This window comes from Pongo abelii, chromosome 11 (genome assembly GCF_028885655.2).
Source record: "Pongo abelii isolate AG06213 chromosome 11, NHGRI_mPonAbe1-v2.0_pri, whole genome shotgun sequence".
In the NCBI taxonomy this organism is placed as follows: Eukaryota; Metazoa; Chordata; class Mammalia; order Primates; family Hominidae; genus Pongo; species Pongo abelii.
In genome coordinates, this window is record NC_071996.2 from 94551927 (window position 1) to 94696105 (window position 144179).

General features: G+C 38.6%; 1 protein-coding gene and 2 long non-coding RNA genes across 10 annotated transcripts; 2 read left to right on the forward strand and 1 right to left on the reverse strand.

Annotated features, from left to right (window-relative positions):
- Window positions 1-21312: 21312 nt before the first annotated feature.
- On the reverse strand, window positions 21313-101510 carry LOC129058071 (uncharacterized). Of its 6 annotated transcripts, none has more exons than XR_008522905.1 (7): window positions 101134-101510; window positions 100329-100422; window positions 88460-88535; window positions 66306-66394; window positions 60422-60595; window positions 37270-37403; window positions 21313-21750 (listed from the first exon to the last, which is right to left on the reverse strand). It is a non-coding gene; the product is annotated as an uncharacterized LOC129058071 (long non-coding RNA). The 6 variants fall into 6 exon arrangements; XR_008522904.1 differs by lacking the exon at window positions 66306-66394 and adding an exon at window positions 85276-85478 and having other exon boundaries at window positions 21458-21750; XR_008522903.1 differs by lacking the exon at window positions 66306-66394.
- On the forward strand, window positions 39481-99154 carry LOC129058072 (uncharacterized). Its single transcript, XR_008522908.1, has 3 exons — window positions 39481-39651; window positions 70828-70883; window positions 98955-99154. It is a non-coding gene; the product is annotated as an uncharacterized LOC129058072 (long non-coding RNA).
- Window positions 101507-113318, forward strand: NABP1 (nucleic acid binding protein 1). Of its 3 annotated transcripts, XR_008522901.1 has the most exons (7): window positions 101558-102121; window positions 102405-102543; window positions 105348-105419; window positions 107132-107207; window positions 107630-107696; window positions 108986-109431; window positions 111706-113318. XR_008522901.1 is itself a non-coding variant. In XM_002812681.6 (6 exons), the coding sequence occupies exons 1-6, from the start codon at window positions 102031-102033 to the stop codon at window positions 109153-109155; spliced, it is 615 nt and encodes a 204-aa protein (XP_002812727.3). In that variant the 5' UTR covers window positions 101507-102030; the 3' UTR covers window positions 109156-110329. The 3 variants fall into 3 exon arrangements, 2 of the variants coding, with proteins under 2 accessions (XP_002812727.3, XP_009236198.3); XM_002812681.6 differs by lacking the exon at window positions 111706-113318 and having other exon boundaries at window positions 101507-102121; window positions 108986-110329; XM_009237923.4 differs by lacking the exon at window positions 111706-113318 and having other exon boundaries at window positions 101512-101658; window positions 108986-110329.
- Window positions 113319-144179: the final 30861 nt, after the last annotated feature.

Here is a 144179-nt window from a genome sequence, read left to right on the forward strand (position 1 = left end):
TAAAACATTTTATGTTTCCACGATTACAATTCGCATGTGGAAGAGAAAGTAGCTTTCATAAAGGAGGGAAATGTGTTGGTTTTAGGGAAGAATACAAGCAAAAATTGTGAAACATTAGCAACCTGTTTATAACTTTTAACTAAATCTGATTTTCTCCCTATTTTTGGTAAAGGAATTAAAGACTAACCAGAAATAGAAAACATGTCAAAACTTTTTATTGGAGTTATCCTTCTAAATAAACATGTAGCCATGTGTGGTGCCATGCACCTGTGTCCTAGCTAATCAGGAGGCTGAGGCCAGAGGATTACTTGAACCCAGAAGTTTGAGGCTACGGTTGCTAGGATCACACCACTGCACTGAATGACAGAGCAAGATCTTGTCTCAAATATGTATATTGAGACACATACACACACACACACACACGTAATAACTAAAAGGTAACCATTTGGGATTGAGATTTCTCTTCAAATAGAGTCAGTAAATGTCACATAGTTGCCTAAATCTGAGTTAGGTCTGACACTGAACAATGGAAGAGGCTCTTGGCCAGAAAATTTTACTCAAATGGGAAGAAGAAAGGAGGGAAGATGAGGAAACAGGGCAAAGGAAAGATAACAAAGCCGGTGAGAATACTCGATTCTTTTCTTGTAATCATGAACTCATAGAATCGTAGCAGCAGAGGTTCCATAGAGGTCACCTAATTCCTGTTCCTCAACTGTATTGTAGATAGCAGTCACCTGGTTTACCTCTACTTAAGGCAGTATTTACAATTCACACTGCTCTAATTGTTAGAATGCTTTACCTCACACTGAGCAGAACTACCTTTCTTAGATTTGATGGGTTCTGGTTCTGTCCTCTGGAAAACATGGAATAATTCTTCTCCCTCTTTGGCCTGACAACGTTTCAAATGTTTAAAGACAGCTGCCATCTGCCTTCTGTATTTTAAAATAAATGGATAATCAGGGACAGTTATAATCACCTGAGATTTGTATGACAGGGACATTCTGGGGAGTTTCACACCAGCTCTATCCAGACAATCTAAGCAGAACAACCTGACAGCTACAGAAGAGGCCCCAATATAGATTTACTGTCCTGATCTCAGTTTCCTGGCCAAAAGTCTTAAGAATATGAAATGCTAATGCTATTTTGAGTACTTTGTTCTCAAGTGAAAGCTAAATTAAATCTCATGGTCATGAATTGTGATACGATTTTAAAATGGCTGTTTTCATTCATTATTAGCCCAATTTTACATCCTTGGTTTTGTGATGTAAAAAGAATGAATTCAGTTCAACTAAAAGATCAGCCTGATGTTTTGTCAAATACTTAGATCAACAACAAGTGATTATTGCATATTTAATTTTCTTTTCTAGAATCACAGAGACACAGCTTAACAGTAATTTGCAGTTTTGAATGTAAGATGGCAGGTATGAAAATCACGCAACAAACATTGTTTTTTGGATATCTAATTGTGTTGTCTGTAATTTACTTTTAAAATACTTTAACGTAGTGATTTAGTTTTAGTGTACAGTGTTAGCGTACGATTCTGTTCAGGTGAAGGTTGGTTACCATTTGGAGTACCTGACTGGGAATATACCCTAATTGGGAATACTGGGAATGGTTATGCAACACTGGAGAGACATGAGTCAGAGACACTTCAGCAAGTTTTCTTCTTAAGTTTTGATCAACACCAGAGATTTTGTTAATGGCTAAATTACTAGAAATATGTTTATGTTTGTTAGAAATTATTTCTGTAATGATAAAATTAGTAATGATAAAGAAATATGGATTTTCTGAACATATTACACAGAAATTCCTGTCTTTGCATGCACAGGACATAATATTTTTAAAGTCCCAATACTTAACAGCTTTCAGAATGGCACTGCTGACTTCTGACTGAACCAGTAGATAATTTCTATTTGATTTGAAAAATCTGACCATTTCTATTAAAAAATGAGGTAAATCCTGCCACTATAATAAACCTTTTCATTCAAGAAGCCATCAGAGCACATAAAAAGGTAGAGATGTGGGACTTCCTCAAGCTTACAGGACAGATTCTATGACTGCTTTTGTGCCTACTGGTCTGTGGCAGAATGCCATTTGAGACTTCTTTCCATTGTATCATTCCGCCTGGTAGCCAGGATTTAGAAGAAAAGACCTATGGCTCTCATCTACCTATAGTTATGAAAGGTGTGTTAAATTGGATTATTGTTTAAAAATACTGTGTAAAAAGAACACTTCCTCATCCTTTGACTTTAGGATGAACACAGAGCATGCTTTGCCCAATGTGATGTTATGACAAAGGCAGGGATTAAAAATGGGCTTGTTCAGTAGGCTTGCCCTCTTGCATCTCTGCTAAGACCATGATAGAAACATGTTCTAGGTGCCCTTCTGGTCCAAGAAAGATGAAAAACACATGGAGCAGACTTGGATCTCAACTGCAGCTCAGAATCACTCAGCTGAAATCAGCTGGGTGGTTGTTTGATATGCAGCAATCACTGACTGGTATTCAAGGCTGCCAATATTTATCCCCCAAACCTAATGATCACGAATACTCAAATTAGACTAAGTAGTAGACAATTTTCAAATAATGCTTCATTTAATTCTCACAACAAATCTGGGAGGTAGACATTATTTTTTCTATTGTATAGATAAAGCAATCAAGGCTAAGAGAGATAAAAACAATTTGGACCAAATCACACCACTAGGAGAAATAGAAGGAGAATTAGCTCTAATCAGATTGTAGAGTACATCCTCTTCCATTACACTGCATTGCTCACTCATACTGATTTGCTTAGATTAAATTGAACTTTTTAGATAAAGATGTATCCATACATGCAGCAAGAGAGATAACAACTGAACACATAATCCAATGAGGGTCATTCATGTGCACGCTTACTCAGCCAACTCACCTTTAATGGGCACCTACTATGTGCCAGTGCATTGTAGTATGTCCTAGGGATTTAATGATTAAGTATGATAGACATTGTCCCTGTCCTCACAGGGCATCTAATCTTATTATGGATGTGTTTAATATATACATGCTTAAAATTTTGTTTGTGATGTCAGAATTTGGCCTAATTTTACACTGTGTATATAAACAACAGCCCCAGACAAAGGAAACTCTGTTCCTGATGGAGTGACTTTTCAGGTGGTAACTACTATTTGGAATGCAATAACAACTATGCTCAGAAATGCATTCAACTACTAAATGCATCTGAGGGTTGTTCTTCCACACAATGTTCTGGTATACTACAGGTCAGAGAGTTGGAGAATAACAAAATTACTCCTACTGTTCTATGGGGGGGGGGGGGAATAAAAGCAATAGGATATTATAATTCTTATTAATAAACATTATTAAACTCAGACAATTTCTGAAGTTTAGAATAAAAATAATTAATCTACTGAAAGAATGGTAAACCAGAAAAGATTAAAAATTATAATTAAAGAATGAAAATGACATTTGGTATCAGAGTCATCTCAGCAGACTATCGGAACAGTGCACTAAACAAAGTGAATTATTTCTACCATAATAATGGTATTTACTGTAATACAATGGCATACTAGAAATCTAATTGCAACCTGTCAAGGATTAAAAAAACCACAGTTATAATTTGAAAATACAGGAAGAATAGATATGATCTGTATTTTTAAAGGAATGTGGCAATGCTACTATATGGTTCAATTTTCAGATATCAGGATTTAATATAATAAGAAAAGACAGAGAAAATGAAAATTAGGGAAACTTTTGAATAGGTGCTTTAAGAAGGGGATTTGCAACCGATTGGAAACAGGCTGATTTTGATTACATTTTAATGTGAGATAAAGTAAAGATGGGGTAAATCCAAAGTAAAACATAATTATAAGTTTCTACATAATCCCTGGCAAAATATTAAAGATTAGATTTCAGAATTGTGTTAGTAGTTCCATACAACTTTTACTATTCATAGTTACTCATTGTACATTAAGCATTGTCAGAAACAAAAAATATATTCATAAATGGAAATAATAAAAAAGATATTTAATAAGACATCTGGATTTTACAGTTTTGCCTTTTCTGAAATAAAAGAAAAAATAAATAAACACAATAGAAAGCAATCTAAATACTAGAGTATAAGTGAGGCAACAGAATGATATGAATTCATTTTTAAATAGAAAAAAATTAAGTGCAAAGTACTTTATTAAAAAAGCATGAACACATCATTTTATATACTATCCCCTGATTTATTTTCACAATGTCTTATGTGTGTATATGTATATTACACACACACACACTCACACACACACAAGTCCCATGGGAGCACATCTGAATTGGTATGCATAATGAGTCATGGAGGTTAATTGGCCAAAAACTTGGGTAAGTAGTCCTATTTCCACAATGGCCGAAAAAGATGAGCATCATTCATTCTAACATACACATAACCCTCAAACGTGATCAGAAAAATCAACAGCTCTTAACTTAAATACTGATAATCGATAGATTCACAGTACTGATACATAGGTGAGAATAATAGCTTCATTTCAGGTAAGTATAAGGGACTTGGGAATATCTGGTTATGAAGAGTCTAAGATTGAAAATAAGTGTTGATAGAAACTGTTCATGGAATGTGGCCACCATCCATTCTATATTCTGAGAAACAATGTGGTAATAATCTGGTGATTTTGGTCTTTTTTGTCTGTTTGTCCCAAGTACAGAAGTTGATGGACATACACAAAATAAACTTCTGCTAAAAACCTTGATGAGTGATAAAGGCCATCTGCCAGCAGCTGGTGAAGTGTACTTTGACAGGCTGTATATTGCAGAGAGAGAGGGAGAGAGAGAGAGAGACTATTAGAAGATATTTTCAGAAATAGTTGTGGATTTTTTGTAAATGAAATTAAAACATAAAACACAGAAGGCATATAGTAGGGAAATAAAAGTCAAAATTGCATTCCTAAAGTACTGTCATCTCTGAGGAAATTGTATTAGCTTTATCCATCTCAAAGTATTTTTCTGAAGTATGTAATTATATAACAATAATATTGACTTCTATTTAAGGATATGTTACTGTATTATTATGTTACTTTGCTGAATTCGTTATTAAAGATATTGACATTTGAGACGGTTAGAGTATTAGAAGGCATAGATCTGGCTATAAATTTATTATGTTTTAGAATAATATTTATTTTCTCTCTGATTATAATGGCACTACATTGTAAGGAATTTGGATCATAAGAATCACACACAAAAAACAGACAAATCTGTGCTCCTACCATACATTATAGGTGAGATTATAGGTGATTATAGGTGAGATTATAGGTGTCATAATTCTGGCATATTTCCTTCCGATAATTTTACTGCTGTATTTAAAAAATATATACATATTATATGTATAAATTTGTTTCCGGGGTTTTTCTTAATGTTACATTAGCAACATTTTCCTATGTGATTAAAATTTTTAATAAACATAATTTTTTTTTGAGTAGAGTCTTGCTCTGTCACCCAGGCTGGAGTGAAGAGTGCAGTGGCATGATCTTGGCTCACTGCAACCTCTGCCTCCCGGGTTCAAGCGATTCTCATGCCTCAGCTTCCCAAGTAGCTGGGACTATAGGCACACACCACCACGCCCCTCTAATTTTTGTATTTGTTTAGTAGAGATGGGGTTTCACCATGTTGGCCAGGCTGGTCTCGAACTCCTGACCTCAAGTGATCTGTCTGCCTTGGCCTCCCAAAGTGCTGGGATTACAGGTGTGAGCCACCATACCTGGTGAGAAACATAAGTTTTAATTGCTATGTAATATTCCATTACATAAATGAACTCTATATTTAGTGTTCTATTTATTTATATATTTAATTTTGTGACTTTAAATGACCTAAGAATTAACATGTTTGTATTTCAGAATATTTTTTAGCAAAGATCTTCACAATTGGAATTATTGAGTCAAAGGCTAAATGTTTAACATGAAGCTGTGGTAAATACTGGCTAGCTGTTTGCCAAACTTGCTTGATTTTCCTTCTGAGTACAGAGATAGGCTACATTTCTCAGCCTCCCTGGCAGTGAGGTGAGGACATGAGAATGAATTCTTCCTAAAGGAATGTGGCAGAAGTGATACAATCATGCACAATGCTTCCAGGTCTGGCCTAAAATTACCTCTTACACAATTCTCAAGGCTCTCTCTTTCCTTATTTACTGATGGTGTGTCAGTGCAGGGTGAGCTTGGAAGGCATTTGTGAAAGACGGCAGAGCATTTGTCAGGTTGTTTCTGAAGAACTGTGGGGCAGAATACCCTTCATTCCCACTGGCTTGAATTGATATCAGATTGAGAAATAAAATTCTATTATGTTAAGATACTGAGATTTGGGGGTTTATTCATTTTAGTGCTAGCATAATCTTAACTAATAGAGATATTAGCATTGAAACTGGGGTACTACTCTGTAATAAAAACCTAAAATATGTGGAATCAGCATTGGGTAGTGAGGACATTAATATCAGAGGATAAGAAGATGGAGACTCATGTAATACAGTGGTAAAATATGTGTTAACTAGTCACAATAGGAAAGACATGGAGTCAACCTAAATGCCCATCAATGACAGATTGGTTAAAGAAAATGTGGTACATACACACCATGGAATACCATGCAGCCATAGAAAAGTACGAACTCATAGTCTTTTGTGGGAACATGAATGGAGCTAAACAGAAAACCAAATACCACATGTTCTCATTTACAAGTGGGAGCTAAATGATAAGAACTCATGGACACAAAGAAGGAAGCAACAGACACCAGGGTCTACTTGAGGGTGGAGAATGGGAGGAGGGAGAGGAGCAGAAAAGATAACTATTGGGTACTGGGCTTAATACCTGGGTGATGAATTAATCTGTACAACAAATCCCGTGACATGAGTTTGCCTATATAACAAACTTGCACATGTACCCCCAAACCTAAAATAAAAGTTAAAAAAGAAGTACGTAAAATAAAATACGTGTTAAAACTGTCACCAGAAATAGCATAAATGCAGCCAGGTACTCATTGAGCCTGTAGCTCTAGGGAAAGAGACTGGAAAACAGAATTTTGTGATATGTGTTGGTGGTTACTGGCTTCCATTAGGAAGGTATTAGAAGAAAAAAAAATGAATCAGTAAATAGCTTGACAGGTTCCAAGCAGAAATAAAAATAAATACAGAGAGAGAAGAAATTTGGGGCATCAAAGAGATTGAAACACCAACTGTTTCTAGATTCCAAACAATAGGAAATACAATTAAAGGTGTAGTTTTTTCTCCCAAACCGTATGACTTCAGGGATGCTGGCATCAAATTGGGTACATGTGAGAGAGGCATGAAGCTGAGGAAGCAAGGAAAGAAATAACGGATAATAGTTATGTTTGTGAAAGAACTTTGGGTAGGGTTCCACATAAGCCTGGACTTAAAAAGCCACTGACTGCCTGAGCCATAAAATCATCCTTGAGCCCCCAAAGAGACAGAGAAGTTTCTTATCAAAAGCAGAATCAGAGTCAAGGAAAAGCACTCATTCACTCTCAAGTAGGGCCTTCGGGATTCACGCATGATTCCATTTACATGAGATATTCAAAAAAGGTACATCTATGGAAGCAGGAAGTAGATTAGTAGTTCCTCGGCATTAGGGTGAGAGTTACAAATAGGCGTGGGGGGCCTTTGCAGGGTGCTGGAAATATGCTAAAGCTGGATGGTGGTGAGAGTTGCACAACTGTGTGAATTTACTAAAAATCATTGAATTGTATAGTTCAAATAAGTACATTTTATGATATGTTAATTACATCTCAAAACAACCTTTTAAGATAAAAACCTGTGCTTGGATGGATCCAGAAGCCAGCCCAAGCGGCCGCCTACTTCTCTTGGACTGGGAGCTGACTCTGGTACTCTCTCTACTGGCAGGGTGCTGCCGACCCGATGTGCATGGATTTAATTGCAATGGAGAAATAGTCATGGGGAGATGTCCATTAACTGTAGCCCTATCACAGGGTGTCTGTAGCCCCACAGTGAGGTGTCTGTCTGTAGCCCTGCTGCAGGGTGTCTGGATTGGTGAGTATCCTAGGTGCTGCCAATGCCTCTTTCCTTCTCCCGACTGGTTCTGTAGCCCTCTGGTGGGGTGTCTGTAGCCCCATTGCGTGATGTCTGTTTGTAGCTTCACCATGGGGTGTCAGTGTCTATAGCCTCATTGCTGGGTGTCTGTTCAGCTCCTGGGGGTCTTGGCTCTTGCTAACTAGTAGGAAGATTCCTGATTTGGGAGATTTCTCCTCAATCAGGACGATTTTGAGGAGGTTTCTCAGACGGAGTAAAGGAGGATAGTTTGGAAGGGATACTCTTGGAGTTCTTGGTTGGGAATCTGATTTGGAAGGCCTTCTGTCTGCCTCATCTTTGTGTGTGTTTGCATATGTGGAAGGGATCTCAGAAGGGGTTGCTGATGGAAGTCCAGTAGGCCTAACTCAGAGAACCCTCCTTATTTGTCTGGTCACATGCAGTGATCCCTAAAGAAAGCTCAACAGGCCTGTCTCTTGGGGCCTGTGTCTGCTCTTCACCTTACCCAGAAACCCCACGTGAATTACCATTCGGAGGTCGTCCATCCCCACCTGCAATGGATCAAAGGCAACAGGGATCAACGGGAAAAAGTTTGAGCTTCGCCAGGTTGATACTGGGTGCTGAGAAAGGTGACTATGTTTGTTTTGATATATGTGTTTTGTTGGGATGGAAAATGTTAATTCGGTTCCCCATGCAGCCTGTTGGGCAGCATCTGGCAAAGTAAGAATATTTCTTATGGTTCCATAAAACAGGAAAGGGTGATTTTCTCTTGAAAAGTGACTTGAACCCTACAGCTATGGTGCAGTGAGCATGGTCATCAGAAGCCACTCCGTTCTGGAAGCTGTAGAGAAAGGGAGCCCGGAAACCTGGTATTCCGGCAAAAAGGATAAGAAATTCTTACCAGCCAAGTTTCTGGTCTCTCTCTCTCTCTCTCTGTCTGGGTAAACGGTAAATGTCACTATTTGTCTCTCTGCAAAGGTTTGATTAAGAAAAAGGATTTGTGAGACCCTAGTCTTAGGCGGTAGCAAATCTGGTGTACTTTGTGCTAAGAATTTGTCTTTTTGTATTCTGTAATGGAGAAAGGAGTATCACAAGATAGAATGTGGGTTTAGGACCCTTATAAGCCTGCTTTTCAAGCCAGCCTGTCAGGCTTATGAGTTACAAATTTTGCTACGGGTCTTTGAAACCAACACTGTATGAAATTTCTGTCTTGTTTTGTTTCCTTAAGAGCTTAACCTTTTGATTATGTGGGAATACTTTCTCTTGGTTTCCACCATCCAGAGGACAGGAATTTTGAGGTTCATGTCATAGTTAACCCTAAAAATTTTCTTGGGCAGTTAAAAGCCTTTGCAAGCTTCAAATTGGCTTCTCTAGGCTCCTTCTGGGAAGAGCAATAGAAAATGCTCATTGCTATAACTCAGTAGCTAAGGCTTTGCTTTTTGACAATGATGGCCTGGCTTCTATTCTTGGCTTCTGAAATGATTCCTTTCTGTGTTTTTTATTTATGTAACTTTGCCATTTATTGAGGATCCTCCCACTCATGGATAGCTTCTGATTTCCTGTCTTGAATTTTCCTTTCTCTAAACTACCCTGGGGGAGATTCTAAATCTTGCAAAAAAACTGCTTACCATGTCTTTGAGACACCTGTGTCCCTGGTTAAGCTATAACCTTAGTTAGAACTGATTAATTTCATGTAGGAAGTTACCTGTGGTAGAATTCAAAAGCCAAAAATATTGGCCACTTGGCATGGCTAGAGTTGGGTAATAAAAAAATTTTAAAGGATTTTTTTTAAGAGTGCTATGGTTAAAAGTCAGCTTAATTAAAAGTGGATAAACAAGCTATAGGCATATTTAAAAGGCCTCTATGTTTTTCTCTTCTTGGAACTTGTTTTTCTGGAAAAAGGTTTTTTCTTCTCAGTTGACTGAATTATTTTTCTCCATTTTCTTTCTTTGTCCATTCTTAGTGCACACACAACAGGCTCTTCTGGTAGCCTGGGACTCACTGGGAAAAAGGAGAAGGCACCACAGACCCCGTTTGGGGAAAAACCTCCATTTTCCTCATGAAACCCCAGGAATTAAAATCGGATAGATCCCCCTCAAAATCAAAGGCTCTGTTCTGTTTTGCATTGTGTTATCTGACGGTTTGAGTTTTACGGGTATCAGAAATTACTTTGCACTATGACAGAGCTTTGGTGTGTAATAACTAGGTAGGAAATATGCTTTAAGGGATGGCTAATAGTAGTTATGGAGGGATACCTGACCCTTTGCACACTTGGATCAGAGAAGCATGCTATTGTCCACCTGGAAGATAAGGAAACATCTCCACCCCACACTGGAAGATAAGATCCCCATGGGGGATGGGCTGATGACAAAACGGTTGATTGGCTTTGGGTTGCCTTGCAATAAAATGTATGGTAAAAGCACTGCACTGTCTTCTCCAGTAGTATTTCCTTCCTTTTGGGGATCCAGAATCCAGTATAAAATGGCAAGCTCAATTTTGGGGATTTGTCTTTGCTTTCAGCTGCTTATTTGCTGCTTATTTGGCCCTAGAAATGTGTGCTTTCCTGGCCCTCTTCCTCCAAGGGCTCCACTCTGAAGCCAGTAATCCAATTAAGAAACTGGCAAATGAAAAATCTTACAAGTGCCGAATCTTCTGTCTGTCTGTATTTATATGTGTTGGGTGTCTGTGTTATGTTTATATATAAAAGAGCTCTGATTAATTGGCTTTGAAAAATAAGCGCTTAAATCAAATATTTTTTCAGAAAAATAGAAAATTTAATGCCTTTTGTTCATGTGACTTTAGTAATCTTTTGGAAATAATGACAGTTTTAAAGATTATTGGTAATGGCTGGGCGCAGTGGCTCACACCTGTAATCCCAGCACTTTGGGAGGCCGAGGCAGGCGGATCACCTGAGGTCAAGTGTTTGAGACAAGCCTAGCCAACATGGCGAAACCCTGTCTCTGCTAAAAATACAAAAATTAGCTGGGCGTGGTGGTGGGTGTCTGTAACCCCAGCTATTCAGGAAGCCGAGGCAGGGGAATCACTTGAACCCCGGAGGCAGAGGTTGCAGTGAGCCGAGATTCCATCGTGGGACTTGGTCTCAAAAAAAAAAAAAAAAAAAAAGGCTTGAAAATGTAGACATTTCGTCTAAATTAAGGTCAGATATCAGATTTGCTATATGCTTTAAGGTCAAACTGACTAGATTGACTTTGTAGGACTAACATTAGCCACATGATTAGAAATTATGGCTTAGGAGTCATGCAGGTAGAGGCAACAAGATTCTGACCACCCCTAAACTGCTCCTAAGATCAGTGCTTGAGATATTTTGCAGACCCTGCACTTGATGGATCAGCTGGCACCACCCAGATGGATAAACTAGCTCATCTGATCTTATGGCCCCCACCCAGGAACTGACTCACCACAAGAAGACAGCTTTGACTCCCTGTGATTTTATCCCTGACCAATCAGCACTCCTGGCTCACTGGCTTCCCGCCACCCACCAAGTTATCCTTAAAAACTCTGCTCCCAGGCCAGGCGTGGTGGCCCACACCTGTAATCCCAGCACTTTGGGAGGCTGAGGCGGGTGGATCACAAGGGCAAGAGATCAAGACCATCTTGGCCAACATGGTGAAACCCCGTCTCTACTAAAAAAACAAAACTTAGCCGGGTGTGGTGGTGCATGCCTGTAGTCCTAGCTACTCGGGAGGCTGAGGCAAGAGAATTGCTTGAACCCGGGAGGCGGAGGTTCCAGTGAGCTGAGATCACACCACTGCACTCTAGCCTGGTGAGAGAGCAAGACTCTGTCTCAAAACAAAACAAAACTGCTCCCCGAATGTTTGGGGAGACTGATTTGAGTAATATTAAAACTCTGGTCTCCCTCGAAAAAAAAATTAAAAAAAAAAACAAAAAAAACCCGTGCTGGTGATCACAGAGGAAAATAAGCACTTGGTAAGCATGAAATTTGATGTAGCATCTTTGGGGACATCTAGTAAAACCTATTCATATTTCAAATATTTATGTTCTCTTACCTAGCAATTCCACTTCTAGGAATTTATTGTAAGGAAATGGATATGTGCTACAAGGTTGTTTCTTGTAAAGTTGTTTACAATATTGAATAACGGAAATAAATGTCAATCAGTAAGGGATTAGTTAAATCACAGTAGGATCTATCCAAACATAGAAATAGTCTACAAGTCTTTCCATGGAAATCTTACTGTATTTACATGGAGAACTATCTAACAACAACAACAACAACAGTGCAGTTCAAGTATGGTGTTTATGGTATGGATCTACATATGTTTACAAAAACATAGGGGGTATGCTATGATATGAATGTTTGCATCCCCCTAAAATTCATATGTTGAAACCTAATCACCAATGTTACGATATTAGGAGGTAGGGCCTTTGGGAGGTTGGGGCGGGGTGGTCAAGAGGGAGAGTGGAGCCCTCATCAGTAGGATTAGTGGCCTTATAAATCAGGCTCCAGAGAGCTGCCTTGACCTTTCTCTGTGTGAGGACATATGGAAAAGCTGCCCTTTCTATGAACCAGGAGGCAGACCCTTACCAAACACTGAATCTGCCAGCACCTTGATCTCGAACTTCCCAGCCTTCAGAACTGTGAGAAATAAATGTTTGTTGTTTATAAGACACCCATTTATAGTATTTTGTTATAGCGGCCCAAATTTACTAAGACGGTATAAGAGTAGAGGTACCAACTTTTACTTTTCCTGAAATAAGTGAATTCTTTTTGGCCATTACATATTATCAGGCAAATAGCAACAAAGACATATATACTTTGGAAATAAGTGTGGAAATAGTTAAATTTGTGTGCATGTGTGTAATACATTTGATATTAAATAACCCATTTGACATACATTTTCACATTTTAATTTGGCATTGATGAATTAAATCTTATAATTCACCTTTGTTTAATTTGTCCTGTGGGCTGATTTATATTAATACGTTAGTACCATAAATAAAATCTGGTCTGTGTTCTGGAGAAGATTCAACTCTGTGATACAAGACATAGGATCATAGTATCTTTTAACAAAACAGGCTAAAATAGGTGTGGTTTGAAGTAAAGGTCAGTCCTTCAAGCTTATCCTTCGCAATCACCTAAAGAAAACTGAAAAGAGGGCATTTAGAACTTGATTCCTACCATGAAGGAAAGGCAGAAAGAATTTGTAAATTTATATCATATGACTAAATATTTAAAAAATTTACACATCAAATACCCTGGGAGAAATAAATGTGACTCTAAACACCTATTTCTCACAGTATGTTACAAACACATTTGCTTGAGGGATTTATGACATTTGTTGATAGATGCTAAAATCCAAAGTACATTTCTGTACATAGATCAATCAAATTTAGGATGAAAATGAGTAAATATATCAGCTCATGTATCAAACTTTTATGAATAAATTGGAGCCACTCTTGGGGGGGCAGACAAGAAAAAGTCAGCCCCTCAAAAGGCAATTATTTTTCGAGCTTCTTCAGCATTGGCAGCAGGAGAAAAGCTGTGCTAGAAAGTAGTACCACCTTGCAGTTATTTCAAAAAGGAGCAAAAGTAGCATATTCTACTTGCAGCATGACCTAAATTCTAGGTCATGTAGATATCCACAAAAAACGATGAATTTAAATGAACAAAACCTGAATTGAGAGCTCACTGACAAATTGGTAATTAGACATTGTTTGGAACCAATGACTTCATGACAATAAAAATAGGGTGTGTATTTGCAAGAAGGAGAGAAACACTTGGATATGAAGCACAGGACATTAACTGCCTGAAAAATAGAAAATAAGGAGGCTATTTGGGAGTTAAGCACTGAACTTTTACTTACTATAAGAAACTCTGGTTCCTTTGAGTCTTTCTGTAAAGATTAAAGGCTTTTCTTAAAATTTAAAACAATTCTAAATTTTTATATAGACAGTGTTTAGAATTGTATTATTTGTTTCAACAGGTTACCATCTTCCCCTATCATATCCTTTGACTGGGCAGTATGTTGTAGCATCATATTCTTATTCCTTGAGATCAGATGTTTTTAAACTTAAACTGTGAGGCAGGAGAAGCATTTGCATGGCAGGGGATCCTAGGCTCAAGGGGCGGCCGAGGGGTTGGGCATCTCACTGGCAGTGTTGCTGCTTCTTCTCCCTAACATTTACCTGCTCCCTTTCTTCACTGTTTTATTTATTTATTTATTCATTTATTTAGAGATGGAGTCTTGCTCTGCTGCCCAGGCTGGAGTGCAGTGGTGCGATCTTGGCTCAGTGCAACCTCTGTCTCCTGGGTTCTAGTGATTCTCCTGCCTCAGCCTCCCAAGTAGCTGGAATTATACAGGCATGCACCACCATGCCCAGCTAATTTTTGTATTTTTAGTTTTGCCATGTTGGTCAGGCTGGTCTTGAACTCCTGACCTCAGGTGATCCACCCACCTTGGCCTCCCAAAGTGCTGGGATTACAGACGTGAGCCACTGTGCCGGGCATTCACTGTTATTTTGACCTTGAGAACAGTGGTTAGCAACTTTGGCCACACATTGGCATCACCTGGGGAGTTTAAAATAGTGATGTCTGAATCTCTGTGCCAGGAAGTCTGACTTAATTGGCCTCAGTGTGGCTTGGACATCAAGGCTCCTACACGTGCTCAGGTGATGCTTGCCTACAGCTAATGTTGAGAGCCACTACTCTGGTCTGCAATTTTCAGAGCATGATCCCCAGACAGGCAGCAGGGTAGCACCATGGAACATGTTAGAAATGCACCTTCTTAGGCTCTGCCCCTAGACCTACTGTGTCAGAAACCCTGGGGTGGGGCCCAGCCATCTGTGTGTTAACAAACCCTCCAGGTGATTCTGATGCACACTCGGAATGAGAACCACAGCTTAGAGGAATGAGCCTTTTACTGGTAAGAGTGAAGCAAGGGTGAGTGGAAGAAGGTGGTAATTGTTCACCTATTTTTAAATCTTCCAAACAAGGGGATTTGAAGGCTTTTTCCCTGTGTTATGTTCCTTCACAGGTTTTACTGTATAACTGATGACATCACGTCAAATATGTCCATTATGAATGAGTTTCCTGATTCTTCCTCCAAATTAATATTTTTAGGCTTGTCAGCTATTGGGGAGTAGACACTAGTGAAAATGGTGTCATTAGCTACACACAGTAGATGGCATTCTGTATCATCTGACAGTGTTGTGAAGGTGAAATGAATCGGGAAGGAACTGTTGTCAAGCAACTTAGGTTCTTTTTTTTAAGGTTCTGTAATTTTTTATGATTACTGTAACTGCAGATCTAGTTAAGACTTCTAGTCAAAGACATTGTTTAATAAATATAAATCCCAAGGGAACACTAAAGATGCCATCTCTTATGTGTTAGAATCTCCAAATGAGGTAAGTTTCTTCAGTTAATAGCACTGTTTGTTTCTAAATTATCTTCCTTTCTATATCTTCTACGTATTGTATTATTTCCCTATTGCTGGTGTATGGTAAATGCACTTGATAGCAATAGCTTAAGCATTTCCTGAGAATGACCCTGTATGGCAATGCACCTGAATGTGTGTTTGGAGTTCCAAGCTAAGGGATCAGGGATTGGCCTACTGGGAGATTCACTCCTTCTCAATAAGAAATATCTGAGCACCCCACTCTCTGCTCTGCACCCACCCCAGGCCATGGAATGCAAGCCATACAGGGGATTGTTTTGTGTTAAGTGAAGGTTGCCAGGTGGAGAAAAATGCTATATAAACTGCATTCCTTTTGCAAGCAGTTGCGGGTCTGTTCAGCCCACTGTCACTGGACTCTTTACTCTGTATGCAAGGCCCCAGTAAGACCCCATGTCTCCTTTGCTGGCTCTGGGTCTCTTCTTGGGCCTCTTGAACCTGGTACCTTCCCCACTGGAGCCAATGGGGTTTGGAACAACAGCTGGTATGTTACCACAAATCTGGGTCAGAAACCCAAAAAGGGTTTAACACCAAAGGTGTTAGCAAGGCTACATTCCTTCAGGAGGCTCTAGGGGAGACCGTTTTCTTGCCTTTCTAAGCTTCTTGCAGGCTGTCTGCATTCTTTGGCTTGTGGCCCCTTGCTCCATCTTTAAAGCCAGCACTGGAACATCTTCAAAGTGCTGACTCTGACCTGTGAGCCACCTATTATATGGATCTTTCTCACTACATCTGGCACACCCAGATGATCCAGAAGAATCAACCATGCACCACAATTTTTTTTTTTTTTTTTGAGGTGGAGTCTCACTTTGTTGCCCAGGCTGGAGTGCAATAGTGCAATCTCGGCTCACTGCAACCTCTGCCTGCCAGGTTCAAGTGATTCTCCTGCCTCAGCCTCCCGAGTAGCTGGAATTACAGGCGTGTGGCACCATGCCCTGCTAATTTTTGTATTTTTAGTAAAGATGGGGTTTCACCATGCTGGCCATGCTGGTGTCGAACTCCTGACCTCAGGTGATCCACCTGCCTCGGCCTCCCAAAGTGCTGGGATTACAGGCATGAGCCACCATGCTCAGGCCCACCACAAATTCTTAATCTTGTCTGTCAAGTTCTTTTTGCCATGTAAGATAACATTTACAGATTCAGGGAATTAGGATGTGGACATCTTTGTGGAGGGCTATTACTTCCTACCACATGTATAAAGAGACAAAGGGAATGTTCTCTGAGAGACTCTTGGGCACTAGACTGTAATGGACAGTTAAAGTAGCTACTTAGAGGGCTTGGCAAAGCAGTACACTTCAAATTGTTGTGTGCTTAAAATTCTCCAGGGGGTGGCCAGGCGCGGTGGCTCACGCCTGTAATCCCAGCACTTTGGGAGGCCAAGGCGGGCGGATCATGAGGTAAGGAGTTCGAGACCAGCCTGACCAATATGGTGAAACCCCGTCTCTACTAGAAATACAAAAATTAGCCGGGCATGGTGGCACGCATCTGTAATCCCAGCTACTCGGGAGGCTGAGGCAAGAGAATTGCTTGAACCCGGGAGACGGATGTTGTAGTGAGCCAAGATAGCGCCCCTGCACTCCAGCCTGGGTGACAGAGCGAGACTCCGTCTTGAAAAAAAAAACAAAAAACAAACCTCCAGGAGGTTTGTTTAAAAAATACATGCTCTGGAGGCCTGCCTTCAAAGATTCTGATTCAGATTCAGTAGATCCGTGGTTCAAATGGGCGGATGTTCCCTTATGTGTGTGCAAACTCCCATTCCCCTGTCCCTAGCAGTGCTGCCATAGGTGACTCAGTTCAGGTGGGCCCTGGAGCATACCTACAGAAGCTGATGGGAGGGCAGTGATGAAAAAAACCACAGAACCCACACAACTGTACAGCAGCAGCATGATTAAATCAGGGTGGACTCAGGGTGGACATCAGAGTTACTGGGGGGAATTAACAAAATACTGCTTTCCCGAGCCCTACTCCCAGAGACTGTGATTCCAGAGGCCTGGGGAGGGACAAGCCCTGTGTTGGTGAAAAAAAATCCTCCCAGGGGATTCTGACTAAGCACCACTGCCCCAACCTCCATAGCAGCCTCAGGATCCTTGGTGGTCCTACCTGATCCAGCTGTGCCCAGTCAACTCTCTTGTATTCAAAAAACTATGAGCAAATATTCCATTTTTGGTGACCGATTAAACTATAGATCATAATAAATCTTTATTTTTGTATCTCTAATTCTTTTTTCAGAGGCTGGCACACAGTGGGCACCCAGCAAATGTTTTTGGAATGAGTCAGTGGTTCTCGGACTTTACTCTGCATCAGAATCACCTGGAGGGCTTGTTTCAACACAGATGCTGGGTCCCACCCCTAGAATTTCTGACTCATTCGGACTGAGTGAGGCCTGGGATGTGCAATTCTTACAAGTCTCTGGGTGCTGCTAATCAGGAGATCCCATTTTGAGATTCCTGGAATAAATAAAGTTTGAATTGTGAAAGTTCTAATTCTTTTATTACAAAATGGAAATGTTTCTTTTTTCTTTCTTTTTTTTTTTTTTTGAGATGGAGTCTCACTCTGTTGCCCAGGCTGGAGTGCAGTGGCACGATCTTGGCTCATTGCAATCTCTGCCTCCCTGGTTCAAGCGATCCTCCTGCCTCAGACTCCCAAGTAGTTGGGATTATAGGCTTGCACCACCTTGCCTGGTTAATTTTTGTATCTTTAGTAAAGATGGAGTTTCACCATGTTGGTCAGGCTGGTCTTGAACTCCTGACCTCTGATGATCCGCCTGCCTCAGTCTCCCAAAGTGTTGGGATCACAGGTGGTGAGCCACCACAGCCGGCCAAAAAATGGAAATGTTTCTATGTGGTCACGGGATTTAAAACTTTCCCTCAGTTTTTGAGTTGCCCTTACTTTTCATCATTTCTATTTTTTTCCTTTAAAAATTTTATCTTCGTGCAGTAAACCACCATGGCACATGTATACCTGTGTAACAAATCTGCACATTCTGCACATGTACCCCAGAACTTAAAGTATAATAACAAAAAGAAATTTATCTTCTAGAAATTGAAACAGAAAATCATGTTTTTCCTGTAATAGCTGTCCTATAATTCTTTATTGCTTATTTCTTCTCTATATGTGAATTCTCTAGAGACAAAACAACTGAAAATATTGGGGGCAGTTCTTGTTGATAAAGAATGTTTTCACACTCATACTTAGCATTGTGGAGATATAATCTAACAGTAAATTATTTTCTCTTAACCTGAAGCTTATAATTTGATTTGCATTTTTGATTTTTTGGTCAGTTAATTTTCTTTGTTATACTCTTTAAAGTGAGTAAAAATATTAAAAATAAAGGAAGATAGTCATAGTTACATTATGACCTCAGCACAATTAAGAAAAGTAAGTACTGCTAAGTAATTTGTCCAATATGCCTGAGACTTGGTAGTGGACACTTTTTTATTATAGAAATATAAAATTCATCCACCATATATTTTCAGAAAATGTATTTCTTTGGAAGACTAGCTGGTGCCCCCTCTCCCCACTATATTGATCCAGTAGAGATCATACATAGAGATTTATAGCCCTTATATGTATTTTTTTCAACCTAAGAAATTCTTAAGATTTAAGGATAGCTTTTCTTATTCACACAAAATTATAGCAGTGCACTTTCCTCAGAAAGAACTCCCTAAAGTTTGGATCAACATTGCAGACAGCCTTATGCCTTTGAATCGAAGTAATAAAATGTATTGATTTTATTTATTGTACTCCCATGAAAAGGCTGTATAACTGGATAGATGGAATAGAAGATTACTGGAAATATTTATATAGGGCTGGGAAACTTTAATCTTGTACACAGTGCCGAATTGGACTATATTGCTGGGCTGAAAGGAGTCATCTTGTAAGAAAGAACTCTTCGTAATGAGCTACTCTTGCATAGCTATTCATCATAAATAACATTTTTATTGAGTGCTTACCATGTGTGCAGCACTGTATTAGATCTTTTTCTAACGTGTAAGTTTTCTTTTTTGGCCTGTTATGTACTTTTAAAAGATATAAATTGGTAAAAAAATTATCACTACCCCATATAATTCAAGATAAAACACTTATTAAGGTATAATTTGCTTACAATGATGTACATAGATCATAAATGTGCGATTAGATCTACTTTTGACAAAGACATGCACTCCTGTAATATACACCATTGTCAATCAAGACAGATATTTTCATTTCCCAGAAAGTTCCCCCAAACTCCTTTCTCATCAGACACTCTCCCTTCCTCAAATAACCACTGATCTGTTTTCTCTCTGTATGCACTCCTTTGTGTCCGGCTTCTTCGACTCAGCGTAATTCTTTTGAAATTCAACCCTCTTGTGTGTATCAGTGGTTCATTCCTTTTTACTGCTGAGTAGTATTCCAGTGTACAAGGTACATACAAATTTGCTGTGTACCACTGAGGTTTCCCCAGTTGAGTGAGAGCGTAGACAGGATCTAAGAGTTACCATTTAGCTATTTTCTCCACTCGTCATACTTTAAGACTTAATGTTCAAGCCATTGTTCCTTAAGGGGCAGACCTTGGACTTCCTTCATTAGTACCACTAGAGCCCCACTACTAGATCTGATCTTATTAGATCAGAATTTAAATACAAGAGAGAGGACCTGCTATTTCTAGCAACCTCCCTCTTTAGGATGCTTCTGAACATTATTAATTGACACTATTTCTCTAAGCAAATTTTTATGAATATAGACGGTTAAGGAAAGGGCTAGAAAAATGGGAAACAAAATGTCCAAATTGCTCCCAGTAATTAATGTTTATGCATTACAACAGGGGGCAGACTGTGTGAAGTGAAGCAGCAGGCTCCTAGGGGCCAGGCTTAATTAATTAGAGATAGAGAATCAGACTTGAGCAAGTTACTTCACCTCTCTGAGCCTGAAAAGAAGGGTGTGGGCAAAACAGAAGAGGAGAAGGTGAGAAGAGAAGAAAACAAGCCTCTGTCAGCTCATGTTGTCTCAAAGAGGCAGAAACATTTCAGTTTACCTAAAGAAAACCAAAGCCTTCCTTGCTTTTCCTGATCACTCTTCCCACTTGCTATTTCCCTGAGGGCTGCAAGCCTCACCTGTTATTTTCTGCGTGGCTGCCTCCCAGCAGAAATGGGAGTACGGTTCAAAATTAAAAGAGCAGCATATCAGTGCTTCTGAATCACAGGCTGAAAAAACACAGTCCAAAGAAACGGGATCTTTTCTCTCATGTGTGGCGATAAGGTGCTTAAATGTCAACTTGAGAAGAACACGATAGATAATAGCAATAAGCCCTGTGATGCACCCCAAAATGTCAGGCTGGTGCCACATGCTGTCCAGAAAAATATTTTGGATGATCTAGGGGTGGGGATGGGAGTATATGCTTTTTATTTATGCAGTTTATTCTATCTTTAAGTGTCAAACTGCAACGAAACATTTTCATCACTGTGGTGAAATGTCTGGCTATCTCATGGTTGCAGTCGCTGCACAGACACTGTGCACAGATAAACACACATCTCGTATTTCATCTGTCTTTGTTCAACATGTCTTCAGGCATATCTCCTGGGCTGCCACCATCACCCGACCATCCCGGAGGGTGGGACTCAGAGTTTCTCGGGCTACCTGTCAACAGGCTAAAATATCCCCACACACTGCTCACCTTAGCCCTTCCTCTCTTCTCAGGGTTTTTGCGGAGAGGGGAGATGAGGTAACTGAAGCCATCTTGACCATTGTCCTAGCCAGACCTTTTCTCTTCCTCAAAGGAAAGGCTTCTACCTGCAGTTAGTCAGGTCCATTGGGTATTTTAGAATATAGGTTATATTACATATCATTAATGGCATCTGACAAAAACACAAATTTTTGTTAGTAGTAATATTAATATCTATATATTTAATAGACCATATTATATTTATATTTTGAGACTTATGTATACCACACTTATAAATAAAAAATTCGTGTTGATATTTTTAGAAATCGTAATTTTCACTGTAAGAGAAAGGAGATAACAAGTATAAATTTCTTTTTTTTTTGAGATGGAGTCTCATTCTGTCTCCAGGCTGGAGTGCAGTGGTGCGATCTCAGCTCACTACAACCTCCGCCTCCCGGGTTCAAGCGATTCTTCTGCCTCAGCCTCCCAAGTAGCTGGGACTACAGGTGCACGCCGCCACGCCCAGCTAATTTTTGTATTTTCAGTAAAGATGGGGTTTCACCATGTTGGCCAGGATGGTCCCGATCTCTTGACCTGGTGATCCACCCGCCCCAGCCTCCCAAAGTGCTGGGATTACAGGCGTGAGCCACTGCACCTGGCCATGAATATAAAATTTAAAAGAAAAACTTGGGTTATTTTTTATTAAATTTGAAAGTGAACTATTTGAATATTTGAAATTGAAACTTGAATTTGATATATAAAATATTCAAACATATTTGAATATTTGAATTTGGGATATAAATATAAGTTCATAATGGCTTTAAAATGTTTTTTAAAAAAGCCGGAAGCAATGAGAACCCAGTAACATGAGAGTGTTAACACCTACATGATAGGCTCTGAATACTATTCTCTACTAAGCACAAGTAGTTCTTGAAGGAATAACTGGTTCCAGGGGTGGGGTGGGAAATGACAAACCGAGAATGAATCACCTTATTATGCTGGAAAGTAAGGAAGCTGACCACTGGCCAATGGTGGACAATTTCACCATCAAAAAGAATAATGACGGCAATTTATTGAAACTCACTAATTAAATAAAAATTCATGAATTTATAATACCCCAAAGAGAAAGCCAAAGTAACAAACACAACTCATTTGTCACAGCTGGAGGTAGTCCATCAACTTCGTACTCTAAAAATTAATAATTAAGAGGAAAGAATTAGGTCTTGATCTGCATTTTCTGTGAAAATTCTATTTGTAAGTCACAAAGTAGTTGATGAGAGAGAGCTGTTCTGACAGAAGTATTCTAATAAAAGTAGAAAGAATGATAGAAAAATCAACATTTTACAACATGTAGTGAAATCACTGTTTTAGGAAATGAATATCAATGGATGCTAAGACTAAAAATTAAAATATTAATGAGGAGCTGGACATTCCGAGGGTGCCAAAGGGTCACACAACAACTTTACAACCAGGGATCAGGCAGTCACCACCTGAATCTATTGATGAGTCTTAGCACCACTGAAAGCAGGGCAAATGGGTATTATTTACTTTCTGATGGGATGTAATATGAAGCACACAGTACCACCTGTGAAGCATCCATGCCACAAATTTTAGCCCTGAATCTAACCAAGCCTTCATATGTAACTTATAGGTTACAGGGCATGGAAACAGATTGAAAAAAATCTGCAGAATCCAGAATTTTCTGGGACAACTACCCAGTCTGTTTAAAAAAGCCACTGCTTGAATAAACGGCAGTTGGGAACATGACCATGCCTCGTGGTTATCATGAGGCATGATGACCTCTTTTGTCTCATGACAGAAAACACTTAAGAGCAACCTCAACTACAGCAAAAGAAACCCTCCACTTTCCTAGTTATTTCTGTATCTTGAATGTGCACATGTGCATATGTATTCTAGCAAAAGAGTGTGGTTAGTATGTTGAGTGCTTAGTGTTTCTACTGACCTCTTGTGAAGAATGCAGCTGGCTTCTGATTCCTGCACTCCTTCCCAAACTCTCTGCCCTCTCCTTCTCACCTTCATTGAAGTTCATGAAACTAGTAGCAAGTATAGGGGTATAAACAGAAATTGTCCTGCCAGAGGTGTTTGAACCAGAGCAACTCCATCTTGAATAGGGGCTGGGTAAAATACGGCTGAGACCTACTGGGCTGGATTCCCAGACATTGAAGGCATTCTAAGTCACAGGATGAGATAGGAGGTCGGCACAAGATACAGGTCATAAAGACCTTGCTGATAAAACTGTTTACAATAAAGAATCTGGTCAAAACCCACCAAAACCAAGATGGCCACGAGACTGACGTCTGTTCGTCCTCAGTGCTACACTCCCACCAGTGCCATGGCAGTTTACAAATGCCATGGCAACATCAGGAAGTCACCCTATATGGTCTAAAAAGGGGAGACATGAATAATCCACCCCTTGTTTAGCATATCATCAAGAAATAACCATAAAAATGGGCCACCAGCAGCCCTCAGGGCTACTCTATGGAGTAGTCTTTCTTTTATTCCTTTACTTTTTTAACAAACTTGCTTTCACCTTATGGACTCACCCTGAATTCTTTCTTGCACAAGATTCAAGAACCTTTTGTTGGGTTCTGGATCAGGACCCCTTTCTGGTAACAATTCTTACTCAGAATAGAGCTTGTCTGAGGGAGTCACATATTCTGGGCATCACAGAGTCCAATAATGTTTGTGAGTAATAACAATAGTTATAGTTGCATATGCTGAGATAAAAATAATCAAATCTCATCCTCTGTGATGGAAATCCGTTGCTGCACTGTGCAGGATTGTGCTTCAGGGGTCTAAAAATTTCACCCTAACTGTGTGCAGAATACTAATACTTGATTAGAGCTCTCTTTCTATCAAATGTAGGTAGTTCTAATGGGAATAGTCCTCCAACATATAATACAATCCCACTTAATCAGCACCCCCGGCCCCCGTTTAAAACCTGGAACATTTATATATGTGTGTGTGTGTGTATCCATCAAGGTTCATTTAACTATTATAGTCACACTGTCAGAATTATTCTGATTTCTTTAAAATTTTAATTGGCTGAGTTTCTTAGTGAATCATAGCTAGATGTGGAGCAATTCCAAGTAAGTGGCAGAGATTAAATATCCTGAAACCTTAGGAGGAATATTAGTGTATAAAATAAATTTAATTATGTAACAGCTTATAATCTACCTAGATCAGTGATTGTTTCTTCTCCTTCTCTCATTCCCTCTTCCTCCCTCTCCTCTTCCCCAGATCCCTTTGAGAATCTTATTAATGTCAGGGTTCCCTTCTGAAAAAGATGTAAACATCTTTTTCCATAATTTCAGAGGGTTCCTGTCAACTCTCCCACTGTGGCAGATTGGATTGTATCTTCTGAAGACGGCCACAATAACAGCTCCCATCCCGCATGCTCTTCTGCCATGGGACTTGTTGCTCTCCCATCGAGAGGTAGAGTCTAATTTTTTTCCTCTTGCTTCTGGGCGTTCCTGAGTGATTTGCTGAATTGAAAGAATGCAGTAGAAGCAATTTTCTAGGACCTTCAAGGTTAGATCATAAGAAGCCTTGTGGCTTCTACCTGGGAGTTTTGGAGTGCTTGCTCTTGGGACATACCCTCTTACAACACAGCTGCCATCCTGTTAGGGTCACAAGCTGCAAAGAGAGATCACATGTGGCCCCTCTGGTTGGCACACTCAGAGCTCATAGCCAACAACTAACAACCATTGCCAGCTGTGGGAGGGAGCCATCCTGGTCATTCATTCCAGTGAGGTCATCGCTTTGACCTCAGACAACACCTGACTGCAGCTTCATAGAAGAGCCCATTCTACCCCAGCTGACCCACCCAAGGAAGAGCAGTAATAATAAATGGTTGTTTTCAGCCACCGAGTTTTGGGGTGATTTGTTACATGGCAAATACAACAAACTGTAACAGCCACTCACCCCTGTTGAGAACCACTTCTCTTAATGATTTATTGAGAAAAGGAAAGAAGTAACATTCATAAAGTTCTGCTAAAAATTATAAAGCCCTACAACACTAGCTGTATATTTGTGCATCTTATAGAAATCACTAGCTAAGTTTGTACAACACTGAGAGAGCTTCTGATTTGAGGGGGTTTGCCTTTTTATTTCATTTACAAATCAATAAGAGTAAAACTTGCTGTTTAGAAACTGTTCTACTACTTCCACAAGTAAGTCTTTATAACATCTGAGTAGTGTTCTACATTGGATTTGGATGATTCTCACATTAAATATTGCAGAATGCAGCAATATATCTCTTTTCCCCTCTTTTTTCCTCCCTTCTCTTTTTCCCTCTCTTCTCTCTGTTCCCCTCTTGTCCCCTCCTCTCCCTGTTTATATACACATATAAACCACATACATTACTATATTACTTTTGCTCTATGTGGTCAATATTGCAAATCCCCTTATCCCCAACTGACTGCCTAACATTGACTACCTTGATTTTATTTATTTATTTATTTATTTATTTATTTATTGAGACAGAGTCACGCTGTGTCACCCAGGCTGGAGTGCAGTGGCACTATCTCGGCTCATTGCAACCTCTGCCTCCCAGGTTCAAGCTATTCTCCCACCACCACGCCTGGCTAATTTTTTGTATTTTTAGTAGAGACGGGGTTTCACCATATTGGCCAGGCTGCTCTTGAACTCCTGACCTTGTGATCCACCCGCCTTGGCCTCCCAAAGTGCTGGGATTACAGGCATGAGCCACTGTGCCCAGCCAACTATTTTGATTTTAATACCAGATAACATTAAGAAAAATCTTTTGAAAACAATGTGTCATATGCTTTGACCCAGAAATTCCACCTTTAGATATTTTTCCTTAGAAATTAATGGTTAATTTGAAGATTTATTCACAAGGATGTTTATCACAACTTTATATTTTATAGGAGAAAATTAGAAATAACCTAGATATACTTCAACAAGGGACTTAATAAATGATGGTATTCATGTGCTACAAAATAATATACAACAATTAAAATTAGATAAATCTATTCATACTGACATGGCAAGATGTTCAGGATGTATTGCTAAATGAAAAAAAAGCAGGCCGGGCGCGGTGGCTTACACCTATAATCCTAACAGTTTAGGGGGCTGAGGTGGGCAAATTGCTGGGCTCAGGTGTTTGAGACCAGCCTGAGAAACATGGTGAAACCCCATCTCTACAAAAAATATAAAAATTAGCCAGGTTTGGTGGTGCGTGCCTGTAGTCCCAGCTACTTGGGAGGCTGAGGTTGGAAGATTGCTTGAGCCTGGGAGGTTGAGGCTGCACTGAACTGTGTTTGTGGTCAGTGCGCTCCAGCCTTTGTGACAGAGCAAGATCCCATTTTTAGGGGGGGAAAAAAAAAGCAAATTGTGAAACACTAGGTATAATGAAATATTTTAATAAGCAACAATCAAATATGTATGTGTATGTACAGAGAAAACTAAAATTATATATACTGCTGTTAGCAGAGGATATGTTTGGGTGGTGGGAAGATAGAGTGACTTTCTATTTTCAACATTTTGATATTATACTGATTACTTTGCAATATTAACAATTTTAACAACGTTTTATTTAGGTTGAAATTTGCTAAGAGAGTAGAAAACAACTGCCCCTCCTCACACGTAATTATATGTGGTGATGGATGTGTTAATTAATTTGATTGTTGTAATCATTTTACAATGTATTCACATATTGAATCACATTGTACATTTAAAATATATACAGTTTTTGTCAAATAATTTATATTTAAGAAAAATTCATAAAATAAGATAGACTATACTATAGGAACTTATTATTTCTAAAAGTATTTTTCTCTGTATATGAAGAAATAATTGAATAAACTTTCAATGAATCTATGTCCTTATCTACAAAACTTAGTTTTGCAAGGAATTCTGTCTTATTTACTACATGTGAATAACTTCTTGGCACCATGCCTCCTATGATTTGTGGCTTAGGACTTGTGTTACCACATATATTATTTTTCAAAGATTTCAAAATAGTTTTTACATGTGTGTATTCTATATCCTCAATGATATTGTAAATTCCTTGGTTATTGCATTTTCTTTCTATTGTACTATCTTCTATGATGAATAAACATCAAGTGCTTTGCTGGTTGATGGTATAATTCAGGGCTGCCAAACTACAGCTCATGGATCAAATCTGGTGAACCATTTGTTTTTGTATAGCCCTCCAGCTAAGAATGGTTTTTACATTTTTAGATGACTGAAAAAAATAACATCTTGTAACACATAAAAATTATATGAAATTCAAGTTTCATTGCCCATATACAAAGTCTTATTGGAGTGCAGGTACATTTGTTTACATATTGTCTATGGCTGCTTTCATGCTCCAACATCAGAGTTTTAACAAAGACTGTATGTCCCGCAAAGCCGAAAATAATTACTAGTCAGTTTCTTACTAAAAAAGTTTGCCAGCCCGTCTTAACGTAATAAGCGTAAGTAGCATCAGAAAGGTCCCATTAAAAGTGTCCGCTATTGTAAACTGCCTTTAGTAGTATATGATAGATCATGTTATCATTCTCAAGTCCTCTCTGCTTCTGTGTAACTGGATTATACATCTATAGCCATGTGGATATGACATTGCAGTGTCATCCAGTAGCATTCTACAAAGTATGCATCCCTGCTCCGATGTCTTCAGGCTGGGTCATGATATGCTTTGGCCAGTGGAACATTAACAGATGTGATGTGAGTGAGGCTTTAAATGTGCTTGCAGAGTTTGGCCTAGGTTCCTGAGCTTCTGTTAGCTGCCATGAGGTAGCAGCCATCTGTTGTGGTAACCATTGGTCCTAGAGTGAGAGACATGCAGAGCAGACCTGAACTTGAAGCCGAGTCAACCCAGCAGGTGCGCAGACCCATGAGTGAGAAATGAATGTCTGCTGCTGAGAGTCACTAAGATTTGGGGGTTATCTGTTATGCAAAAGCTTGACTAATATTGTCGAATTCATCCCTTATTAGTTATGGTGAGATTTGTGTAGCCCTCCTATGCTAATAATATAAAAACCGGAAATCTCATTTGGTTTTGAAAGAAGTGATATGGATTACCACAGGTAACCTGTAAATGTAACATATTTATACTGCTTTATGAGTACAGTCATAAGTTTGAGAAAAGTCTATTTATCTTTTTCACAGAGCTGTTCTAAAGCCTTGAAATCACATTTTCTGTGGATGTATTGTCCAGTTGTATAAAAGACACTTGGTTGCTGTTAAAATGGATGAGCTGAACTTCTATGCTTCTCCAATCCTCTACCACTCTTGTCTGATGCATGGGGCGACATGATTTTCTGTATGCATTCTGTTTGTGATTGCTAAGTCTTGAAATGCAAATGTATTCTTACCTACAAAGTGGGAATTTTTTGTTGATATAAAATTTTGCTGTAGTAACTAATCTAAATCTATACAAGTTTGGTGTTATTTCCCATGGGTATTTAGAATCTGATTATATTAGCGAAGGTGTATAATTTCCTTAAAGCAAGGTTTCTTAACAGTGGCACTATTGACATTTCAGGCTAATTACTTGCTGTGGGGAGCTGTGTGTGCATTTTGCAATGTTTAGCATCCCTGGCCCCTGCAAGTTAGATGCCAGTAGCACATCCCCAGACCCTACTCTCCTTACCCTGTGCAGTCAGGACAATCAAAAATGTCTTCAGCCATTGCCAAATGTCTTCTGGGAGGCAAAAGTCATCCCATTTGAGAATGACTGCTTTATGAGGGGAGTTCTAATGCAGTGGTTTTCATAACTAGTTACACATTATAATAATGTAGTAAGCCTTTTTTTTTTAAAAAAAGTCTTATTTTGAGATAATTTCAAAATTACTGAAAAATTGCAATAACAATACACAGAACTCTCATGTACCAATTGTTAGTATTTGCCAGATGTGCTTTTCATTCTTTCTCTACATATATGCATAAATATTTTACTTTGACTCATTTGGGAATAAGTTGGATACAGGATGCTCCCTTGCCCCTTAATATTCGGTGTTTATTTCCTAAGAACAAGGACATTCTCATACATAATCCCAGTAGGATTAGCAAAAACAGGAAATTTAAGATTACTACAATATTATCTAATCCACAGTTCATATTCAAGCTTTGCCAATTATCCCAAAATGTCCCTTGTGACTACTTCGTCACTCTCCACAGTTCAATAAAGGATACACATGGTATTTTATTGTTGTATCTCTTTAGTCTAATTTATAACAGTTTCTTAGCCTTTCATCATTTTTTATAACCTCAGTATTTTTCAAGTGTACAGGCTAATTATTTTATAGAATGGTTCTTGATTTGAGTTTGTCTGATATTTCCTCATGATTAGATTCACGTTATGCAATTTTCATACAAACATTAGTGAGTAATGCTGTAAACTTCTCAGTGCGTCTCCTCAGGAGCCACTTGATGAAGGTAAATCCCTTTATCGGTGAGGTTAACGCTGATCATTTGATTAGGATGTATATTAGTTTCCTAGGGCTGCCATAACAAATCATCACAAACTGGATCACTTAAAAAAGGTATAAAGTTCTTCTCTCACTGTCTGGAGGGCAGAAGTCCAAAAATCAACGTGTCGTTAGACCCTACACCCTCTGGAGGGTCTAGGGGAGAATCCTTTTTGCGCCTCACAGCTTCTGTGACTGCCAGGATTCCTGTGGCTGCATCACTTCATCACTGCCTCCATCTCTACATGGTTGTCCCCTCCTTCTCTTTGTCCATGTCTTCTCTTCTGTCTCTTATCAGGACATTTGTCATTGATTTAGGGTCCATCCAAGTAATCCCAACTGATCTGATCTCAAGATCCTCCAAGTAATCCCAACTGATCTGATCTCAAGATCCTTAGTTTAATTACATCTGCAAAGATCCCCTGCCCCCACCCACCATTTTTTTTTTTTTTTTCAAATAAGGTCACATCCTAGGTCCTGGCGATTAATATGTGGACATATCTTTTGGGGATCACCATTCAAGCTAGTACATTCGGTGGCTGCCAGCTTGTTTCACTGTGAAGTTATTATTTTCTCTTTGGCATTAAAAAGTTTGTGGGAAGACTATGTAAATATTTTATTCCTCATCACAATTCTCACCCATTAGTTTTAGTATTTGTTGATAATTCTAACTCAACTGGTGATTTTCTAATTTCATCATTCCTTCTAAATTTTTTAGTTAGCATTCTGTTTTAAGAGCTTCTCTCTCTCCCTTCTTTCCTTCTTCATCCTTTTGTCTTAACAATATAGACGTATTGATTCTCATTTTATTTGCTGAGTTATAACCTATTATTAGTTTTATTTTCATGATCAAATTTTGCTACACCTGGCCTGCAAGAGTCTGCTTGCTTCTGTTTCCTTTGACATGATATCCACGTTTTTGAGGAATTTTTTACTTTCCGGCACAAAAAAATGTTCTAAGCTTAGGTTTTTCCCACCTCAGCCCTATTTCACTAAGGAGTCACTGTATTCTTTTTGTGGGCAATAGTGGTTTTTTTCTTGTTGTTTGTTTTTTTGTAGACACTGGGTCTCCCTATGTTGCTGAGGCTGGTCTCGAACTCCTAGGCTTAAATAGTCCTCCTGCATCAGCCTCCCAAAGTGCTGGGATTACAGGTGTGAGCCACTGTACCCATCTTGGCAATGGTATTTAGAAACCAAAATCTTGGTGTCTCAGGAGCTTTTTAGGAAAAAAGAAGTTTGAGTTCTGCTTTGGGAGATTGCAATACATATATCCTGGGGCAGGGCCCAGGAGAGAGAGAGAGAATGTGTGTGGGTGTATGTGTAAAGTTCCAGGTTGTTCTGTTGCATAACATTGTGTGGGAACTACTGCTGTAATGCATTTAAACCATGATTTAGCTTGTGCTAATTTTTTCAGGCACACATTTTTCATCTAAAGGGACAAACAACTGTCTCATATCTTAATTACTGGATACCAGAAAACTAAGCAAGATAAAACCTACAATATCTGAAAGAATTTACTAGGTATCAGATGTCAATGATGGATGTTTAAGATAGAAAATGTGTTGCATAATGTAAAATAATTATTGATTATGAAATCAAGCCAAGCTAGATTCAAGTCTAAATGTAATTACAACTTCAATTAAAAGAGAAAGTGGAATTTTTACTTTTAAATTGCATTTCTCTGACTATAATCCCTTTCTCTGTCACTCTCTATCTAACATTATAGAATTCATCACTTTATGGGAAGGGGTGCAGGGAACACAAAGGTTTTCACAATGGAATAGAAAAATAATCTATTTCAATATCTGTGCTTGACTATCTTCAATAATAGATAACTCAGAGAAGGAAAAAAATTACTTCAGTGAAGTCAACTGCAATGTTGAATAGCTGTATCACATTTTGGTATTGAGCGTGAAAAAGCATTTTTCCCTTATGAAATTTTGGGTTAATCTTTTTTATTTCTTTAAAAAAAGAGCATTCCAAGGTACTAAGATTCATATCTTGGGGAAGAATTTTTTCTATCTACAGATGATCAGTGAATATACTGAGACTTTGAGTCTGTAACTTTGCCTTAGTAAAAAGGAATATAATATACCTCCTCTTTCAGAAGATAAATTAGAAGAAAATTCCACCATTGCAGTGAGAATTATAATTCTTAGCATTAATAAATAGTAATTGTCATTTTTGAGTATATACCAGGAATTTTAAACATTAACTTTATCTTACCAATAAAGAAACTAAAGTTCAGAGAAATGAAGTAAATTTTCCAAGGTCACAAAGTTAGGAAATGGTTAAGCAGGGACTTTAGCCCAGTAAGGATAGGCTAAGTTATGGTACAGTAACAAACAACTCTCAAATCTCAGCAGCTTATAATAATGGACGTGTAGCTCACACTGTATGTACATTGTTGGTGGGCTTTGGCTCCACTCAATTACAGATTCATTTTAGAACTCAGGCTGACAGTGAAGCCTCTGTCTGTCTGGAGTTGTAGCAGAGGGGAAGGGGAGCACAGAAAACCACACACTGGCTCTGAACGCTTGTATAATACCTGAGAGAGGGAACAAAACCACTTTAGTGAAGCCAATAGTGCTGCTGAACAACTATGTCATATTTCATTGTTGAACAGTGGTATTTTGCATTTCAATAGCCAGAGAAAGTTATAGCCAAACCTGATGTCAGTGAGGTAGGGAAGTAGTGTCCTCTGATAGGGAGGGCCAGCCAAATATTTGTCGACAGTAACATTGATGTGTGGATGGCATCATTTAACCTGGAGCCCATGTAATAGTTCCTTGGCCTTGGCAATTGATCTACATTGGTCCAAACAGAGGGAAGCAAAGACTGTTGTCTGATGTTGGTGGAAGACTTGATCTTGTTCTTTCTGTAACCAATATGGAGCTGCTGCAGTGATTTTTCTACCACAAGGAAAGAAGTGTGACAAACGCAGGAAGGCAGTGTCAAGAGCAAGGGAGCCACAGCACTGAGGACCCCATGAATCTCTGGAACAGTTCACCCTGAGAATGGTCCACACTCTGAACTTTCCAGTGATACAGTTTCATAAATTCTCTTAGGTTTAATCCAGTTTGCATAAAATCTTTTATTACTTGTATTTCTAAGACATAATATTAAAATCCAAGGCCTAGCATAGTTCTGAACTGTCTCGAAAGAGGCACACATGTGTATATGTATAATATGCTTAATTTTGTGTAAAACCAATGTAGCAACATTATGAACATTTTTTTAAATAAAGAGAAAATGATCTATTAGCATATTACCCTAAAACATCAACTATTAGTAGGTTTTTATATACCCTTCCAGTCCCCTCATCCCCACCATTTGCATTTATTTTTACATAGGTTGTTTCATTGCATATAAATAATTTTGTATGCTAGCCTTTTCACTTAAATGTATATTAAAGTTCTTTTCCAGCATTGTTTTATAACATTTATAAGGATTGTTGGAACAGCTACATAATATTTCAGCAATTGGCCATAGTATAGTTAGATAAAAATTTTTCCTAATTTTGGACATTTAGGTTGCTTCCAGTTTTTTTATTTCATAGATAATAGTGCCATGCATGTATAAATATATGTGTGTGAAGGAAAATTGCAAGGGTATATATAAAAACCGATACGATTGGATGCTTTTGTTCAGCCTCTGTGACCTCTAGACCATAAGGTGATGAAACTCACAGAATGTCTTTGTTCTAGAGGACCACATATGTAACACTGGTATCCTTTATTGTGCTAGGTTAAAAAATGGTATAAACATCTTAATACCACTTTTTGGTATAAACATAATTTTTGTTAGATTAAATAATTCTTATTTGGAATAATATTTGGAATAATTGATTAAAATTGAGAATACTAACTTCTGAATGGAAGCTAGTAGGATGGGGGACTTGCTAACATATTAGTAGTAAGTCAGAAGGAAATGCTTGTTGAGATAAGTCAATAAAGAATATAGGCACAAATTATCTTGTGGTGGAATCCTCCAATGGCATATGCTGCTCATGCAAATGTTTGGTCATTGTCCTCTGAGGAAGTTACACTGAAGGGATCCGGCTCTATACTGTCCCTTGAGAGTCAGTTTGGTGTTCTGCATGAGTCCGATGGCCCTGTGGGCCTGGCCTGCTCAATGGCCTCTGAGAGCACTCTGTCTCTGGTCCAGCATGCCCCAGTAACTTCACAGCTTGAACACTTTCCAGAGAACTCAAGACAGTAGTTCTCCTGCTCACCTGAGATTTGTTTAGATTTTTATCTATTTGTTAGAAATAATTAAAAGGGGCTTAGATGTTGGTATTCAACAATAATGTCCAGGCAGTTCTCCAAGCCTATTTATTTTTCTCAGTCTGTTTTAGGAATTGGAAGACCAGTGGATCCTTGATTGGATGTTGAACTTTGTGGCCCTGCCAATCTTGGTCTAGAGGTACAGGGCTACAGCTGTAGATCTTGATACCTATTTCTCATCCCAGGTCTCTAGGTCTCAAACATGATTTATTGACAGTGATATTAGCAGAAGCATTTAACCTGTGCCCACAGGGGCATTAACAGCAGAGTCAGTTTGTGCAGTGGATCCGATTTCCTAAATCAGGGAATTGTTCCTTGGTAGGGCATAGGCTGGCTAGGGACAAAGCAGTTATGGGGAGTGGAACCATAGGGGTGTATATTAGTAGCTTTGGAGCAGAGAACAAAAAAATGGGCCTACATTTCAAAAGAAGCCTAGTAAGAAAGAATCTGCTCATAATAAAGTTGGTCAAGTAGAGGCTCACGAGAAGAGGCTATACCATCACTTCAGAGACAGTGGGAGTATAGGTTGACCTAGAAGTGAGAGAATCTGTAGCATCTGTTCCCAGGAAGTGGGGACAAGGATTGAGGACTTCCAGTGAAAATTAGACCTTGTAAAACCGACAAAATGCAATTCCTACTTGCATCTCTTCCATGATCGCTGCATAAATGAGCAACTTGTGCAATCACTTTAACTGAAATGACTAATTATTTAACATATATCTTTGGCTAAATTCCATTCACAGAACACAGAGAAATAATGGCTTATTTTTTATTACAAATTTTAAAATGTTTAAATTTTCAACCAATGGTTTTAGTATTATCTTAGATACTGCCTTAGAGTCTTCTTTTATAGCACTTCTCTTCCAAAAAACTTCCAGTATAATGTCAAGAACATTTATCCTTCATAATTCAAACTTGGAGTTATGCCAAAGCCTGTTATAAATTTTATTTTGATACTTGATTCTGAATACATAACATAGACCAACATATCCTTATTCATTTTCAACAAATGCCAAACTTTCAAAGCAGCGTTATACAAGTGACTTCTTTAACAAGACTTTAGGGTCCTCAGGCTATCTCAGGTGCACAAAATGGAATCTCCCTGAGGGCAGGGCCAAGCCTGTAGTGTTCAGTGGCTTCTCCTCAAGCTTAGTAAGCCCTATACTGGCTCAATGGATAATACATGCTAATGGATTTCTTCTTATTGATATATTTACTGAAAAAAAAGGTTAAGGGGAAGTAGCATAATACATTTTATTGGATGAAAGAACTTGAATGAAGTTCCTATTTAGTGAAATATGTGCTTAGCACATAAACAAAGTATATAGCTGTTTAAAAAGAGACAAAAGCCAAAAAGTCTGTAGCATGTTTTCTCTTTTCAGTATTCCCCAATCTACAGTTTATTATTCCATTTTCTTAAGGGGTTTTTTCTGCCCTCTGTAATTACCCTGAAGGACCATCACTAAAAGGCGAATCTGGTACTTCTGCTTTCAGAAGTAGCCCTTGGTACCTCATGGAGATGAAATTCTCTGGCTTTCAGTTCGCATTTGGTAATAGCCCCATGCACATCCACTCTGACAGGTGATTGATTGCTTTTGGCAGCAGAGTGAAGTGTGTGCACAGGAATGGCTGATGGAGGAAACTCTGCAGAAGAATTCAGGAGTGAGGACAGCCTGGACTGGTTGGGAAGGGGCAGCTAAGAGAACAGGTGCCATGGATGCTGTTCAACAAGAATGGCAACTCAAAGAGCTGTGGAAAACCCACAGAGAGGCCGACTGGCATGTCCACCTTCCCTATTTTCTGAGTGAGCCATTGCCCTCCCATATATTCTTGGAATCCTTATCCACATTGCTTGTCCAACAAACATTCAGTAAAGACAAATGGGAGAACTTGAGAATAATCCAGAATAGCTTGGTACATGGAGAAAAGCAGTCATAGTATACAGCAATTACTCAGAGAACTAAGAGTCTGAGGTCTTCAATTTTATTTCTGGATAAAAATTTACTTTAAAGTAGAAATATACTTGGCATCTTTACTTTAATCAGTCCCCTGTGAAATGGGCATAATTTCATTAATGTATGCCATACAGATGCTATTGTGAGGATTAATTAATGCTTTTAAAATGTGGGCTTCAAATTAAAATTATTTCACCTCCAACCAAATAAAAGACCCTTAAAATTAACAGACACGTATATCTATACATGTTAACTACTAAGGAATTTCCTTTCTTTTTTCTCTGTTAGAACTGAAAAACTCCAAACAATAGGATATTTTTAACCCCACCATGTAACTGTAGTTACTAATGGCAGAAACAATGCTAACATAAATGCTGTGAGACTTAGCAAATCCTTGAAGAATCTGATTCATAAGGGAAAAGTGCTCTTCAGCTATTTTAAGCACTTAGGTGCATGTTCTCTGAGTGAGTCTACTGTCACAGCAACTGATTTACCGCAGAAAAGCAGGGAAATGTCTTAAGTCAGAGGTGCTTTTCCTTACCCTTTATTTGGGAATCTTTCCTTGACTTTTAGAATTAAACTTTGTGACTCAGACAACTATCATGAAAAATTTCATTCAATGAATAACAATTCTGTGGCAGTTAAAAAATTTCTAAAGTGCCAGGTTTAATAGATGTTCAGATGTTACGGTTTAGCACCTAAGGTCCTGAAAGCATACCAGAATACCAGATAGTGTGACATTCATGTGACAATGAATGAGAAAATGAACCTGTGGGTTTGTATAAATATATACAGAAAATTCAGATTGAGAGAATCCAGACCAGTCTGAAATTTAAGGTTCATCTGGATTACCCTAGTTTTTTTTTTTTTTTTTGAGACGGAGTCTCGCTCTGTCCCCCAGGCAGGAGTGCAGTGGTGCTATCTCGGCTCACTGCAACCTCTGCCTCCTGGGATCAGGCAATTCTCCTGCCTCAGCCTCCTGAGTAGCTGGGACTACAGGCACCCACCACCACGCCTGGCTAATTTTTTGTATTTTTAGTAGAGATGGGGTTTCACTGTGTTATCTAGGATGGGAACACCCTAATTTTAATCACATTATGGTTAATCTGATCCCACACGGAGTTACAAACTACATATTCCAAAAAAGTCAATCAAGTAACCAATAGCCTGAAAAAAGGTATCCCACATTTAGAAACTGTCTGACGGGAAAAAAATTAATCCTTTCGGGTAGGTGTTTTCGTGGCTCCCCATCAATAAACAAGGAAACAATTGGTGAGGCGGGAGATACTGTGTAATGACTTTTGTGTGATGATAAAGTTCTAAAAAGGGTTTCATTTCCTCTATAACACTTGAATTTATTTTATACACAAAGGTTTTGTATAAAATGGCCATAGACATTCACCAAATCAAAGTGTTAAACTTGGGAAAACATATTAACTTTTAAAAAAAGAGAAGCATAAGGAAAGAAAATACATACCTGAAATCACTTATCCAAAACCCTCAGGGTCCAGAAGTGTTTTGTAATGTAAGACTTTTTGAATCTTGGAGTGATAATGAGATAAATTATGCCAAATCATACATAAGATACCCAGTGGGGTCTGGGACAGCACACTGTAATGAAACAAATTGATATTGCTTCAGTGAAATGTGTGAACATTCACACTGATTGTGATCAATGGAGATTAAAAATAGCCTCAAGTCAGTTGAGGACAAGTTTTGTTGCTAAATGAGTTTACATCAGGTCAGGTTTTGATGCCAAATGAGTTATGAAAAGTCTTTCATTTATCAAATCTCTTTGGACTTCCAAATAGGTAGAAAAGGGATTGTCAACCTATACTGCCTTATGCAATGGCTAACATACTTTTCCCTCTGCTCATTGAATACAGCTGAAAATATGCACTGTTCAAAAAAGGAAATAGATGAATTAAGAAGTGTCGGAGCTACAAGAAGTTAGCAAAGAAAAACAAATATTTGGGAACATCTGCCTTTCAACAGAATATTTTTACTGTTTCTAGTAAAAACAATAAGCTGAATGGATGGAAAAACTGACCTAAGATATAGTGTGATGGTGCATTGTTGGCACAAATATGGGCAATTAGGAAAAAACTTCATACAATAGTGGAACAAGAATGTGAAATGGGGAATAATGTTCTATATACGGGCTGTCTAGCAACAATAGGTATTTTTTTTTCTTTTTATTATTATTATTATTATTATTATTATACTTTAGGCTCTATGGTACATGTGCACAACGTGCAGGTAAGTTACATATGTATACATGTGCCATGCTGGTGCGCTGCACCCACTAACTCGTCATCTAGCATTAGGTATATCTCCCAATGCTATCCCTCTCCCCTCCTCCCACCCCACAACAGTCCCCGAAGTGTGATGTTCCCCTTCCTGTGACCATGTGTTCTCATTGTTCAATTCCCACCTATGAGTGAGAATATGCGGTGTTTGGTTTTTTGTTCTTGCGATAGTTTACTGAGAATGATGATTTCCAATTTCATCCATGTCCCTACAAAGGACATGAACTCATCATTTTTTACGGCTGCATAGTATTCCATGGTGTATATGTGCCACATTTTCTTAATTCAGTCTATCATTGTTGGACATTTGGGTTGATTCCAAGTCTTTGCTATTGTGAATAATGCTGCAATAAACATACGTGTGCATGTGTCTTTATAGCAGCATGATTTATAGTCCTTTGGGTATATACCCAGTAATGGGATGGCTGGGTCAAATGGAATTTCTAGTTCTAGATCCCTGAGGAATCGCCACACTGACTTCCACAAGGGTTCAACTAGTTTACAGTCCCACCAACAGTGTAAAAGTGTTCCTATTTCTCCACATCCTCTCCAGCACCTGTTGTTTCCTGACTTTTTAATGATTGCCATTCTAACTGGTGTGAGATGGTATCTCATTGTGGTTTTGATTTGCATTTCTCTGATGGCCAGTGATGGTGAGCATTTTGTCATGTGTTTTTTGGCTGCATAAATGTCTTCTTTTGAGAAGTGTCTGTTCATGTCCTTCGCCCACTTTTTGATGGGGTTGTTTGTTTTTTTTTTTTTTTTTTTGTAAATTAACAATAGGTATTTTTTAAAGAAAGACTTTAGGCCTGGCACAGTGGTTCACGCCTGTAATCCCAGCACTTTGGGAGGCGGAGGTGGGTGGATCACTTGAGGTGAGGAGTTCGAGACCAGCCTGGCTAACATGGTGAAACCCTGTCTCTACTAAAAATACAAAAATTAGCCGGGTGTGGTGGCAGACCCCTGTAATCCCAACTACTTGGGAGGCTGAGGCATGAGAATCGCTTGAACCCGGGAGGTGGAGGTTGCAGTGAGCCAAGATTGAGCCACTGCACTCCAGCCTGGGCAACAGAGCAAGACTCCCTCTCCAAAAAGAAAAAAAAAAAAAAAGAAAGAAAGAAAGAAATACTTCAAAGGAATTAAATTTAACAGAGTTTGAGCAAAGAACAATTCATGAACCAGGCAACACTCAGAACCAGAAGAGCTAGGAAGAGGCCACCCAGAAGAGTGAGCAGTAAGCTTTTATAATCTGGACACAGAAGCAAAGTAGAGCAATCACCTGATTGGCTACAGCTAGGTGTCTGCCTTATCAGGGCTTGGCTCAATGAGCTGGAGGGCTATGATTGGCTGAAACTCGGCTGTCGGTTATACTTCTAAGTTAAGTTTCAGCTTGTTTACATATTAAGTTAGGTTGCAGTTTGTTATATAGGAATGCAAAGTATGGACACAACTTCAAGCTAATGCCTCGGGCTTATTTAACAGTATTGTCATGTGAAAGACACAGCTGTGGAGAGGCAAAGAGTAAGGGATTTGGCATCAGTTAAACTGAGGTAAGCCTCAGCTTCCCCATCTGTGAAGTGGGGAGAGTTACAGGTTGTTGGAGGCACAAATAAAACCTGTAAAACGCTTAGCATAGTGTTTGGTATATGGTTAGCAGTGGAAAAAAGAAAGAAAGCAAAAAGTTTTTACAGTCGGTAAATGTACAAATATCTCATTCATCCGGTATGTTTACTTGACATCAGGGATGTCACTGGATTACACAAAAATGGGCAATATTCTCTACTAGTAATATGCCTCTGATGAGGCCACTCTTATGAGAAAAATACATTTGAGTGATGTCTCTTGAATAGAAATCTTGCTTCAGTTATACCTTAAAATAACATCAAAGTGACTATAGTAAATAATAAGTTAATTGTACATTTTAAAATAACTAAAAGTGTACTTGGATGGTTTGTAACACAAAGGATAAACACTTGAGAGTGTGGATACCCCATTCTCCACGGTGTGATTGTTATGCATTGCATGCGTGCATCAAAACATCTCATGTACCCCATAAATATGTATACTTAGTATGTACCCATAAACATTTAATTTTTTTAAAAAAGAAGAAATAACTTTTTAATTGTCATTGTTGTTAAGATAACTAACTTCCCCATTCTGGCCCACTGCCCTAAACTTTCCACTTTGTTTTGTGTGATACTGGGTTTTGTATCAACCAGTGTAGAAGCCTCCAGAATTTGGCTACATCTGGGTTCAGAAAACTATTTTCTTCTCCAGTTTTCTGAATTAATCTTATTTCTTGGTTGTCATATCTCATAACTCACATCCTTCTATGTAGTGAATTTTGGGCTTTCTCTTTCCCCTTCATCATAAAGCTACATACCTGAAAGACAGCGAGCCATTCCCTTTTATCACTTTTCCTCAATTTTCACTATAAAACTAATTCACATACTTGGTTGAATGTTTTTTTTTAAAGAACGTAGATGTGTCTGTGTGCACACACATGTGTATGTGTGAAGTAAACAAGTAAAAGGAAAAAATCTATCATGAACTTCCACAGTTTCATTACCTCAACTCCACTTTCCCAAGATAATTGATGTTAACCATTAGGCCTGTGATCTTCCAAACAACTTTTTAGGTATATCCATAACCATTCACATTCTATGTGTTAGGGAGAAATTTACTGTTGAAGATTTAGTAAAAGTAAAGTAATTATATACATACTGTTCTGCAGCTTGGTTTTTTTCATCTTTAACAATGTACTATGGACATCTCATATTGTTACAAATATAACTTTCCCATTTTTGTAGTAAGTTGTGTTCTTTAAGCATAATTGTGTATAGTCATTAATTTATTCATTTACTTAAGTAATAGCTGTTGATCATCAAAATGAGGAAAATATGTGCTAGTTGCTGTGGAAAATACAAAGTTGTAAGAGACATAGTTTTTGCCTATTGGATTCTTATTATAATCTGGAAAAATAAATAAGACAGGAGAATATATAACATTGATATTAAGTAGTATAAGTCAGAAGAAAGTAAATTAACTTTTAAAAAGCTGACCAGGAAGGCTTTTTAGGAGATTTGGATTTGTACTGAGATGAGAAAGATTGATTGGATTTCAACAAATGTAAAAGAGGTTAAAAAAAATCGCATTAGCGAAATCTTCAAGGGAAGAAAAAATAGGACATGTTTAAAGGAAGGTCACCTCATTTTGTCAAATCCAAATGTACTGATTGTAAAACATCTTGATTTCAGAGATATTAAAAAGTGGGAGGGAAATGTTCAAGTTAAATCAAGAAAATATAGTATTTGGTCAATTTGTTTGGAGTGGCAGATTTCCAGAAGGTAGAACCGGTAGCTAAATCTGGAACAGTAAGTAGAGCCAGATAATGGGGAATCTTGAATGCCAGGGTATATCTGATATTTGCTGTTTTTATTCTTTTCCCAGATATTTCTTTTTTATTAAAAGCTGTTAGAAATTAGGATGAGACCAGATAACCTAACCTTAAAAAATAAGTCGGCCGGGCATGGGGGCTCATGCCTGTAATCCCAGCACTTTGGGAGGCCGAGGCAGGTGAATTGTTTAAGATTAGGAGTTTGAGACCAGCCTGGCCAACATGGTGAAACCCCGTCTCTACTAAAAATAGAAAAATTAGCCATGCATGGTGATGTGCACCTGTAATCCCAGACACTTGGGAGGCTGAGGCCGGAGAATCCCCTTGAACCCGGGAGGCAGAGGTTGCAGTGAGCTGAGAATGTGCCATTGCACTCTAGCCTGGGTGACAGAGCAAGACTCCATTTCAAAAAAAAAAAAGAAAAGTCTATATTCTAGAGTTCTTATTCAAATGATGTCTTTAAAACTATTGGTACATTGTGGCAGGCTCTTCCATTAGCTGTTTCTTTCATAAAAAAAAGTTAATATTTAAAAAATTAATTTACTCATGTGTTATTTCATGTGCCCAGTATTATGCTATGTGCCAGGGTATCAATAGTGAGCAGGACACATTCTTAGTTCCCAGTGCTCATAGCCTGGTTGACAGACTTTCCAGCACCTTCTCCTCACTTTCCAGACATCATCAGCATCAAACTTTGCCTGCCTATCAACCATTTAAAAAAAAAAGTCACCTAGACGTCACCTTCTGCTGCTTCGGCCTTGTTCCTGGTTTGTGGTTATGATTTCCTGTTTGCCTTGCTGAACTATGATTTCTTTAAATCCCCATGCCCTTTCTTAACTCATAGGTGAGTTTTATTTTTTCCCATTGTACTTTACTTAAAGCAGAGCTATTTACAAATGAACTTTTATTTTTGTTATAGCATCTTCATAATTATTTTCTAAAATTAGAAAAAAAGTTGGTTTTTAGATTCCCTTGGTGGTGATGAAGACAACTGCAATGAAGATGCTGTTGTGGACTTAGAAATATGCTAAAATCCACCACAAAAATTTCCTTTTATAAACACACATGGAGAAAATCTCTATTTGGGATATAATTTGGCATGAAGCTCTGCATTCACACTTAAGATTTTTAGTTTCCTTGAGAAATTGACCCCTCTAGTGTTGTGAAATGTCCCTCTTTTTCACTAATAGTATTCCTTCTCCTAGAGTCTACTTTGTCTCATGTTAATACAGCTATTCTAGTATAGTAGTCAGCCTTCAGGACAGTACCCAATCATTGCTACTTCCCAGTATATAGACCTTTGTGTAATCTTCTTTCACATTGTACCAAAGTTGATCTGTGTGACCAATAAAATATGGCAAAAGTGATGTTATTTCACTTCTGAGATTAGATTATAAAAGACTATGGCTTCTGTCACAGCTCCTGCCCTTGCCTCTCTCTCTCTCTCTCTTTCTTGGATCACCTCAGATCACTTCCTCTCAGGGAAAGCATGTCATAAACAGCTCTGTGGAGAATCTAGGTAGCAAGGAGCTGATGCCTCCTGCCAAACACCACATAAATGGGCTTGGATGCAGATCCTTCAGACTTGGCCAAGCCTAACTCCTAGATAATGAGAGACCTCGAATCAATACCCAGCCAAGCCACTCCAGATTCTTGACCTACAGAAACAATGAGGCAATAAATGTATGTTGACCACCCACATTTGGTGGTTGGTCAGGACTCACAAGACTCAAAAGAAGGCTATATTCACAGCTACAGTTTATTATGCCAAAGGATACAGAGAAAATAGCAGGATAAATATTTTTACTGGGTGGAGTCCAGAGAGGACCAGTATAGGCTTCAGAGTCCTTCTTCATTAGAGGCCACACAGGATGTACTTTCTCTCTAGCAGCAACTTACAGGAACATGTGTGAAATATCTCTACCCAGGATCCAAAGAATTTTTGGTATGCTGGTCACATAAGCATATCTTGCTATGCAACCAACCATGGCAACTGAAATACAGGACTCCAAGAATGAAGGCAGGTGCACATCATTAATCTTGATACTTGTACAAAGCAACCTGAAAAGCTACTATAGCACAGTCCATTGCTTCAGGTGTGCACAACAAAATCATCAGTCCCTGACATCCAAGAGCCATATTCTTAGTTATTGGCAAAGGGTCAATCATGGTTCTAGGTTCTGTTGGAGCCATGCAAGGAATATATGACCATACCTGCTCTGTTAACTCTTTCCTCACAAAAGGTGGCCAACAGTCACCACTAAATACAAAATATATAGCTAAATGAGACTTTAGATAATTCCAGCCCCCAGACTTCAAGTCTTCCAGCTTAGCCCCCAAGCACTTTAAAGAAGAAACAAGCATTCCCCACTGTGTTCTGCCAGGATTCTTGACTCACAGAAACTACATGAAATAAGAAATGTTTATTGTTTGAAGCCACAGACTCTTGGGGTAGTTTGTTATACAGCAATAGATTAATATACAGGGTAATATTTTCCTATTCTTTGCATGTGTGGCAATTTTTTTATTGAATGACCAATGTGAATTTTATATTTTAGGAAACTAGAGTTTGCTGTATTTCATTAAATAGTACTAGGCTTTTGTTTCATTGCTAGCTAAGTTACAAGTAGAATCCTCTTGAGGATTGCTCTCAAGTTTGTTAGGGTGGGTCCAGGACAGTCTTTATCTTAGGGCTAACTTATATCTACTACTGACCTGATAACAGGCCAGGTGCAGTGGCTCACTCTGTAATCCCAGCACTTTGGGAGGCCAATGTGGGCAGATCACTTGGGGTCAGGAGTTTGAGACCAGCCTGGCCAACATGGTGAAACTCTGTCTCTACTAAAAATACAAAAATTAGCCAGATGTGGTGGTGTGTGCCTGTAATCCCAGCTACTCGGGAGGCTGAGGCATGAATATCGCTTGAACCTAGGAGGTGGAGGTTTCAGTGAGCTGAGATCGTGCCACTGCACTCCAGCCTGGGTGACAGAGTGAGACTGTTTCTCAAAATAATATTAATACTAATACTAATACTAATACTAATAATAAAACTGAAGCTGTCTACAGACTATTTGGAGGACTGGTAAACTTTTTTGGTAGTGGCCACATAGTAAATATTTTAGGCTTTGCAGGCCACACACAGTCTGTTGCATATATTTCTTTGTTTTTTCAATCCTTCAAGAATACACACATCATTCTTAGCTTGTGAGCTGTTGAAAAAGTCTGTGGGCTGGATGTGGCCTGTGAGCTGTAGTTTGCCAACACCTGATGTCCTTTGCATTAAGAGGTCTTTCTATTCTGGCTGAAAGGACCATTAACTAGTCCAAGCCTTGTGTAAGTTCCAAACATTTTTCTGCCTACTCATTCTCATGGTTCCTTCCCTAGCCTTGGGTGGTTTCCTTTCATGCTTGTCCAGATTAGCACTCAGTCAAATACCTGAAGGGATCTCTCTGTAGATTTCCCAGGCCCTGAAGCTCCCTCCTTGATGGTACTCAGGATTACAAATCCTAAACACTTTAAGCGCTCTGAACTCTGATCTTTCCGTACTCAGTGAGACTGCAGATTCTTTCTGGGTTCCCCCTTCCAGTGCTGTTATTTTCTTACATATAGTTACTCCTCTGTGTTGGTTCCTATCTATAGCAAACATAAATTTCTAACAGAAACTGTTTCGTTCTACTTAATGTCTTCCTTGTTAAACACAGTACCATATCAACACATATGCAGATCATCATCGTGCCATTAACAAAAGCTATATCTCAATGGCCACAAGATTTCTAGTTGAAACAAATCTTAAATGATCTATCTGAACTTAGTCCAATTGTAAGCTTTCCTAGTTGTGAACATGTACTTTTGAGGGTCATACTCTACTTTTTAAGGTAGCCCATTTCACTGTTGGACAGCAATAATTATCAGAAAATGTACTTCATAATGAGCTAAAATATAATTCCTTATCACATGGACCTAAATCTAGAGGACCTTTTCTTACCAATTGCTGTTAACCTTTGTTGTGCATTATTGATTCAGTCTGTGAATGTCTTGAGTGTCTTCTCTGTGCCAGGCTGTGCTGAGTTTGGGCTTGCGGAAGTGAGAAAAGGGAGGTAATGATTGGGCCTCATGCATCTTTCAGCTTGGTGGGTTATTTAGAGAGAAATCTAAGCGTGCAAATATGTGTAAAAGTTACAACATGGTATGTGCCCTGAAGAAGCATGGTGTGATGACACTAAGTATAGGAAGATTTGTCCTAGTCGAGGAAGTTAGGGAAGACATTCTTGAGGAGCTAATGATTTGAGATCTGAAAGCAAAGTAGGAGATAATCAGACAAAATAAAGATGAGAGATTTTTAGGAAGAGGGGTCAGCCTGAATGAAGGTACTGGGGTGAAAGAGAGCAACTGTTTTTAAATCTAAATGTAGGACTTTCAGATAACCCTGTTAAATACTCACTCGATGAATACACTCAATCTCAGAAATATCATTCTATCACCGAGAACATGTTTCTGATATTTTTGGTGTATTTGTAGAAGCAGATTTAATTCCAGTGTAAGAAAGCATTTTGCATTGCTCTTTGGAAAGGTATTATTGTCCCTACCTCAGGTTTTGTGGGGCCAGAAGCTTATACAGGGCCCCCAGAATGGGAGCCCTTTTAAAGAAAAAAATGTAAATGATACATACAAAATTTAGCACAGGGCCTGGAAGAAGGCCTTGGCAGTGAGAGGCACCAAATGGAACATTTCATTAGGTTCAGGGTAAAAAATCTACCTACTGTCTTTAGAGATTTGGACAAAGGGTACATGACCATATGTTGGTGATGTAATCAAGAGATTTCTATTGTATAGAAATTTGGACTTGATAGACCTGTAAGTTTCCTCCAGATTCAAAGATTTTGTGTTTACCTGGCTTACGTTTGAGAATGGAATAGGTCAAAGTTAGCCTCCTTGCAGTCTTGGCCCCCTGCCCCTACTCAGCTAGTTTGTAGAATTAATTGTCTGATGGCCAAACAATGATGGGGTGTTGGCTAAACGCGGTGGCTCACATCTGTAATCCCAGCACTTTGGGAGGCCGAGGCGGGTGAATCACTTGAGGTCAGGATTTGAAGACCAGCCTGACCAACATGGAGAAACCCCGCCTCTACTAAAAATACAAAATTAGCTGGGCGTGGTGGTGCATTCCTGTAACACCAGCTACTTGGGAGGCTGAGGCAGGAGAATCGTTTGAATCCAGGAGGTGGAGGTTGCAGTGAGCCGAGATCATGCCATTGCACTCCAGCCTGGGCAACAAGAGCAAAACTCCATCTCAAAAAAAAATAAAAAATAAAAAATAAGATGTGGTGTTTGGGACTGTGTGAGTGTTGGGGGTAGGGGGGTATACACTTTAGACTCTGAAGTAAATGAATCCTAATGTTAAATGCCCGGCTTCCACCTCTAGTTAATTGTTTTGTTCTAGCACTCACATCTCAAGTCATAGAATGAGAGCTAAAATGTCTTATGAATCAAAGGCTGGGTTTGAGTCACATGCCTACCAATGTGTGCTCATGGAGAACACCTCAGTGACAGCCCAGAGACAGCACCTCCAGCCTAGCCTTGACTATTCACCTCACACCCAACTCCTCTGTCCAGAGGAGGCTTGAGGAGAGGGGATGGATGTTTTAGTGCTATCCATCATCCCTGCTGTGTACATGCATTACGGTGCTTACATTGCACCACTGTCAGAAGGAAAAGAGTGCGTATTGCAAATGAGGACTTCCTACCCCACAACAAAAATAGAATCTTTGCAGCCAATTATGTGCTGAATCATTGTTATAAAACAGGAAGAATCCTAACAACAACAAAAGATTAAGAGCAGCACTGTGTATGTATGAGCACTTCTGCATTCCCAGAGCAGTTGTCTGGGCTGATTATACATCTCTTAGCAAACTTTAATTAGCGCTCACAGGTTGGTGAGTTACATGGCTAAAGTTCTTGCTAGTGTGGTCACCAGAGAAGTAAACTCAGGTGAGGTTAAATGGTCAATTTATGGACACCTGGCCATGCTCATCTGTGTTTGCTTTTCCAGTCTGTCAGGTTCTTTGGAATCTAACTTGTTAGCAGCTCTGCCAGGCCCCATCCCTTTGCTTGCAGGTGCTCACATCTGAAGCTAATGTGTTAATCATATCAGCTCATGAGCCTGGGGTTCAGCCACACCAAGTCTGGACCTGCCAGCTTTCTTTGGAGTCAATCTGCAAAGGACATCTCCGAGTCCAGGGATAACAGTCCTGGAGTCAGTAGATTGTGTCTGAGCTCACCTGCCAGGCATGATGTGGAAACAAGGACACTGCTTTTCAGTAGGCAATAATTGACTTCAAAGGGCTCCAAGTTGGTTTAAGATTTTTCTGCTTTAACATTTAGGAACAGTGGAAAAACATACTTTTGTTATTTGTGTATTCTTAGAAATGGCTACCACTTCTAAGAAGATGGGAAAATTTTAAGGCTAGTAAGGAGACAAAAAATGAAATCCCCTTGAAGATATGTAAAGACCTAGCGCTTCTCTGTCCTGTGTGTCTCCCACCCCACCCAGGCTTCTAGGGTATCTTTGGTTTGTGCCCCATGAAGACACATGTGAGTTCTATCTCAGGCAGGGGCTCTGGGATCAACGGTGGGCGAGTGAGTTTGTTCACCCTGGATTCAGCCTCTGCTCCTTAGGAATTTCTCAAACATTCAGTTTCCTTTAATATTATCCATTCATCAATATGCTGATACAAATCTACTTCAAATCTATATACATTTTTTTTTGGTCCAGCCAATAATTGGGAGAAGGCTAGAATATTGTCTATTACCTATTAGGCAAGGGTTGATTGTCTTTCATGTATCCTAAAGCAAAACTTCAAACTTCACAAGTTTTCATCAGGCTTGGCACTCTGAGGTTTGGGGGAAACAGTACCTATCTACCCAGACTTTATCTCATAATTTCCAAAACTGCAGTTCTGTTCCTTCTCTTTTCCTGGTCCCTTCTGTCCTCATTTCTAAGTCCCTTATTTCCCTTCAAATTTTCATTCTCTCTCTAGGCCTTTTCTTTTTATCTGATGTCTTTTTAAAATTATTCAAATTGGGTTTTTACATAGTCATTCATCTTTCACTGTGGTTTTTGTTCAAGAATACCCTGATGATTTACTTTTATGCTTTATAAAAAATGTTTTGTGTATAAAAATTCACAATTTATGACTTTTTTTGGTCTCAGCAGCTAATTGAACTGATAGATTTAGGAAAGAATTAACAACAATTCCTGGTGTTTTTCTTAACTTTTAACTAATAGCTCAGAATCCATCTTCCCACAGGAAAAACTTTTTTTTTTCTTAAATTCCTCATTATTCGTGTGTACATCAAAGCTCATTTCTCTGTCTCCTTGCAGGGTCCAGTCATCTCTTTCCTTCTCGTCAGTGAGTTGGCGGCTCGGTACCTAGAAAACCTTGAAGTTTGCAATAATACCATCAGGTTAAATAAAAGAGTTGTCCTGAGACATGGGCTTGGTGAGGGGAGCCTATGGAATAGCTCTTACTTTTCTCTACTCCAGGCATAATCTCAGGACACTACACCACAGGTGAAAGCTGCCTGGTTAGTGGATTAGTCAGGTCGGGCTGCCATAACAAAGCACCACAGACTGAGTGTCTTAAGCAACGAAAAATTATTTTCTCACAATCCTGGGGGCTAGAAGTCCAAGATCAAAGTGTTAGCAGGGTTGGTTTCTTCAGTGGTCTTTCTCCTTGGCTTGTAGGCCACCATCTTCTTTCTGTGTCTTTACAGGGTCTTCCTTCTGTGCCAGTCTGTGTCCTAATCTCTTTTTATAAGGACACCAGTCCTATCAGATTAGGACCCACACTAATGACTCATTTTAACTTAACTACCTCTTTAAAGACCCTGTCTCCAAATACAATCATATTCTGAGATACTGGGGATAGGGGGTTCAACATGTGAATTCTGAGGGGGACACAATTCAGCCCGTAACAGTATATTAAAAACTCCTCATCTAGACACCAAGCAACAACCAAGCTCCCAAGCACAGCTCTAGTCTACAAAGTCTATGGAGAAGGTGGGTTATACAGTCCCATCAGGGTCAGAGGTTGCAGCTTCCTCTCTTACGTTACAGATTCTTCATAACAAATGTAAACAAGCTGCTTATCTGATTCTCCAAATAGCAGCAAACCAGTGTACAGAGTAATCACCAACCAGAAAAAGCTCAGCTGCAGGGGGCAGATGTGCCAACAGCAGCAGGAAGTGACTTCAGCACCGAGCGGGCAGTAGACAAAACTTAAAAGGGCAAAACTGTATTGTCAGTTACCATGTCACATAATGAGAGCAGAGAGTAACAATACTTCCGAATTTGTCAACAGTAGGTGACGTTATTTTTAAAAACCTATAATAGAAGGCTGTGGAAGTTTTCTCATTAAATACTGTATAGACAAAATTGTTTGAGTATTTGAGGGTGATACACTTGTTATTGGGGTAATTTACCTATGTAAAAATGAAAATATCCAAGTTCTGCTGGATAAATGCTTCTTTCTGTATATAACAAAGTCCTACTTGGACGTCATAAACTTTGCTATAATCCTGGCTCTGAGGGTGGGGGCTTTCCTGTCAAGATGGCCCTAAGGTTTAGACTGACCTCCCACAGAGGTTCAACAAGGAGTCACTCAGATTCACTAACAGTTTTCAAAAAAGATGTTTATTAGACAACTTTCCATTGAAACCATACCCCCTGTAGTGCACAGTGAATTAATATTTTAATAACTTCTAAAATGTTATGAAGATTGCAATTGTATAGCATTATATTTTGTGTGTAGGTGTATTTAAAGTAGTAATGTATTTAGTAAAGACATACCACAATGTTTGTAATACTGTTGTGGCATTTCCTCCTGTGTTAGTACAACAGGAGGCTTAGAAATGGGTGCAGCCCAGGCATTCCTCACCTGCAAGAGGCCCTACACCTGGCCATGCGGTGGGCTCAGCTTTTGCCTCCTCTGAATAATCTCCTCTCATTTGTACATTGTGCCTCTGACCACCTTCTGTCTCATATCATAGTTATTTATGAAGCTGTTTTATGCATCTTACAAAATTGTGCGTTTAATTCCCAATGGCTACCCCCCACAGTTAATGTTAGCTTCTGTGTTGAATCCAGAGGCACTCTATTGCTATCATTCCTCTACAAGAAAAAGCCTAGCTATACCTATTTTTTTTTTTTTGTATTTGTTAAACCATTTGAGACTTTTATAGCACTTGTTGTAGCTGCCTTCCAAGGTCAGCCTCAGAATTCTTCTTTAGGCTCAGAGGAAGATTATCCAGAATGCCTTGCTGGAGAGTTTGTACAATTCTCTGCAGTGATGTGCTGGCAAATTTTCAACAACTGGTTCTGATTCCTAGTGTTTGCTGGTTAGAGATGACACTGAATGTAGAATTGGGAAAAATATACCCAATTGGCTTTTGCTCCCTAAACATACTTCATAGGCTTCTAGTATACCATTGGTTCACAGCTCAGGGATAATGAGAAAAGCTATTCTGTAAGAAATGGAGAAGCCAGTTGAATCCCTTCTCTACCCACAGAAGGCAAGCCTGAAATTAATCTTCACAAAACTGTGTCATTTTCTAGGTTTTCCTTCCTCTTAGTCCTCCCCATCTAATTTCACAAGATGCTGACAAACCCTGGAATAGCTTTAAAGTCATAAGCAATGAGACATAAATGGATCTATTCAGAAGTTTCTTAAAGGGTCACTAATTGGAAGGCAGCGAAAACTCTCAGAATTGTTACTGCATATATGCCTACCTTGAGGTTATAATTATTAAAACCCCCAAATGAATTTTTTAAAGCATTTGTTGAACTTCCTACCACTTTATGTCCCCATACACTGATGACTTAGACACATGCTAAGGTGCTGTGACTCAACAATTTTTATCAGAGGCAATGGTACCACCCCCTTCCCATCCTACCTCTTTTCCCTACTTCCATCTGCTGGAATGAGCAGATTTTAAACTTGATTAATTAGAGATTTTGTTTTGCTCTATCTTCCTCCCAGCATGATGTTTTACTTGCAACAGATATAAAAAATATATTGAAGTTGAATTAGCTGATTTCTTGTAGTATATGAGAAATACCTTTTTTCATCTCTCCAAAGGGGCTCATAAATGTTCATAAATCCTTGCATGAACAAGTTGAGATAATTTCTAATCTGAAGGAAACTCTTTGTCCTTAGAAGAACTGGTTTTTCTGCCTTGAACAATAGAGATTGGACAATGGAGGTATCTGGCCTTGCTCTACCCCTTCCTTGTTATAGTAACAGGGATGTGGGTGTCCATCTCCACAACCATGCTCTTCCCAAAGTACCACTGCCTCAAGAGCTTCAGCCATTTAGGACCCAGTTCTTATGCTTAGCCATGCTGGTTTCTGGTCCTGGAGGGTGGGAAAAATCTGAGTCTTCAAAACATATAAACCAACTCAAAAGATAATAGTGAAAAAGACAACAAGTGTTAGGGAAGATGTGGAGAAACTGGACCCCACACATATTGCTGGTGTGAATGGGAAATGATGTAGCCACTTTGGAAAATAGTTTGGCAGTTTCTAAAAAGTTAAACATAAACTTGCCATATAACCTGCTAATTCTACTCCTGTCTAGCTACCCAAGAGAAATGAAAACATATGTTCATATGAAGACATGCATGGGAACGTTCATAGCAGTTTTATTCATAATAGCCCAAACTGGAAACCATCCAATGTCTATAAACTGGTGAATGAAGAAACAAAATCCATCCATACAATGAAATATTCTTCAGCAATGAAAAGTAAAGAAGTACTGATACATGCTACAGTGTTGAAGGAGCTCAATAACATGACACTGAGAGAAGCCAAGGCAAAAACCTGTGTATTGTATGATTCCATTTATGTGAAATTTCCAGAAAAGGCAAATCTATAAAAAAACAGAAAGCAGAATCATGGTTGTTTTGGGGCTGGAATTGGCTATAAGTGGACACTTTTGGGGGTGATGGAGAGTTGGCAAATTTCACACAACTGCCAATTTATTAAAATTCCTTAAATTGTGTTTTTAAATAGATGAGTTTTATGGTATGCAAATTATGCCTTAACAAAGCTTCTTACAAACAACACAATAAATGGAGACCTTTATTATTTCTATTTACCTCTTGCTCTTCCTTGTCTGATTACAAATCCCGAAGGGGCTACATGTCACCCAGCTGCGTTTTTTCTTTTTACGAGTAGGTGAGGAAACTGGCTAAATATGTTGCTGGAACAGGGAGAGGTTTGGCCCAACAAAGCCAATGCATTGCCAGAATTTTCTTTAGCTGCAGGCACACTAGTCGCCTCATCTGCAGGAGAGGACATGGCTCATTCACTGAGTTATACCCTGCGCCTACCAGCCTTCCTTTCATGTAGGTGGCTCTGCAGGGAAATGACCAGTGTGTGCTCCTGTCCTCCTATGCATGCTGGGGGACTGTGTTGTATGTAGGGTATTGCACTGTCTTGATCCCAGGAGACAAAGGCACTCTTTGCTAAACTGGAGCTAGTCTTACCTTAAAGGATGGGATCATTTCTTTGACCACAGATCTCTTCCTTACCAAAGGATATGCCCTCACCTCAGACCAGAAAAGAACAGGAAGCCCATAGGGAACCTTCTGATTTTCAACTTGGTCTTTTGATGTTGCCTTTGAAATATACCCTGGAGCTTCCTCCAGAACTAGAACTGGAAGATGACACTTTTCATAGGGGATCAGCCAGGAGTTAGGGAGACAGAAACTTTAGACAGAAGCCTGTGATATTGTTCCAGTCCTAGGGGACAACAATAAACTAATTTTTTTTTTCCTATCAAATTGGCAAACTGGCAAAAAATTAGGATGTACATACTGTTCTAATTTGGAGTACTTAGGAAATAATGGGCCTGAGACCCTAATCTGGGTGGCTTAATTTGTTTCCTGCAATACCTCTACAGAATGTTTCGCCCTGGTGGTTTAGTTCTGCCCTGTAGCTGCAGCTACCTTTCTGTTTTCATGTCTTTGACTCCCTTGTTTATACGTGATTTTTTTAAGGGTGTATTCACCCTTCTATTTTGTTTAGCTTGATTTTTTTTTATTGTGGTAAGAACACTTTCCATAAGATACACCCTCCTGATAAATTTTTAAGTGCACAATACAGTGTTGTTAATTACAAGGCACTATGTTGTACAGTAGTTCTCTAGAACTTATTCATCTTGAATAACTGAAACTTCACACCTGTTCAACAATAACTTCCCGTTTCTCCCTTCCCCCAGCCCCTGGCAACTACCATTCTACTTTCCATTTCTGAGTCTGTTTTAGATACCTACTGCAAGTGGAATCATGCAGTATTTGGGCTTCCATGACTGGTTTATTTCACTTAGCATGATGTCCTCTAGGTACATCCATGTTGTTGCATATGGCAGGCTTTCCTTTTCATAAAGGCTGAATAATATTCCATTGTATGTATATACCACATTTTCTTTATCCATTCATCCGTCAAGGGACATGTAGGTTGTTTCCTTATCGTGGCCATAAATAATGAATGTGGGAATACAGATATTTCTTTGAGATTTGATTTTAATTCTTTTGGGTATATACTCAGAAGTGAGATTCATCGATTAAATGATAGTTCTATTTTTAATTTTTTGAGAAACCTCCATCCTGTTTTCCATAGCAGCCACACCATTATACATTCTCCCCAGCAGTGTACAAGGATTCTAATTTCTCCACATGCCTGCTCACACTTGTCTTGACATTTTTTTTTTTTAATATAATGTCCATCTTAACCATTGTGAGGTGATACCTGATTGTGGCTCTGATTTGCATTTCCCTGAAGATTTATATTCACCTTTCTGATACTGGTGCCTGGCAATGCCTAGAACACAGCAGATGCTCACTAAATATTTGTTGAATGAGTGGGTTAAGCCCTAAGAAACTCCATTCTCAGTACAAGCACAAATGAAGATACAATATGAGCTATCGGGGACAGGGTGACTATGACACAAAAGCAAAAGGTCTCCAGGCTGCTGGGATTTCTATCCTTCCGGTTTCATATTAAAAGGCTGACAAAAGTGGCTAGGACCCAGGGACTTGGATAAGTTCACCACAGTGGAAAGAGATAATTGTTTTTAGAAGGAGTGAAATTAAAATATTTTACATATTCTTGTAAAAATCATTGCAGTATCTTAAATATTTGGACTTGCTAAATGCTTGTGCTCTGGATGCAAGCCCAGGATTTTTTTCTTCAATCCCTCTCATCCTTCAAGCCTCATCCCAAGCCTCTGCCTCCACAGCTACCTTTACTAAATGTCTGATTTATTCTAGGATAATTCTTTTCAACAAATATTTATTGTTTCCCTCCCTCGTTTGCATGTCCATAGGTTTTTGCACTCCTTTTGCTCACTCAACCCCCTCATCCCCCATCTCCTGTGACAGCTGCTCTGCCCTTATCTAACCCTTTCCGCAGATGGAGATCTCTGTGGGAGCAGCATCTCTTTGTGTCCCATGCAGAAACTAACACTTAGGTACTAACATTTGTTTATTTGAACTGAATAATCGAATCATTTGGTTAGTTTCAGAATAGTTTGTTAGGCAAGGGAGGCAACTCTGATGAAATGGCTTATTTTAAATGCCATTTTATACACTATTTAAAAATAGCTCTTCTTCCAAAAACTGATGTCTATACATATGTGTTGTGATTCAGTTTAAAATAGAAAAGCATTTTTTCCTAAAAAACTTTCATACCAACTTTATAGTTATAGAAAGAATATTTTTAGTTGACCAAGATTATCAAAACAATGCCTAATTCCAGGAGGAAAGGAAGAAATAGTGGTGAAATTCAACCTGTTTTTAAAATTGCTGCTATGAAAATATATAATCTAGTAAATGATATTTTGTTAGTTTCATACTAGCTATAAACAGTTTCAATGGAAAGCTTTGTTTTGTTTTGTTTTGCTTTGTTTAAGACAGGGTCTGGCTCTGTCATTCAGCCTGGAGTGCAGGGACCTCACAGCAGCCTAGAGTTCTCCAGGGTTAGCCTCCTGAGTAGCTGGTACTACAGGCCTGTGCCACCACATCTGGCTAATTTTTGCATTTTTTGTAGAGATGGAGTTTCACCACGTTGGTCAGGCTGGTCTTGAACTCCTGGATTCAAGGGATCCACCCACCTCAGCCTCTCAAAGTGCTGGGATTATAGACATGAGCCACCACACAGACCCTGGAAAGCTTTTCTGATATCTTTCCCTTACTCCTGTTGGCATGAGTATTTCTGGAAAGACCACAGTTTTCTGCTTCCATCTAGCACAACGGAAGAAGCAATATCAATTGGGTGATATTTGTGTGAAGTGGATTCTAGTCTTGACTTTGGCAATAAATAAATGAGTGATCCAGAACAAGTCTCTCAGGACCTCAACTTCCTTATCTGAATCTGTATTATGAGGCAAGTGGGCATCAGGATCTATGATCTGCAGCTTGTAGGATTTCCAGCCTCCTTCTTATTTACCAATGCCCATGGCTGAGGCTCTTGGGTTTGCTTCACTTTCTTGTTTCCTTCTATGCAGCAGCATCCAAACCACTCTCAAAAGAGCCAGAACCAAGTTTCTGGAGGCTTAGCAATGCCCAGTCCAGGATAGGAAGGCTTTCTTGTCATGCTTGGGATGGGGGGAGGGAAGGGGCAGGTAAAGAGAGCTAAGCACCCGGAGCAAAGACTGGAGAAGAAATTTCAGTAAGAATGGATCCTGCATGCCCAGCATCTTGGAGTGGAGGGGAAGAGAAAAAAAATGGGGTGAGAGCAGAGAAAAGTAGCTAGGCTAGGAGACCTGTGCTCAGGTTGGCTGGGCTCCAAGACCTAGGGCTGTCAGTAGGAAGCTTGGATTCTTACACAATACCCACTCCTTTCCAATCCCCATAAACTCTAGAATAACCTCTAGCAGACTTGCTGACAGCCGATCCTAGTTTAAAAGCTCCATCACATTAGAGGCTAAGTGTAAATAATACCAAGTAAGGATTAGATCTCTTGGAGGAAAGGACAGGAGAATGTTTGTGAGTCTAAAGTGGTAAGAAGCCCCCTCTCCACCCTCCCTTACCAGAGGAAGAGTCTGAGAATAGAATTGGGCCCAGGAAAAGAGGCCCATGGGATCGTTCCTTTTTCGCCCCAGTTGGAGCTCACGCAAGCCCACCTGGGCCCCACTGGATTTTGTTCCCTTGGGGATTTACCTCCATGGCTGGGCTTCACACTTCCCCTGGCCCTCATTCTTCTTTGGATTGTATCCTAAGCATCCATCCTTTTCTTTTCAGCCTGAAGGCAACATCCTTTTAAGTTGGGTGGGGGAAGAAAGTTACAAGGGGAGGCAAATAGGTGCCACAACTTTGGTTCCTGTCTGATTTTGCTTGGGATAGGCTGGGCCTTCCTTCCATTTTTTAACAGACCTATATAAAAAACCCAACACATAAACAGTGCAGGCAGTGTTTCCCAGCATGGGATATGTCAGGTATTTTAAGGGAACACTATGCTTCTCCATTCTTCTTAATGCCTTGAGTCTTGCTTCTCAGCCGTGGCTGATAGCTGGGAAATATGGACCTGCATATTGCCTCTGCTTGTCTTATCTAGTATTTAATTTTTTAAAAGCCCTCCTGACAAGGCAGATAGGATGATGTTTCCTGAAACATTCTTTACGCCACTCATCCCACAGTTAGACTTTTTTTTTCTTTTAAAAAAGAAAATTGTTTAAAATATATGTCTTAATAGCTCATTACTATTAAAATCTAAGTGCTCTGCCCTTTCTGTCTAAATCCAGGATCCTATTCTCGCTTCTCCAGGACATGATTGTATTTAGAGTTAGGGTGTTGTTGAAAATGGCAACCCCTATATCACCTAGTTTTCACTTTAGGAAAACCCACAGAAAAATTTCTCTTAGACCTAAGTGTAGAAAACCTTTTGCTTTTTTTTAAAACCAGTACATTTTTACACATGATAATGTGATTTTTATCACAACCATGTTTCTTTTTATATTTTAAATTGACACATATTTGATATACATATTTTCAGGTATATGTGATAATTTGATACATTCATATAATGAGATCAGGGTAACTGGGATATCCTTCACCTTAAATATTTAGTTTTTCTTTATGCTGGGAACATTCAAATTATTCTGTTCTAGCTTTTTTGACATGTGCAATTGATTAATGTTAAGTATACTCACCCTACTGACCTATTGAATACCATTTCATGTTTCTTTTTTACATCGGCCGAACTCGACTATGGTAGTAATTGTGTGAAACCCTAGAGTGTGCCCTGCTGTGGACTAATTCTCATATTGGCCTTGTCTTATCAATATCTGTGTGTGTGTATGGCTTGATTTCTCTTAGTTTTGGAAAATGATGTCTCTCTAATCTGTGTATATTTTTTAGGCTATTCTTTTTATCTTTCTTTCTTTTTTTTTTTTTTTGAGATGGAGTCTTGCTCTGTTGCCCAGGCTAGAGTGCAGTGGCACGATCTCGGCTCACTGCAACCTCTGTCTCCTGAGTTCAAGCGATTCTCCTGCCTCAGTCTTCCAAGTAGCTGGGACTACAGGTGCCCGCCACCATGCCTGGCTAATTTTTGTATTTTTAGTAGAGGCAGAGTTTCACCATGTTGGCCAGGCTGGTCGTAAACTCTTGACCTCAGGTGATCTGCCTGCCTTGGCCTCCCAAAGTGCTGGGATTATAGGTGTGAGCCATTGCGTCTGGCCTTCAGGCTATTTTTTTAAAAAAAGCTTTTTATTTTGAATTAATTTTTGACTTATCAAAAAGTGCAAGCCTAGAACAGAGAGTTCCTGTGTACCCTTCACCCAGTTTTTAAAAATTTTTAATATTGTTCTGTTGAATATGCTTGTGAAAGTCACCTAAAATTCTTTTTGAAACAAGACTCCTAGTGAACACTATTTTGAACACTCTGATGTTGTGTGCATCAAAACAAATAGGATGGAAATGATCGATATGGACATCTCAGGTGGGATGATATTGGAAGGATGACCTAGCTTAACACTAAACTGACACTGCATGTCCCAATAATTTGCTCAAAAGTGATTTGATCACAAGCAAATAGAAACCAAACAATATGTTCCAAAGAAAAGTAGCCAATAGGACAATATAGTTAAAAGTCTTAATTTATGGAACTGGATTTAAAATACATTAGTAATTAGTATTAATCATGGGATTGGGTCACAACCCTTTATGTGGCTTTAAGCATTATTTCCACATATCAGATTTTTCTATTTATAATCATAATAACCCTTAATTTGTTTCTGGCCAATAGAATATTAGTTGAAATTATCAAAAAGTCCAGCAGTTTAAAGCTTACTTATATATGGTTTATATTGAAAGTTATGAAGCATTGTTATGGCATGATCCTATTTTGCAGAGGGTCAGGGTTGTGTGTGTGTGTGTTTATACATGTGTATGTATGTGTATGTGGGTAGGCACATTAAAAACGACCTGAGAGGAAATCACTCAAAGTTTCAAACAGGTAGGTGACTTACAATGTCCTTTTTTTTTTTTTTTTTTTTGCATATCTGTATTTTCTAATTTCTTTTATTGAGTAACATTGCTTTTATACCAGGGGAAAATAAACAAAGAACTGAAATAATAAAATAAAGCATGGAACAAAATATATAATTCCCAGTTTTAATAGATTTCCCTATTACTTGCTCTTTAGGTTTTAGCCAGTCCAATTTTGTTGGTTATTTAGGTTGTTTCAAATATATATTGTTGTTGAACAATTCTCTTTTCCAACTTTGCAGTATGGTAAGAAGCAAATAACATAAATAATTGGCAAAAAAGGAACCAGTTGTGACAATCAGACAAAAATGCTGATGACGCACAGAGAACTGCCTCACTACCTTGTGATACATACACACTAAAATTACCAACACTGAAAAACCAGTGATTGTATTCGCCCATTTTCAATAAGTATTATTTGTACCAATTGTTCTGTTGACAAACTTACTTTTAAAATAAAGTTTAAAGTAAACTATAAGTACTTTATATTTGATCAAATTATCTTTGGCAAAATTTCGTTTAGCCAAATTGTTTTCAGCCAAATTATCTGCTATAGTTTGTGAATTTGAAACATTTTGACATTTCCAGTCAGGACTTAATGTGCTGATAATTCGCAAAAGTCCTGAGATGTGAAGCAAAAGGAAGGCTTTCATCAATCCTGGGGCCAGTCTACTTTCTGGAATATGTCCATTGTACAATATGAGGAATGAGCAAGGGTTATATTCTGCAGAAAGTTCTACAGCATAGTAAACAAATGCAGTAACAGGTGTATGGCTCTGGTGGAAGCTTGGTCAAATTGAAACTGGAACAAGAATAAACCTTTACTTTATTTATACTTTAGGTGAAAAGGTAGCACATTTGTACATAATAAGGCTGGCCTGGGGATGGAGGGAGTCCCTGCCCTGACTGTGACGCAGTGAGACTGTTTGCCTGGTCCTAGTCCAAGAGAAACGCATGCTATGATCTCACTGAAGTCTGAAGTGACTCTGAAACTTTGCAATAAAAAGAAAATTTCATCCTTTAAGATGTTGAGTTACCAGAGAAGTCACAAGGATAAAATGAATGATAGAGGTTTCTGGCAGATGTTATCACCACATTCATAGCATCTAGCCTTTCATATACATTGGAATGGGTAAGAGACAGTTTTGGGGCTCAGTCTCCTAACTGGTTATTAACTAAAGATGCCTTGGAGAGGAGAGTTGAGAGTCCATATTTTTCACAGAAATTCTTTTTGAGCCACATTGACATTCCTAAAACACCGCACATACTGATGCTATGATTTCACGGTCATTTGGTCTCTAATACCCACAAACTTTGCCTGCCCCTAGCATAGTTTCAGGGCATTTGTTTAAAAACAACACCCCAAACTAAAACCTTACCTGCATAAACCAAGCATATCTGTGGTTTGGAAAACAGGCCAGGAGTCTAAAGTTCTATTTCTAACTATGCAGCTAACTTCCCAGGTGGACTGGAAGAAATCCTTGATTCCTTTGCTCCTTAGTTTCTTCATATTCGTCCATCCTTCTCAAAGGTATTCCTTAAGTACTGGGACCCTGTGGGTACAAACATAAATAGAACTTAGTTCCTTTGTCAAGATCCTTGGAATTTAGGGGAAAAGACAAACAATAATCAAAGGTTGCAATCCAGTGTGTTAAGTTTGTTGTTGGAAGTAGGCACTGAGTGCTAGGGGAGCATAGAGAAGGAATGTCAAATCAAGCTTGGAGCTGGGGAGGTGAGTCAGGGACCACGTCAAAGGAGTAGTGATGTCTTCCTGCAAAGTTAAACTCTGTGAAATGAGCAGGGTTATTAGTGGATCCAGAAGAATATTTAATCTATATTCCTATGTTAATTGAAGAGATGGTAATTTGAGGTCCGTATATAGGGAGAAGTTTTTCCAGAGCTGTAAGAAAGAAGCAAAGTACAAACAAATTTTCCTGATATAGCCATGGCTGCTTATCCCTAGAGAGTGGTCTAGATCTTAAGATCTTTCTAATACGCTCCAGGAAGAAAATATTTGTTCTTGGGACATTTCTGTCACTTAATATGTTTGCCTTTAGACATGTGAAGGGTATCTGGCTTTCATAAGAAGTCACAGTCACCTGTGTCACTTTCCTCTCAACAGCCCCTTTCTTTGTACATTTCCTTGTAATGCACTATGAACTCTAGGTTGAATCATTCAAGTGCTGTAATAGTCACATGAAAGCAACACCAAACTTTGTCTCCATTTATAGATTCATGTCAAAGCTAGTTTTTCACTAAATATCTCTGGTTACCATTTGATTTGATTTTAAAATAATATTTCACTTTTCTAAAAGTTGATCTTCTCTACCAAGTCTTAACTCATTGTAGACACAGTTATAAAATCATAAGTAGACAAATAATTCTCATTTCTAGCACATATGTTGGTTTCTTCCCAATGTCCACTTTTCCTCTTCTTTTTCCCAAGAGAATTTCAATTTGATCCAGGATGGATACTAGTTAGCCGAATTCAACCTTGAGAATTCTATTCCTTTAGTCAGTGGTTGACTTAGGAAAGGGCAATTCTGGTCTCTGGGGGAAGTCAGCTGGCAAGCCTCTGGAAAAGGTTTCCTTCTCCTAAAAGAGACACAGAAGTTGATGTTCTTCCTCCTTTTTTGGAACATTGGTGCATCTAGATGTGGCCCTGAAACCACAGCAGCCATATTGCCACCAGCTGGAAGACGAAGCCAGCAGTGGGAGAAGACAGAGCTGGTCGAATCCCCCAGGACTAAAATGCAGCCTACAGTACCCTTCCTGGACTGTATCCTACTTGGAGTCTTCTTGTTCTGGGAGGCAATAAATTTCTTTGTTATTTAAGCCATGATGAATCAGCGTTTTCAATTATTTGCAGCCAAAATCATCCTAAGCAACAGCCAAGTATGCATGGAAGTTCATGCACTTCTCTCACAGAACATTATGTCAGACATTTAGTTATAGGAAACAGGCTTATCTGATTTCTCAGTTCTAGGAAGCAGGCTTATCTGATTTCCTAGTTTCTGGCAGATTAGAAATAGCAAGTTAGAAATAGAGAAAGTTAGAGACAGGCAGCTGGACAGAGAAGGGAGAGACACGAAGGCAGAACCAAGAACTCAAGAGGCAGCATTGTAGGGTTATTTAATGTTGGGGCAAACAAGTTCTCCCATCTCTGTAGCTCTTGTGGGTATGAGAGCATAGTTCAGTGACTAACCCATAATGACAGTCATGTGTCTGTCATCAAAGGAAGTTTGCTTTCTGTTTAGAGTACTCTGTTTCAGAAGGGGGATGAGGCTGAATAGTATGTAAAAATATTTCTTTGTAAACAAGGAAAAGCTTACATGATTAAAAGGATACGCTTATCTGAAAAGGCACACGGAGAACAAACTCACTCCCTGGCTATGCTAAAAAAATGAGTGCTAATTATATATGCAAATGAAACCTATTAAAAAGTTTGCTTCATCCAGAGAAAAGGGAAGAAAAAAAAATGAGGCAGTAGTTTGATTGCTGCATAGAGCAGCTCATTTCAGTTTTGGTCCCCATGAGAAGCCCCAGCAGAGAAGCAAAGCTAAGAAGTGAGGACATGGTGTTGCTCTTCTGCAAGCGACTATTTTGGCTCAATGGCTCAGCAAGGTTGCCTAAGCTGTTTCCTCAGAAGCCTGCCAGTAGGAAGTAAATAAGCTGCTTGACTCTACTCATAGAGGGGGTTGAGCACTCCTAATTAAAATGTAAATAATTCTCAGGGCCAACAGCTTGTAGACGAAAATGACTGGAAAGATCACAGAAACTAAAATCGCACCACACAAAACAGGTTCTAAGTCTTTGTCTACACAAACACTCAGCCTACCAATTGATTTAGTCACCTCCGTGAGAAATCACTGAAACCAAGTTATTTGCAACCATGCAGCAGGAACCAGGTAGCTGCTATACTCTGGTGACACCAGGGACTAAAGCTTACCAAGTCCACGGGGCATGCATAACTAAAAAAAAAAGGGCTTTCCACAATCAGCTGGTGAATCTGTGGTCCCACACAGCCCCGCCCCAAGGGTTAGGATAGCTCCTCCTGCCCAGCCCATCAGAAGTCTGCCCAGAATCTTCCAAGGCTTATATGTGGCAGATGAGCTATCTGGACAGGCTCCACCCAACAGAGTGTTACTTTGGTTTTAAAATCACCCTTCATTTGAGAAGTACCCTGAAACTTTAATATGCAAATAACAGCTAAATAAAAGGAAAAGCCCAATACAGTTTCTATTTACCAACAAATGCATATGTATCTTACACATGGTAGCTACTCATAACTTTTTAAAATGAATAAGTGATCTATTAACCTGAGTACTACATGAAGGGAACAGAGAATCAAATACTTTTACTAAGAATGAAACTTAAGGCTATTTAGTTTAGAGGTTTTCAATGGCATTTTTGTTTTCTTCATGCTAGGATACTGCCATATATGCTAGGATTATCTTACTGGTAAATTACTATTGTTGTGAGATAACATTTTGTTGGCATTGTCCTAAACACTCCACATTCATTATTTCATTTTATTGCCACAATAGCGTGGGTACAATTATTAAGCCTATGAAAAAAAATGAGGCTTAGAGGTGCAAAGTAATTTGCCTGAGGACACGGAATGAGGACCTGCTGGGTCACCAGGCAAACATAGGTTCATTCCTATGGCACCTCTACATATTTACTGATAATAGTTGTACTGATTTTTTTCCAGATTTTCTTTCATTTTTTAAATAGAAGAGACTGAAGATTCTCTCATCTGCATTATGATATGTTGTTTTCAGGAAGAGAGAAAACTGGAATCATACATGGAGGATGGTGAGAAATTATATATGTTCATGGAGTGTCTCACATATTTGTCAACAGAAGTGAAAAGATTATGACCCAATTTTAGAGTTACTTATTCAGGCAACTCTATTAGAAGGAGTTACTTCAACACTATAGTGTTCTCCCATTCTAAATTCTAAAAAAAATTAATTATTTTTGTATTTTTTTAGTAGAGACGGGGTTTCACCGTGTTAGCCAGGATGGTCTCGATCTCCTGACCTTGTGATCTGCCTGCCTCGGCCTCCCAAAGTGCTGGGATTACAGGTGTGAGCCACTGTGCCCGGCCAAAAAAAATTAATATATTTTTTTAATTCTCCTGATGCTCACTTGATTTTTCAGGTTGACTTTTTTGAAAACAGACTTAAACTTTTTTGACATTCTATATTCATTCATTCATTCATTCACATAATTACCATTTATTGCCTTCACAATGTCTGGACAATACTGTGAAGGTTAAGACACCAGCAGCTTCTGTTTTTCATACAATCTTTCTTGAAAAGTTTCATTTTTCTTCTTCAATAGCTGGTTTGGGTTCACAAGATATATAGGGTTTGACTTTGGTGACCTCCAAATGGGTCCAACCTACACTGCCTTCTGGATATATAAGGTAGCTCATAACCATGTTTTTGAATACTGTGTCTTGCTATTTTCTGTGTGTGTGTGTATATCTATATATATATGTATGTCTTTTGTAATATATGTATGTTACATATATAACATGCATATGATAGATGTTACAAATACATGCCCATTGTTACAGCAATACATGCTTCCTGGGAGAAAAGTATTAAATCACAAGAAGTATATAAATTTAAAATGAAATATTTCAGAAATTTTACTGCCAGAGGTAATCATTTTTAAAAGTTTAGTGTTTTATATTCCATATTTTGGAGTTGACTATTTTGTGAATTCATTACTCTGTTCCCTTCCCCACTTTGGTATGACCTCTTTCCCTGGTTTTTTATTGGCCCTCTCTGCTCAATTTGATTCCACTTCCTGCAGTTACTCCTCTGGGTGGGCCCCATCCTGCAAGGGAGCTGCTGTTCTCAGGTCCGCTCTTCTGTGGGTCATTTTGTCTCACATCTTTCAGACACCTAGTTACTTCCCTCTTCATTTACCTGATGGACACCATCTGTGGTTTGCCCCTACCTGCTTTTATTTTGTGGTTTGGAGGGCTATCTTATAGCCAGTTTGGTTGCATATGTTGTTCATGGGAATTTGGGTTTACTATTTTGTTGTTCTGTATGTTTTTATGTAAAATACAGAAAGATTCAAAAGCTATATTACTGTTACTTCCATCTTCCCAGAGTCCCCCTCTACCATCAGACTTCCTTCTTTGAATAACAGGTTAAAGCTAGTGATGGAAGATGATCAATGTTATCCTTAATTGGCCCCAGACTGATCAATTATGATGCTACTTAAGATAATGTTTGCCAATCTTGCATGTACGCCAGCAACACCTTAGGACTGTAAAACGGCTGATCCCCAAGAGCTTTCCTGATTTAATTGGTCTGCAGTAGTGTGTTCTCACATGATTCCAGTGTATGGCCAAGGTTGATAATCACTGATATGAAGAAAACAAAATTAAAGCATTTCAATTCTATTTATTGCCTTCTACTGAGCAATCTACTGAGACTAAGCCAGTTACTGTGTGCTCAATCTGCACATTAAGTGTGGTCCCTTTCCTCACTCTAAGCCCCTATGTCTCAGGTGAGGCTGGCTCATTCTCCAGCAACTACAGTAGCCAAGTCATCCATACATGGCCAATCAGTGTACTCCATGCTTGTCCAAGGATAGACATGTCACCCAAGCTGAACCAATACAAAATTTCCCTATGATATTTGCTGGAGTTATTATGCATCACTCTCTTTTTACAGAAATTGTGAACTTCGAGATCAGTGTAAACCTACAAATTCCTTTTGCCATATTTACCCCCAAATGAGAAGAATCTGCTTGGGAATGAAGCTTAGAGAGGAAAACATTTGACAGGTGGAAAGAGTAAAAAAGTATTCTGATTACACCATTGATGGGATTTTTAGGGGTCCAAATATAATACCTTATTTTACCTAAATTCAGAACAAATTTAGAGATAAATGCAGGCTAGGTAATTGGAAAAGAAATAGTTTTATGATTGAGAAGCTGAATGAGCTCATGCCTTTGGATTGCTGCCCAAAAGAATTTTCTAAAACTCTGCTCCTTAGTTCATCTTAGTTCATGCTTCTACTTAGTTCTCCTTAACACAACTGGCCAGTGGCATGGCTGGAATCTTTGGACCTTGTCCTCCATTTTGGACTGCTTAGCACAGGGAAGGCAGATGATAAGACAGACAAACTGACCAGACAGAATGAAGGGCACTGGAAGAGCTGAACCATACCCAGATGCCAGTTTATTTCCCAAATCCCCAGTTGGATAACTCTCTCCCAAGCCATGGCTTACAGTTTGGTGAGCTGAGTTTCTGCTAGATCTTAGCCTGCTCTTGTCTCTTCTATCCCAACACACCTGCAGACCCAGATCACTCTTCCTACCTTCGGGAGAAATAAATGAGCACACTGAGAGAAGGTGCAAGGGTTCTGTTCATGCTTGCTCATCCTGAGAAAGAAAACGGGGAATAAGTGTTCTCCACTTAAAATTGTTTGAGCCTCTGAATCCAGCAACATACGAAGCCAGCTGCACTCCTGAATTTCCGAGTGGTGATCATATACCTTTTCTTTCTTTGTTTAAGTGAGTTTTAGTTAGGTGTTTGTCATTTGCAAACCCAAAGTCTTAATTAATACATTAACTAGTTTTCTTCTGTTTAATAAAATTAAATGACAAGAGCCATAGACGAGTGACTCTAAGGAAACACCATCCTTTCTTGTGCTGTAAGTGGGCCTCCTTGGAGTGCACATTAGGCTTCACATGTTGGATTTGGATCTGATTGTCCTTTGGGGTCTTCATAACGTGGCTTTGTCTGAAGGCCTTCCACTGCTCCTCCACCCCTGCCTTTTGGTCTGGTGCAGCAACAGTTTCATTGACACCGATCCCAGTGTGCTGCACCATCCCTTGTAGTTCTATACTTCCAAACCTTTTATAAACAGTCCTTTGATTAACCCTCCTCAAGTTATTCTACTTTTAAACTTTGAATGAAGCATCTTTTTCCATTAGTTCCCTGACTGATAGATCAGTAATTATGTTGCTTTGACACAGTCATATCTTGGCTGGCACTAAAATGTTCTTAAAAGTGTTGACATATTCACTTTCAAATTATCTACTATACAAAGGTCAAAACCTTTGAATATATTGCCCGAGTTTTTTTCCCTCAATAAGTACAAAATTTTGCTATTTAAGAGAAATCAAGTTTTCAAAAGAAATAGTTATTTTTTCTTGATTAGATTAATAAGAACAATAAAACATGAACATCTAAACAGGAAGAAATATTTGCTTATCTCATAATTCCTCCAATGGTAAGAAGACCTTAAAATTTTTATTCAGCCAATTTAAACTGTAAATATTATTTTAAGATATCACATAAAAAAGAAAATTGAGCAAAACGTTTTTCTGGGGAGAGGTGTAATATGCTGTGGCTTTTTGGGTACTATTCTCAGATGAGTGTATTAATTTTTTCTACTCTTTTCTCTCTTTATTCCTCTTTGACCAAGGGTGAAAAAATCTAAAATGTTATTTCTAACCTCCATTTTTTTCTCATTATCTATCTACTAACTTCATTTGATATTAAAAGAGCATACATAATTAAAATTGCTGTTTGGCGGGGAATTTTAAATGGTACTAATGTGCCACTAAGGTTTTCTTTTAGCCACTCAATGTAAACAAGTCAATAGCTTTTGCTGCATCCCCAAAAAACCAATGAGAAAACATAATAGGAAAAAGAGACAACCCATGCACAATAGTACAAAAGGGCATGAAATATTTATGACTAGTAGCCTTAACAAGAAATGTGCATGACCTAAATGAAGACAATTATACAGCTTTATTGAGAATATAAAGAAGATGAATGATGACAATAAAAGTTAGCCTTTCTGCATTCTTCATGCTAGGCTCTGTGCTCCATGCTCCCCTGTGTCACCTCCTTATCTATGAAGCAGAGAAGCCCTGTAGTAGCTGGCACACTGCTAGTGAGCGCGACTCAGGCCTCAGGCAATTTACTTAACTTCCTGTGCTCCAGTTTCTGCATCTATAAAACCAGGACAGGGAAAATACATACTTCACAGGATTGTTGTGAGATTTAAATACGTCACTACAAAGTGTTTAGTACAGTGCTGGGCAAATGGCAAGCCCTCATTTATATTAGTTATGTTCACCATTTTTTATAACCTCATGAGGCAGGCACCATTGTTATAATCATGTTACAGGAGAGGAAACTGATTATCAGAGAGGATAGCAGCTTGCCTAATGTTACCCAGCAAGTAGGTGACTGGGATTCCTAGGCTGACCTGTCCAACTCAAGAGCTAGGACTTGTGATTTATTACATATCTGTGTTTTCAGAGAAGGCAACAGTCATTTTTATGACACTTTCTGGAATAATTCTAGAGTTTATCTTAAAGAATAAACAGGTAAAGTTGTGTTTTGTTTTGTTTAATTTTTTTTTTTTTTTTGAGATGGAGTCTCACTCTGTCGCCGAGGCTGGAGTGCAGTGGCTTGATCTTGGCTCACTGCAACCTCCGCCTCCCGGGTTCAAGTGATTCTCCTCCCTCAGCCTCCTGAGTAGCTGGGACTATAGGCATGTGCTACCATGCCTGGCTAATTTTTTTGTATTTTTAGTAGAGACTAGGTTTCACCATGTTGGCCAGGCTGGTCTTGACCTCAAGTGGTCCCCCAGCTTCAACCTCCCAAAGTGCTGGGATTACAGGTGTGAGCCACCGCTCCTGGCCAGGGTTATGGCAATGTTCTTTATCTTGATTTGGTGGTGGTTATATAAATAATTATAATCCTAGTCAATTTTTTTCATTATACGTTAAGTTCTGGGATACATGTGCAGGTTTGTTACATACGTATACATGAGCCATGGTGGTTTGTTGTACCCATCAACCAGTCATTTACATTAGGTATTTCTCCCAGTGCTATCCCTCCCCTAGCCCCCCAACCCTCGACAGGCCCTGGTGTGTGATGTTCCCCTCCTTGTGTCTATGTATTCTCATTGTCCAACTCCCACTTATGAGTGAGAACATGCAGTGTTTGGTTTTCTGTGCCTGGGTTAGTTTGCTGAGAATGATGGTTTTCAGCTTCATCCATGTCCCTGCAAAGGACATGAACTCACCCTTTTTTATGGCTGCATAGTATTCCATGGTGTATATGTGCTACATTTTCTTTATCCAGTCTACCACTGATGGGCATTTGGGTTGGTTGAAGTCTTTGCTATTGTGAATAGTGCTGCAATAAACACATGTGTGCATGTGTCTTTATAGTAGAATGATTTATAATCCTGTGGGTATATACCCAGTAATGGTATTGCTGGGTCAAATGGTATTGTTGGAAACTTTACATTTAAAAAGGGTGAATTTTACATGTGAAAATTATACTGCAATAAAACTTGGGAAAAAAGAAGATTTCTATTATTAAAAAGACAAGCAGTCAATTGGGCAGAAACTTATACAAATATGACAGAGTTATATACCACCAATCAAACCAATCTATAACCTATGACCTAGCAACATCAGTTCTAAGTATACATCCAGAAATGACTACTTACATCTGCCTAAAGACTTGTAAAGAATATTCATAGCTGCTCTCTTTATAAAAGCTCCATATTGCAAAAAACCCACATTTCCATCAACAGTAAAATGGGTAAATAAATTGTGGTATACTCATACAATGGAAAACCACACAGAAATGAAAAAGAATGAACTATACATGCAACCTGGATAAATTTCCCAAACATAATGTTGAATGAGAGAAGCTTGACACAAGAGTATATACAGGATGTTTTCATTTATAAGCCTATAAAACAGGCTAAATTTATCTATACCAATAGAAATTAGAATAGTGATCACTTGGAGGTGGTTACTGCTAACTGGGAAGAGGACTGGGGAGCCTTAGTGTGCTGGAAATGTTTTATATCTTGATCTGGGTGTTGGTTACATGGGTGTGTACATATGTAAAAATTTGTTGAGCTATATAATTAAAATGTTTACTTTCCTGTATGTAAATTACACATAAAAATACCTAAATCTGAATTAACAAGATGAGCGAAGGATGTGAGACCACAAAAGAAGAAATCAACTGACTTAACTATTATGGACACATAGATACACACTCCATCTCAGTAATCAGACAAGTGTAAATGAAGTTTTTAAAAAATATAATATCTTAGGAGGATGAAGAAGTTATGAGGAAGATCTTGAGATGAAGATTTGTGGGCAAATAATTATTAAGGAAGTTCTTAAGTGAGAAACCAGTAAGGGAGTTGGGGAAGTAGAATAGGAGGAGGAAGAAGGCAAGCAAGGGTCCAACTGCAGGTGAAGTTTCATTCTCAGTCTAATTCCATGGGAGCTATGGAGTGTAATTGACACTGCATAGTTTATTCTGCATCAAGGCAAATAATCTGGGTTTTCATACTCCTCTATAATTCTGGGGTTGACTACCTGCTGCCTTGGGGTGAGGGGTGGGACATCAACTCTACCCCACCCCACTTCTGGCCCTCAGTGCATCCTGTCTAATGGTGTCCTGTAGCCCAAGGTTAGATCTCTGAAGAAGGGGACTGGTGAGTTAGGTTAGGAGCCGAGTGTGCGGCAGCTGGGAGATTGGGAGATAAGCACACAGAAACAATAAAGGGGATCCAGGGAATCCAGTCAGAGCACTTGTGTTGATGCAAGTTTGGAGGTTAAACATGAGGTTGAAATGACTAGTTATGAATGTTGAGCAGCAAAGAAATAAAATGAGGAATGAATGAATGGTCTTTCCCAGAACAATTCAGTCTTTCCAATAACTTCCCCATACTTTTTTTTTTTTTTCTTAAAATAGGTGCTTTGTTTCCAAGTTAAACAGAAGATACATATGGGAGATTCATAGACAAAGAGGTGAGGAGTTGATTTGTTCAGAAAACATTCAGATCCTATTCAAATCTTAGAATTTGTTGAGTTATGTATGTGCCACAGAGAAGCACTTGGGTTGTGAAATTGTGTGTTTGTTCTCTCTGGCAGGCTATTTATTTGGTCATTGTCCATTTTTGTCCTATCCTGCACAGTCATACACGGTCTCTTCTTTGCCAGAGTACTTTGCATTTTATTGCATTTGATTTTAATGACATTCTGTGAGGGCGTAGGCCAACTGTTTTCCAGATGAGAAAACTGAGGCTAGATAGGTTAAATTGTTGCCTCTCAAATTTAGCAGCACATCACACTACTTGAAAGAGCTTTGTAAACTACTATTTGCAGTGCTTGAAGGTGAAGACCAAACCTGGGTTTTGTTTTGTTTTAGTTTTTGAACTATTTTTAGAGACCAGGTCTCATTATGCTGCCTGGGCTGGAGTGCAGTGGATATTTACAGGTGAAATCATGGTGCGCTACAGCCTCAATGAATAGCTCAGGACACTATTCATCTTATTGAATGGACAAAGCCTGCAGTGAACTTGGGGATAAAACAGACACTGAACTAATAATTCCAAAGGCTATTGGGGTTTTAGTGTATTTTGAGAATGATAATGTCAGTCATATTCACATGCATCTTAACATATGGGAGAGTCACTGGTCATTTTGGGTCACTGGCATTGTCCTATCAAAATTGCTAACTGGTTATATATATCAAGTGCTCTCTTTTATGAAAACATTACAGAAGCCCATGCTTAGGCTGATGTATGGAAGTGTTTCTGATATTTTGGTCTCAAATTCCACAAAACAGATTAAACTCTTTACTGTAGGAGTTTTTTATAGTTATCTTAAACCAAAGGCATTCCTGCAGATAACTTGCCTAGAGTCTAAATAGATATAAAATTCATCCTTTATTCCCCATCTTCTTCTAATAATACAGTAGAGGGAGGAATAAGGGAGGTTTTGTTTAAGATAAGATAGGGAGACATAATGGCATTTGGTGAGGTTGAGCACACAGATTTTAAGGTTTTAAGGCCTTTGGACAAGTATTCTCCAAAAGCAAGTATGAGTCATCTAAGGCCTGCAGCCCACTACATGGTGAGGACAATGGCCCTTGCATGGAGATTAGAGTGTAAAGGCCTCCCTGGAGCAGGGTCTGAGTCAGCAGTAGCTCCTTGGAAGGTCCAGGGAAGAGATGGAGGGATCCCAATTCTAGCATACTTTCCTCTACACACACTATTACCAACACACACACACACACACACACACATACACACACACCATTAGCCTATAAAGTTGGATTCTTTTTTCTTTTTTTGAGACAGGGTCTCCCTCTGTGGCCCAGGCTGGAGTGCAATGGCGTGATCTCTGCTCACTGCAACCTCTGCTTCCCAGGCTCAAGTGACCCTCCTGCTTCGGCTTCCCACATAGCTGGGACTACAGACACAAGCCACCATGCCCAACTAATTTTTGGACTTTTTGCAGAGATGGGGTTTCACTGTGTTGCCCAGGCCAGTTTTGAACTCCTGAGCTCAAGTGATCCACCTGCCTCGGCCTCCCAAAGTGCTGGGATTACAGGTGTGAGCTACTGTGGTTGGCCAAAGTTGGATTCTTGTGTTTAAAAATATTATCTACTTCTTTAAAGCATCTTTATCATATTTTAAATAAACCTCATGGTAATTCTAAACAATAATTTAGTCTTACTAACACTTTTCTTATAGGCTTTTGCCTTTCTGATTTATTGAGCTGTAGTGTCTTCTTTCATCTTTTAGTTCATCAAAACCCTCATGACAATCGTGCTAACTTCTTTAATTTTTTTCCTGTATCTTTCTCCTTAGTATCATTTATGATCTTATACTTGGGTCAGGAAGGGATGGAATGGTATTAAGAGTGGAGGTGGTTGGCCAGGTGTGGTGGCTCATGCCTGTAATCCCAGCACTTTGGGAGTCTGAGGTGAGTGGATCACCTGAGGTCAGGAGTTCAAGACCAGCCTGACCAACATGGAGAAACCCCATCTCTACTAAAAATACAAAATTAGCTGGGCATGGTGGCGCATGCCTGTAATCCCAGCTACTCAGGAGGCTGAGGCAGGAGAATCACTTGAACCTGGGAGGCAGAGTTTGCGGTGAGCTGAGATCATGCCATTGCACTCCAGCCTGGGCAACAAGAGTGAAACTCTGTCTCAAAAAAAAAAAAAGTGGAGGTGGTTAAGTGCTGTGATTTGAATGTGCCCCCTAAAGTTCATGAGTTGAAAACTTGACCCCCAATACAACAGTGTTTGGTGGTGAGGCCTAATGAGAGGTGATAAGGCCAGGAGAGCTCTCTCCTCATGAATGGATTAATGCCATTATCACAGGAGTGGGTTTATTATCAGAGGAATGGGTTTCTTATAAAAGGACAACTTTGGTCTCCTTCTGTCTCTTTCTCACCCTCTCTTTGCCCTTCCACCATGGAATGATATAATAAAAGGCCCTTGCCAGATGCTGGCCCTTTGAACTCTGATTTCCCATCTTCCAGAACTGTGAACCATTTAATTTCTGTTTATTATAAATTACCCACTCTCAGGCACTCTGTTATAGCAGCACACAAGGACTAAGACATTAACTTTTGGATTTTAAAGTGTTTCCCTGAAGACAGCATAATGTCAACAAAGCAAGTAATTAAGCTTGGTAGGTGCTGACTGCGGGTGAAGAGAATGCCAAGTTGTTAATGCAGCAAGTCATTAAGCAAAGTGACTACCAAACTCAATAAAGCAAGATTTACCCTGGATAAGCTACCCTAGGATAAAACAAAGTTGACGGCATTAGACAAACTTTCACCCAGGGAAAAGGTTAGAAACAAAGGATAACTCAGTCTCAGGGTTGGAGACCTGGAAGTGATGTCAAAAGATCATTGGATCCCTGCCTCATCTTTAAAGATTTGATTGACTGACTTTTCTGGCCTATATGCCCAGTCCATTCTATTTTTCATAGTTAATTAAAACAGACATATAACTTATTTTTAAAAGTAGTTTACTCCAATGTTCAATGCTTCTAAATTGTTCTTTCTTGTGTCCAGGTGAAGGTTCCCTTAAATTTAAAATTATTTTTCTTTGGTGAAACTATCGGCTTTCTTGAAAAAAATTGTTTATCTGCATTTTCATGAAAGGGATTAAGCCAACAGGTTCTGGAGTCAAGACTGCCTGGGGTAAGAATGCCAACTCAATCACTTGGGCCTATGGCTTCTTAACCACTTTCTTAACCTGCCTGAATTTCCTCATTGGTAAAATGGAAATATTATGCTACCAGTTAGCTACCTCAGGGGGTTGCTGTGAAGATTAAATGGGGTAATGCATTTAAAGCTCTTACTTACTACTGATAGGTGATAAGTACTCCATAATGGCAATAATAACAATTGTTGGGTTTTTTGAATGTTCTTTATTCTCCAATCTTACGTTGTATGCCAAATATTTTGCTATATACTATATGTATATATTTTACTATATATATATATAGTTATTAAATACTTCCTATATTTGAAGGTAGTAATTGAACCAGTCAGTTGTCTTCTGGTGAGCATTAAAGAACTAAAATTCTCCTTTGAAAACTTTAGAGTTATCTAATTTTATTCCTGGACAATTGGTCTGAGGTTATTTAACATAGTAGTGGACATCCCTATACACTCAAAAGACTAAGAAATTGGCTGTATTACAGCATTTAAAAAATAACAATGACCTTGAATCACGAAAAGAAAGGCTGCATGATAGTATATTCAAATTTTTCTGAATTTAAAGAAGACTTCATCCAAGATATATTTTTTTAAACCAACTCTAAAAGGGAAAATCAGCAATTACTCAAGTCCTGAGAATACAGTAGTGAGAAATAATACATGTATTCCTTGCTTTCATATTACTTATAGTGTGGTGGGAGAGGCAGATATTAATCAAATAGACATAAAAAGAGGGCCTAATTAATAAGTGAGACAAATGCTATAAAGAAATGAAGCATGTTTCTGTATGTGTAAATTCAAAAGAAGAATGACCTCACTAGGCTTCCCTGAGGAAGTGACACTGAACAGAAACCTAAGGATTGAGTAAGCAATAACCAGGGCCAATGAACAGGGCAGTTAGGCATTGGGAGCAGCTGTAGAAGAGAGCTGTTCTGCCTGAAGGGGCTTTTAGGGGCAAAGAGTTTCAGACAAAAAGAGGATCAGAAAGAAAGGCAGGCCGACTAGGGAGCTGACACCAGGGGAGGAGAACCACTAGATAAAACCAGAGAAGGAACAAGGCCAATCCCTGCAGGCCTTTACAGGCCTTGCTAATGATTGTCACTCTTATTCATAGGAAACTTAGAGATTTTAGGCAGGTTGTGTAGAATATGATCTGGCTTGTATTTTGCAAAGGTGTCTATGACTGCAGTTTGGGGAATGGGCCAGTGAGTTGCTGAAAGAGATCAGTTAGGAGGCAATGGTAAAAGTCTAGGAGAGACGTGCTGGTAACTTGGACTAGGATCTTCATAGTAGAGATGAAAAGAGGGAAACATATCATAAACATTCATGACACAACTTAGTGATGGGTAGATAAAGAGGCTGAAGAAGAAGGTGTTAGAATGACTCCTATGTTTCTGACATGAGTAATTAAAAGGATAGTGACCATCTTATTACATGGTAATAAAAGAACACTGTAGCATCCAGAGTGTGAATGCAAGATTAACAATTTTACTTTGGACATTTTGAGTTTCATATAATTAGAAGATTTCTAGTAAGCACAGAATCAAAACAAAAAAAAATCATGGAGGTCTTGATGGATGTTTCAACCAAACTGTGGTCAACATATTTCTTTAGTGACTGCATTTGTGTTTGTTAGTTTTAGTACCTGTCTTTCTAGAACAGTTAGAACAAACATTGCCAACTTCCTTATAACATAGAGAGTAATAATAGCACAGGATCTGGGACAGTCCAGTTAAAGATGTTAGACTGAACACATACATTCGAATCTCTTTCCTTCTGAACCCAGTTGAGAGAACAATGAAATAATTGTTAACAAAACATAAATGCACAAGGACAAAGGGAATGAGATAGGAGATAACAGCAATAAAACTCTAGAAACTGGGAAGCAGATAGACAAGTAGTAACTGAATTAAGACAACCAAGAAAGCTGAATCTTTAGCTTGATGATAACCAACCCAACTTACATTATAGAACACCCCAAAATTGGAGCACATAGCTGGGTGTGGTGTTGCATGCTTGTAGTCCTAACTTCTCAGGCGGCTGAGGTGGAAAGATCACTTGAGCCTAGGAGTTCAAGGCTGCAGTGCTTTTTGATCACACCTATGTAGAGCCACTGCATTTCAGCCTGGGCAACATAGAGAGACCTTGTTTTTGTTTTTATTTTTATTAGTGCTAAATGACGAGTTAATGGGTGCAGCACACCAGCATGGCACATGTATACATATGTAACTAACCTGCACATTGTGCACATGTACCCTAAAACTTAAAGTATAAAAAAAAAAAAAAAAAAAAGAAGCACAGATATCTTAGGAACTAGGAAAGAGGGTGGTGCTTAAACATGGGATTTGGTGAGACCTCTTTGTAAGAAGCTGATGGATACCGAATTCCCCATTCCTATTCTTTTCAGGTGGGAGACTGCCTCTTATTTTGGTGCCAAGAACAAATACAGGGACTCTGGATTGGGGTTACCAGGAAAGGATGTAGGCTACAATATTGCAGGCTGGGGATTAAGTATGTATTTATAAGTTGTGTACTGAGACTTCCTCAATCTTCTTCCTTCACTTAGCTCCCAGAACACTGTTAGCCAGGCTTATGTTTTCTTAGCAGAAGGCTGGAAATATTGTCTGGGCAATCTTATCAACCTGAAAGAAAAGATACTGACATTGGCCCAGTATGTTGGCCTATGTCACATCATCCTTTAGCAAACCCAATGGAGAGTCCCCTCATGCATAGAAAAAATCCTCTTTTCAACGCTTCATTCTTAAAACTAGACAGCTAGGAATCACTAGATATTTGAGGAAAGCCTATTAATGAAAGATAGAGACCAAACCAAACCAAACAAACAGAAGAAAACAACTTGAAGGAAACAAGCTCTGCCAACAGAACAATAAAATAAGAAAATATATAAAATAACAGGATTATCTATAAAAGGAATACTCAGTGAGCTGAAAAGAAACCTAGATGTTAAAAATATGACATTAAAAATAAGAAATTTAATGTAAGAGATAAAAGATAAAGAAATCTCCTAGGAAGTAGAACAAAAAGGCTAATAAGGATAATTGAGGAGAAAGGATATATGAAAATTAGAGGATCAGTCCTGATGATCCGACATGTAATAATAGTATTACTAAAAGAAGAGAAGAGAGGGTAGGAAATTATCAAAAATTTGTAACATCGAAATCTTACAATCTCAGTTTTCAGGTTGAAGGGTTCACCAACTACCAGAATGATGGGGAGAAATTTATGTTCACCTGAGAGTATCATCATAAAACTGTCATTGATATATCCTCAATACCTAGAATAGTGCCTGGCACATAGTAGTCATTGTGTAAATTTGTATTGAAGAATTTAAACATTCAGCACAAGAGGGACAAAAAGATGAGACTACAAACTTCCAGAATAAAACAGGTTTAATATAAAAAATGAAGAATCAGAGTGTCATCTGTCTTCTCAATAGCAACACCTAAATCTAAAAGAGCAGTGCTTTCAAAATTCACAGGAAAAAAGACTTCTACGCCTTGAAAGAGTATTGTGTAGACTGAAGATGTTTTCAAATTTATAAGGTGTCTTAGTCCATTTTCTATTGTTATGAGTAAATACTATAGACTGAGTAATTTATAAAAAATAAAATTTTATTTAGCTCATGATTCTGGAGGCTGGGAAATACAAAAGCACAGCACTGGTATCTGGTGAGGGCCTTCTTGCTGCATCACAGCATGACAAGAACATCACATAGCAATAGGGCAAAAGCAGGTCAGCTTAGGTCTCTCTTCCCCTTTTTATAAAGCCACCACTCCCTTCATGGGGGCTCCATCCTGATGAACTTATCTAACCCTAATTACCACCCAAAGGCCCCACCTCCAAATGCCATCAGCATATAAATTTGAAGATTAGGTTTCCAACATGTGAATTTGAGGGACACAGTCAAATCATAGCACAAAGCCTCAAAACATTTATTTCCTTTGTACTCTTTTTCGAGAAGCTACTGAGTTATGTTCTTCACTAGGAAACAAGCCGAGAAAGAGGAAGACATAGGAATCAGGAAACACGATCCAAGACTAGAAATGACCAGGAGAGTCCCCAGGAGTATGAAGAAGGCAGCCTCCTTCAGCTAGGCGGGGTGGGGGAGAAAGTAGTTGCCTCTAGGGCATGAAAAATGGAAGATAGGAGCTAGGGATGGTTGTTTTCCAAGCAAACCTTGTAGAAAAATATTTGATTATTAATGCTGAAGAGCATCTTATCCAGATGGAAGCAAGTCAGATTTCCTTGAGAAGACGAAGTTGTTAAGTCCTAATGCATTTGAATATATTAAAAGGAGATTTCTACAATTGAGGTGGAGTTTGAATTAGTAATAAATACAAAAAAAACTAAATGAAAAGCAGTAAGATAACTAAGACAATACTTCCAAAAAGTAAGACAAAAGTAGATCCCCTAGGCCAGGCACGGTGGCTCATGTCTATAATCCCAGCACTTTGGGAGGCTGGGGTGGGTGGACCAGCCTGGCCAACATAGTGAAACCCTATCTCTACTAAAAATACAAAAAATTAGCTGGGCATGGTGGCGGGTGCCTGTAATCCCAGCTACTCAGGAGGCTGAGGCAGAAGAATCACTTAAACCTGGGAGGTGGACATTGCAGTGAGCTGAGATCATGCCACTACACTCCAGCCTGGGCAACAGAGTGAGACTCTGTCAAAAAAAAAAAAAAAAAAAAAAAAAAAAAGTAGATTGTGTAGGAAAGAAAAAAGGAGGTTGTGTAGAAAAGAAAAGATCATTGTGATCTACAGGTATTAGCTATGAATAGCATTTGCCTCTTCATAGTAATGCGAACAACACTCACTATTAGATATAATAAAAATCATAGTATGAATATATTGAGAGAATGGGCAGAGAGGAAAGTGCTCATGGTGGGAGTGGGGAATGAGGGAGAAACACTGCTAATTCCTCACTTTCTAGAGTGAGATAACAATAGAGAATGTCTAAAATGGGAAATCCACAAAGTAACAATTCAAGCATATTACCTAGCAAAATTGAGGGAAAGACCTTAAAAATTAGCTGGGTGGGGTGGGGAGTGAAAGTAGTTGCCTCTAGGGGGTGAAAAATGGAAGGCAGGAGCTAGGGATGGTTGTTTTCAAAACAAACCTTATGGAACTATTTGATTCTTTACATTATATGTATGTATAACTTTAGCAAAAATAAAATATAATTTTAAAAAATCAGGCTCTGGAAGTATACTGCTGGGGTACAGATACAATTCCTAACACTGGTTTTATGATATTAGATAATTAACTTATTTAAGGATCAGTTTCCTCCTAGAAAAATGGGAATAATAATGTTAGGGCGATTGAGAGGATTAAATAAAATAAAGTCTGTAAAGCCTTGGACCATTCCTGGTCTACATTTTGGCCTTTTGGGACTTCCTTTTTGTTTTACTTCTTGCCAATCTGACTGATTTTATTCACTGTCTTTCCCTCGGTTATCAAATTAACATCACATTTCAGATCAAATCAGCTTCCCAAATGTTACACCCAATTCACTTTCCTTAGAATTCTGTGTGCTCTCAAATATGTTGAAAGATTATACCAATATCTTGCTGAGTGTCAAAAGCAGATATGACAAGTTCCTATCTGTATGTAGATGATCAATTCTTCCAGAATATATTTGGAGATATATTCACTATGAACTATGAGTAAGCCAATCCTCACTTTGTTTTTATTGTCTAGATTTGTAAAAGTAAGATGAAAATTTAGTAATGTTTGATCAGGAAAAAAGACTTGTTTTAAAAACAACTCTTCCATCATAAATTGACAATTTTATTATTAATTTCTGAAGGTCGCTTTCTCATCTATTATGTGAATTTTACTGGTTTTAAGAGTCAATGTATTTCCAAGTTTTTGGTGGCACTTCACTGTTCCTACCCCAACAAAGCAACATTCACAGCCAGCCTTCCTGGTGCATAAATTACTCCAATTTGCCAGTACAGAAATTGAGGCCTGCTGGCTTGTCTGAAAGTCACAACGAGAAAGTGTCAGGGTTTGGACTTAAGTAAGCTAAGTGCCCATAAGTGAGTGACAATCTCTCTGGTCTCAAATTTGTGATATGAAGGTATGGAGTAGATGATATTTAAACTCCTATCAGTCCTAACATCCCATAAATTACTGAGATAGAGGACAAGATTAAACTTGTATTACTATCAATATTTATTCCTTCCATATAGAGACTATGGATTCTACTAAGTGCCAAAAAGTCAATATGATTATGAAGTCCAGTTTACTTGCATGTAATTTTTATTCTCTGTCTTATTTGTAAATACCAAAGTTCAAAATGGCTTTGGGTTTTATTTTCACTTTTGCAATCATTTGGGAATTTTATCAAGGCTGAACAAGAGATTTGGAAATTCATAATGCATTTCCCAAGAAGCTGCAAGATTGTGAAATTCACGGGGCCCTAACCTTTCTGAGAGAATGGGAGCTGACTGGACAAGACAGCTCATTTCCAGTAATGTTGCTGGGTAATTCTCTGGAAATAAAGGTGTGGCCATAGTAATCACAGCCCAGTTGTGTGCTTCTGGTTAGAGCCTATATTCAGGGGCTATAGTGGGATACCACACAGCCTTTTTTTTTCTCCCTCAGCCCTGGACATTCACTCAGCAAGGTATACTCAGTCATCTAGGAGAGGCCATAAATGATACAGCCCAGCCTAGTGCCCCATGGAAGCTAAGAAGGTACAAAAACCAAATTGCTGCCAATGATAAAGTTTCAAACTGGACACAGATCAGAGACAGAGTGAGATTGCCTTTTGCCTACCTCTTGGCTAAATTGTATGTAATTAACTGTGTGACTCACTTCTTCAGGCATTCCATGCCACTTACCAACCACTTGCAGCAACTGGGCAGAGATCTTTTTCAGTCTGAGTGGTTTTAGGTCTTGATAAGTAATAACTCATATCTAATGCTTAAAGACCCAGGATCAAAATCTCCAAAAAATAATTTTGAAAAGCAAATGTCTATTAAACTGATCTTAGAGTTGATTATATTTAAAATGGGATAATCTCAAACACCCTTCATAAGTACCTAAAAGCAACTTCTGAAGGCTATCTAATGCATTGATTAGAAGCTTCTGATCCTTGAGCATGCCACTACTTAATGAACCATTAGTTAAATTTTATTATTATCAATACTTTGGAGAATCAAACAAAGCCATTCTGGCCTTTGTTTTCCCACATGTTCATAACAGAGATTTATAACTGGAAGACGGGTAATAATGGTGATTATATTCCAGATACTACTCTGAGGCCAATTAAACTTTTACTGTGTATCAACCTTGCCTTTAAGTGCCCCCTTTTTAGCAGTACTCTGTCCCCACCTTCTAACACATCTGTGAGCTCTTTCTGTCCTCTCCTCATGAAGATTTTATCCTGGAAAGAATATGACAAAATTTGTCAGAACGATGTGTAAAAGACTGGTTCTGTTTACTGTGTTCCCTCTCGCAGGGATATTTTCATTTTAGTCACTCTTAGGACAAATGAGAGAGTCTGACATCAAGGTTAACTTTGGGTTACAGAGTGGAAGAGGAAGGGATGAGCTTCCTGTAGACCATTGTAATACATCTGCAAATGACTGAAATTTAGAATCATGAAAAAGATTTCTAGATTAAATCTGCAAATGAATCAACTCTAGAATTGTGAAAAAGAATCATGAAAAGAATGCTTTTAAAGCTGTTAGCAGAGCACATAGTGAATGCTCGATAAATGTTAGTATTTTAATTATAATGTTATCATTATGGGTCCCACTACTGAGCTCCTGAGGGCACTGACTGAATGGAGCATTCATTGATAAGTCCCAGGTGATGGTATAATCCACATTCAGATCTTGTTCAGAGCACACTGACTTCTGCCCTGGACTGGTAACTAGAAAAGAATGCATTTAGCTTTCCTGACCCTTGCTAATGGGAGCCAGCTGGAATACCCTGAGTATTACAATTTTAAGAACTCAGACAGAAAATTTTTACAAAACTTTGGATGTATACAACTTTCCCTGGAGAGGGCCACAAACCTAGAGACTTTGCTGAGTTGTCAAGTTAAATTGAAAGGATCCCAAGGCCAGTGAGTAAGTTACCATGTTACCAAGCAAGGCCAGGCAACCTCCTGGCATGTCTCATCTTCCTGGTATTGTTATCAACTTGTTTCACATTCAGTCAATGGTATTATTTTGTTATGTGTCCTCCAATTGCTAGTTCTGGTAATCCAAGTAAAGCTCTAAGAAAGTGATTGTTCTTAGTGAGACAATAGAGTTTTAGTGTAAATTATTCAGTCAATGGTATTATTTTGTTATGTGTCCTCCAATTGCTAGTTCTGGTAATCCAAGTAAAGCTCTAAGAAAGTGATTGTTCTTAGTGAGACAATAGAGTTTTAGTGTAAATTAGTGTGTGAAATATATAATATGAAGTTGGTTTTGGTCTGTGACTTGAATGAATCTTTTATATTAAACAAACAAAGATTAGTGCAAGTTATTTTGTGAGTATTCTTACCCAGTGCAAAACTCGTTCTTGGAGTGAAAATAAAATTTTGGTGAGAGATGGAAAGGCAATAATTTGTTCTACAGATATCCTCCTGGGAACGTGGGTAAAATGACATATGTCTCAGCTTATACACTGCAGCACTTTTTAGAGTTTGTAATATCAAAAAATTGGAAATAACTCAAATGTTCATTAATAGGGGATTAATTGAATAAATTACAGTAAATCCATAAATGGAATAATATGAAGAAATAAAACAGAATGAGCAAGCTCTCTCAATATCACTATGGAAAGAGCAATAAGATATAAAGACAAAAAGCAAGGTGAAGAAGAGCATTGTAAAAAGAAGTGGAGGAAAGAATATACACACATTTGCACAAATTATTTCTGGAAGAATGCACAAGAAAATGGTAACTTTGGTGGTAGAGAGGAATGGAAATTACTAGGGAACACAGGTAGTACAGGGAAATCTCACTATATATACTTGGGTCTTTTGAATTTTTAATCTTGTGAATGCATTTTATTCTCTAAAAAATGAGATTAATTTATTTTTATTTTTTTATTATTATTATTATTATACTTTAGGTTTTATGGTACATGTGCGCAATGTGCAGGTAAGTTACATATGTATACATGTGCCATGCTGGTGCGCTGCACCCACCAACTCGTCATCTAGCATTAGGTATATCTCCCAATGCTATCCCTCCCCCTCCCCCCACCCCGCAACAGTCCCCCAAGTGTGATGTTCCCCTTCCTGTGTCCATGGGTTCTCATTGTTCAATTCCCAGTTAGAGATTAATTTTTTTAAAGAAAAGGCAGTAATCTGTAGGGTTTAAATTTATGCATAGGAAATAACATGTCTATCAATAGAATGGAAAGAAAACCAAGAAATCATATAAAATTTTTCTGTTTGTCTGAATCTTGGAAATTTTTAAAGTTTCTAGAAATACCCTCTAGAAATGTCAAACAATTATTGTGTCATGAACATCTCTCACTATTCATGATTAGTTATATTTGTGAGTGACCTATTGGAGAATAATAAGGAAAAGCTGATTGCTTAATTAGGATTCTTTCCCCCATAGTATATCTTAGTAGATCCCTCATCAGAAAATCATTGTAGTGAATATGGTGACTGACTTGTCAACATCCATTAAACTTCACCCTTAAGGTTAGCTGGCATATAGTTGGGTTGCCAGTGGTTGGCTTGGATTAATTAAGTCAATCACAGCAATTCCATTTTCCTTCCCAGTGTTTACTTGGTTCAGAAATGGGTAAACTAAACCAACCTAGAAAGGACATTAAATAAAAACTAAGGGAATCTTTCAGTTAATAATGTATTGATTCATTAGTTATAACAAATGTTTCATACTAATGTAGGATACTAATAGGAGGGGCAACTGAATGAGGAGTATATTGAGAATTCTGTATTCTCTTTCATTTTTTTCTGTAAATTTAAAGCTGTCCTAAACAAAAATTTATATAAAAAGAGACTAAAACCAGAAGTGTTCATTGTCACCAATTTCTCTATATTTTCAAATTAAGAAGAAATTTTTTACTTTTTAAAGATTATTCAGTTTAAAAATTTTTTCCCTCTTTATGATTAAACTATTTCCAGCTTTGTTCTTTGTTTTAATTTTTTTGCTAGTCATCCAAAATTACTTCTTCCATGTTACCTTGAAAATTAGATTATTGGTTCATAGGGCCAATCTAATTAACTTAAACTATCTATCTTCTATTCCAAAATTTTGTGTGAATTATTCAAAATTTTAGTGCAGAGTCTCATGTTTTCCATCCTATTATTCTATCATGGTATAAAAACAAATAAGAAACACAGTGCAAATACAATTGATGAAAAGCATATAAACCTTTTTCCTCAATTAAGTTTATTTATTCTTTGAACTAATTTAATGCAGGAAACATACTGATAAAATGATATAGATTGAGAGGCTGGTTAACTTTCTTAACTTGAATATTCTTCATTTATCTGTCTTTTTGGGTCAATAAGAATCCTAATCTTTGATTCTGGCAAAGTTCAGAAACTCATTTTTACCAGTTTTTTTAGATATGATCAGATCTACTTAAGAGCTTCATACCAATTATAAATTCATTGTGTGGTGATTTTAAATCCAGCATATTAAACTGTTAATTTACAATTTGGCCATATTTTCACAGCAACTATTATCTGTTTTTCTTCATAGTTGTTCTCAGTTATTATGGTACTTACAAAATGGTATTTGTGATGAGATTCCTTGACGGATAATAGGTCAGGGCAAGGGGAATTTACTCACTTGAGTAAATGGGGCAGGGTCAGCAGATCCCCTTGCACTTATACAAGGTAGGCTTTCCAGTGTCTGCTAGACATTGAATCTCTCTTCCTGGGACAACACTAGATACTGATTGACAAAAGTTCTCTTCCAGAGGTCAGATAAGCATGCTTTTTCTGAAAAGGGTCAAATAGTAAATATTTTGAATTCTGTGGATCATGTGGTTTCTGCCACAACTACTCAATTCTGCCCTCGTAGACTGGAAGCAGCCTTAGGTTATTTGGCAAGCAAGTTTGGGGCTATAATTTGCTGATCCCTGTTTAATTCTTTTTTTTTTTTTTAAATTTTAATCTCCAAGCAGATCACTCCATTTTAGGGATGAATTCCAGAATAGCTTACATTTAGTTAGAGCTGTTTGTAGCTAGTGATGTGATCACATGGTCTTTTATATCAAGTGGTAGAGGCACAGACTTTGGAGCTGGAGAAACATGGTTGGAATTTCAGCTCTCCTCAGCAATAGGTGTGCAGCCTGGAGCCTCCTTCTCCAAGCTTTCTTTTCTCATCTGTGGAATGTGGATGATGACCTCTATGATAGAAGGGTGCTGTGATGATTAAATGAGAGCGTATGTTAAGAGCCTGGCACAAAGAAAATGTTAAAAAAATATTGGCTTCCTTCTCTAACTCTGCAACAACATTCTCCTCTCTACACACATGTGAGAATTGGGCAACACCTCAACCTCATCAATACACATTTGCAAGCCCACTCTCTGAGATGGCTGACCTAGGAAATTCAAAATTAATTCGAATGAACTTGAATTTCACAGTGCTATTTTTAAAAATCTCTTTTCAGTTTTGGGGAATCCATTTTGTGTAGTTCAGTTCTTGCAACCTCTTGCATGTTGAAAACAATAGCCACCACAACCACAACATGTGATGAAAGCATTTAACCAAAGGCCTTGATTCTGATAACTCTCAGGGAGATAAAGGAAACCTATATACTATCAGATTTTAAAGGGTCACTACTCAAAAGAAATCACATGGAAATAGTAACAAATTTAGATTTTATTTGATGTTTGCTATGACCATGTCTAAGGTTTTAGAATTGGTTTTATTATAAAATTGCTTGGGGAATTCACTTTCAGTGTCACAGTAGTGGGTTGTGAAATCAATATTACTTGAAATATTTCCCCTTTGAAAAGCTTAACTTAAAAATATGCATACACATATAAGCCACTAGAGGTAGAAAGTACTTTCACAGCAGGAGAATAATTGTGTGTGTTTACTTACTTGTATAAACATACTTAGACACTATAAAGTTAAATATATTTAGCATCAGACTTTTTAAGTTGGGGGATATTTAAGTTCTGCCATAATTTTTAAGAAAATAATTTGCTTCCTCACTAGGGAAATTGTTATAATCAATGCTAACATAGCTATTTAACATGAGTAAAGTAATGGTATCTTCAAAGAACTAGGGTAGTACAAAAGCAATATAATTTGGAGAAATAAAAAGTACCCCAATAGATGAGAGATATTATTGTTTCAAGCATGAGAATTGAAAATTGGGTGTCTTGGTCACGGAGCCTTGTCCTTGATTCCTGGTGTCATAACTCTTCAATATGTGATTCATTGGATTTGTTTCTTGGTTCGTTCATCCATTCATTTCCTTGATACACATTTAGTAAAGAATTACCACTTGTGAAGCACTATGCTAAGTGCTAGGAACATAATTTATTCTGAGACAGACACATAAATTGTCAATCACATATGTTTTATATGTGGTACTATAGAAATACGTACCAAGAACTGAGAGTAGTCCAGAAATAAAAGATTCATTTTAAAGGGGCTAGACAAGAGTGTATGGGGAAGAAATGGTCAGAGAGGCTTCATCGAGAATGCAAATGACTCTTGAGCTGGGTAAAGAAGCTCTTCAGAATTTTTTGAGAATGACAAGGCCAAGAATTCTAAACAGGGTAAACTACATGATCAAAATCAAAGAAGCGTAGAAGTGTACTTTGAATGTACTTGTGAGTAGTTTGATGTAGCTGGAGCAGGGGCTTTATGGAGGGGGATGAGGGGAGGTTTTATGCCATACTATAAATCTTGGTCCTTTATCCAGTTGGCCAGTGATTCTTTGGCTACCATTCTAGTTTTTCTCTATAACATCTATGTTTTCAATGGCTAAAGCCCTAGGTGTATTAGTGAAGTGTTTTTAGGTTTCAAGGAGCACAAATATGCCTCTGACTTTCGGTGATTTCAACTTATTATAAGGATATGAGTACATTAGGAAGCAAGTATAGGAAACATTTTAATTGAATAATCAGGCCTCATGTGAAGCTGGAGCATTGTTCATTGATCTCCAGAATCATATATTAATAGCAACTCTGATATCCTAAGAATAATAGGGGTTGTCGTCCCACTGACTTCTCTATTTGCTTCTTCCTCCTTCTGTTACTATTGTACTCTCTCTGTCTCAGTTTATCTGGTTCATGGTTTCTATTTACTCATTGCATCTACTAACTTATGAGCCTGGTTAGTCTCTGCTTAGTTTCCTGATTCCTACTCCACTTTGCTTTGTGCATCCCTCCCTGGGTACTTTCGTTCAGGAAAGAATTAGCAATAGGCCCAAGACTGCTATTCCTAGAAATCTCCTTGCAAGGTTGGCTACTGATGGGTATCTGGAAACGTAGGTTTCAGCAGGGTTCTGGCCATTCCGTAAATGATAAGAGTGGCCCACTCTGTCTAAATTGTTAGTATAAACAGCATAGTTTATGCTAACCACCTGCTTTCCTTCTGGCAGTCAGGCCTTTGGTATACGCCAGGAAAAGGGTGCCTCTGTGACAAGCCCGCAATAAAAACCTTGAGCTTCCCTGGTAGGCAGTATTTCATACCTGTTGCCACAACTTGATGTAGAGGAATAAAGTGCCTCTTGTGTGACTCCACTAGCAGAGGACTCTTGGAGGCTTGCAACTGGTTTCCTCAGACTTTGCCTTATATGCCTTTCCCTTTGCTGAATTTGCTCTGTATCCTGTCACTGTCACGGCTATAGGTAGGACTATATGTTGAGTCCTGTGAATCCTCCTAGCAAATCATTGAACCTGGTAGGTGGTCTTGAGGACCCCTACACAGCTTTGCTTTGGGATTCTTAGAATATCTTATTCACAGCACATTACCTGGCCTTTACTAAGCTTGATCCCTGGCTATCTCTTCATTCTCATCTGATACCCCTCTTCTCATTCTATTTATGCTGGATTCCTTGTTGTTCCTCAAACTTTCCAAGAATGCTCCTGCTTTGAAATTTTGTGTTTGCATTTCTCTCTGCCTGTGCTTTTTTTTCACAGATTATCTACGTGATTTGTTCCCTCACCTCCTTCATATCTTCACTCTTATCTACTCTTTTTTCCATAGTAATAGAATCACTGATTTTTGGCTGGGGACACAGCCACCAGAAAGCCACCTTCCTGATCCCCCTTGAAAATAGGTGTGTCTACATGAGTAAATGCAAGCCAATGGGATATGAAGAAGTTGGGTGTGCAGCTTTCAGGAAACATCCCAAATTAGAGTGGGCTCTATTTTCCCTTACCTTTTTCCTTTCTGTTGAGTGAAATGGGATGTATGATGCTTAGAGTCTTGGCAGCCATTTTGAATAATGAGGCAACCTTGGAAATGGAAAATACAGTCAATGGAGCTACAAGATAGAATAGGCTTGATAATGTGGAGGCCAATACCAAACCTCTAGAATCTACCTCTGTACTTTAACAAGAGCCAGAAATAAACTTCTAATTATGCCCAGCCAATTGGGGTTTTCTCTCACTTTAAGTTAGTACTAATCCTAACTAATAGAAGTACTTATCTCCAGTCTGACTTCTTGAAGCCAGGAGGCAGAATTATATAGTACAAAGCAAGGTACCCTATGAACTGCACTTTGTTTTAAAGGAAGTTGTGGGCATGACAGGAAGGCTGGAAGATAGAATGTTATCATGTGGGAAATGTCAGTTGTGGAAAAGCATTACAGTGATGACTCCTTCTCCCACAACCCAAATGAATCACACTTCCTTGTGTCCACATGCTTCTTTGCAATATGATGTTGCTGCTCCTCCCATCAAAAGGCAGAGGTTACCTGACCATCTCCTTGAATCTGGTTTGAGCTGATGACTGGCTTTGACCAACAGAATATGACAAATATGACATTATGCTAGTTCCAGAGTCTAGGGCTTTAGAGACCTTGCATCTGTGGTGCAACCATGTAAACAATACCATGGGAGTCCAGAGGTGGGAGGATCTAACTGGGTATAGAGAAGGAGATGATGGTGGGTCCAGTGAGGAGAGTTTACAAAACCTATCCTTGAGGTGAGATACCATCTTCGATGTTAAAGGAGGAGTAAGGATAGTACTGGCTTCTCTGCTGACCCTCTGTGCTTGGTTGTCACATGGAGCATTAGTTCCCAGATAAAGATTTCAAGAATCAGTAAAATCTCAACAACACACACACACACACATAAATTGGGGAATGGGTATACTGATGTATTGTTGCTAATACTCTGTTTTAACATTTTTTTTTAAGAAAGGACATTTGAAATGCTATCTACCATCATCACTATCTCATTACATATATTTTAACATAAAATAGGAGGAATATTATCTCATACTAAAGGACAAACCTTTAAATTGCATGCTTTCTTCCCTTGTCCTTGGTTTTTGTACTGTACATGTATAGTATTAGACCAGCATTTGGTGGCCATTAGCCTTTCAAGTTTTACCAGTTAGGTTAACAATACAACATTTGGTTTCTTCATATGGCAAAGACTTACAGTTTTCCTCTAAAATCCATACTTCCCTTTTCCCATAGAAATAAAGGCTACATTACGTACATGATTACTCACCTACAGACACATCTTTAGCCTCTTTCACAGCTAAATGTGACCATGCGATTAAGTTTTGGCTAATAGGATGTGAGCTGAAGTAACATGTAAGCTGACAGTATGTGCAATTTCTGGGTCATTTGTACCTTTAAAAATAAGCTGTTTGCCTTGGCATTCCTCTATTTTTCTTTTCCACAGATGGGAACCAGTAAGTGTGACCACAACCCACTAATGATATCACCTAAGGGAATGGTGGGTGGAAAATGGAAGGAATTTGAGTCCTTGAGTGACTTCATAGTCTCTCTGCAAATCTGCATTGCTCTTCTTGGGACTATAACATGAGGAAGAAATGAACTTCCATCTTATTTAAGCCTCTGCATATAGATGTACACTTCTTGGTGTTTCCTTTTTTGAATAGTTTAGGCTTTACCTTAATAAGCAAGAACTCAGCTTTCTCTTGCTTTTGCAGTGGTATTTGCCTACCAATTTCCCCTTCAAAGGTTCCACGCTACTCCTATTTATCCCACCCACATGGGATAGCTGAGCTAAGAGGTCACCAGAGAAGGACATTTACATTTCCACTTAGGTGTGGAATTCCCCTAAATGGAGAAGGCCAGTTATCTTCTTACTGCTCTTGCACAGTTTCTTTCACTGTTCTCTGCTTGTTCCTTTTGCCCTACTTAGGCTGCAGTTAAAGAAACACTCCCTTGGTGGTTTGGCTGCTCAACCAATGGGCACAGCTCACCTTCAGGACTTTCCACCTTGCCTAGCTCACTTCCTTTTTCTGCCTTCTGAGCATTGCCTCTTTTATTTTTCAGATGCTACATTATACACATTCCCTTTCAAATCATACAGACACTTTCAAACAATAGTTATTGAACATGTACTTTGTAAGGTAAAACATAAAATGAGAAACAAGAAAAGTACCTGACTTTTTGGTCTCCTTGGAATACACAAATAAAGAGGAAATTATAAATTAAAGTGAAAATTCCTGTAATTGGGATATGTACAGTGTGTTATGGGAATATGTAGGAGAGGTGCCTGATCCAGTGTTGTACAAAAGGGATGTGGTCAACCATGTCAAGTGAAATAAAGGCATTAAAAGGTGAAATAAATGTGTACATTGGCTATAAAAAAACTGTACACCTATGAATAAAACATCATTTTAAAACTTCAAATAATTTCAGAGTATATAAAATTAAAAGTGAAAGTTCTTTCTCTCCCACATCTTAATCCCCATAGTGATTTGTTACTATTTGGTGTGTGTTCTTCCAGATATATAGTATGAAAATAGATATATTAATATATTGATATATATAGTATGTAAATACATCTATATATATAAATACATATAGTATGAAAATGAATCTATACATCTATAGTAACATATATATCTATATTTATTATAGGTAGTAAATATCTTTATTTACTATAGATATATATCTGTAATAAAAACCTATTGATATATAGGTTTTTATTTTGTAATAAGCTAATCATTGTATACTATTATTATGTAGCTTCTTTTTTTGCATGTACTTGTTTCCTTATCAGTATATTGACCTAATTTATAAAATTACATATACTTCCCTATTAATAGTTCACTAACTTAATCTCTCTTTTATGACACTTAGGTTTCTTTTTCTTTCTTTCTTTCTTTTTTTTGACACGGAGTCTTGCTTTGTTGCCCAGGCTGGAGTGCAGTGGCACGATCTTTGCTCACTGCAACCTCCACCTCCTGGGTTCAAATGATTCTTCAGCCTCAGCCTCCCAAGTAGCTGGGACTATAGGCATGTGCCATCATGCTCGACTAATTTTTGTATTTTTAGTAGAGACAGGGTTTCACCATATTGGCCAGGCTGGTCTCCAACTCCTGACCTTGTGATCCGCCTGCCTCGGCCTCCCAAAGTGCTGGGATTACAGGCGTGAGTCGCCGCACCCGGCCTCTTTCATTTTATCTCTTCTAAAATTGGTGTTTCAAGGAACATTCTATCCATTGGATTTAGTGATAAATATTAAGAGAAAAAAAACTACAAGTGGAAATTCTATACCTGCCCCAAATATGTGAGAAACAAGTTAGACATTTTTGCATATGTAAAGTATCAGAAGGTACCTTCTTCCTCTTTTCTTTCTGGGGAACTTACTTGAGGAATCACCATTCTAGCAAAATGAAAATCAAAGCGAAACTATGATTTCAAGGGGATTTAAAATATATTAAAAACGTGAATGAGTCATCAATCCAGTAAAATTGAAAAGACAGGAATAGAGGATCATAGCTTGGTTCTTGAATGGGGAACTTGAATATTATAAAGAAATCGGTATGTCCCAAATTAGTGGGACATACCTTTCTTTCAATTCCAAACAAACCCTGAGAAAAGTCTGTTTTTAAATCACGACAAAATAGTCTAGGAAAATAAGGTAAGCAAGAATGATTAAAGAATGTTTATAAAAAAGGGGTCTGAAGGTTGGTATTTGCCTTATCAATTATAAACATAGAATAGTTAGAGCATGTTAAATGCTAAGAACAGACAAATCAGATTAAAGCGATAAACTGGAACTCGAGTTTATAAAATAGAAAAAATAGACAATATTTTAAAAAATAAATCTGAGAAATTGTTTCTTCAATAAATAACATTGGACAAATAAAGTAACTTTTTGATGAATATTTTATTAGAGCTTTGCATCACAGCATACATAAGAAGTAAATATTTAGTTATAAAGAATTGAAGAAGGTATAGAAAAAAGTTTATATCATCTCATCATGAGGAAGGATTTCCTCAAACAAAAAAGCAATGGAAGACATCCTAGGAAAAGATAATAAATTTGACCATATAAATATACAAAGTTTCTACACTAAAAATACAGATAAAAGGAAAAGGCAAATCACAAGTGGGAAAGATGTGTACAACAAATGTTGCAAAAACCAGGATTACTATCATTTGTGAAAACTCTCGATACTAGTAAAATCCAACTGTCAGCCTGGTCTGTGCTTAAACTCTCACAGATGAATGTGTCTGAAGTAAAATACCAAACCATGTGCGTTGGTCAACTTTAAATTAGCTGTTAACTTCCTTCATGTGAGACTTTAGTTGGCTTCTAAAATTGTAATAAATTTCCCCATTTAATACAGTCTCCCACATCCCCAGTGACTATTTCTAACCTCTTCTTACACTTCAAACTTCCAGCATCTCCTCCCCATTCTCACTCTAAACTGATGATCTTGCTTATTTCACTGGGGATAGTAGCTATCAGAAAAGACCTTCCACACACTTTTACCATCATAGCAACTCAGCCTCCTGTTCCAGAAAATCCCTCTACGCTCCTACCTACCTCTCCACAGCAGCCCTAGCTCCCATCATCTCTCAACTATTCAAGGGCAAGGATTTGTTTTCAGCAATTTGACTTTTCCCTCTCTCTACTGAATCATGCCATTCAGTCTAGGGTCATGTTACTATTTTTTACATTAAAAAAAACTCTTTTGTTCCAGTTTACCCTCAAGTGATTAGCCCATTTCTCTGCTGTCCTTTGCAAAAAACCTCCTAGGAGGAGCTCTATGCACTTATTTTCACATTTCCAATTTATGAACTTCTGTTCTCTCTTGAACTCAACTTATTTAGTCTTTCATCCTTCACCAAATTCATTGTCAAAGTCACCAATGATCTTCATTTTTGCTAAACCCTGTGATCAATCCTGTTTCATCTCACCTGATCAACAGCAGTTGACACAACTATCACCCCCTCTTCCCAGAAACATTTGATTCACCTGGCATCCAACACACCACTCACCTTGCTGTGTTCTTCCCATCTCACTTCTTATGTCTAAAATGATCCTCCTGATCTTTCCACATCCCCTAAACTGCTCCACTTGTACTCCTCTCCATTTCTGTTAATGACAACTCCAACTTACCAGTTGCTCAGACCCAAAATCTGGAGGTCATATTTGACTCATCTCATTCTCTCATGCTCCACTGCAGCCAGACAGTGGACCTGTTGGCTCTATCTTCCACATAGATTCAGATGCTGATCACGTTATACCATTGTCACTGCTACCACCCCAGTGCAAGCCACCACTCATCACAAGTGGATTAATACGATGCCTCCTGATTTTCCTGCTTCCACCCTTGCTCCTTTTGCTCTCCACCCAACAGTCAGAGTGACTCTGTTAAGTCAGGTTAGCATGTCAAGTCTTTGCTTAAAACACTCCAATAGATTCCTGTCTTGAATTAAGAAGCCAAGATCAGTACAAAATCTTCATATATGATATCCCTGCCCTCTCCCCCGGTCCCTGCATCTTCTAAACTTTCTGCTTACTCACTGCTTCAGCTACAGCAGCTTTCTTGCTATTCCTGGAAAAAGCCAGAGATACTTGGGTCTTTTCAATGGCTCTCCCTATGTCTGGAGTGCCTTATCCTAGATACCCACCTGGCTCCCTCCCTCCCCTTCTTTGTTTGTTTACTCAAATATCACCTTCCCTCACCACTTTCTACATTCCTCCTGCTAAATCCCCATCTCTTCCCCTGCTTTATTTTTCACTAATATATGCTATATAATTTTACTTATTTATTTTATTGTCTATCTCTTTAGAATGTAAGCTCCATGAAGTCTGGGATTTTTGTATTTTTTTTTACTGATGTAGTCCCAGTGCTGGCATGTAGTAGTAGTTCAATAAAATTTTGTTGAATAAATTAATGAATTATGTTTAATGCATATATACAAAGGGCAAATGGAGTGCAAATCTGTTTTGAAATTCCTAAAATGTAATTTGATAATACATACCAGAAGTCTTAAATATATACTTAATAATTTCACTCCTAGAAATTTATCAATGCAGGATTTCCCTAACTAATATAAACGAAACATTGCTCCAGCATATTAATAGGTATTTGGAAAACAAAGAAAATTATTTTAAAAAAAATCTTAGCCTGGTTTTCAGACTTGGTTGCACATTGTCATTACTTAGGGAGTTTTAAAATATGTTGATAACTGCCCCAAATCTCCTTAAGCTGGTAAGCAACTTCAGCAAAGTCTCAGGATACAAAATCAATGTGCAAAAATCACAAGGATTCTTATACACCAATAACAGACAAACAGAGAGCCAAATCATGAGTGAACTCCCATTCACAATTGCTTCAAAGAGAATAAAATACCTAGGAATCTAACTTACAAGGGACGTGAAGGACCTCTTCAAGGAGAACTACAAACCATGCTCAATGAAATAAAAGAGGATACAAACAAATGGAAGAACATTCCATGCTCATGGATAGGAAGAATCAATATCATGAAAATGGCCATACTGCCCAAGGTAATTTATAGATTCAATGCCATCCCCATCAAGCTATCAATGTCTTTCTTCACAGAATTGGAAAAAGCTACTTTAAAGTTCATATGGAACCAAAAAAGAGCCCACATTGCCAAGTCAATCCTAAGCCAAAAGAACAAAGCTGGAGGCATCATGCTACCTGACTTCAAACTATACTACAAGGCTACAGTAACCAAAACAGCATGGTACTGGCACCAAAACAAGAGATATAAACCAATGGAACAGAACAGAGTCCTCAGAAATAATACCACACATCTACAACTATCTGATCTTCAACAAACCTGACAAAAACAAGCAATGGGGAAAGGATTCCCTATTTAATAAATGGTGCTGGGAAAACTGGCTAGCCATATGTAGAAAGCTGAAACTGGATCCCTTCCTTACACCTTATACAAAAATTAATTCAAGATGGATTAAAGACTTAAATGTTAGACCTAAAACCATAAAAACCCTAGAAGAAAACCTAGGCAATACCGTTCAGGACATAGGCACGGACAAGGACTTCATGTCTAAAACACCAAAAGCAATGGCAACAAAAGCCAAAATTGACAAATGGGATCTAATTAAATTAAAGAGCTTCTGCACAGCAAAAGAAACTACCATCAGAGTGAACAGGCAACCTACAGAATGGGAGAAAATTTTTGCAATCTACTCATCTGACAAAGGGCTAATATCCAGAATCTACAAAGAACTCACACAAATTTACAAGAAAAAAACAAACAACCCCATCAAGTGGGCAAAGGATATGAACAGACATTTCTCAAAAGAAGACATTTATGCAGTCAACAGACACATGAAAAAATGCTTATCATCACTGGCCATCAGAGAAATGCAAATCAAAACCACAATGAGATACCATCTCACACCAGTTAGAATGGCGATCATTAAAAAGTCAGGAAACAACAGGTGCTGGAGAGGATGTGGAGAAATAGGAACACTTTTACACTGTTGGTGGGACTGTAAACTGGTTCAACCATTGTGGAAGTCAGTGTGGCAATTCCTTAGGGATCTAGAACTAGAAATGCCATTTGACCCAGCCATCTCATTACTGGGTATATACCCAAAGGATTATAAATCATGCTGCTATAAAGACACATAAACACGTTTGTTCATTGCGGCACTATTCACAATAGCAAAGACTTGGAACCAACCCAAATGTCCAACAATGATAGACTGGATTAAGAAAATGTGGCACATATACACCATGGAATACTATGCAGCCATAAAAAATGATGAGTTCATGTCCTTTGTAGGGTCATGGATGAAGCTGGAAACCATCATTCTCAGCAAACTATCGCAAGAACAAAAAAACATCGCATGTTCTCACTCATAGGTGGGAACTGAACAATGAGAACACATGGACACAGGAAGGGGAACATCACACTCTGGGGACTGTTGTGGGGTGGGGGGAGGGGGGAGGGATAGCATTAGGAGGTATACCTAATGTAAATGACAAGTTAATGGGTGCAGCACACCAACATGGCACATGTATACATATGTAACTAACCTGCACATTGTGCACATGTACTCTAGAACTTAAAGTATAATAAAAAAATATATATATATTTAAAAAAATAAAAAAAAATATGTTGATGACTGAGTCCTACCTTGGGAGATATTGATTTAATTGTTTTGGACTGGTTGTCTTTCTTTTTGTGATATTAGCAGCCTTTGGTGAAGTTACTGAGATCTATTAGTTCATTAGGGGCTCCAGGTGGTAATCTTGTTAACATCTCTGGGCTTGTGTTCTTTTCATACACAATGTGAAAGGGTTAGTGTACATTACCTGTAAGCATCCTTCCCACTGGGATACGCTGTGCTCCTATGGGTAATACTCTTAATTAGGGGTTTGAAAGCATTTACTCTTTCTTCCTGGTGATTTACTGGCGTATGTTTGTGTGCATGTATGTGAGCTTGATAATGCTTCAAAATAAGAAAAGGTATCTCCATCTTTATTATAGAGAAACCACAATAGTAAATCAGAATTCTAAAAAGAGACACCAAGCCTTCTACTCCAACATGTCAGGCATGATATTATTCTCCTACACATACTGTCACATACTCCTTGTAGGGCCTGTTAAGGAACAGGGCTCTGCAACTGGGCCAGCTGGATTTTTAAAAGCTGTTATTTATTTATTCATTTTATACATAGGACATGGGGAAACATCAGAAAACAGTAGCAAGCAACTCTTTTTGAAGCATTTTGGCACCGTATGTTGTCCCATCAGTCTTCAGTTAATTCATTTGCTAATAATATTTTCTTAATCTGAATAAACAATAAATCCAGGTAGCTATTTGAGGTATGATACATTTGAAAAGCTTTTTAGAACACAGAAGCCAAAGTTGTTCACTCTATCATTAAATATCATTAAAAAGATGCTGGGCACAGTGGCTCATGCCTGTAATACCAGAACTTTGGGAATCCAAGGCAGGAGGATTGCTTGAGCCCAGGAGTTTGAGACGAGCCTGGGCAACACGGTGAGACCTGGTCTCTACTAAAAAATAAAAAATAAAAATAATCAGCCAGGTGTGGTGGCGTGTACCTGGAGTCTCAGCTATATGGGAGGCTGAGGCAGGAGGACTGCTTGAGCCTGGGAAATTGAGGCTGTAGTGAATTGTGATTGCACCTCTGCATTCCAGCCTGGATGACAACAAGACCCTGTCTAAAATAATAATAATAATAATAATAATAATAATAATAAAGATAATGTAGCTAATGTAGCTGAGTTGAATTAACCCATTTAGGGATGCATTTTTTCCCAAGGGAAACTACAGAGTCATTCCTCACAAGTAGATTTCACTATCCCCACACAATCAGATTTGGGGGATCAGATAACATATTAACTGCACTTATCACTGTGAATTACAAAGCCTTCGAAAAATCCAATTACCCATTTAGATGAAGACATGCACTTTTTAGGGCAAATAACCTTTTTTTGTAGAAAAAGTTATTACATGTAACAGGCAGTTATTTTGAAATGCAAGCTTCATAACTTATTATAAAATGAGATCAATCACTTCACATAAGTAACACATCAAAAAGTGTAAATCAGACCATGCCTGGTGGCTCATGCCTGTAATCCCAGCACTTTGGGAGACTGAGACGGGAGGATTGCATGAGCTCAGGAGTTTGAGACCATCCTGGGCAACACAGTGTGATTCCATCTCTACACAAAATAAAACAATTAGCTAAGGCGTGGTGGTGCACACCTGTAGTCCCAGCTACTTGGCAGGCTGAACCTGGAGGATCACTTTAGCAGAGGAGTTCCAGATTACAGTGAGCTATGGTGCAGCCACTGCATCCAGCCCGGGTGGGTGACAGAGTGAGACCTTGTCTCCAATACAAAAACAAAACCCAAAATAGTGTAAAGTGCTTATAAGTGTAAAATGCCTGGCCCATTGCAAGTGCTCAGTGTATTTGCATTTATCACTATAGGGATGATTTGTGTGGCTATTGCTGCAATCATTACTGAACATTACTTCTGAGTCTTTTGGTTAAATTGTTTTAGGAAAATTAAGATAATACCATTTGTTTGAGTTTTTTTTTTTTTGTTTTTTTAGTTGCCAATTATGTTACAAAGTGGATTATACCTGTAAGGTGAGCAAGCACACTGTGGTTCTTGTTAATTTTTAAAATTGTTAAGTTTCACTATACAAGATATTTAAAATCAAACAGTACTTGGTACAAACAACAGTTTCATTGATGTTGTAATAGTTTTAAATAGATGGATAGTGCAAACAAAGTGAAAATAATTTTGGTAATTCCAGAAACCAAAACCTGGGAGTGAGCACGGGTACTGAGTGCTGGGTAAAATTTACAACAAAACCTTTATCAATGAGGACCCAGATAACAGAACCTTCTATGTCCTGGATTCTAATGGATGCCCTTCTGTATTACAGTGGATCTCACCAAGTATCTTTACACTAAAACATGGTGTTGAGGTTCTGGACGTAAAGTGGAAGAGTCCATCATCTCAGAGTAAGCTTATGTTTAGGCTGTGAAAAATGAAGGCTTGAAGAACAACAGCCCTAGAGAAAAGAAGACCATGAAGTAATCTTGTGTATGTATTAAAGAATCAGCAATATAATCATTCTGACCTAAATGAGTAGACTGAGTGGCAGATCTATTTCACTGAATGGTAATATAAGAAAAGATATCTGCATAGCAATAATTGTCTCCTTGACATCTCCTTTTTCTTCTTATTAATCACACCTTTGGGAGTGATTTAGAGGTAGCTGAAACCAACTAGCCTGGGCTGAAGGGTTTCTGTATTGCCCAGACCATCTTGTTTCTCAAGGCTGCCTTTCGTTTTGGTTAATGAGAAAGCATATGGTTGCCATTTCCTTTCTGAGAACTGCTGAGTTAGTAGGGAAGGAAGTAGATGTTCAGCTGAGTTCTGTCCTGTGGGGGAAGGGAAGGGCTGAGCCACAGCTTGGAGTACCAAGTTCTGCTTTTGTGGGGCTTGATTTTGTGTCTGATTTCTTTTTATAAAATGTTCATATAATTAGTCTGAACAGCCCAACCTAATCCCTTTTCTGGGGGCAAATGATTGAGAGTTGAGTGGCAAACTTTCTTTGCCCAAACTCTTGGCCGTAACTCTTAACATTCTTAATTGGTTTCCTGCCTATTCTTAATCTTTTGAAGATCGTGTCAAACCTTAAAAAAAAAAAAAAAAAAGCTCTGCCTTAAATATTGCTTCTGTGAGAATATTTTGCCTGTTTAAGAAAATACAGCTTTGAGTACAATCCAATTGAAGTGTCAAGTCCTGCCAGATAACCACGGTAGAATTAGAGCTTCTGATCTGGATTGGGATTGAGGTTGGATGCTGGCTCTGCCATTAACTGGCATGTTTCATCATTTGTTTTATTTGATGTTGAAATTATGCTTATAATTTTATTTTACACCACTTTCCAGTATGACATCAGTGTCTTTGGCACCTCGGGCTTTATTAGTTCATGAAATGGAAGCTTCTGTTTCTTTAAAAATGCCTTGACTCCCTTGCTAATGTTGTGATAATTTTTGCAACTCTTTCTAGGGCTATAATATCTATGCTGCTTGTTTGCAAATATTTGGGAAGTGGTGGTTGATCTAAAAATACTCAGAAAGAATGGGGAAAAAAATTAAGGCTTCTGACACTTTTCCCAACATTTCTGTTACCACCACCAAGAGTTAACTAGATGATTCTTTAATGCCCCACTACTTTATCCTGCTATTTCTTCAGTCTGTTTTTGACTCTTATAATGACACTACTGCAAGTTAAGTCTAAACATTACCTTTAGGCTGGAGAGCTCTGGGGTCAAGATTGACTAGATTTAAAACCCAGTTCAGCCATTCTCTAGCTATCTGGTCTCTAGTGAGTTCCATCGCCTGTAAAACGGGGATTAAAAAGGGGAAAATACTGAGTATGTACTATTTGCTAGGCACTAGTTGGACAATTTATGATCCATTTAATCAATCTTCTGCGAGGCAGGGATCCCCATTTTATTATGGTTAAAAAGCTGTAATAAAAGCCAATTGACCTAAAGATCTCACAAGTAAATAGCTGGAGCCCAGGTTTGTCTCTAAAGCACATGCTCTTTTCACTACACGACATAAAGAAAACTTTATTGATCTTTTTTTCCAGATTATGTTTCAAGGGTTTCCGCTGCTGTTGAATAATTAATTCCTTTTAGATGTACAAAAACAAGTGCAAAGTAAAAGAAGAAAAGCCAAATGGGGAAGGTGTGTAATATGAGAGGCAGGGGGTAAGGAAAAATGAGAAGTCTGCAAAGGAATTTACGTCCTATCTGCTTAGTATTACACAGTGGAAGGCCACGTCAGACATTTGTGCTGCAGTCCTGCCTGCTCAGGGGTTGCTGGGTGACCTTCTGCAAATTACCTCATCCTTCTGGGTTTCAATTTAAGTATGCCTGAAATAAGGCGGTTGAATTGATCTCCAAATTCCCTTCTGGTGCTAAACTTCCAGACTTGTAGCCACTGACCCCTTCACCATCCCAGCCTGTTTTCCCTTGGTACCGGACCAGCTGCCCTTGCCCGAACCCTGTTCTTACTCGACTGCGAAATTTCTAACGTACTCACAGGTTCTAAACTCCACCGTTCCTCGTGACCGAGGGACTAAAGGGCCGGGCAGGGGCTCAACTCTGAGAGAAAAAAAGGCAAGAAAACTCCAAAGTTGGACAGTATGCGGCAGAAGACCGCAGCAGGAAGGCGAGACGGAACAGAACTGCCGCTGCGCAGCGACAGCTGAAGTGGGCGGAGAACGGGAGGGCGGGGGAGGCGGGGCCGAGAGCGATTGGAAGGACGAGGGGGCGGAGCCCGCGCTAACAGCCCCCAGGAAGGAGCGAGGGAAGCTCTGCGGGCAGCCCGCGGCCAGGTCCCGCCCCTTCGCTTCCCCTCCCCAGCACCGGGAGGGCGTGGCGGCAGGCGTGCGGACGCAGCGTGACTTCACAAGGGGAGGGGCGGGCCGAGGGTCCTGCCGGCGCGCGGGCGTGTTCTTCAGTCGCTGTTTGGGACGCTGGGCGTGCGGTGTTCTGTTTCCGCTCCCGTTTCGCTGTCACAGCCCGTTCCTTCCCGGAGCCCGGGACAGGCTGGGCGCGCGCCCGTGTGAGTGAGCGGGACTCAGGGCAGAAGTGTCCCCTCACTGCGTTTTTTTTTCCTTTTATCCAAAGAACGGGGCAGTTAGTACGCTTGCCTTCCTGTCGCCGGGTTGGGAGCGGGGTTGGTGTGCGGAGTGGTTCGGCTTTTTTTTCTTTAGAACTTGTGAGCCTTTTTTTTTTTTTTTGGTTTTTCTTTTTTTAGGCTCAGTGCTGTCCGGGCTGGTTTCCCCGGTCCCTGACTAACCGCTTTCTGCCCCTTCTCTCGCCACCCCTGCCCAAGGTCGCCCCTCTGCCTTCGCCCCTGTCCCGGGAGGGTGGGAAGCTTTGACCCCGCCCTGCCCACTCGCGTCTCCGCAGGCGTAGCCGCACCTGTCCCAATATGAATAGGGTCAACGACCCACTTATTTTTATAAGAGATATTAAGCCCGGACTGAAAAACTTAAATGTCGTCTTTATTGTCCTGGAGATAGGTAAGTGGGGTTTGCAGCCTACTCCACCGCCCGCTGTGCCTCCCGGGGCGGGAGACAGGGGCGCCGCCGCTGCGCGCCCGGGGCTCCCCTCCCCCTCCCTCCCTTCCCCCACCCACGTGGCTCCAGTGGCCTCCGCCCGAGATCGGATCCTACCTGAGGCAGGAGCCCTGGGCTTGGTCACTTCCCACCTTCCAGATGTATTAAAATACCGGAGGAGGAGTTAGCCTTTCTGGATGTCCTCATTATCTAACACCTCCTCCCTTTGATTTTTAAATCCTCACAGGACGCGTGACCAAAACCAAAGACGGCCATGAAGTGAGATCGTGCAAAGTAGCAGATAAAACGGGCAGCATCACTATTTCCGTGTGGGATGAGATCGGAGGTCTTATACAGCCAGGGGATATTATTCGGTTGACCAGAGGGTAGGTGTGCAAAAAAGTCGGGGGACGTAACAGTCTGCAGAATCGGGATTGGTCGGCTCCTGGGATCTGGGCAAGCCCTGAAGTCCCCCGCCTCTTCTGTGGGCCACTCTGAGGAGTTTTGAGCTCCTTTGGTGTTGACTTTGGGTGGTGGGCAGCGCTGGGATGTAACAGACCTTTGCAGTGAAAGGCAGTCGGTTTCAGCTGGGAAATCCGCGCCTCTACCTTTTAATTATTATTATTATTATTTTTGGGGACGGAGTCTTGCTCTGTCGCCAAGCTGGAGTGCAGTGGCGCGATCTGTCCTCACTGCAGCCTCCGCCTCGCGGGTTCAAGAGATTCTCGTGCCTCAGCCTCCCAAGTAGCTGGGACTACAGGCGTGTGCCACCATGCCCAGCTACGTTTTGTATTTTTAGCAGAGACGGGGTTTCAGCGTGTTGCCCAGGCTGGTCTCCAACTCCTGACCTCAAGTGATCCGCCCGCCCCAACCTCCGAAAGTGCTGGGATTACAGGCGTGAGCCACCACGCCCGGCGTAGATTTTTAGTTCTGTTCTGAGTCAGTGAGTCTTTTTAGCAGACTGGTATAGTCCATATTTTTTCTTTTTTATAAGTTGTTTTCTCTAGTGTAGTTGCCACTCAGTTGTTTCCCACCCCTCCTCCATTTTTAATGACCGAAATCCTGGCCAGTATTTTTACATATGTTATTTAGAAATGTGGACATAAATGAAAATTATAGGTCAAGGATTTAGCATTTTCTGTGATACGTCAAATTTGTACTTGGAAAAAGAGGGAAACTTTGCAGTATCTGGAAGGCTCATTCTCCAAAATGATTTCTTGTATCTTCTGCTGTAAGGTGGATGTTGTGCAAAAACCAAAGGGATACACAGAAAATGTTTGGCAGAAAGGCATCTGCAATACCTCCATCCAAAAGAGTCAGTTGGCGGATAGGTGGCTTTAAAAAATACTAGAACTTTTTTTTTTAAAAATAGATTGCTTTTAGAAATTTACCACATTTTTATCTTAGGAAGATAAAAGGGCAGAAAAGGATCTTGAAAACAGAATTTGGAAGCTTTTGAGATCAATAAAATTGTAATAATTTATCATTAACTGCAGGGAAAGTGGTGGAGATTGATGTTGGCCTAATAAGTAGAATCTTAGAAGTATTGGAAAGCACTGAGAGTAGGAGCTTAGAGTTCCTTGGTGTTACCTTGTAGGCTTACAACATCTTCAGGAAGTGAGGTAAAGTGTCATCAAAGCAGGAAGTGAGAGTCAGGACTTAGACATTTTCTTCTCATACACTGACTCATGACAGTAATTTAAACTTCCACATCTTTAAAAAACAAAAGAGAATTCCTTCTTAGGGAAGTGTGGTGAGGATTGAGTGGTATAATTGGAGTTTTTGGCTCCCCAAATATTTTTCACCCAATGATTGAAAGTGTTTTTTACGTTAAAAATGGCATCTTATTTCAAGTATTTCATGTTCTGTAGTGACAGTCTTAGGTGTTCCCATCAAAAAAATTATTGGAAAATTAAACTTATTAGTTAGGTATCTATAGAATTTTAAGGGGAACAGTTACCTGGGAGTACAACTTAAATGAAAATTAAAAACTATAGAAACTGTATTTACTACTTCAGTATGACCTTGAGAAGTTACTACACCTCATACTTCAGCTTCCTCTTCTGTGAAATGGGAATAATTATACCTTATTTACTGAAACAACACACTCAGCTTGGAGTCTGGCTCATTCTAAGGCCCTGAAATTCTGGCTGAATCTAAGAAAAGTAGCTTTTGAAGAAAAACATACCTGACATCTAAATAATGGTTCAAATATCAACATGTTTATCAGAATACCCTGAAAACTTAACCTCAGTGTTCTCATTTCTTAAAGTGAATGTTAAATATTTTAATTGTAACCAATTTTTTTCTCAAAATAATGCGTTAATTTTTATTTTAGTAAGGTGAAATGTTAATGCACTGTATCCTAAGCCACTCTTTGTATAACTTAAGAGTGGTGAATGGTGTCTTTAATAAATAACCCTTTAATTAAAATAAAGAGAACTGTATACTAAGTTAAAGTCATCAAGTTACCATAGTAGTTGTACAGAGAACCATTGAGAACCAAACCTTGGATTGATTTTATAATATTAATTTACCTTTTTCTTAGATATCTAGGATTATTTTATGTAGTGATGCTGTCTGCTTTCAAAGTTGTTCGGAGTAAACAATTGCCAGTTTGTTTACTACAAACCCAGCATAGTATTAAAAATTACATGTTTGGAAAGGCAGATAGGTGAAGATTTGTGACCTTAGTGTTTTTTTTTAGCACTTTAAAATTCTGCCAGATCTTCGGTAGCTTAGGAGTCCTGTGTCTTTTATGGAGGCAGAAGGAAAACTGTTATATCATTATTTGACTAGACTGTAAATGAAACATTAGGATGATTTTACATATCCTGTGGCTGAAAAATAGTTTCTGTTTAAATTTCTGCAGTTAAAAGCTTTTGTTTTGTTAATTGACTAAAGATGTGATCATCGGGTATAATAATGCTTGCTTTGCGAAAAGACTTATTTTCCAGAGTTTGTTATGATTTAGATAATTATGTCAAAATTCGACAGAATTTTTGTATTCTTTTGTAAATAGCAAGTTATCAAAGTTAGATTTCTTGTATTTGATTTACTGTGGTGGATAGAGAGGGCTTGATCCTCACTTCTACCTTAATACAAAAAATATATAGTGTGAAGATTTACTTGATTTAAGTAGAAGAAAATAAATATATTTCTAAATAATTAATGTTTCTTTTCTCTCTAGGTATGCATCCATGTGGAAAGGATGTCTGACACTTTATACTGGAAGGGGTGGTGAACTTCAAAAAATTGGGGAGTAAGTATTAAAATGCATTTTGTATAATTGCATACATTATAAATAATATCTTCGGAATAATTGGTAGGTATGAATTGTAAACCTCGTTGGCTTTTTTGACTAGTAAACTGAATGTCTTTGGTAGCTTAATTGAAAAAATAACTTTGTCTGTACAAATTTAACACCTGTCAGTACGGTTTTCTGTGGTTGAAAGTGTCAATTTTTCCTGGCAAAGAGCAGTAGAAGAAGCTGCAGTTGAGACCAGCCCTAGTGGAAGCATTTCTGTAGGTTTTAGAAATGTGCATTTTTTAGGTGTCACAAGAGCCATTTGAAGTAGATTCTCTTTTGTAGTGATTCACCATATACGAAGCTAGTGATTCACCAAGTTTCAGGCCATAAGTTTAAATTTTCTTTTTCTGTGGTTATGGGTGAATATGTACTCATGTTAAAAAGGACTTGCAGCAATGAAAACTGAAGTCCTCTATTTATCCACAGTCTAGGTGCGGTGCAGGCAGCCGCAATGCGAGATTCCATACACTACTACCCTGGTAATGATCTCCACCCTGACCTGGAGGAGCCATCCTCTCTAGGGGTGTAAGGTAATTCAGCCTCCATGTTAGCCTAGACATTGGGTTGTATTCATAAAGTATGGTACAGGCAATGAGCCAAATCATCAGTCCATTCTGTTTGGTTAATGCTCAGCCATCTACTTAATGCCTGTCAAGTTGGAAGATATTTAAAGAGAGAAGCCACAAATGGCACCAAATAAAAAAGGAAAACTGTTTGCCACTGAGGGAATAAGATGCTTATTTGGAGAACCTGTGGTTAATAATGAAGGAAAAGAAATGATCATGCTAGCTTTTAAAGATCAGAAATGTTTAATGCTTTGCCTTTGTTAGAAGGGAAGTTAGGATTCACTTACAGTAGCATTAATAGAGTTATGTGTTATGAAAGGTCTTAGTGTCTGTTACTGAAAGTTTCAGGATTCTGTCCTGACCTTCATGTATTCATACAGAGGTGTTGATAATAATGGAGGTCGGTTATGTGAAACACCGTTAGAGGTCACTCATTTCTTAATGACTGCTCTTTGTCAGGGTCAGTCTAGGATTTACCAAAACTGGTTCTGATTTGTCTTCAGTATGGTGAGGAGCTAATAAAATGCTTCTGTATAATGTTAGTACACATTATATGGTCAACTTACAGGAAGCACTTGGATAAACTGGTGGCTATGTAGCCTGTTGTTATTATTTATTGCCTAGAAACCACTCTTAACCCTAAATGATTATCTTTGCAGATCCACAGTGATCAATCAAAAGAGGGACTGAATGGGAGTGGGTGAATGGATCGGTGCAAATCCATTACCACTGCTGGAGAAACCACCCTGGAACCCTAAACATGGTTCACTCTCATGTTATTTTTCCTTTGATCAGCTTTTGTGGAAAAACAGGACAGAGATGTTTTTGTGTCCTTGATTTTTGATGTGATTTATTTTTTTCAGCACTAAAGAAGAATTTAAATACAAAATAGAATGTTATATATCTTGAAGACAGTCACATATTTGATATTTTATGGGACATAATCATTTGGGAAGTTTTTGTTGTAAAAGAAGAGTTAGTTTGTTGCTTAATTTGTTTGACACGTAAGGTCATTCCTAAAAGTTAGAGATGTTATATAAAGAAGGGTTGAGGACTTTATTTCAGAAGTCATTTAATTTGTTCTTTATTTTCTTTCAGATTTTGTATGGTTTATTCAGAAGTGCCAAATTTCAGTGAACCCAACCCAGATTATCGAGGACAGCAGAGCAAAGGGGTAATTGTGTAGTATACTTTTATGATTAGGCTAATTTTGACTGTGTTATAATTCTATCACTAGGCTAGCCCTGTTGATACTCAGTATAAAGAAGATAAGTTTTAAAAGAATACTTAATTTTTATTGTATGTTTTGTGAGGATATATATCTGAGATGTCATCTACTAGATATATGTGCCATTTTGCACTTTGTGGTGTGCTGAGTAATTATCAGGAAATAGGATGTAACAGAGCTCTGAAAGGTTTGGGAAACATTTCTTAACATTTTAACCTTGAATGACCTAGGAAAAATCTTTAAAAAATTTGTTAATTAAAAAAAAAAAAACCAAACCCAAAACTTTAAAAAAGAAAGGATATAATAATGTTGTAATAATATAATTGTGTTTTTATTCTCATTTGGTTAAATTAAAAATTTTTTTTTAGGCACAGAGTGAACAGAAGAATAATTCCACGAATAGTAATATGGGTACAGGTACATTTGGACCAGTGGGTAAGATTTTATTTGTGTATTTCATTTGTGATCAGGTGTAAGAATGAAGAGAGCTGTAAAGATTCACATGAAAAGCATTTCTTTAGGCATAAATTAGTGATAAAGGTGAACTACCAGTAAACAGGGAATCCCCAAAGGGCTGATTTTCTAGAAAGTTGATAAACTTAAGCCAATTTATTGAGAATTCTAAGTTTTGGTGATGTCTGTGAAGAGATACCATGCTTTTTTTTTTTTTTATTGATTCCTATAAAATTTCTGTAATCTAGTGATTACTTACAGTAGATGCAGAATTACTGGTTATTTTGGTGCACTGAAAGCATTTTATCTTTAGAGTCATAGTTCATCTTAATTTTTCATGTACAAGTAGCTGCTGCTTTAAAAGATGAGCTGAGCCGTTTAAAGGCTAGTGACCCTCATGTCATTTAACATGACCCCCAGACATCATGTTCATGATCCTTGTTGCCCTGTTAAAGGTCTTCTGAAGTCTTTTCTTAAATATATGAGGAGAAGTCAGTCTTTTGTGATTAGAGTTCATTAGGATGGCTCATGTTTTGGTTTTGTTTTGTTTTTGAGACAGGGTCTTATGCTGTTGCCCAGACTGGAGTGCAGTGGCGTGATCTTGGCTTATTGCAACCTCCACCTCCCAGGCTAAAGTGATTCTCCTGCCTCAGCCTCCCAAGTAGCTGGGATTACAGATGTGCACCACTACCACCCAGCTATTTTTTGTATTTTTAATAGAGATGGGATTTCACCATATGGGCCAGACTAGTCTCAAACTCCTGACCTCAAATGATCCACCTGCCTCGGTGTCCCAAAGTTCTGGGATTACAGGCGTGAGCCACTGAGCCTGGCCAGCTCATGTTTTATTTGACTTGAAGGCTACATGTCTTGGCATTGCTGATCACATTGTGGGAAATGCTGCCTTTGCCTTTAAAAAGTTAGACTAACATTGTCTGTTTTGAGATATTAATTATATTTGAGCCAAATTCCAATATTCCCTATTTTGCCCTTTTTCTTTTATAGTATAGGCAATGCATTTTTTTACTCTATTAATTTCTAATTTTGATGCCCAAGTTGGCTTTTTTCTCTCTATTAATACAGCATCAAGTTAGCGTATTTATAGCAATACGTTTGGAAAAACTTAGAGCCCACATTGAGTGTTTTTTTTTCCTGTATAAAAATAAAAGTGTGTGCTTTACTATTTTTAAGCATTAATAACATGTTGGCACTTAAGATAGTTCTATAGACTACCTCTGAAAATAGTGATGAATTTTTGTATTCTTTTTTAGGAAATGGTGTTCACACTGGCCCTGAATCAAGGGAACACCAGTTTTCACATGCTAGCAGAAGCAATGGCCGGGGACTTATAAATCCACAACTACAAGCAACAGCTAGTAATCAAACAGTGATGACCACAATAAGTAATGGCAGGGACCCTCGGAGAGCCTTTAAAAGATGACCTATGCTAAATACTCATGTGTAGTTTTTATACTACATGCCCTACTTGAACACTTATTGCACTTTTATTTATTGTTAACTGTGAAAAGTATGTCCTTTATTGGGTTTCCTTTTATATTCTTGGTTTGTTAAGAAGACTGGTTTGTTTTTTATAGCAAAACTGTTAAGCTGCTCGAGTCTCCTGTTGAAGAATGGGAACACTGAAAAGTGGGGGCATTTATTTTTAGAGCAAAAAGATTATTGGATAACCTCTAAAAAACCTGCACCCATTTCATGGGTGAGTTACTTAAGACATCAGCTTTATAGCCTCTATGAGTCTATCTTCTGTATAAGTTTTGTAATATTTAACATAAGGCTTAATGGGAGATGTTCTTTTGTCTTGTATTCAGATATTGCCAACTAAAGCAATAACCATCAAAAAACACAAGAACTTGTCAATGCTAGCAGTAATTTTTGAGTGTTTGTGGCTCTTGGAATGATTGACTTTGTTCAGTGACTACCATTAAGATTTTCCAAGGACTGACTCATCCCAAATTTTTGTTGTATTACCAAAAAAACAGATTCCTTATCAGAATTTGGAATAGAATGTGATCTCTATTGCAAAAAGTAATTTTAAAAGAAAGCTACATTTATTTTAGAGTAGTGCTCCTAACATGTATTATCAACTTTGTGGATTACATTGGAGGAAAATTTAAAACTGGGGCCTTGAATATTTATTTTTTGAAACTACCATGTTAAATACTGAAGTATAATTTGAGGGAGTTACAAAGTTATGATAAACATTGATCTGATTATTTTAAAAAATAATTGTGGTAGATAAACATACTGGAGGTGAGTCAAATTGAATTCATATAGTAACATGCAGTCTTAAGTCCTAGTTACTTAAAGGTACTCAGCCTGGAGTGAAAATCCTGGGTACTGACTTTGAGAGGGGTGAGTGTGCGTGTTGTCAAAGTTTCTGAACGCAGTTCATGTAGCCTCATTAGCAAAAGTTTTAAGAAATGGCTCTATCAAAGAAGCAATTACAGCTTTATTCAGAAATATAAAAGTGGAATTTATGTACATGTCATAAGTGGTACCCACTTCCCCTTTTTACTGTAGGTGGATAACTCTTAGGATTTAACTCTTTGAATATTATCTCTTGAATAAAGCGTGTGTTAATGTTAACAAACCTACCTAATTTTTGCCCTTTCAATGACTTACAGTGGAGAGCCAGTACATCTTAACTACTGTTGTAGTGATGGTATCAACCTTATGGTTACTTAGCTCTGCATTTGTTGCTTTGTTTTTTTTCCCACTTCAAATCGCAAAATAAGTAGATTTTGTTTTCTGAAAACTCCACAGCATTTGAATACAAAAAGTTGTGCCAGATTGTTTGCCCTAATTCAGTGTGTTTAACAAATATTTCAGTACACACTATGTATTAGGCCCTGTGTGGAAAGTGTTAAGGGGCAGACAAAATACTGAATAATCTCTACAAGTTTATTTGTGGTCTATAGTACTTTTGTAACTGGGGTTACAAAAATTATAGAAATTTTTTTTCCTTTATTTATATGCATATTCATGATTATAATTTGGCTTTGTTTGTGATTAATGTTTTCTTAAGATTTTCACATTATGGAATACCTCAAAAGAAGTTGTCTAAGGATTGGGATAGAGAGTATGTTTCATAAAATTGTAGATGTTTAGAATTTTTTAAAACCCTACAAATTAGTATATGATTGTTTTATATAAGTAAGATAGGAGCAACACTTTAAATTATTTGTGGGAGAATACAGCATTAAAGGTGATTTTAAAAGAAAAAATTTTGGAGTTTTAGAAAATTTAAATACTGTCAGGTATGGAATGCTGGGCTTCCAATCCTGGCCTCATTGTCTCCTCACCTGTGATGTTGGATGAGTTATTACACTTGAAATGTCTTTAAGCTTTAGGTTCCACAAGTATGCAAACAAGTAAGTAACAGTATCCTTTCTAGACTTGTTTAAGATTTCCATGTAAGTAATTATAATGACTCCTGACACATAATAATGTCGTCTTATACCCCAACAGTAGGAAAAAAATGCAGAATTCAGTATGAAAGTATTGTTACCCTTTAACACAGTGGTCCCCAACCTTTTTGGCACCAGAGACCAGTCTCCTGGAAGACAGTTTTTCTGTGGGATGGGGGGGATGGTTTTGGGATGAAACTGTTCCACCTCAGGTCATCAGTCATTAGTTAGATTCTCATAAGGAGTGTGCAACCTAAATCCCTTGCATACTCAGTTCACAATAGGGTTCATGCTCCTATGAGAATCTAATGCTGCCACTAATCTGACAGGAGGTGGAGCTCAGGCAGTAAGGCTCCCTCGCCCGCCGCTCACTTCCTGCTGGGCGTTCCTGTTCCTAGCAGGCCAGAATTGATACTGATCTAGGGGTTGGGGACCCCTGCTTAACATGTTGAGATTAAATGGAGAAAGACCTAAGCTTTTACTTTTGTGATTGACACTTCCTTCAATAATGTAACCTTGTTCTGTGTTTTTATCATTTATTAACAAATTTCTTTTTTCTTAAGGGAAGCCTCCAAAATCAAAGCAAAGTGAGTTACAATCCATAATGAATATTTGCCTTACCAGCCTACTGGAACACACTCATCAAGAACTTAAGAGGAAGAAAGTTTTCTGCCTTCTTCCTTCCTGGTGCTCTCAGCTATCAAATTTGAAATAAGTTTAAACAACACCTACTGAAAACAAAAACCACTTAGTATAAAAATATCCCCCACCAGAATTGGGTCCCCCATATCATTTCTACAAAACAGTTCTGGAGTGGATCAAAGTCTCATCAGATCAGCTTGCCCCTTCTTGTTTGGGCAGGTTCTAGGAGAAGTTGCTGTAATACAAAAACTGAAAGAGAAATCGTAAAGCTAGATAATGACAATGATATTTAGTGGGGAAGGCTACAGTATGTTTTCCCATAGGCATTTAAACACTCAACTTTTTCCTAGTGTACCAACGCTTTATTCTTTGTCCCTATAGCCTTTGTAATTTTAACTTTGATGGCTGTTTAACTTAGGATAACCTGAATATGTTTGGTACTGTTTGTCATTTGTATTTTTATAATTTAACATTTTAAATGAATGTTTAATTTGCTGGGTTGAGTAATGCCAAGGGAATGATGCTAAAAACAAATAGATGTGAGGTTAGTAAAAGATTAAAGTTACAATTTATGATACGAGAACTTCTTAACTATAGGAAAGTAGGTAAATGACCCTAAAACGTTTTCTCAGAAGGTACAATTTTATATCAGTCTGAAGACATACAACTCTAACATTTCAGTTTAGTTACTGAAATGACTTTTTCTGGTGTCATTGAGATACTGGCTGTTTGTTCCAAGCCATTTTAGGCTGAGAATGACTCTTAAGGTCTTCTAATGCATTTCAAAGGGTTCTAGAAACAACAAACTGAACATGATATGAAACTAACAACATGGAATGCCCCCAAATTCCTCTAACCTCACTGAGTTTACTTGCCCTATTACTACTATTTTTTTTTTAGATCTTCTGTCTCTTGTTTTTGTTTTATCCCTTACCTGATGAAAGTCTGAACATTTCTAGTGGAGAAAGAAGATCACAGTTCTCTAATACGGGCATTAAGAGAGGGGTACAGCTAGGGGGGAGGTGAAAACCTGCCTCCACTGGGGTGAAAAACAATGTGCTGAGATTTCAGCCAGTGATTACACTGGGTAATCAGCCAGTCCCGTATTTCACAAAGGAGTTGTAATGATTAACACTTCAGGTATGCTTCTGAGGAAATCTAATTGCGACCTTTGGAAAATAGCATTGTTATGAATGGTGTGGTGTTACACCCTGAGGGAAAAGCTAGAAAAACATTTTACTTTTCAGGTGTATTTAAATTATATCCAAATGTTTCTGTATGCTTTACTGGAGACTGCCTGAGTTTGGAATTCAAATATTGTAACCAAATTACTCCAGGTTTCTGAACTAAAATGATCTATTGATGTTTCTCAAAGTATAGATCACAGAGTAAGAAGAGGAAATCAAGTCTGGTTTATGACAAACTTTTTTCCATGTTAACATTGGACCCAAAGATGTTACTAAGAACTTTTTACTACTGTGAGAGAACCAGCGTGATGTGAAGACAACGAACATTTTAAGACGTTTGACTAGTAGACATTTCGTTTAAGTCTTTTGGAGGGTCTTGGTTGACAACCCACAATTTTATTGTGGCTCCCCAGGCTTTGAGAACGTGTGGGCTTGGATGATCATTGTTGACCTATAAAAGAGCACAGGTCTCTTGAGAGTTTATTGACACACTACTGGTCAGACCCCCACAATATGTCTCAACCTCTCTTGAAGGGCTAGTGATATTTAAAAAACCTGTTATTTCCAATCAGAAATTCAAGTAAGTTATGTCTCTTACTCCATCAAAATTTATGCTTTTCAGCATAGGGTAGTCTAGTTTCTTGGTTTGTATATTAAATACATATTGAGTAAAATTCTTAATGATTTAGAAACCATCTACATGAGGCTTCCCAGGAACTTGTTAAAAGTACAGGTTGCACCTCTGCATTGCTAGAATAACATCAGTGTACATTTGGGAGATCTGCATTTGAAACCCTGAGGTTGTCTGCCTCCTGCCCTTGAAACCCTGAGGTTGTCTGCCTCCTGCCCTTGAGATCTTCTTTTGTATTGAAATTATGTATATATTTTATATATATATATATTTTTTTTTTCCCTGAGTTTCTTTTACCTTTGTGAGGCTAATATATACTGACGTTTTGGATTGTAAAACAAAAATTGTGCTTAAAAGAATGTCCATCCAGAGGGCAGAATTATTGGGTAAAGCATATAGTGCAGAGCAGAATAAGAGGTTCAGTATGGCCTCGGGATGAGGGTATTGCAAATTTTGATTTAGGCTCAAATAAAATGATTTAAATTATATATCAATGCAAGGATCAGATATTCGGAGGTCACATGACTTTCCTTGAGCCTATCTAGATAAAAGTAAAATGCTTTTTTTTCCTTACGTTTTTGAAAATTTAGAGTTTATTGTTGCTCATCTCAGCAAATTCATGTTATCAGCATCTTCTGCCTTCCTCCTGTCCCTCAATTCCCTACTTTACTAAAAGAAGGCTGGCCAAATTGAAAAGTAGTTGAGTTGGTGACTTGATAAATACTTTTGAAAATACTTACAGAAACCACCCTTCATCTTCCACGTAAAGATCTCAGTTCTGTACAGAGAGGCAACTACAATGAATATTTTCTGCAAGTAACATGGAAATCATGATTTGATTGCCATGTGTTTCTAATGTTTAGTATTAAATGTTTATAGCCCTCGTAGGAAACAAGCTTCTGACCTAAGTTGCTGGACTACTTGAATAGAAAGGTAGTCAGCACAACTAGTGCCATCTACTGGGTCATTGCTGCATAGTTCTGTCTGTTTAGAAATGTGGCTTAGTTTAACACGTGGGGGAAATGGTTCTGTTCCATTGAATAGTGATTTTTGTCTGATAGTGGTGTAAGTATGATATGGAAAATCCTTAAGGGGCAGTTGGGCCATTTGTTTAGTTTATGAATAATCAACACTGACATTAAATTTCAGTTAAGTAGATGAAACCCTGAACTGCCCCTAAAGCTGTAGAAAATATGGGAAAGGTTGCCAAGTTTTGTACTCTCATCACATGTGTCAGTATTGTTGGTGAGAAGTGTAAACTGTTAAAAATGACTTTTGGTGAGTGGTGGTTTGGTAAAAACAATTGAAGTAGAACACGACACTGCCCTTAGAAATTTCATTCCTTTACCCAATGGTATTTGGTGAAATCCTGGCCAAATGACTGCTGCTGTTGTAGTTATGTGAGCTTTGCAGAACATAACCTATGTTAAATGCCAGAATGTGCTTCCATGAAGAAGAACATGGTTTTGGGCTGAGGAGCTCTTGGTTTGAGTCCTGGATCTATTTACTGGCTCCAGGACTGTAAACCTCGGTGTAAAATGATAGTGGGGCTATGTACTCATAGTGTTAGGAGGACTATGTGAGCTAAAGTATGCAAAACATCTGCTCCATATCTAAGGCTCAACAAATGTTAAGCCCTTTCTCCATCAGCATTGGAAATAAGATAAAGTACTGTTCATTTCTCCATGCCATTATTAGAAAACAATCTTCTATAATTTAAAATCTGAAATATGAAGCAATTTATGTGAATTATTACAATTATGTTCTTTTTTAAACAGTCAAACCAAGTTTTTCCTGTCTTGTCTGGGCACAGACAAGCACTTATGCTGATGGTTTACCATGACAGCATGTGGGGTTGGGTCTTCATTACAAAGATCTGCCCACTAGCTGAGTACACTGGTGTTTTTCCATTCATCTCTGCCCAGCAGGGACAAGATGATGAAAGTACAGAGAACTTGTGGGTCCAGGTTTGTGTCAGAAAGGAGGTCAGTTGCTTGTTTAGGGCCAGGCAGAGGGCACATTGGAAGGAATTCTCTGTTCCCGGTGACAGCCCTCGGGATTGCTGTGCACCCAGAGGTGTGGAGTAATTTATTGGCTTCTGATAACTATAGTATTGGTTAACTTCCCGACATTTTATTAAAAATTTTAAACATATAGCCATGTTGAAAGAATTTTAGTGTACACGTCTATATACTCACCACCTAGATTTTGCCACTATCACGTATCTGTGCATCCTATTAATACATTTTTAATTTCCTTTTTTGAGACAGTTTCTTTTACTCAGGCTGGATTGCAATGGTGCAATCTCAGCTCACTGCAACCTCTGCCTCCCAGGTTGAGGCGATTCTCCCATCTTAGGCTCCTGAGTAGCTGGGACTACAGGGGGGAGCCACCATGCCTGGTTAATTTTTGTGTTTTTGGTAAAGAAGGGGTTTCATCATGTTGCCCCAGGCTGGCCTTGAACTCCTGGGCTCAAGTGATCCTCTGGCCTCAGCCTCCCAAAGTGCTAGGATTACAGGCATGAGTCACCGTGCCCGGCCAGCCATTAATGCATTTTTAATATATTTTTAGTCAATTGCAGACATCGTACAATTTTCCCTAAACGTTGCAACATGCCTGTTCATTAGAGTTCAGTATTTTTCAGGATTTTTTTTTTTTTGGTAAAATTTACAAAGAAATGTGGAAATCTTAGTTCTGCATTAGTGTGTTTTAACAAATACCTAACTAGGCTTATATCACAACCTCTATCAAGATACAGAAAATTGCTGTCATTCTAGAAGCCTCTCTAATGTGCCTTCCCCAGTCAATCTCTTTTTCCATGGCCCCAGCAGCCATCATTCTTTGGATGCTTTAAAAAACATTCTTATCTGAAGGGAAAATTTCATACGTGCCAAAGTCATCTCTAGATTTCTCCAAGTCTTATAACTCTTAACCATGCCAGAGTAGAGCCAAACCTAGCCCTTCATGCATCTCAAATGAAGTTCCAAGATATTGGTATTTTATTCTTTCCCTGTTTCAACTTAGCTCCAACTCTTTTTTTTTTTTCATCAAGATTTACACCTGTCATCCTCGACACTTGGGGCAGAAACTGCTGAAATGGAGGACTTGCCATCAAAGAACTGGCTGAAAGGAGTTAGCACACCAGTCCTCTGCCCTGAACAGTTCTAAGCAAGAGGAGGAGCCTGTGGCAGGGCATGATATGAAGTCCTTAGAGATAGAGTGCCATGAGTAGAGGGGATATCCTGGAACTTCAGTGTTTGCAGGTTGGGTGCTCGGTTCTTCAGCAGATATTGATTCTCAAGCTCTAATTTTCTTAAGGTATGAGCTGAACTGAAGTGCCCTCTCCTCCTTAGGATTTTGTACTCCTAGGTTGGCATTCAGAATCGGCATAGCCAGAGTGTGTAAGTTACTTGTCAAGCAAAGACACCCCACCCCCCGCTACAACCCCCGACCCTGAGTCTACAGGGAAACATTCCTGAGTGAAACAGACTAAAAAAATATAGTCATGTGTTCTTTCCCAGTCCATGTGCACGTGCACGTATGTACATGAACACATGACACATTATCACTGCCATCAGAGGTGTTTCTGCATTGAACACATATCTGAGTCACATGCATATCAGGTCTTTGCTTTTCTTATCAATTGTTTAAGGATCCTCTCCTTCCACTTCTTTAATGGGCTGCCTATACTTTGTTGAGCACTAACTATATGCCAAGTACTATGCTAGTGAGTTACCTACGAAAGACCCTGAGAGGGAGGTTTTGTTATCCCCATGAGAAGGATTGAGTAGTTTGCATGAGATCACACAACTAGGCGGTGACTGAGTCCAACACACCAAAGCCTATACTATTACAGTTGAGCAATAGTGAAACATTGAGGCTGCTGCTGACAGTGGGTGGTGCTTTATAGAGGAGATAGAATTGGAGTTAGTTTTGAAAGGGAGTGTATGCAGAGGAGAAGATGGAGAACAAAATATGGAATTTGACTAATTCACATTTTTACCTGAGATTAGTCATATTTTAAATGTCAAGTTATTACAGACCCAATTAGTCAAATTTAAGTCTACAGAAGTGGTATCAGATCAACAGGGAAATTATGGACTCTTGGGTATTGGGATAACTGGATACTCTCCCTAACCCCCACACAAACAGTAAAAAACCATGGGTGAATTCTATTAAGAATGGAGAAAATTTTCCAAAAATGGCTCAAAGTCCAGAAGCATTAAAGGAAAGATTGATCAATTTGACTACATTTACATATTAAAAAATAAAATGACAATTGGGAAAAACATGTGTAATATCACAAAGGGCTAATATTCCTAACATAAAAAGAACTTGTATAAATAGAGAAGACAAAACACGCTATGGAAAAATGGGCAAAAGATATGGACAGTTCACAGAAAAAAAGTTCAAATGTCCCTTAAGTATGTAAAAAGATGCTCAACTTCACTCATAATGAAAGATGTTAATTAAAATACCACTGAGATACGATTCTTCACTTTTAGATTGGAAAAAATATGAAAGTTTGAAAACACACTCTCTTGGCCAGGTGTGGTGGCTCATGCCTGTAATCCCAGCACTTTGAGAGGCCAAGGTGGGTGGATCACCTGAGGTCAGGCGTTCAAGACCAGCCTGGCCAACATGGTGAAACCCTGTCTCTACTAAAAATACAAAAATTTACTGGACATAATGGTGCGCACCTATAATCCCAGCTACTTGGGAGGCTGAGGCAGGAGAATTATTTGAACCTGGGAGGTGGAGGTTGCAGTGAGCCGAGATTGCACCACTGCACTCTAACCTGGGTGACAAGAGTGTAACTCCATCTCAAAAAAAATATATATTTTCTCTTGGTAACACTACTGGAATACGAACATTCACTCATGGAGGAAATGCAAAACTGTATAATCTCTATATAGGGGAATTTGGCAATTTTACATTTGAATTTGCCTTGTGACCCAGCAATCCTGCTATATTATTCCTTTCATATTGCTATAAAAAAAATCTGAGGCTGGGTAATTTATAAAGAAAAGAGGTATATTTTTTTCATGGTTCTTCAGGCTGTATACAAGCATGGCTGTTAGCATCTGCCCAGCTTCTGATGAGGCCCAGGAAGCTTTTGGTCTTGGTGGAAGAGAAGAGGAGCCATTACCATACAAGCATGGCTGTTAGCATCTGCTCAGCTTCTGATGAGGCCCAGGAAGCTTTTGGTCATGGTGGAAGAGAAGAGGAGCCAGCGTTACATGACGAGAGGAAGCATGAGAGATACCAGGCTCTTTTAAGCAACCAGCTCTCACGTGAACACATTGCTACTGAGAAAGTGCCAAACCATTCACGAGGGATCCACTACCTTGACCCAAACACCTCCCACTAGGCCCCATCTCCAATAGCGGGGATCGTATTTCAACATGAGATTTGGAGGAGACAAATATCCAAACCATATCACCCACGTTTAGGAATGTCTCTCCATGGTAGATGATTTGCAAATAGATAGTGGTGTACCCCTCCTATGGAAGCAGGGAAGTATGTTTGCATGTCTTTGGTTAGTCCTCTTCTTTTCTACTGACAGTGGGCTTGTCCATGTGTCCTGCGTGATCAAAATGACAATAGCAAACTTGATGGCTGCAGAAGATTGAAAAGTGCTTGGGCATTGAGCTTGCTCTCTCTTGAAGTGCTTGGAGCCCTGAGACTGCCATGAGACCGTATAAATGATCACTAGCTAGCCTGCTGGAGGATGAGAGGTCACTTGAGAAACCTTGGCTCACAGCCTGCTTACACCAGACACATGGATGAGTCTGTCTTAGACTATCCAGCTCCAGCTGAGTTGCCAGCTGACTTCAGTCACATGAGTGAGAACAACAGAAGGACAGCACTGAGCTCTGCCAAAATTGCTGACCTACAGAATCTTGAGCTAATGAGTGATTGTAGCTTTATGCCATTAAGTTCTGAGGTAGTGTGCTATACATAGCAAAAGCTAACTGATACAAAACTAAAGATACAATGGCACAAACATGAAAAGACATGTTCACCGAAGCATTGCCTATAATAGTTAAAGACCGGAAACGACTCAGATGTCCACCAACTCAGGAATGGTTGAACATACTACAGTGCATTCACCCCGTGGAATACTAAGCAGCTCCAACAGGGGTAGGAAATTTGTATACTTTCATAAAATGATCTTTAGGATATATTGTTAAGTGAAAAAAAACAAGGTGCAGAATAGTTAATAGAGTATGTTACCTCTTATTTAATAAAGAGAGAATATAAATATGTATTTTGCTTTTATTTAAAAAATGAAAGAATAAGAAACCACTAATGATGTTTAGAAGAAAGCGAGGGGACACAGATGGAAGTTAGATTTCTCTAAATTTACTTTGTTTTGTAGCTAGAACTTTAGAACCATGTAAATGTTTTACACATGTCACACTTATAATCAAGATAAAAAATACTTATACAGTGATGTGTCACTTAATGACAGGGATATATTCTGAGAAATGGTGCCATTAGGCAATTTTGTCCCTGTGCCAACATCATAGAATATACCTACTACACACCTAGGCTATATGATATAGTCTATTGCTCCTAAGCTACAAACCTGTATAGCATGTTACTGCACTGAATACTGTAGACAATTGAAACACAATGGTAAACATTTGTGTATCTAAACATAGAAAAGGTACAGTAAAAACACCATATAAAAGTCAAAAAATGGTACACTTGCATAGGGCACTTACCAGGAATGGAGCTCAGAGGTTGGAATTTGCTCTGGACGAGTCAGTGAGTGAGTGGTGAGTGAATGTGGAGGCCTAGGAAATTATTCTACACTACTGTAGAATTTATAAACATTTGGGCTACACTAAATTTATAAAAAACATTTTCTTCTTCAATAATGAGTTAGCTCACTGTAACTTTTTTACTTTATCAACTTTTTAAATGTTTTTTAAGTTTTTAACTCTTGTAATAACACTTAGCTTAAAACACACATTATACAGCTGTACAAAAATATTTTCTTTATGCCCTTATTCTATAAGCTTTTTAAAATTTTTTCAAATGTATTTATTTATTTTTTCTTTTAAAGGTTAAAAAAAAAAAAAACACGTAAGACACACACATATTAGCCTAGACCTACACAGGGTCAGGATCATTAATATCAGTGTCTTGCATCTCCGCATCTTGTCCCACTGGAAGGTCTTGAGGGGCAATAACATGTATGGAGCTGTCATCTCCTGTGATAACAATGCCTTCTGGAAGGCTTTCTGAAGGACCTGCCTGAGGCTCTTTTTGAGGTCTTCAGTCTTTGAGGTCATCACTCTTTTCAGAAATATGTCCATGGTGGTTTACTCAATTTGCTTCTTTTTTAATCATAGATTTGCATATGTAATGCATTGTGCTATACCATTAAGACAGCTATGATGTCACTGCAGTTACAATGTCACTAGGTGATAGAAATTGTCCAGCTCCATTACAACCTTATGGAACCACCAGTGCATACATGGTTCATTGTGGTCCATTGTTGACTGAAACAATGTTATGAGGTGCATAACTATATATCCAAAGCAAAAGCAAAATGAAATAAATGAAACTAATTGGTGTCCTAAACACACAGAGGAGAATTACTTCAAGTATTTTTAAAACACAGTCACTTGTCTATGCATTTTTAGTGGATACGCCCTAAAGTATGAAAATAAATTAAAAATAAATAAAAATGAATTAAAAATAAAATTAATTTATGAATAGTATTAATATTAAATAATATATGTTAATATTGTTACTCTGAATCTATTATACATATTTTGGAGGATAAATAACATGCAATTTTGTTAATATTAGGAATCAAGAAACTATATATATATATAAAATCAAAGCTGCTAAGTAAAATTATAAATTGTGTTTATAATTACAAATTTGAATTGCAAATATCATTATAAAATCATAATATATTTCCTTTACAGAAGCACATTTTCTAGCCCTGTTATTTGAAAATCAGTAATGAGCACCCTTAGAACCCAGATTATAGTCCTAAATGCAATTTTCTGTTAAAAGGAATAAGAATTCCTTGGAGAAATGACGAATGTATGAGATGAGCTGAAAACATCTTGTTGAACATGAAAGAAAGGAAACCCTTAAAAAATACTGCATTTTTAAGGACTTAGGAGCCAATTTGAAGGGATTATTTCTTGCCAAAGATGGGAAATTGTGTATACCAAAACAACAGTTGCGATAAATTGAAATTCATATTAAAATCTGTGAGTTTAAAATTATACTTGGCCAGATGTAGTGGCTCATGGCTGTAATCCTAACACTTTGTGAGGCTGATCGGGAGGATTGCTTGATCCCAGGGGTTTGAGACCAGCTCATGGTGAGACCCCATCTCTACACAAAATTAAAAAAATTAGCTGGGTGTGGTGGCGCATGCCTATGGTTCCAGCTACTGAGGGGGCTGATGAGGGAGGATCCTGTGAGCCCAGGAGATCGAGGCTTCAGTGAGCCATGTTCATGCCACTGCATTCCAGCCTGGATAAGAGAGCAAGACCCTTTCTCCAAGGAAAAAAAAAAAAAAATATATATATATATGTGTGTGTATATATGTATCGTATACATATAATACGTATATATGTATACACACGTGTTATATGTATACGTATCTACGTGTATACATGTATACACGTATATATATACATACATATATACACACATATATACGTATATATGTATATATATACACATATATACACATATATATACACATATACACATATATATGCACATATATACACATATATATACACATATATACTCAAAACACACACCGAAAACTCATTGTTCTGAAAACAGATAAATAAAAAGAATAGAATATTTTTATTGTCTATCCTATAAAAACCATGCCTCAGGGTAATCTAATAGTTGACATGGAAAAGTTCTTCTTTATAAGAAATTCCAGCTAATAAATTAAGAAGGAATGACAGCATTATAATATCACCATTTTGCTACTTCTAATGAAATAATGAATCTATGAAATGATCACCAATGTCCTCTAAATCATTTTGGAAAATTGATGAATGCTTTCTAATAAATGGATGTAGTTGACAATTCAGAACCACCTTGATCAATCACAAAACACTAGACAACCATACATTGTGCACCTCCTGATGTGAAGCAATAAGAAGAACTAACACTAGTATTCTTTCAAAAAAATTGATCCTGACTGTATTCGGGTCTCTATATCTACCAGTTTATGGAAATTAGAGTGCAGAGAACAAGTTAAATAATCCCATGGGAAACAATGTCTGAAACCCTATAATACCAACAGCCATGTTTCTTCAACAAATAAATTGCAGGGAAATTAAAGGGGTGATGATTGTGGAAAGTCCTCTCAAGGGAAACATAAATTAAATGCAATGTGTGAACCTTATTTGAATTTTGTTGTGAAAAAATCCACTGGATAAAAGTATTCAATGGACATTTGGGAAAATCTGAACTGTGATTAGATATTGATGATATTAAGAAATGGGTCACTTTTTTCCCAGTGTGACATGGCTTGCTGGCTATGTTGAAGAGTCCTATTATTTTGGAGATACCTGTTGTGTCCTGTTCTAGTTTCCAGTTCCACATTTAAGAAGCCTGGACGTCACCACTCTACCCTAAAGACAAGTAAAAAAGCCGAACAAACTGAAAAGTAAACAACTCTTCTTAGATCTGTAAGAACAGTGAGGTCATAGAACAAACCACTGCCCCACAGATTTGTAGAGTCAGGCAAATACAAAGAATCACAACTTACCAGAGCAAAAACCCAGGAGCAGAAACCTCCATGGGAACCAGTGCAGGATAGGAAAACTTGAACTGTAGTGGATGATTTGCTGGAGGCTCAGAGCGACAAGTCTAAGAGATTAAAAACACCAGGAAAATCCAGTCACTGAGGGGCTCCCACACTTTTGTGAGTTTTATCTCCTGGAGCTCTACCAGATTCTCATAGTGAATATCAAAGAAAAATCCTCTCCTGCTTCTGGCAGAGGGAAGGGAAAAGTAGCCATTTTGAAATAAACCAGAGAATTCTGTTCTGAATACATGAATGATAAAAAAGTGAAATAGCCTATTGCTGATATAGAGAAAGTTTTAGTGGTCTATATAGAAGATCAATCAAGCTATAACATTCCCTTAAGCCAAAACCTAATCCAGAATAAAAGTCCTAACTCTCTTCAATTCTGTGTAGCCTGATAGAGGTGAGGAAGCTGCAGAAGAAGAGTTGGAAGCTAGCAGAGGTCAGTTTATAAAAATTAAGGAAAGAAGCTAAGTCCATAACATAAAAGTGCAAGGTAAAGCAGCAAGTGCTGACGTAGAAGCTGCAGCAAGTTCTCCAGAAGATCTAGCTAAGATAATTAATTGAAGAAGGTGGTGCTATAGTTTGAATGTTTGTCCTTCTAAACCTTTTGTTGAAATTTGTTCCCCAGTGTTGGAGGTGGGACCTAATAGGAGGTGTTTGAGTCATGGGGGCAGATCCCTTAAGAAGGACTTGGTACCATCCTTGTGGAAATGAGTGAGTTCTTGTTCTATTGGTTTCTGTGAGCATCTGGCACCTCCTCTCTCTCCTGCTTTGCCTCTTGACATATGATCTCTACACACCAGCTCCCCTTTGTTTTCTGCCATTAGGGGAGGCTTCCTGAGCTCTTCATTAGAAGCAGATGTTGGCAACACAGTTCTTGTGCAGCCTGCAGAACCATGAGCCAAATAAACCTCTTTTCTTTGTAAATTACCCAGTGTCAGGTATTCCTTGATAGCAATACAAACAGAGGAAGACAGGTGGCTACATTAAACAACAGATTTTCAATGCACAGTTGACCCTTGAGCAACACGGTTTGAGCCTGTGCAGGTCCACTTTTACATTAATTATTTTCAATCAAATGCAGATTGAAAATACAGTATTCATGGGATGTGAAACCCACATATATAGAGGGCCATCTTTTCCTATATGCAGGTTCCACAGAGCTGACTGTGGGACTTGAGCATGTGTGTATTTGGGTATATGTAGAAGGTCCTGGAGGCAATACTGAAGGATGATTAGACAAAAGAGTTTTCTATTGACAGAAGATGCCATCTAGGACTTTTATAGCTAGAGAGAAGAAGTCAATGCCTGGATTCAAAGCTTCAAAGAACAGGCTGACTCTCTTGTTAGGGGATAATGCAGTTGGTGATTTTAAGTTAAAGCCAATGCTCATTTACTGTTCCAAAAATGTTAGGGCCCTTAAGAATTATGCTAACTCTACTCTGCCTGTGCTCTATAAATGGGAAAACAAAGGCTGGATGACAGCACATCTGTTTATAGCATGGTTTACTGAATATTTTAAACTTACTATTGAGAATTACTACTCAGAAAAAAGGATTCTTTTCAAAATATTGCTGCCCATTGACAAGGCACCTGGTCACACAAGATGAAATGATAGGATGTTAGTTATTTGCCTCAAAATAGTCCTGTGGGTGGGAGTATAGATGAAGTAAGATTATTCATAAGATGATAATTATTAAGGATTGGGGACTAGTATAAAAGAGTTTATTATATTTTTCTATCTTCTATTTATTTTCATTTTTAAAAAAGTTTAAAAATTTGAATGGACACATTATCTGCCCTGAGAAAGCTAAACTTTTATACTATGATATAACAATCTAGGAATGCTCAGAATTTGGGACAAGCCAGGTATTAACCTTGTGCAATCTTATTATATCCTGAGTGGGAAGACGGAACTATCACTCTGGATGATGATGGGAGAGCAAAGGATTTCCCTTCTACTGGAAAGTTTAGATCTGGGGCTAGGAGGCCAATTTAGGTATAAGCATGCTTTTAACATTGAAAGGGACTGGCATAATAATTGTATTAAATTAATGTGTGCCAAGCATTTTAAACAGTTCCTAGAATGTTCTAAGTGCTATGTAAATGTTTGTTGTTGTTATTTCATGTTAATGATTTCTCCATAATCAGCCATCCTGAAATAAGCACTAGTGCTGGGAAGACCTCCTCTTGCCTTTGTGAGGTGGTATTATTGAGACTATACAAACCAGGAACTCAGACCTTGGACTTTTGAAGGACAGAAAGCTGACTAGTCCCTGAGAGTGCCTTGTTTTCCCCTCCGTTTTTTTGTGTTTCTAGAGAAGGGAGACAGTTGTAGGACTGGCTTTCTCAGCAAATGCAGCAATAATAGAAGCTGCCAGCAGCGCTGGAGGCAGAAAGGTGGCGGCTGCAAAATGCTGGCAGCAAGGAGGGCAGGAGAGTGCATGGCAGGGACCCAGCGAGACAGTGGTGCAGATGGAGCCAAGGAGCTCGGTGCCAGTAGGGCACCACAGGGACACAGGGGAGTAGGAGTGATGACTTGCCACATAGGAGGGAGTTAATGTGGGGTCACAGACACCAAAGAGTTTACCAACTAGTGGGGGAATACGTTGATTCATCATTGATTGGAGGTTTTGGAGGATGGTATTTCATTCACTGCCTTCTTGGTGGTGCTTGTGTGGCTGCTTGAGTGAGAGTGTGTATGTACCATGAGCATGCAGATGTGTATGTGTTTGTACGGATATCTGGTTGTGCGGCACCAGTGATAACAAGAGGACTCAATGACCTGGTAAAAAGGAGCCTAACTTCATATTTAGATTAAATATTTGAGTAAGCAAACATTACTGAATAATCAACCTGATGAATATTTTTCCCTCTACAGTGAAGTTGCATTTCATACACATTTAATTTATGAGAATTCACTAAGAGTACTTGGCTTAGCAAACAAGAAAGCCAACAAAACCCAATAAAAACAAGACAGAAGTGGGAAAGAAAGACAAAAATATTCATTTTAATAGTGCATCCACCATGTCACCAACAACTGGCACCCCCCTGGGTTGTCTCAGTTCTGACACAGTTCTTACAGGGCAGCATCTTGCTGCTCTGTGGGACTCTAGCCCTTGAAAACACATCTATCTTTCTGTTTTTAAAATAATGTAAATCAACTGTCTTACCCAGAACTCAGTGAAGAATACCCACTTCTAACTCTCACTCTATAAAAATAAAATTTTGAAAATTAGATTTTTCATGTCTCTGTTATAGTAAGTGGAATCATTTGTAAGTGATTTATTTTATTGTATAGGGCTGTATACATAAAACTGTGTATCCTAAGTTAATTTAAAGAAATTAAAAAAAATTTAGGAAATGCATGGTTTTATTTTATTTGCTGACTTTAGACCCTATCCCTGCAAAAACATGAGTCCTCTGTATGATTTATATTATATACATTGAATCAAAACAAATGCCTCATTTGAATGTGGTGAATCAGAGGGTGTGTCAAAATTCGGTGTTTATTATTTTGTTTCACACAAAACAAAAGTAAGTCCTTAAGAACAGTTTTGGGAGAGCACTGAAAAGTGAAGATGAAGCTTAAATGCAGCATCTGGAGAAGCAAGGGCCAAAGGATATGGGAAAATAACTCTTGGTAGTGTCCTAAAGGGAATAAGCAGTAATGGGTACGGGTAGAAATGTGATAGAGCTGTCAGAGAACATGAACTTGGCTATGTAAATTCTGAAGCATAGGTCTGGTTTTACCTGCTCTTACGTGACAAATTGTTTATCACATTTGAGCCGTCTGTGCAGACCCCCACCCCTACGTGTTAGCCGTGCTGTGAAATGGCATGAAGCACCCATTGGTCCAAAGCAACCTGGTGGCCACTGCTCAGTAGGAGTGAAAGTGCTCTTGGTGCTGCCTGTTAGCTTCCCTGTTCTTTTTCTGGATCCTTCTTTGGGATTATCAACATATCTGGGGTTTCAGGCTTGTCTGTGTTTATTGTCGATTGGAGGCAGAAGAGCTTCCTGGGAAGAGAAGTCAAGCTAGGCCCATTGTTGGGGTTCAGAAGCATCTGCCCTTGCAGGGCCCACTGGTGAGATTGCCTAATAGATGTGATTTGAGTGGGAGAGGAAGGTGGTGGGAAAGGATGAGAAACATCCTAGGAAAAAAAGATCTGGGCATGTGGAACTTGACCAGAACAAAGCCTTCCTTAACAGGGCAAGAGGAGGCATTGAGTACAATGCAGTGACTGTTCCCAGAGTCCATCCTTATCCCTGCATGCTGGCTGGGTCCTGGGGAAGGAGAGAGCTTTGGAGATAAAGGGAAAAGGCTGACTCAGTAACCTATGTAACATAGTAGAGCGCAAGGTTGCTCTGAGATTCCTGTCGCACAGGTTCAAACACCTGTAGCCAAAGGAGACATTATTCATCCCCTTGCCCTGCTAGACTCAGCTAAGGGTTCAGGAGGTTGCCAATTTGTATGTTTACTGCTGGACCTGTGAGAGCATCAGGGCTGCTCCTGAGCTTGGAGCAGGCAGGGGTGCACATGCAGAGAGGTGGGGACCCCCTGGATTGTGAAGGGCTCCTGGAACTCTTGGGTTGGGTGAGTATTTTGCAGGGAGCTGGAGTGCCTGAAGGAGCCCTCCATGGTGAGTTAAAGTCAGTATTAACTTTTTGGTTTTACATTTTTCTGGGGCTTGAAATTATCTCCTTACACATCCGTGGAATTAAACGACTTCATAAAAAGTAGTCTCAAATGTGTTCATGCAAAATAAATTTATTATGCTTTAAAACTCTAACTTGTCTCATCTGTGGGTGATTTAAGCCTCTTGTGTGGTATAAGCATGGGTTTCTTGGCTTTCTTGTAGCATTTTCTTTAGATTTTGGAATGTCATTAATGAAACTAATGTTTTAAAGTAAGAAAAAATTCATTGGAAGATTCTCCAACATTTTCAAGAGCAGTTTCAGAGAAGAAAATTAGTTTTCTGAGTTCGTTTTATGTGATTTCCACACAGACCTCCTAAAGCAAAATCAATATGCAATAAAATCCTGGGTGCTGGAGCTGTTGTTGTCAGTTTCTCACTAATAAGTGTATTAGACCTAATCCCCTGTCCTACTCATGCACTTTCGCCTACATTTGTGTCCAGGTATACTTTGAGAAAACCAAATGAAAAATGTCTTGCTACATGATAATTTCCACCTTGTACTCATATTATTTCCTGCACTTTCTTTTTCCTGCTCCAGTAGAAGTTTTGCAAATTTGTGTGAGATACATTTTTTAACCTTTTCATGATGAAAGGAGAGAAAGTTAATTTATAAGAATTGGCTGCTTTTCTGATTATGGAGGAGGGAGAGAGACATAAGTCAGCAAGCAGGGATCTACATTGTTTACTTCTTACCTCCATCTTCCCTGTTTCAAGTTGGGGACAGGGCTAATCCCAATTTCAGAGGAGGCTGACCTGACAGCTGGGCTGCTTAGAGGTCTGGTCCTTCCTTGCACCAAAGGGGCTCGGGCAAAATTCTGAAACCTGCCATGCAAACACTGCTGGTTAATCCTGGCAGGTCATGTCTACTGGCTTCTTTTTTTCCTTTCTTCCACAATCACACACAGAGCCTTGACTTCAGGCTTCCAGGAATTAATAAAGGCAGAGACAAACATTACACTTCTGAGATTCTAATTAACTTTGATATGGATTTATGTGTAAAGTTGGATGAGTCACTGATTTTAATAAACAGGAAAGAAAATCTTAAAGATTAATGTAATAGCTGAGAACACAGGCACCAGAATTTTGATGCTTGCTTAATTTTTTCTCCCAGCCCATGTCATTTGGAGAAAAAATATCAAAGACAGTTATGAAGGGAGAAAGGAAAGGGGATTATGCAAATTAGAAGTGAACAGGACTAAATCATTACTCTTGTGCAAATGAGCTTCTCCTTCATGCGCTTTTCAGGAGTGTTTTAGGGCTATATTTGCTGAGGATACATTCCTGAAGGTAATGAGAAATGGAGGCATGATGGAAAGAGCCTGATTATAAACTAATTGATCTTTCTAAGTATTACTAAAGGTTAAAAGGAAAAAAAAAAAGGAAATCTGAAGTCCAGTAAGAACTTCACCTTGTTTACATTAATATCCATCTTTTTAAAAAAGTGGCAATAATGAATTAGTGACATACACACTTTGAGCTTCCCTTTCCCCACACCCAGCCTAGGCAGTGTCAGAAATATAGAGCAGTATGGCTATTTTTCCAGCTGACCTTCCTAGTGGTCTAAGCTCCTTATTAGCTTCAGGGCTGCTGCTGTCTTGCTTCGTCTGTCTTTTGCCCTGAGTTGGGGACTATGGCAGAATACAGGTTTCCAACTGTCAATCAAACTTCTCATGTTAGGTGCAATGGTTAAAATCATCAGCTCTCTGGTCTCTCAAGCCAATCACGTTCCCATTTGATGGAATATTCCAGTGATGAGCATCACCAAGGTTAACTACTTTAGCCTAAAGCTCCCTTTGGCCTGATAGAAGACAGTAATACATATACAGATTCATTTTGAGTGATTGTACAGATTAAGTATTCAATTTTTTCCTAAATAATAAGCTAACATTGTGTTAGATTTGAAACAATGCACAAGGCTGTATTGTGTTTGATTAACCTTGACTATGGATGCTTTTGTAGCTTAGGCAGCTGGTTTGAACAAACTTGCAAATTCACAGCCTTACAAAAAAAGTCATTAATTTTTTATCATTTTATAAAGTAGGAACTTTGTATGTATTTACTGATAATGAGGGGACATATGTAGGTTGACATAATTTATTGATACTTTATTTCACATTTGAGTTTTGTGACCAAATACTTATAAATAACATCCTGGGATGTACATATTTTCTCACCTATAGTATTTTTTCTTAGAATAAAATCAATGAGACTGTATTGCCACTAAGACTTCTGAAAAAAGTAACCAATAGTGGTTAAGACTTTGGAGGCTGAATTTTGGCTTTGCCTCTTATTAGCTGTGCAAACTTGAGTAAATCACTTACCCTCTCTAAGCTCAATTTCTTGAGCTTAAAAACGGAGACAATATCACTTGCATGTTAGGGTTGTTCTGTATTAATTGAAATAACCCATGCAAATTGCTTAGGCCAGTGTTGGCCACATAATGAAGCACTTAATTAGCATAGCTATTATTATTATTTCTAGAAATAGGATTGCTGGCTTAAGTGTATGTAAAAATATTGATGCATATGGCCGAAGTTTATTTTAAATTTTGAATATAAAGTTGTGAGTCTCATTAATGAACATATTATAGTAAGAGGTAATAGGGTAATAGGCATGTCCACAAATGCAAGAAGCTGCCCCTACTATTCACTTGTTTGTTTTCTCTGTTCTATCTTGTTCTTATAACAGCACCTTGGTTTTCCTTTGGAGAAACACCTTGCTCCCATTCTCAGTCCATGTAGTTCAATGGGGTTGATCCCATCCTCTGGCTTCAGAAGGGAGCAAAAGTATATGAGGTGGTCCTGGGTAATAAAAATATCATACCCGACTCCACTCCTTGACACAGTGATTGGCTCAGTAATAGGCATGTAACTTGAGCTGGGCCAATGAGAACCCACTGTAGGATGTTTATGACTGATTAGGAAAGTGTCATCATCCTTTTACATCCTTAGCATCCTTAGGAGATGCTAATCTTGTTGACCATCTTTGCTCCCGTACAGAAAAATTCTTCTGGGGAATAAAACATGGAGAAATGAAGAGCTAAGATACAGAGGAATTTCCCAAGACCATGTTTGAACCCTTGTAAACAGCCATGCCTGGACTTCTGAGTTAAACAAGTCAATATATTTCCTTTATTGTTCAAATCACTTTTTGTGTTGGGTCCTTTTTGAAAGGTGGCCAAATCTGCCCAATCATATTATGCTCCTCAAGGACACACCCTGTGTGAGGAATAAGCAGGGTTTCTACCAAGTCAACTGTCAGAGTGATTTACCTTCCATGATATTTCTGAATGATGGTAGACTCAAGTTAATGTGAGTCATGTGATGCCTGTCTGATGTCATTGGATGACGATCTACACTGGACAGTTTCAGGTTTCTTTGTAAACCGTGACTGAAGCCATAGATGCCTGTAGATTACCTGATAACCAACCATGGTTCTATAAATGTATGTATGTGTCTATAAAACTCAATGCAGAAAATTAAAAAAGAAGTCTGGGTCGGGCACGGTGGCTCAAGCCTGTAATCCCAGCACTTCGGGAGGCCGAGGTGGGCGGATCATGAGGTCAGGAGATCCAGACCATCCTGGCTAACACGGTGAAACCACATCTGTACTAAAAAAAGTACAAAAAAATTAAAAAATTAGCCGGGTGTGGTGGCGGGCGCCTGTAGTCCCAGCTACTCGGGAGGCTGAGGCAGGAGAATGGCGTGAACCTGGGAAGTGGAGCTTGCAGTGAGCCGAGATCGCGCCACTGCACTCCAGCCTGGGTGACAGAGCGAGACTCCGTCAAAGAAAGAAAGAAAGAAAGGAAGAATGAAAAAAAATCCAAATGGGCTGTTAAAATGAAAATCTGCATACTGCTTCTATTGGTATTAATTTCAAAGACTTCTTTCCTGTAGGTTTGCATTGCAAAACATAAACATTGCTTATATTTGATTTTTTCATTTGTCCATAGTGATTATACAGAGGCTGATACAGAGCACCCATGTGGAGGGGTCACAGAAGGTAAAGCCAAAACATAACATGAAGACCAAATGTGGCAGGGCTTTGAGCACCAGTGCAAGGCATTTGCATGTGATTCTTTGCAAAATGGAGAGTTGTTAAAAGTTTTGAATAAGAAAGCTTCTAGAGGATTAATAGGGCAATAATATGCAGATGAGCGTAAAAGGGAAGAGACAGATGCCTGTTATTGGGCCATTGCAATATTTCAGAATGAGATAAAGAAGTAGGGCAATGGGAGTGAAAAGAAAATGATGGATGGGAGAGACATGGAGAAGGAGGAATAATAAGACTTGGCCTCCACAAGAATATGGGGCACCAACAGAGAGAGAAAAGTGAAAGATGAACATACAGTGATGTTGTAAAAAGTGAGTTTGGGAAACTGCTTTTGTTCAGTGGAGGAGCTTGCGGAGAAGATAATGAGTTTAGTTTTATATGTATTTGAGCCCTTTTCTGTTTGGCTGTCAGCTCTCCCAGAAGCTGAATGTAGTATGTAGAGTGGGATGTAACCATGAGGTTGCCCTGGAACTGAGAAACTGCTACAGCTATAAAGAGAAGTATGAAAACTAACTTAAAGAACAACGACCTTTATCCATAGCCTGGGATTGTCTTAACATATGTAAAGAAAAAATGGCTCCTTAAGGAATTGTTTGGTAGTGAAATAAAGAAAATGGTGAGTCATGGAGACAAAATTTGGCAGTTCAACAAGAGCACCATTTAGTGGCATGCGGCTTAGGTCTGGTGTGATTGCCAGATGTGGCCCAGTGTGTTGATGGATGGATGCACCAGTCTATTTTAACCTTATGCCACTTCATCATGTGTTCTAATTTTATCCTAACCAAATCTACCTTCTAATTATACTTTGGTTCCTCATATAGTTTCTAGGGCAGAAGAAAAATTCCTTGTTTGTAGCAGATCCCTTTACATTGTCTGTTATTAAATTGTCACTTCTGAGTTTCCACAGTGTTGAGTCATCACCCTCACCATTTATCCAACCCTGGGGTGCAGGCAAGACTAAATTTCCCTCTTTATAAGACTGCAGTCCAGTCTCTGCCTGGGGGTAACCTACCAGGTCAAGGCTCCCTGCTAAGCCCTCATGGTAGATAGGTGGCTGACCTTCCTCCTGATATGTTCTGGCTTTTCCATGACCCCTTTACTTTCTAACTCCAAACATACCAGGCAACCACGAATTCAACAACAAGGCCTCTAATTTGCTAGGAGAGTTGTCACAGACTGCAAGGATTAATAGCTAGAACATTTTTCCACTTGGGGAACTTGAAGACACCACACAAATCCTATTTACTTCATTCACTCATTTGTGTGTGTGTGTGCGTGTGTGTGTGTGTGTGTAATCATAAAGTTATTCTTAATTGCTATAGGAAAAAAAATGAGAAAGCAAACAAACAAAAACTGTTAATGTCCCTATGCAGAGGCAATATGCACTTTGCCTGCATAGGTTGCACTTTTGCATATTTCTTCCTAGGCAATTTCATTTCTACTTTAACTTTATATGAAATTTTAAAAGCTTTATTATCTGGTTCTCAATACCACTGTAGATTAGAAGTAGCAATTTAGAGAAAGAGAAGAAAAAGAAAAGTCATAAAAAGTAGATATAATTTTTTAAAGGGAAGAGTGCTCTGGGGTCATTTAATGGGCACAGTCATGCACAGCTCAGTAATCCTGAGGTCAGTCACTGCATTATAACTGATTTAATAATACATTTATATCTTGATGACCTCAGATTGTCATTAAATGGTTAAATTAAATTTGTTATATATCTTTTAAAAGTCAGAAATATAAAAAATACACTTTTCAACTATATTGTTCAAACTCGTTAAAAAACATAAGAAGTGAACACTTAGCTGTCTAGAAAACCTAGCTATAGAGAATTATTCTTTTTCACTGGGTTACAAATAAACAAGATATAGTTAAAACTACTGGTTTCTTCCCAGTATCCATTCCACCATTCTTCTACTATTTAGAAGCCATGCTCTTGGTGGGACTAACCACACCTCTGCCTCCAGACATAGGTTGTGCTTGGCCTAAGCTACTCATGATAATCACATCTGCCTGCCAGAGTAACTAGTCCAGGAATGAGCCTGTAGCCATGCCGTAAACCAACAGCTCATAGCATTTTTCTGATCACAGGGATCATACATCTGCAAATTGGGGTAGGTACTGGCCCCAATTTATCAGTCAGAATAAAACCCTTAGCTTCTGTTCAGTGGCTGTGGAAGAGAGGCTCTCCTTCATCATCTGAGATGCACATTTGAGTCCTGGAACTACAGCAACAATGATCTTACCATGAAAAAGCCTGCCTGAGAATTAAAGCAACCCATGGTAGACAGCAGAGCTGAGGGAGATAGAAAAGAAGCCAGAATCCTGAAATCTACTCTATATCTGGGCTTGAGTCAATAATTGTCATCTGTGTTTAGGTTGTTTTGACTTGCGAGAAAGCACAAATGTTGTACTGTGCTTTGATGGAGGTGATGGTAGGCCATCAGCAAGTACATGTCGGGCAATTGTGTTGTGGACATGCATCTAAAGTTCAGGACACCAACTGAGGATGGGCTTGAGTAACGTGGAGGGAGATGGTAGCATGCCATACAGGAGCTGCTCAATATGTAAATATTAATTGAGTGTGTTTTGAGTAATCAGAATGGGTTGGGACTTGCTGGGGGGAAAGATAAGATGGAGACTAGAGATCTGAAGACTGAAAAGTCACTTAGGATCAGGAGAAGTGGGAACTAGTGAAGGAGGCTCTGGAGTAGATAGGAAGTGAGCTCTAATATTGCCACATTATTGTGCCTAATGAGAGAAGAGAACTGGTGAACTACAATGTCAAATCCTTTAGAGACACCAAGAGAATCAATAGACAAGACAAGCTTGGTAATTTGGAGGCTATTGGTGACTGGGTGGAATGCATAAAAACCAATAGTAAGTGACTTTGAATGTTATTAGGTTTATGATAAATATGGTATAAAGAAAGTTTCCCAGAGACACTGGCCCAACAAAATATAGTCACAATGACAGACACAAAATGGATTTTTTTTTTCTGGTCCTGCTTCTATTTGCTCTGTAGATAAATCCATAGGATTAAAAATTCTTCACACCTTTCTGGGGGACTCCAGAGTTTTTTTGTATTCATGACAAACCACTGATTCCAAGTGGTATCTGCTGTTTTCCTCCTCTCCTCAGCTGGCTCTCTGTGGGGACAGGTGATGCTTACAAAGGTACACGGTAAAGCAGAGAGGTGACTCCTGGGAGGCTAGCCAGTCAACAGCCATAGCCAGTCAATGTCCGTAGCTTGTGGCATTCATCCTGGAAGTGTGACACCACCATCAGGATGTAGCTAGTCCCCAGCTCTGGAGCTCAGAAGTCTCCTTTCATCAGCATGCCGAGACAGGGCTATCCCTTTGGTGGGGCCTGGATTAACCTAGCTCTCAGAGGCTTGTCTCCTATGGACCCATTTGTTAAATTTTAGAGAGCAATACAAATGTCAAGAGATGAGAATGCCTGGACTGGCAGAGGTTTGGTGGGGAAGGAATCCAAACATTAGGACTGATTTGATTCAAGAACTGTCTCCTTGCTAAAACAGGTTGAGGTACTCTACGGATGGTGTTGCCTAGAAATTCAAAATGTTAGTGCTTAAGCAAAATTTTTTTTTCTCTAGGCAACAGTTGCATAATTATTTGTCAACATTTTCTTCCTCTGGGACCCTATTTTTTTCCCCTGCTTCTGTGGCTGATCATCTTCTATTCATGTGTTTTTTCTTCCAAATTCAGGTCTGATATGCTTGATTAGGATTCTGCTTATGACCAAATGCCCATTCTGCCTCCTTGAGATTTCTCTCAGTAACCTTGACTGGAATTTTAAGTGTTCACAAACATTCCCTTTATACATTTTTAAAGGCCACCTTTGGTGTGTATTCCCATAGTTGAAAAGGTATATCCAGTGATGTGGATATTTTCTAGTTCAATCATTCTTTCTATAAACATTCCTACTATGTCAGGTACTGTGTTAGATGCTGGATAATAATTTAAGATAGACACAATACTGTTCTTCTCAGCTTCTAAGAATGAGTACTGAGAGAGATTTCCCTCTCAATGATGTGAAAATAATAGTACAGAAATTGCTTATCCAGAGTGTAAGGAGGCTGCAGCATCAGCTGGAAAGTGAGTCTGTGACAGGCTTTTCACATCATTGAGAACTATCATTCTGGATATTGTGATAGTTCCTGTTGCTGCTGGAGCCCCAAATGGCAACGCCTCTGGGAGTACCCATTGATGTCTGTTAGTGTTGGTTGGTTCTCTTGTTGGTAATTCCATGGACCTAAGTCCCTGGCTGCCAGAGGGTGCTAGTGGGCAGCTGGGTCTGTCCCTAAGCCTGGGCTGAGGGCAGCCAGGGCTATGAGAGCATGCATAATGCATACTGAGGGCACCATCTTCTGATGCTGCTGAGGCTGATGTCTTCTGTGCTAACCACTCTGCTCCTCCAAACTTCCGGCTGTTCTAGCATTTCTCATTCTTACTGTAGCCCCTTTGTCTAGGACTCACTGCCCCCTAATCCTACAACAAAAACGTGCATATTGACTTTGTCTTCCCTTAGGATGAGTTTTTTTTTTTTTTTGGTCCTCTGGAAAGTAATTATTTTTCCTGCTGCAAATAGAATCTTGGCTTGCCTGCTCCACCATTCCTTTACATATATGGAGATATCCTAAACCCCCCAGTAAACACACCTCAGGGTCAAGTCAATGCACCTGTAACAGATTAATTTAATTCTATTAAATATATTATATATATATATATATATATATATATATATATACACACATACAGAAAATTAAACCAGGCCTAGCAAAGGACCTTGCATAATAAAAGGAAGGACAAGAGGGAGGTAATGAAAAGGTGGAGGGAAATAAGGAGGAGGAACAGAATAAAGAAAGAATTACTAGTGCACAATTCAAAATGTCTAGTAGTACATAATAAATGCTTAATAATGAAAGAGGAGGAATGGATGATAGTAATGATTTACAGTTTTCTAGAGATTCTGATACTTTTTAAGAGAATATATGTTATGTAAACATGACATCCATTTTAGAATGAATGAAGAGAAACAAGGTTATTAATTGCCAAGAGACAAAATGTAGCTGGAATATGTAACAAAATATTTAAAGCAAAATCCTCAAATACATTTACAAATTACTTTATATTTCCAGGGATAGAAATGTCGTTTCTTCTGAAATTTTAGATGCCAAGGTTGAGCCAAATTCATATTAACCATTTCTGGAATCTATGTGAGAGAATAATAGTACAGAAATTGCTTATCCAGAGTGTAAGGAGGCTGCAGAATCAGCTGGAAAGTGAGTCTGTGACAGGCTTTTCACATCATTGAGAGGCAGAGCCACGTGCTGTGAGATGCTGAGGCCCCTGCTGTGAAATGGTGTACTGCACATTTGCTGGGTTTGTTGTATTGCTAGGCTCTTTGCGTTTTGCGGTTCAGGCAATAAGCAGCAGAATATGCGAAATGAGGACAAGTGTATTAAAGATATCTTGTAGCTTTTGGTCGCACATATTTAAACTGCTTAGAAACAGTAGCTCCAGGTTCATACTTTCTGTCCTTTATATGTGTTTAATCAGTTAGAAAGCCTATCCCTGCTTTGTAAAGCAATAACTAGGAGGCTGATCTTTATGTTCAGAAAAAAAGGGACATGTCAGAAACACTGTTATCAGGAATCTTATGCATATGGAACAGTGTGTAGTAGGTAGAAAGAGACAGATCCAGAAAGGCTATTTCTTCCTGAATGGAAATGCTTACTATAAGATTAATTGCATGACCCTAAGCAGAGACCCTCTCATCCAGCTATAGGCAAAAGAGTTTCCAGAGAAAGTGACATGTGTGGACTGCTTGTGTGAGCTCTGTCTCTGAAAGGAAGGGGCTTGGATATTTCCTACTATATCCTTCCCCTGCGTCAAGACTTTAATCCAGATGAAGTGACATGAGAGTGACTCTGTCTGGTAGGAGACAGAAATGATTCTAAGACAATAATACAAAATATTATATTAGTCTTGTTTCCTTGTTCAGTGGTAAGTAGTAAAAATTCAATTTGCACTATCTTAAACAAAGAAAATAAAATATTGACTCCAGGGTATATGATCAGGCAAAGCTGGATCCTTCTATGCAGAGATTGCTATCAACAACCTGACTCACTCCATTAACTTGACTTGTTTTTTGCTTGGTGTTGTCTTTGTTTTTAGGGTCTTTCTGAACAGCTGAACACTTATAATCTACCATCTTAGCAATACCAGCTGAAGTATCTTTCTTTTTTACTACATCCACAAACAGTTCTTAAGTTGATGCTCATTGGTCCAGATTGGGACGTATATCCATTCCCAAACCCAGCACCATTACTCTGATTAACAGAACCTGGGTCATATACCTTCTCTTTCCCCTCAATCAGATTAGTCTCAAACCCACCCACACCACCGGTCTGACAGTGAGAGAGGGATGGCTCTATGAACTCCATGGGAAAAAAACAAAAGCACAAACAAAATAAACCCAAAAACAAAAGAGAGAAAACTTAAGCAAGTGGAAGGACATCGTATGTTCTTGGATGGAATGGCTTAACCTCACAGAAATGTCAATTCTCAAGTTAATATATAAATTTAAGGCTTTCCCCCACTACCCTGCCAAACTGCCACTGAATTTTTCCCCTGGAGCTAGACAAGTGGAATCTAAAGGTAATTTGGAAAATAAACAAAAGAAGAACAACTAGGTGAATGCTGGAATAAAGAGTAATGAAACAAATGATGCTTTATTGTCTCATTAGTGTTTCTAATATTACTTGTTATAAACAATAGAGCATTCTTTACATGTATTCATGTTCATGTGTGCAAGCTTTTTCTCTGAGGTATCTCCTTAGAACGGGAATTAGTAGGTTTAGGATATGTTGATTTACTAAATAGTTCTTTTTTAATTTTAAAGGTTTAAAAACTGAAATATAATGTGACTTATGTATATTTCTGTGTAAATATTTTCCCAGTATAGTTTATATAGTTATTAAAAGTGCTGGGAATGATAGAACTCACCCCACAGAATGAGAGTTAATTGAGAGTTGAGTTTACTGAACGATTAATATAATTACACTACAGAAAATCTAAAAGTAATACACATTGCAATGTAATTAACTGAACTTCCAGTATCTTTTCAGTGGGCAGGTCTTGTAACTCTTGGTTGGCCTTTTTCTTTTTCTTTGATCATTTTTGTTCTCTGTGGCCCATGATTTCCATTCTGGCCCTCCTCCCATCTTTCTTGAATTGATCAGTCCCTTATATCAAACATTTAATTACTGGAAAAGAATTCTCAGACTCTTTGAGTTTTTTAAAGTCCACACATGAATGAGTTTTCTGTTTCAAACATGTAACACAGTGCTTGGCTAATAGAAGACCTTCTGTTCAGCTAAAGTGTTCATCAATTATAGTTTATAGCTCCAACCACCCCTGACCTTATTTGCATAGCACCATGCAAAGTTCCATACTGGAACTTCCAATGATGTTTGAAAATAATATTGCTGAACGGTTCCAATAAAAATACTAGGATCACTTGAGAAAAAAGTATTAATCACAAACCAAAAATACACATGCCGTGGGGAGCAGTTTGTTAATGACAATCTATTTGACATCTTATGCTTTACATTGCATCATTTCTAACCAAATGTTCATTTTTTCAAGAACATACTATGTTTTCAAACAAGTGAATTATATATCCCAAAAAAGAAAGATTTTTGGGGTCAACACGTACTGTGCTGTATTAATTGGTCCATATATTTACCATGAAGAGTACTGATTTTGTCAAGAAACTTCTCTGAAGTTCATTTCAGAGTATTTTTCTGAGAATTTTGCAAACCAGGGTAGCATTTTATAGCTGAATTTTAATTTTCACATTATATGTGTATTAGTTATCTATTATTGTGTAATCAATTGCCCCAACATTTTTGTGTCTGTAAATAATAAGCACTTATGGTCTGACATAGCATTTATTATTTTTGTGGATCAGGAATGTGGCCTGGCTGGGTGGTTCTGGCACAGTGTTTCTCCTGAGGTTGAGTCAGTTGTTCATTAGGGCAGCAGCCATGTGAAGGTTTAACTGGGACTGGATGACCACTTGCAGAGTGGCTCACTTACATAGCTGGCAGGTGGCTCCTTGCCATATGGGCCTTTCCATAAAACAGCTTGAGTAATGGTCTCATGCAGGAGCATGATTCCCTATGGCAAGTGTAACAGATTTTCCATGTGGAATTGTTCAGATATCATCTCCTATTTTGAGACTCTGATAGACTACTTCATTGTACTGATAGGTATGACATGGGAAAAAATTAGAACTAATAATGTATGTAATGAAAGGAATTACTTGTATGTCATGATTTTCTGAAATCAAAGTCACTGGCGTTATGTTGGCCAATTTTTGGATTTTATCTCAAAGCCATATTTATGACAATCCAATGAAGCGAGTTTTATTTTCTCCAATTTGCAGATCAGAAAACTGAGACAATGTCTGCTCAGGTAATTGTTCCATGAAGCTTAAATTTGAATTTAGGCAGTTGACTCTGAAGCTTTCACTCCTAAAATTATATCAGACTATACTGTCTCCTCTATGGCATTTATTTACAAAACAGAAAGTTCCATTTTATTAGGAGAATTTTGAATATAAAATAACAAGTAGACAGAGTAATTTTATGAATCAATATGTACTCAACACCCAGCTTCACTATCAATACTTAGCCATTAATATCTCTTCTATGTTTTTCTCTCCTTATTTATTTTGAAGGAAATCTCAGACATCATTTAATTTTATCTATAAGTAAGTACTTCAGCATGACTCTCAAAAAGATGAGAGCTTTTAAAAACATCGATGATATCAGGCCAAAAAAATTAACACAAATCTTTTATCGTCATCAGATATTCAGTCAATGTTCAAATTTCCAATGTTTCATGAATGTTTTTCTTTGAAATTTTTAAATTTGAATCATGATTCAAATAATGTCCACACAATGTAATTGATTGGTATATATTTTAATTTTATTTTAATCTATATGTTCCTCTCTGTTTTTGATAATCAATAAACATGTATTTTCAGAATTTGCTTATTATTAAGAAAGCTGCAATAGATCTCGTAATTGTTTTTCTGGGAACTGATGCTTCATGTCTTCATACATTTTTTATTGCAGTGGTTTTTAAATACTGATTTATGAGTTCTTTAAATGTTAAAGAAATTACCTCATTTTCTGATGTGTGTGTTACAAATATCTTTCTCCAATTTGTTGTTTGTCTTTTAACTTTTTTGTGGTATTTCTTTTTCTACAAAAGTTTAAAATTTGTATGTGGTCAAAATTTCAGTATTTTCTATTATAATTTTGGGTTTAACATCTTAGAAAGGCCCTCTCCATGCCATACTTTGATATGATTCTAGCAGTCTTTAATAGATTCCCCTCACCCCCACACAAACTTGGTATGAGAAAATTTTCTAGGCTTATCTTATGTATTTCTGCCCTAGACTTGGACTCAGATATTCTTCAAGGATGCTACTGCAAACTCAGAGGGGTTCAGTGAGATAGTTAAATTTTTGAGCGGAACACAGAAATACTCAATATCTATCAACAGGCAATGAACTACTGGCACAAGGTAGTTCCCATTTCAACATTAGGTGGCACTTTAATATTTTCAGTGATGGCATGTATTTGCAGCATTAGGTGTTTGTGGTTACTGGGATAAAAGCCAAGTGCCTCCGGAAATCACTGTAGAACAGAAAATGAATGTGGTGTGTCCAATTTGATTCTAAGGTTTGAGAAGCTGTGCAGTCCCCAACAGGTGCATATATCCTATTGGTAAGTGTGTGTCATTGTTAAAGAAGAAATTACGTTTTTTTTTCCAATTTATGTGCATTATTTTTTAAATGGCTACTCAGTTGTTAGGAAGTGGGTATTTAACAAGTTATTTGAACTTAACTCCTTAATAAATGAAACTGTTCAGTATTTTAAAACTTTTTGTCTAGCGGCGCTGTGAAAAAACTACCGAGACACCAAGAACGTTATAAACCGTGAAAGTCTGGGAGCCTCTGGAAAAGACTCCGCTTGTTTTTGTCTGCATGCGGCTGAGTCAGAGCTGTCTTCCAAGTGTCACCACTGCCATTTTCTAATTTACTCCTGCTTGCCTTATTAGCGTCATCTTTGATCCGGGTTTGCTTTGTGGCAACTCCTTTAACTCACTTGCCCAACATTTGAGGGTTCATTTAGCTAAAACGAGACAAGATGATACAGCGGAACGTGGCTGGAGTGCTAGTCAGGTAACACCTTAGGATTTATCCATTTGTTTGAGACTCGAGCTCGCTTTCTGTGATGGTTGACATATGGTGCTGCATTAATTTCCAGGGGCCGATTTCCTTACTGAATAGCCACGTCAGCAAATTTCAGACTAACCTGGCTGCTCTATCAGGCACAGATTAACGACAATATATTACAATATGCCAGAGGCAAACGAACAACTCAGGCACCACTGCCGACCTTATGATTCTCTCACCTTCCCTCAAGACACTAGGAATTTAATGTGCTCATGGCTACTGGACAGACAGAGCGAGGCAGGGTGCCGGGGCGAATTGGTACACGAAATAATAGTGAAGCTTGTCTACTTTATTATTTTTCTTTAGATAGAATAGAATTAGAAATAATAATGTGGCCGGGTGCGGTGGCTCACGCCTGTAATCCCAGCACTTTGGGAGGCCAAGGCGGGCGGATCACGAGGTCAGGAGTTTGAGACCAGCCGAGATCACGCCACTGCACTCCAGCCTGGGCAGCAGAGCGAGACTCTTGTCTCGAAAATGAAATAAAATAAAATAAAATTAAAATAATAATAGATTTAGAAATAATCAAAATATAGTTTTTATCATTTTTTTTTAGAACTCCCGCACTGTGTGCCCCCTCTTTGGAGACCACTACTCCAGGGCACTTAGTTCCTGAAAGGTCACATTTTTGTTGCTACAGCTTTTCCTGAGATAAACCAATGAAGCCATTTATTGGCTGTCATGCCCTTCAGCAAGTAAGCCATGGCCAGGTTTGCCTCATCTCCTGACTCCAACTGTGCTACAAGAAGCTCTATCTGGCTGCTTTGTTTAGAGACAAGTTAGGTCTGCTAGGCCTGCGTTTCCGAGTTTTTATAAAACTTCCAACAGCATATTCTGCTTGGCAGAACACATTCTGGAGCTATTAGGGTGGGTTTGTTGACTTGGGTTTGCTCCAACTTCCTACACTCTGCTCCTTCCCCCTCCACTCCCTCACCCAGCCAAAGCCCTTCAAGATATTCATTTGCCCTGGGCATGGCCACACACAGAAGAGTAAGAAAAGAAGGAAAAGTTATTTACTTTTTAAAATACATTGAAAAATCTATGGTAGAACTACATCTCGAAAGCCAGGTGCTTTTGGTTTGCAAGAGCTTTTTGAGAGAAAAAAGATTTTTTTTTTTTAATTCCATAATCTTCACTCTAAGCATCAAGCATCAAAGGAAATCTTCGGTAAAGTTGATCCATTAATCACAAATGTGAGATAATATTACCACCCACCCCTACTTCCCCCAGGCAGAGATATAAAATCCCTTTCTGCATGGAAGATGAGGAAAAGAAACTTCCAGAACTGATTATGTGCCAACTCTCCATGGTTCAAGACAGCAAGGGTGATCACAGTCCTACAAAAAGATCCTATAGAAGATCCCACAGAAAAAAAATTGCATGTGACTCCTTTTCAAGTGTAGCCCAAGGAGACTGTCAGCTTCTCTGCGAATCCACTGGCTGGCTAAGGGCTGCTGTGGTGGCTCGGCAGTGAGTCCTTTGCAAGCAAATGGGCTTGAAGGCAACTTCCTATGTTTAGGCAGCAGAGTATTCCTGGTCTCTGAGACGTGTTGGGAGTTGGGGCAGAGAGTGAGAAAATCCAAAAGGACAACACAACAGGGATGAGGAGGCTGCGAAGTGCACAGACTATTCAACTGGAAATCATAATGAGCGCACAGGTATTTCTTGTTAT

Coding starts and splice junctions, on each gene's coding strand:
- NABP1 (XM_002812681.6), top strand. CDS start 102,031: ATGAATAGGGTCAACGACCCACTTATTTTTATAAGAGATATTAAGCCC. Junction 102,544..105,347: donor ATTATTCGGTTGACCAGAGG/GTAGGTGTGCAA, acceptor TTTTCTCTCTAG/GTATGCATCCATGTGGAAAG. Junction 105,420..107,131: donor GAACTTCAAAAAATTGGGGA/GTAAGTATTAAA, acceptor ATTTTCTTTCAG/ATTTTGTATGGTTTATTCAG.